General features: G+C 39.4%; 1 protein-coding gene across 13 annotated transcripts; it reads left to right on the top strand.

Annotated features, from left to right (window-relative positions):
* Positions 1 to 34,027: 34,027 nt before the first annotated feature.
* Positions 34,028 to 139,632, top strand: ZNF644 (zinc finger protein 644). Of its 13 annotated transcripts, XM_062191713.1 has the most exons (9): positions 34,028 to 34,278; positions 35,067 to 35,668; positions 61,286 to 61,521; positions 67,895 to 67,955; positions 109,409 to 112,443; positions 112,625 to 113,227; positions 115,132 to 115,254; positions 135,525 to 135,627; positions 137,327 to 139,625. In XM_062191713.1, exons 4-9 carry the CDS (start codon positions 67,912 to 67,914, stop codon positions 137,517 to 137,519), a joined length of 4,101 nt encoding a protein of 1,366 aa, XP_062047697.1. In that variant the 5' UTR covers positions 34,028 to 34,278; positions 35,067 to 35,668; positions 61,286 to 61,521; positions 67,895 to 67,911; the 3' UTR covers positions 137,520 to 139,625. The 13 variants fall into 13 exon arrangements, with proteins under 13 accessions (XP_062047697.1, XP_062047703.1, XP_062047695.1 ...); XM_062191719.1 differs by lacking the exon at positions 109,409 to 112,443 and having other exon boundaries at positions 137,327 to 139,631; XM_062191711.1 differs by lacking the exon at positions 61,286 to 61,521.
* Positions 139,633 to 144,179: the final 4,547 nt, after the last annotated feature.

Genomic DNA, 144,179 nt, shown 5'->3' with positions numbered 1-144,179 from the left:
ACCCCCGAACTATTCACCTTTACACCTATAATTTATTATGGGAAAGGAGGAGTTTATCTGTCTGGGAAACAAAGTGACCGCTTAGATTTTCCATAAAGCTTTACAGGATATAAAAAGTGGCAACAAACAAACACTTAGCTTAGTTTATTTACTTTTGCTATTTTCTTAAAGGTTTCTAAAACATAGAAACCTTTGTATAGGTTTTGTTGATCCACATAGGGCTTCTGACCTACATCAAAACCATGTAAAACTTCTGATCACATAAAACCTCAGACTTAAAAGTGTCCTCATTTTAATCATGGACCATCTTGGCCTATTTGAGAAATGCTTTCCATTGTTTTGTTTTATCTAGCTTTTCTTGGACACTTTCCATCAAATGTATCTTAACATTTTAGTGGTAAAGTGAACAAGATATTTCTGCTTCACCTTTGCATTTTATAACTTATATTCTTTAGAAAACACAATGGAAGCCATGTGTGCTTGTGTAGATGAAATTCGAAGAGATTGCTTTTGTTTTCAAATCTTTCTTAAACTGTTCTCCCAGTTTTTTCTTCCTTCTCCGTGTTGGAATAAAGGACATCTGTTTCTGTTTTCAGTGTTCTTTTGTAACATGAAGTAGAATATCAAAGTTCTCCTTCAACAGGAAAGAATGCTTACGGTTTTTATTTCCTTTTGTTTATTTTTATTGGTTTAAAAAATTAAAAATGGTGTATAAAAAGGATGAACTGCTCCCTGAAAAAATTCAAACAGCATGTGCCATGTGAAAGCCTGCCTATCTTCCCTGCTCTTCCCCACCCCGGGGGTAACCTCGGACAGTAGTTGACGTGGGCCTGCCAGGCCATTTCCCACACGTGCACATGTGCCTCCATGTACGTGTGTATTAGTAAAAGTGGGGCCATGCTGTAGGCGTCCAGCTGGACAGGGTCCTGTCACCACCCTCTTGTCCTCTGGGGGATCCTGACAGTCATCCCAGCCTAGGGGATAACCAAGGTCAGTAAGACAACCTGACATTTTTATCAGATGACCGGGCTGTCTCTAAGAGCGTGAACTTTCTCCAGAAGAAAAGTACAGATGCATTCTCACTAGCCACAGGCCACCTTTGTTTATGAAATACCTTTCCTCCTGCCTCGTGCTGTGGGGATCCACAGTTCAGTGGCTACCTAAGACTAGACTTTTTTTTTTTTGACAGGCAGAGTGGACAGCGAGAGAGAGAGAGAAAGGTCTTCCTTTTTCTGTTGGTTCACCCCTCAATGGCCGCTGAGGCCAGCGCGCTACAGCCGGCGCACCGCGCTGATCCAAAGACAGGAGCCAAGTGCTTCTCCTGGTCTCCCATGCGGGTGCAGGGCCCAAGCACTTGGGCCATCCTCCACTGCACTCCCAGGCCATAGCAGAGAGCTGGCCTGGAAGAGGAGTAACTGGAACAGAATCCGGCGCCCCGACCGGGACTAGAATCTGGTGTGCCAGTGCCGCAGGCGGAGGATTAGCCTAGTGAGCTACGGCAGCACCGGCCAGAACTAGACTTCTAACTGTAAGTAGTCCCTAATAGATTACATTCTATGTTATCTTGGATTTGGTCCTCTCTTCAGTCTCACAATACTTTTTGCCTTTGGTGACCAGTTCTTAGATACTGATTTTTCTGAAACACCTGCTAAACAGTGGCTGTCTGACACATCAGAGTCTTAATTTATGTCGACTGCCATTATCATTATTCTTTCAATAATCTATTTCAGAGTTGGAGAAAAATAGAGACAGAAAGATAGAAAGAGCTCCCATCTGCTGGTTCACTCTCCCAAATGTCCACAACAACAAGGGAGTGGCCAGGGCCAGGAGCTGGGACTCAATCCAGACCTCCCATGGGAATGGCAGGGACTCAGCTACTTGGGCCACCACCTGCTACCTCTCAGTGTCTGCCTTGATGGGAAGCTGGAGTCAGGAGCCAGAGCTGGAACTTGACCTCAGACTCTCTGAAGTGAGATACAAGCATAAAGGAATAGACAGCCACAACACAATTATTCCCTTAAAGGCTTACAAGTTGTTTTTTTTTAAAAAAGGATTTATTCCATTTATTTGAAAGACAGTGACAGAGAGAGGGAGGGGGAGAGAAAGTGATAGACAGAGAGAGAGATTGCATCAATTGGTTCACTCCCCGGTTGGCTGCAATGGCCAGGTCTGGGACAGGCCAAGTGCAGGGGCCCAAGCACTTGGACTATCTTCTGCTACTTTTGCAAGTGCATTAGCAGGGAACTAGATCAGAAGTGGAGCAGCCAGGACTCCATGGGCCATCTACTTGGGGATGTTGATATGGCAAGTTGCTGCTTAACTCACTGCACCACAACACGGGCCAAAAGGCTTACAGATCTAGTGAGAAGAGACCCATGCAAGATTACAACTATGAAAGTATGACAATGCTAACTTGGGGGCATTTATAAAGTGCAGTGAGAGCACTGGAAAGGGGACCTAGGTCTACCTGCTGATGATGCCGAGGTCCACATTTCTAACCTTAACTTCTTGCCTACTCCAGGGACAGACAGAAAACCGTGTGACATTTCATCTTTGCAGCCTAACAGGCATAAGCAACAAAATATGACTTAGGGTGAGTTTTCATCCTAAACTTGCTCTTCCCCTTGGCTTCCCTATCTTACTACATGGCACCATCCACCCAGTGGCTTGAATGAAGAGTTGGAGTTAAGGAAAGGAATCAAGAAATTTAAAGAAGCTGGGGGCCTGGTGCTGTAGCATAGCAGGTAAAGCCGCTGCCTACAGTGCTGGCATCCCATATGGGCGCAGGTTTGAGTCCCAGCTGTTCTACTTCCAATCCAGCTCTCTGCTATGGCCTGGGAAAGCAGCAGAAGATGGCCCAAGGGCTTGGGCCCCTGTACCTATGTGGGAGACCCAGAAGAAGTTCCTGGCTCCTAGCTCCTGGCTTCAGATCAGCCCAGCTCCAACCATTACAGCTATTTGGGGAGTGAACCAGTGGACGGAAGATCATTCTCTCTCTCTTTTTTTTAACATTTATTTAATAAATACAAATTTCCAAAGTACAACTTTTGGATTATAGCAGCTTCCCCACACCCATAACCACCCTCCCACCTGCAACCATCCCATCTCTCACTCCCTCTCCCATCCCACTCTTCATCAAGATTCATTTTCAATTATCTTTATATACAGAAGATCAATTTAGTATATAAAAGTAAAGATTCAACAGTTTGCACCCACACAGAAACACAAAGTATAACATACTCTTTGAAGACAAGTTTTACTGTTAATTCGCATAGTACAATACATTAAGGACAGAGATCCTACATGGGGAGTAAGTGCACAGTGACTCCTGTTGTTGATTTAACAATTGACACTCTTATTTATGACGTCAGTGATCACCCAAGGCTCTTGTCATGAGTTGCCAAGGCTATGGAAGCCTCTTTAGTTCACAAACTCTGACCTTATTTAGACAAGGCCATACACAAAGTGGAAGTTCTTTCCTCCCTTCAGAGAAAGGTACCTCCTTCTTTGATGGCCTGTTCTTTCTGCTGGGATCTCACTCACGGAGATCTTTCATTTAGGCTTTTTTTTTGCCAGAGTGTCTTGGCTTTCCATGCCTGAAATACTCTCATGGGCTTTTGAGCCACATCCGAATGCCTTAAGGGCTGATTCTGAGGCCAGAGTGCTGTTTAGGGCATCTGCCATTCTATGAGTCTGCCGTGTATCCCGCTTCCATGTTGGATTGCTCTCTCCTTTTAAATTCTATCAGTTAGTACTAGCAGACACTAGTCTTGTTTATGTAATCCCTTTGATACTTAATCCTATCATTATGATCAATTATGAACTGAAACTGATCACTTTAACTAGTGAGATGGCATTGGTACATGCCACCTTGATGGGATTGAATTGGAATCCCCCGGCACGTTTCTAACTCTACCATTGGGGGTAAGTCCGCTTGAGCATGTGCCTAACTGTACATCTCCTTTCTCTCTTATTCTCACTCTTATACTTAACAGGGATCACTTTTCAGTTAAATTTAAACACCTAAGAATAATTGTATGTTAATTATAGGGTTCAACCAATAGTATTAAGTAGAACAAAAAAAAAATACTAAAAGGGATAAAGTATTAAGTTGTACATCAACAGTCAGGACAAGGGCTGATCAAGTCATTGTTTCTCATAGTGTCCATTTCACTTCAACAGGTTTCCTTTTAGGTGCTCAGTTAGTTGTCACCAATCAGGGAGAACATATGGTATTTGTCCCTTTGGGACTGGCTTATTTCATTCAGCATGATGTTTTCCAGATTCCTCCATTTTGTTTCAAATGACTGGATTTCATTTATTTTTACTGCTGTATAGTATTCTAGAGAGTACATATCCCATAATTTCTTTATCTAGTCTTCTGTTGATGGGCATTTAGGTTGATTCCAGGTCTTAGCTATTGTGAATTGAGCTGTAATAAACATTGAGATGCAGACAGCTCTTTTATTTGCCAATTTAATTTCCTTTGAGTAAATTCCAAGGAGTGGGATGTCTGGGTCATGTGGTAGGGCTATATTCAGGTTTCTGAGGAATCCCCAGACTGACTTCCATAGTGGCTTTACCAGTTTGCATTCCCACCAACAGTGGATTAGTGTCCCCTTTTCACCACATCCTCGCCAGCATCTGTTATTGGTAGACTTCTGAATGTGAGCCATTCTAACCGGGGTGAGGTGAAACCTCATTGTGGTTTTGATTTGCATTTCCCTGATGGCTAGTGATCCTGAACATTTTTTCATGTATCTGTTGGCCATTTGAATTTCCTCTTTTTTTTTGGTTTTTTTTTTTTTTTTTTTTTTTTTTTTTTGACAGGCAGAGTGGATAGTGAGAGAGAGAGACAGAGAGAAAGGTCTTCCTTTTGCCGTTGGTTCAACCTCCAATGGCTGCCGCGGCCAGCGCATCTCGCTGATCCAAAGCCAGGAGCCAGGTACTTCTGGTCTCCCATGCGGGTGCAGGGCCCAAGCACTTGGACCATCCTCCACTGCCTTCCCGGACCATAGTAGAGAGCTGGCCTGGAAGAGGGGCAACCGGGATAGAATCCGGCGCCCTGACCGGGACTAGAACCCCGTGTGCCGGCGCTGCAAGGCGGAGGATTAGCCTGTTAAGCCAGGGCGCCGGCCCCGATTTCCTCTTTGGAAAAATGTCTATTTAGCGTAAAAATGTTTCCATCTACAAATGAGAGGTAGTAATCAGGAAACCAGGGCTTATCATTTGAACATTGCTTGCACAATGCTTTTTAACGATTTATGAAAACCAATTTTAGTTGACAAGTTAAATGCACAAAAACAAAGAAAATTTTGAAATGGAGGAAAATTATCTTTAAGGAAAGATACCTTAGGGGCAGGCATCATGGCGCAGCAGCTTAAGTTACCACTTGGGACATCTGCATCCCGTATTGGAGTACCTGGTTTGAACCCAAGCTACTCTATACTTCCCTTCCAGTTCCCTGCTAATATTCCTGGGCAGAGCAGTTGATGGCCCATGCACCTGGGTTCTGCCACCCATGTGGGAGACTCAGATGGAGTTCTTGGCTCCTGCCTTAGGGCTGGCCCAACTGTTGGGGAGTGAACAAGCAGACGAAAGATTCCCCCTACCACTACCCTCTCACCTCCATCATTCTGCTTTTCAAATAAATAAAATGAAAAAACATTTTTTAGGGGACGGAGCTGTGGTGTAGCACCATCTGAAGTGCTGGCATTCCATATGGGTGCTCGTTCAAGTCCCAGCTGCTCCACTTCCAAGCCAAGTCTCTGCTATGGCCCGGGAAGATGACCAAGTCCTTAGGCCCCTGCACCCATGTGGGAGACCCGGAAGAAGTTCCTGGCTCTTGGCTTCAGATTGGCACAGCTCTGGCCATTGTGGCCTATTGGGGAGTGAACCAGCAGATGGAAGACCTCTCTCTCTCTCTCTCTCTCTCTTCCTCTGCCTCTCTGCAACTCTGCCTTTCAAATAAATAAATAAATAAATCTTTAATTTAAAAAAAAGAAGAAGAAGAAAAAGAAAAGGTGCCTTTAGGAGGAAGCAGCTGTCATTCAAGAATATAACTAATCTTTCACCCTCTACAATCCCTCTGTCTGCCATTTCTCCATGACTTCCTCCTCTCTACCCCTCCTATGTATGCTGCTCATAATAACAATACAATTTCCAATAAAAGATGCCTTGACATTGAAAATAAAAAAAAGAAAAAATGTCTATTTAGATCCTTGGCCCATCTCTTAAGTGTTTGTTTTGTCGTTGTTGAGTTTCTTGATCTCTTTGTAGATTCAGGTTATTAAACCTTTATCAGTTGCATAATTTGCAAATATTTTTTCCCATTCTGTCGGTTGCCTGGAAGATCATTCTCTCTCTCTCTCTCTGCCTCTGCCTCTCTGTAACTCTGCCTTTCAAATAAACAATAAATAAATCTTAAAAAAAAAGGGGGGGGGGGCTGGACCTTAGAAATATTTAGTGGATGTTGTCCTCAGCTCATCTATCAACACATGCTTTGATTTCACTTCCAGGATCTCTCTCCAGTTTGCCTGCTTTGCTCTGTCTATCTCTATTCTCAACTAGGACTCTGTCTTCTCCCTCTGAACTACTGTAATGCCGCCTTCTTCTTCTTCTTCTTCTTCTTCTTCTTCTTCTTCTTCTTCTTCTTCTTCTTCTTCTTTTTGACAGACAGAGTTAGACAGTGAGAGAAAGAGACAAAGAGAAAAGTCTTCCTTTTCCGTTGGTTCACCCCCCAACATGGCCGAAGCCAGGAGCCAGGTGCTTCCTTCTGGTCTCCCATGCAGGGTAGGACCCAAGGACCTGGGCCATCCTCCACTGCACTCCCGGGCCACAGCAGAGAGCTGGACTGGAAGAGGAGCAACCGGGACTAGAACCCGGCACCCATATGGGATGCTGGCGCCGCAGGTGGAGGATTAGCCAAGTAAGCCGCGGCGCCGGCCCTGAACTGCTGTAATGCCTTCTAACAGTTCTTCCTGCTGCTGCACTTCCTTTTCTACAAACCATTCTCCACGGAGATCTGCGCGTGTCAATCAAATCATGTCTCTGTCTTGGTGACATCGTCCCAGTGGCTTCCCTTTGCCCTTAGTGTAAAATCCACACTGCTTTCCACAGCCTCCAAGGTCCTACAGCATCTGGACCTTGCTTGTGTTTCTTCAGCCTCACCTTGGTCCACATGTTCCCTCACTGTTGCTCTCCTTCTATACTCACATCTTTTCTTGTCCTGGAACATTCTCACTAAGTTTCCACTGTCTGGACTCCCTGTCCACTGCTTATCTATCCAGCTAGCTCACTCTCATGCGAAGATCCATCTTTGCAGCTTTTTCTGACCATCCTTCCTAAAGCAGCTTCTCTTGCATCAAAACATCCTCTATTGTGTCACCTTATTCACTCCCTTCATAGCACTCACTACAATGTAAAAATCATCTTTTTCTTTTTTAAGGAGATTTATTTATTTATTTGAAAGGCAGACTTACAGTGAGGGACAGGGGCAGAGGCAGAGAGAGCTAGAAGTCTTCCCTCTGATGGTTCACTCCCCAAATGGCTGCAATGGCCAGATCTGGGACAGACTGAAGCCAGGAGCCAGAAGCTTCATCTGGTCTCCCATGTGGGTGCAGGGGCCCAAGGACCTAGACCATCTTCTTTTTTTTTTTTTTTTTTTTTTATCTTCTGCTGCTTTCCCAGGCATGTTAGTAGGGAGCTGGATTCGAAGTGGAGCAGCTGGGACTTGAACTTGTACCCATTTGGGATGCTGGCACCGCAGGCAGCTGCTTTACCCACTATACCACAGTGTCGGCCTCTTCACCAGTAATTTCTAGTTATCAATGAAGTTCTAATGAAGCCTTTTACCATTGAGTAAATTATTAAATAAGTGAGATTATTTAAATCCCAATATGTTCTGCTAGCAGAACTGTCATTGTTGATTTTTTAAATGTATCATTTTATAGATTGATGAACACAGTTCTGTTAGCTTTATTTAGTTTTCTGTTTTTATTGCAAACTTTTTTTTATGTCTTCCTTGTAATTGAAGCTGATAACTGGAAGCATTGAATATAAGAGGTATAGAGTGTTTATATTGGTTGTTTCCCATTTCTTTCTTATCCAGCAGCTGTGTAATTGGAGCTACAGAGTGTGACATTTTATTTTCTGCAGGTTACTGCTTGCTCTTTTTCTTTAGTTCACTTTATCTTAGTGCAAATGTATTTTGCTTCCTCAAATAGAAAAATTTTAAAGAAAAAAATTTTTCAGTCCATGTAAAGGTTTGTTGTTGCTATTTCACTTATTAAAGTTACTCCATGTACCTAGTATTTTTAAATATATTAACAGGAAACTATTTTTAAAAACCTTCTAGTAGGCTTATTACAGCCACAATTTACATATATTGTGGTTGATATTTGGATGGCATCATTTGACATTTATAAATAGTTCTGGTTTGGGTAAGAATATATATCTCAATATTATTTACTTTATCAATAAAATGTGGCAAGAAAAGACTTGAGAAAACATTTGCCTCTAAAAAACAATATTTTCATTTGTTATTTGTTTTTATTTAAAGGCTTACTTATTTATCTGAAAGGCAGAGTTACAAAGGCAGAGGTAGAGAGACAGAGAGAAAGGTCTTCCATCCACAGGTTCACTCCCCACATGGCTGCAACAGCCAAAGCTGGGCCAATCTGAAGCCAGGAGCCAGGAGCTTCTTCTAGGCCTCCCATGTGACTGGAAGGGCCCAAGCCCTTGGGCCATCTTCTGAGGCTTTCCCAGGCAGCTGGATCAGAAGTGGAGCAGGCAGGACTAGTACAGGTGCACATATGGGATGCCATCACTTCAAGTGTCAGCTTTACCCACTATACCACAGCGCTGGCCCCTAAAACCCTTTTTTAAAAGGGCTTTAATCCCATTCATGAAGAAAATGTCCCCATGGTCTAATCATCTCTTCATGGCCTCATCTCTTAACACTATCACATTGACAAGACCTGAATTTTAGAGAAACACATTCAAATCACAGTAGATACTGTTAAGAAAATAAAAAAGATAATGGGGCTGGCGCTGTGGGGCAGCAGGTTAACACCCTGGCCTGAAGCACCAGCATCCCATATGGGCACCGGTTCTAGTCCTGGCTGCTATACTTCCCATCCAGCTCTCTGCTATGCCTGGGAAAGCAGTAGAAGATGGCCCAAGTCCTTGGGTCTCTGCACCTGCGTAGGAAACCTGGAAGAAGCTCCTGGCTCCTGGCTCCTGGCTCCTGGCTCCTGGCTCCTGGCTTCGGATCAGCTCAGCTCCAGCCGTTGTGGCCAATTGGGGAGTGAACCAGCAGATGGAGGACCTCTCTCTCTCTCTCTCTCTCTCTGCCTCTCCTCTCTCTGTGTAACTCCGGCTTTCAAATAAATAAATAAATAAATAATCTTTTAAAAAAAAGAAAATAAAAAGATAAGCCACAGGCTGGGAGAAAGTATATAAAAAAAATCTGTCATATAAAGGAGATATATTCACAACATTTAGATGACTCAGTTCAACAATAAATGCAAACAACCCAACAAAAGGCATGAGCAAACATTTGATTAGCCACTTTACTAAGCAAAATATGGATGGCAAGAAGCACACGAGAAGATGTTTAGCATCATTTGTCCTTAGACACGTGCAAATTGAAGCCACAATGAGATTCCACTGTGTACCCAGTAGAATGGCCAAAATCCAAGACTGAGAATGCCAGATACTGATAACTACTTGATGAAACTAAGACCCTAATACATTGCCAGTTGGAATGTAAAACTTTACAGCCAATTTGGAACAATTTCTTGGTTTCTTGAAAACTTACCATATGAACCAGAAACTCCTTTCCTATGCATTTACCTGAGAGCAATTAAAACTTATATTCACTCAAAACACTTGTCATATAACATTACTTATAATAGCCCCAAATTAGCAATGATCCAAATGACCATGAACTTGTATATGTAGAAATAAACTTTGGTTTATCCACACAATAAATTTAAAAATAAAGCCTAGCAATAAAAATGAACTATTTCTATATATAACAATGTAGCTGAATCTCATAAACATTATGCTAAATAAAAGAAGCTATACACAAAAGACTACATATTGTACAATACCATTTTTGTGAAATTAGTGTGGGCAAATCATAGAGCTAGAAAACAGAGGAGTGGTTTCCTAGAGCTGAGAGCAGGAGAGGGGTTAGATGGAAAAGGGAACAATGGAAATTGTTGGGGTGAGAAAAGTGTTCTAGAACTTGATGTGGTGACGTTTGCAAAACCGTGAAATACACTAAAACTCATTGAATCTATATTGAACATGGGTAAATTTTATGGTATATAAGTCATATCTCCATAAAGCTATTAAAAATAAAGCACAGTTGGGGCCAGCGCTGTCTTTCAGATCGGTGCAGCTTCAGCCATTGCAGTCATCCAGAGAGTGAACCAGCAGATGGAAGACCTCTCTCTCTCTCTCTCTCTCTCTGCGTCTGCCTCTCTGTAACTCTGCCTTTCAAATAAATAAATAAATCGTTTTTTTTTTTCTTACAGGCAGAGTGGACAGTGAGAGAGAGAGAGAGAGAAAGGTCTTCCTTTTTGCCGTTGGTTCACCCTCCAATGGCCGCTGCGGCCGGCGCACCGCGCTAATCCGAAGCCAGGAGCCAGGTGCTTCTCCTGGTCTCCCATAGGGTGCAGGGCCCAAGCACTTGGGCCATCCTCCACTGCACTCCCTGGCCACAGCAGAGAGCTGGCCTGGAAGAGGGGCAACCGGGACAGGATCGGTACCCCGACCGGGACTAGAACCCTGTGTGCCAGCGCCGCAAGGCAGAGGATTAGCCTATTGAGCCACGGCGCCGGCCAAATAAATAAATCTTTAAAAAAAAAAGCACAGTTTAAAAAATAGCTGACTGTGAGAAAATATTTACAATATACAATCAACCAGGGATTATTATTCATAATATTCAAAATCTTTTAAAACATTAGTAAATAGAGTAATTAGAATATTTATAAATTAGATTAAAGGGGGAAAAACTGATTTAATACTCTGAACATTATATCACATTTCCTTCCAATCTTGTTAAAATGGATGCTTTAACATAGTTGAAAATATAATGTTTAAGGAGATTTATTTATTTATTTATTTATTTGAAAGGTGGAAGAGAGGGCAAGACAGAGAGACAGAGAGATCTTCCATTCCACTGGTTCACTCCCCAAATGGCCACAATGGCTGGGGCTGAACAGGTCTGAAGACAGCAGCCAGGAGCCAGGAGCTTCATCTGGGCCTCCCATGTGGGTAACAGGGCCCAAGCTCTTGGGTCATCTTCCATTGCCTTCCCAGAAGAATTAGCAGGGAGCTGGATTGGAAGTGGAGAAACCAGGACTCGAACCAGTCCTCAGAAGGGATTCTGGCATTGTAGGAGGTGGCTTAATCTGTTGTATAACACTCTGGCCCCTGAAAACATAATTTTGTAAAGCAGATATATTTCGGGGAGTGTATTCATATATTTTCTGTTGCCATAACAAAACAACTGTGGCTGGATACTTTATGAAGAAAAAAAGGTTTATTTAGCTCACAGTTTCCGAGGCTGAAAGTGCAAGATCACACAACTCCATCTGTTCCGCTTCTGGTGAGGGTCATCTGGTTGAGTCACAACATGGCACACAGAAGTCCTCCTGGCGGGAGTGTACGTGAGAGGTGGAGATTGCATGTGAGCCAGGAAGCCAAAGGATTCAGGAGCCACATTTGCTCCTTATATAACAACCCACTCTGGCAGACCAGCATGGTCGATCCCTTCCGAGGGCAGCACCTCCAGTGACCTAACCATCTAACCTCCCACACCTCTGACTACCACCACACTGGGCACAAAGCTGCCAACACGTGACACTTTGAGGGGGAAAACTACATCCAGACCATAGCAGCAGGCCTGAGTTTTTAAAGAGTTATTTGATGAGGAGTTCCATGAAGTCAAACGCTTATTTATTACACTTAGGGAGAATAGTTCTGGTTAACAACAATAGGTAAGATAATATGTTTATTCAGCATGGAATGCAGTAACAAACACACAATTCTTCTTGTCACTAGTGCTTAGCCCAAGAAATGCTATCAGACCTCTGCTTCTCAGCCCTCTTTATGCTTTAATACAGGGGCAGGAAATCAAAACGTACCGAGTCCTTTCTTTGTTCAAGAAATCGTGCTGATATGGCTGGGGATTCCACAGTGACTAAGAAATGACAGCCCTAACACGTCTCTCTGGAGAGGAAGCCAGACACTGTATATAGGAAACAACTTATAGCAACTAATACCAGGTTATTAAATTACTACAAGCTTGAGACTAAATCAGAGCCCTATTTTTATTAATCAATATCCAACGTATAAGCCAACCATTATCCCCATAATGCTCTGCATTCCCTTGCCCCAGTTCAGCCCTTCTCCTGTCACTCATCTTCTAGATCCTTCTTCTATGACCTCTGGATCTAGTCTACTAAGAGCAAATTGACCGACGTTTCAGACTCTGTCTGCTCAAGATTGTAGTCACTGGAGCTCAGACCCAGCCCCCTTCCCTTCTTTATAATCTACCCGAGTGAGCATGTCCAAGTCCATGGCTGCGACCTCTATGTTTGCAGCTCCCAGATTTTTATCCTCAGCTCATGCAGACCTGGTTAACCCTACTTGACATTTCCACATCACATCTTAATGTTACCTCACACTGAACTTGTGGGTTCCAGCTTCTCCAGTGGAAAAAAGTGAAGAAAAAAGGGAGGGAGGCAGGCAGGGAGGGAGGGAGGGAGGGAGGGAGGAGGAAAGAAAGAAAGAAAAAGAAAAGTGGAAAGGAAAATGGGGAGGGGAGGGGAGAGGAAGGGAAGGGGAGAAGAAGGGGAGGGGAAGGGAAGGGAAGGGAAGGGAAGGGGAAGGGGGAGGGGGAGGGGAAGGGAAGGGGAAGGGGAGGGGGAGAGGGGAAGGAAGGGAAAGGGGAGGGGGGCCTGCATTGTGGCACAGCAGGTTAAGCTGCTGCTTGTGAAGCTGGTACCCCACATCAGAGTTTCAAGTCCTGGCTACTCTGTTTCTGATTCAACTTCTTACTAATGTGTCCAGGAAGGCAGCAAGGCAGTGAGTGATGTCTGAAATGTTTGGGCCTCTTTCATTCATGTGAGAGACCAAGGATGGAGCTCCTGGCTCCTGGCTTCAGCCTGGCCCAGCCCTGATTATTGTGATCATTTGGGGAATGAGCCAGCAGATGGAAGGTCTCTCGATCTCTCTGTCACTCTGCCTTTCAAATAAATAGATAAATTATTAAAAAAAAAAAAAAACAAGAAATAAAAAGAAGGAAGGAAGAGAATGCACCATACCCCCTCCCCCAAGTTGTATAATAGGAGTCATCATCATCCATTTTCTCTTCCCCAGACCCCATTTGAGGTCTAAATAAATCAAGAAGTAGATAAGAGTCAGGAAGCTATGGGGCAACACGCCAGCTTTACAATTGGTGAAGACTGGGTTGAAGAATGTCTGCTGGCTTCAGGAAGACTACTTACCTTGTCCCTGCAACTACCAGAACCCTGCAGCCCTCTCTCCACCAGGACAAGCAGTAGACTAAAAAGCTTGGCTTCCTGTAGACCCGGAGCACAGGAACCCAGCAAGCAGGCCAGTCCTCAAGAGAAGGTGGGAAGAGTTGAGCCTCTCCAGTCAGCTGCTTTCCCAAATTCATCGATCACAGGATCACACGATCACACAGTCACACGATCACATGGTCACACGATCACACGATCACACGGGAAGAAGGAATAAAGCAGACGAGGGACATTTAGAGAAAATTCCTCTTAATGGAAACCAGAGAAGGAGAGAAGCACCCCCCAACACACAATGCAATAAAAGTCTATTGATTTTGTGTCCAAAATATCTCTGACAACATTACCTTCTTTCCATTTCTTTTCTTTCTTTCTTCCTTCCTTCCTTTCTTTCTTTCTCTCTCTCTCTCTCTCTCTCTCTCTCTCTCTCTCTCTCTCTCTCTCTCTTTTTGATAGGCAGAGTGGACAGTGAGAGAGAGAGAGACAGAGATAAAGGTCTTCCTTTGCCGTTGGTTCACCCCCCCAGTGGCCGCTGCGGCAGGGCGCACAGCGCACCCAGTGCACCGCGCTGATCTGAAGCCAGGAGCCAGGCACCTCTCCTGGCTTCTTTGCATTTCTATTACCACCTCCCTGGTGCAAGCCAGCATCACCTCTCACCGATGCCTCTGCAATAGGCTTCTCACCATTTGGAAGACTGGAAACAGCCCTTCTCACCTCCTCCTGACCTTTTGTCCACACATCATCCACAGCGATACTTTCACAACGCAAAGACGACCGTGTTTTGTTTCTCTTCCTCACCCCCTTTCGGTATTCCATTCCTTTAACCATGCTCTTGGCATGTAATCCTTGGCAGAGCCCTTGAGGTTCCTCCAAGGCTGCAGCCTCATTTGTAGGTTCCCCATCGCCCTTTGAGCTCCAATGATTCTGGCCTTCTTTTCGATCTTGAACACATCTAAGTCCCTCCTGCCTCGAGACCGAAATGTGCTGTCCCCTAACAGAAACCCATTTCCTCCTTCCAGTTCACTGTTAACTCCTACTCATACCGCAGGTCTAGGGCGATCCATGTGTCCTGGGGGATGGCTTTCCTCTGCCACCAAGTCCTGTCAAAGTATCACGTGCTTCTATTTCATAGCAATTTTCTTTCTTTTTTTTTCTCAAAGATTATTTATTTATCTGAAAGATAGTTACAGAGAGAGATAAGGAGACAGAGGTCTTCCATCTGCTGGTTCACTCCCCAAAAGGCCACAACAGCCGGAGCTGCGCCAATCTGAAGCCAGGAACCAGGAGCCTCTTCCTGGTTTCCCATGCGGGTACAGGAGCCCAAGGACTTGGGCCATCTTCTACTGCTTTCCCAGGCCATAGCAGAGAGCTGGATTGGAAGTGGAGCAGCCAACACTAGAACCTGCTCCCATATGGGATGCCAGTACTGCAGGTGGTGGCTTTACCTGCTACTCCATAGTGCCTGCCCCTTCATAGCAACTTTCATAGCTATAATTTTCAGTTAGACATATGATTGTTGGATAGCGTCTGTCTCTCTCATTAGGCTCTAACTATGTGAGGGAAGGCATTATGTCTCTTTTACCTTATGGATACGTATCCCTAGTTCCAGATGCAGTACCTGGCCCTCAGTAAGTTGTGGATGAATGAGTGTGAGAGTGAGATATTCTGGTAAGAGGAGGGGTTAGACCTGGAGTTAGGGTTGTGAAGGTGTCATGGAAGAATGACCTTTCAGAGAGACCTGAAGAGCAGGAGACAGAGCATTCCCGACAGAGGGAACAGTAAGCAGGAAGAGGTGTGAGGTCAGCAACAGCTTGCATAGTGTGTCCCAGGAAGCAAGTTTCAGAATGACGGAAGCTGGGAGAGTGAAAGACAGCTCAGTGAAAACTTCAGAATTTCTCCTAAGGGCCAGGGGAGAGCCTTCAGGTAGTGACCTGAACATATTTGCATCTTGTGGCTATTGTGACGAGAGGCCTAAATGTCGGGGGACATCACAATGCCAATCTTGGTGGACTTCGACGATAGGAAAATGAGCAGACTTGAGACGCCCACATCGAAGAGGCATAAGGAACAGCTCTGACGACAGAAACGTGAAGCAGGGGGAGGGGCCGTCGGGAGAGCCTGCCGGGTTTTTAACTGGGATGGCTGGAATAGATGGCAGCGCACTCTGAGGTCTGGAGCTCTGAAGGGGCTTTGGACAGGAAATAAGTTAGTTTGGAACATTCTTATTGCAAGGTGTTCTCAAGACAGCTAAATGAAGATATTTACTAAATAATTGGAAGTATGAATCAGCTGGACACAGCGGAAAGACCCGACCTGTGGATAAAAATTTGGGAGTTATTTAAATGGTAATTGAGCCCCCCGGGAAGCTATGGTAATGGATAAGGTGCTTAAGGGGAGAAAGGGGGGGATATGCAATAAGAAAAGCACCTCAGGCAGCCTGGAGAAATTCCAGCATCCCGCTGGAATAGAGAAGGGTTCTCCCCCACCCGCATCCTCCGCAAAGCAGACTGAGGAGGGCTTAGTGGAGAGGCCCCAGGAAAGCCAGGCTAGTGGCCAGTGCAGTGCAGCACAAGTGGAAGTCACAGGGACACAGTGTTTGGGAGGAAGTCACAGGGACAGAGTGTTTGGGAGGAAGCACCCTCTTCTACCGACAGTCTAATCTCTACCATCTACACCTTCGTTTCTCGGGAGAAGCTGACCTAAAACACTTCTCCTGTGCTGAGACTGTTGCTCCAGCTTCCTAGAATGTCTTCCCTTCATGCTTTGACCTGGGAGAAAATCCGTGCTGTGCCGTAACTCTCTCTTAGACAGCACCTTCCCCATTGCTTCCATGACTGCCCTCCTTACTGCACCGTGACCAGTACAGTATCCCTCACCTATTCAAAGGGGAGTTCAACGAATGTTAGTGGAAACATTCACCACAAATAATATTAAGCGTACCCATCATTTATTGACTATTTATTATTTCTGGGCATCTGTGCTAATGTTTGATTTATAATAACTTTTTTGAAGTCTTATAAAAACTCTGTCAGGGTCCATGACTAACTACATTTTATAGGTAAGGAAACTGAGGCTAAGCAAGAAAAGTAGCTTCTCCAGAGCCACACAGTCCGTTGGAAAGCTACAACTCACAAACAAGTCTGCCTGATTCCGAAATATATGCTGCTAACCACCACCTCTCCCACGAGAAGTAAACATTCACATTTTCCAGACATCTGTGGAGGAGACATTTTTGAACTGGCAGCTTTCCCAATTCATCTCAAATCATCACACATAAGCAACAGCCTTCTCTTATTCCAAGAATGCTTTCCTCCGGGTCTGACCGAGCCCTGTGGAGCTGCTTTCCCCATCTGTGAAACAATACATTTTTCCTTCAGCCCCTCACCTAAGCCTGCCTTCCTGCCTGTGCAAATCCTGGCCGCCTCACCAAGTGGTGTCTCCTGGGACCAACACCCCAATTCCATTTCCCTTAACAATTCATTGTCCCACTTGACTCACAGGATTACTTAAGAACCCTTGACTTGAAGTGGTCATGGAGGTTTCTTACTAATCAGCTTCTAGTGCGGAGCTTCCCAGCATGTGAGCGTGATCAGGGCTGGGACCTGGCGGATCTTATTCCCAGCACTGAGCCCAGTATACTGAGGAGCGTGATTGCCTGCACTCCATCGACTGCCCCGATCTGATGGCGATGCAGTCCCAAATTCGGCTGATTCTTACAGCCACATAGTCATACCGTGCTCTGGCATTTTGCAGAAAGTAAAGTCGTAAATTCAGGGCTGCTGGGTCCCTATCAAAAGCTCAAATAAGAAAAACTGGTTTTGTGAAGGTTTGCCTGAAGTCTCTGTGGTCAACTCTCCATCACACACATGCACACACACACATAGAATGAATGAGGGGAGACAGAGCTGGTTGCCTGTGGGAGGAGGGGAAATTCTTTACAAACAACCACAGATAATTCACACAGCAATCTGTCTTACGGGTGATTTAGAGTTGTTTAAGCATTGTCTCTGATTATTTATCTAAATAAAAATATTCAGCCACACTTATAATAATAAGCCCAGGAATTCCCTATCTCAATAGTTAAGGTTCCAAAACGCTGTGGAGACATGAATTCTGACATCAACCTTCATCTTTAACAAGCTGTTTTATGGATCCTCTTATTTTAATTACTAGTCCAAGTATTTCTCTTGGCAAATATACTTGTAGGCAAAATACTGGTACATAGCTAGATGTACACCTTATACTTCATTATAGATGGTGATCATCCTGAAATTCCTGGCCAGATAATTTACCATGTCTGTATGAAGGATCAGTGCAATAACCTACCTTATGGAAATATTTGGAACATGATTACTTTTCCTACAAAAAGTCAGTATTGCCCACAGGGATAGAGAAATCGTGCTAGCATTGTTGCACAGAGGATTAAGCCATAGCTTGCAATGCTTGCATCTCTCATCAGAGTATGCTTTGAGTCTCAGTAGCTCTGCTTCTGATCCAGCTTCCTGTTGAGGTGCCTGGGAAAGCAGTGGATGATGAACCAATTGCTTGGACCCCTGCCACTCAAGTGGGAATCTAGAATAGAGTTCCTGGCTCCTGGTTTCAGCCTGGGAGAGCCCAGGCCATTGCAGCCATTTGGGGAATGAGCCAGTAGATAGAAGATCTCTCTCCCCACCCCCCCACTCCCACTTCTTTATCACTCTGCCTTCTAAATAAAAATAAATATTAAAAAATTTTTAAATAAGAGAAAGTCTCATTGTCACAAGAAAACTACTATGGGCTATTATAAGACCACTTCATTTTTATATACAATGCAAAATATTGTAGCTTTTTTGGTTCTAGTGCTTCTTTGCAACATTCTTTTCATATTAGTCAAATTGGCTATCACTGCATGTTTCCAAAGCCTACTGCCAAACTCATCAATTTTTGTTCCCAACACTTTGGGATTCATTCTTTCCTCATTTCACTAAAAGAAACATCCTTTGTGCATGTGTGCATATTTGTAATGCTTAATTTGGGGGATAGCAACAATGACAGAATAGGAAAAAGCTTGGATATGTTTGTTCTCTTTGTTATTGTTTGGCATTCACTTCTGGTGTCGCCTTTACAGACAGTATGTTGACAGTCAGCTAGATGACTGCTGTACGCTGGATTCTAACCCAGAATCATAATCTCACATGAGCTTTCCTACTAAGCTCCAAGGTACTAAGTCACTCTCAACTTTTCTATCTCCCTTCAAAGCAAATGTAATGGGATTCCTGACTCAACATTCCGTAAATGCAAATATACCCCCACAGATATTTGACAAGAGACTCTTCCCAAATTACTATGGTTTAACTTGGGATTTTTTTCAATTTTACAATGTTATGAAAGTAATAGGCATTCAGTAAAGACTGTACTTCAGATTTGAAAGTTTTCTCTTTTCCAGGATAGAGATATAATATTTCCTCACAATGGCTGGGCCATGGCAGTTGTGCTGTAGCTCCTACTTGGCCACAATGATCGTGAGGTTAATTGTATTAGATACATTTTCAAGTTCTGATATTTTCAGCTTGCCTTGGGTTTATCAGGATGTATCTCGATTGTATGCTGAGGAGAATTTGTATTATGCACCTGCTATATTTCTTTTAAAATGCTAAAAAGGTAATTTAACATGTCATTTTCATCTGACTCAATAGTGATGTATTATTATTTTCTGCAAATCTGTTATCTAATCTGTGGGTGAGACATCAATGTAGTATTCATCTTTAATGAAAGGTCATTGTCAAGGTTTATTGAATTTCAAGGGAAGAAAATGCCTAAACCTCTTATCTGACAGTATAATAGAGATTTGCACATTTTCTTTAGTCCTTGGGTCTCTAGTTATAGATCTCAGGAATTCAATATCAAGCCACATACCTCTCCCAACTCATAATACCTTACCTTAAAGGAAGAACATGATGTGGGTCAAGTTGAAAATGGAAACATGCAAAGTGGCCACTGTGATTATGGTCGTCAAGTGGACCTAACCTGGAGTGACCCATGTTTGGGAAGTGCATGGTTTCCTGGGTTTTGTGAGAGTTCAGTGTAGAGCCTAGGGAAGCAGGCTGATTAATAAGCCATATACCAGGGCGATTTAGACTACTTATTCTCAGCTCACATCTGAGTCAAATGGTCTCTATAGAAACTTGCAGCATAAATTAATGAAAAATGTTCTGGCATTTGTGGCAAAATGGTGGGGCAGATGCTATAGAGGATTAAAAAAAATCTTTAAAAAACAAAGCAACATGGGGCCGGCATTGTGGCGCAGTGGGGTAAAGCCCTGGCCTGAAGCACCGGCATCCCATATGGGCGCCGGTTCTAATTCCGGCTGCTCCAGTTCCAATCCAGCTCTCTGCTATGGCCTGGGAAAGCAATGGAAAATGGCCCAAGTCCCTGGGCCCCTGCACCCACGTGGGAGACCCGGAGGAGGCTCCTGGTTCCTGGCTTCAGATTGGCACAGCTCCAGCCGTTGTGGCCATTTGGGGAGTGAACCAGTGGATGGAGGACCTGTCTCTCTGTCTCTACCTCTATCTGTAATTCTGTCTTTCAAATAGAAAAAATAAATCTTAAAAAACAAAACAAAAAAAACCCACAACATTTTAGAGTTTCATTGAACTTTTGTATTAAAACAGACATTGAAATAAATTGCACATAGATATTAAGGTGTACAGTTTGACAATTTTAAAACAAATATTTATTTATTTATTTGAAAGGTAGAATTACAGAAAGAGAGGGAAAGACAGAAAGAGAGGTCTTCCATCCACTGGTTTGTTAGACTGGACTCAGATTGGACTCAATTAACCCAATGAGAGACTTGGTGATGTAAAAGCAAAGAGGTTTATTGTTTTAGCCCGGGCTAGGCTCCACGCCTCCAACCGTCACAGAAGTTTTCTGACGAGGACCTCTCCGTTTCCTTTGTGGGGTTTATATAGGGTTTTCAGAGACATTTCATACACTATAGCACCATTCAGCAAATCATCTCATTCCATGGAAAATTCAAAGAACCTCTCTTAAAATTGATTAGTGCGGCTAGCGGTGGGAATGGACCTAGTAAAGGTGGTTGGATGGCTTTTGGGGTTGATGCTTTTTAAAATGATTGGCTAAAGTATAGGGTCTGAGCTGCTAGAGTGTACGTGCTGAACTGTTGGGTTTCGGGATGTTATCAATCACCTTAACTACCTGAAAAGGCACCTGGAACTTTAGGTATTTCCCTGCTATCTGCTGATTGGCTGATGCTAGGGGAGCTTATCGCAAGGGGGGTTTATTTTTCTTTTTTCAGGAGCTTTTGGCTTAGGGCTCCGGGCCCAGTCCTGCCTGAGTTACAAGATGGAGGCCTAGTCTAAAATAGCTGTGCCTTAATCCAGATTCAGGTTCTTCAGGTTCATTCCCCAAATGACCACAATGGCCATGGCTGGGCAGAAGCCAAGAACCAGGAGCTTCATCCAAGTTTCCCATGTGGATGGCAGGGTCCCAAGCCTTTGGGCCATCTTTCCCTGCTTTCCCAGGCACATCAGCCAGGAGCTGGATTGGAAGTGGAGCAGCCAGGACTTGAACCAGCGCCCATATGGGATGCAGGTGGTTGCTTTACCTGTTACGCCACAGCCCCTCAATTTAACAAGCTTTGATCTGTATCTACCCCCTTTGAAATCATCACTGCAATCAAGATAATTAACACAATCACCCCCAAATATTTTCTTATATCCTCCTTCAATTTCTCACTTCTATGCCTCTTTCTCCCTACAATAGGCAATCACTGATGTGTTTTCTATCACTGTAGAGTCATGGCATTTGCTAGACTTTTACAATAATCAATCATAAGTCAAATATTCTTTTTGGGGGGATGACTTTATACATCCATTTATTTATAGGCATTTGGGTTTTTTATAGTTTTTGGCTATGATCAATAAAGCTGCTATGAGACTCTTTTTGTGGGTATATATTTATCTTGAGTAAATACCTAAGGGTAAAAGGAATGAATCATATTACTGTATGGTATGCGTGTTTAACTTTTTAAAGAAGCTGCCAAATTTTTTCCCCAAAGTGGTTTTTACTATTTTATACTCCCAAAAGCAATATAATAGAGCTCTCAATGCTGTACATTCTCACCAACACTTGGTAGAGTCAATCCTGTTAGTTTTAGCCATTCTCACAGGTGTTTAGTGAAAACTCATTGTGATTTTATTTACATTTCCCAAATAACTAATAAAATTTCTTTTCTTGTGCTTATTTGACACCACATCACAAAAACTTTTTTTGTGAAGTTCTTCATAGTGACGATGTTCAAAGTCCCTTCTTCTACCTTTTCTGTTTTAGAAAAATATATAGTGTATTATCATTATCTATACTCACCATACTGTGCAATAAAGCACTAGAGTGTCTTGCTGTTATCTAATTGTAATTTAGTACCCGTTAAATAAACTTTTCCTTCTCCATTACTCTCCCAACCTCTAATAACTGCCATTATATTTTTTAACTTCTATGAGATCACCTAATTATTTTTTTTTTTGAGATTCCACATATAAGTGAGATCATGTGGTACTTACCTTTTGTATTTGGCTCATTTCACTTAACATAATCATCTCCAGTTCCATCCATGTTGGTGCAGATGACAAGATTTCTTCCTTTCTTATAGCTGAATAGTATTCCATTGTGTATGTATGCCACATTTTCATTATCCATTCATAGTGGGTAGAACACTTAGGTCAGTTTACCATTTATTGGCTATTGTGAATAGTGCTCAATAAATAAGGAAGTACAAATGGAGTGATTTCATTTCCCTTGGATATATAGCCAAAAGTAGGATTGCTGGATCGTATGATAGCTCTATTTATTTTATTATTTTTTTTTGAGAAGGCTCCATATTTTTTTTTCACAATGGCTACATAATTTAGAGTTCACTAATAGTGTGTGTGGGTTGCCTTTTCTTTGCATGTCCATCAACACTTGACATCTTCTTTTTTATAATAGCCATTGTAACCAGAGTGAGGTGGTATTGTTGTTTTGATTGGCATTTCCCTAACGGTTAGTGATGCTGAACATTGTTTCATGTACCTGTTGGACATTTGTCTGCTTTCTTTGAGAACTGTCTACTTAGATAGAGGCAGAGAGAGAGACAGAGACAGAGGGAGAGAGAGAGCGAGAGAGATCTTCCATTCACCAAATGGCCGGGGCTGGGCCTGGCCAAAGTCAGGAGCTAGGAGCTTCTAGGTCTTCCACTTGGGTGCAGGGTCCCAAATATGTGGGCCATCATCAACTGCTTTCTCAGGTGTATTAGCAGAGAGCTGGAATGGAAGTGGAACAGGAGGACTCAAACTGGTACCCATATGGGATGCTGGCATCACAGACAGCAGCTTAACCCGCTATGCCACAAAGCCGACCCCCTTCAATTTCTTTCATCAGTGATTCATAATTTTCACAGTAGAAATCTTTTACCTCTTCGGTTAAATTTATTCCTTTTTATTTATTGGTACCTATTGGAAGTGAGGTTGCTTTCTTGGTTTCTTTGTCAGATGTTTCACTACTGGTGTATAATAAATGTACTTTTATTGATTTTTTGTTTTTTGTACACTGACTTTGTATCCTGAAACTTTGCTGAGTATGTTTTATTCATTCTAAGAGCTTTTTGGTAGAATCTTTGGGTTTTTTATACATGAGATTATGTTATCTGCAAACTGATCATCTGACTTCCTCCTTTCCAATTTAGATGCCCTTTTGCATTTGCTTTCTCTTTCCTAATTGCTCTAAGCTTTACTTTGTACCTGTGATGAATGAAAGTGATTAAGGTGGGCATCTTGGTCTTGTTTCAGATCTTAGAGAGAAAACCTTCAGCTTTTCCCCATTCAGTATATGGACTTTAGGTACCTGTTCATTCCTTTGTCCGTTTTTTAAAAAGATTTATTTATTTATTTTGAAAGAGTTACAGAGAAAGAGGGAAAGGGCAGAGAGAGATCTTCCATTCACTGTTTCACTCCCCAGATGGCTGCAGTGGTCAGCGCTGGGCCAAGTTGAAGCCAGAAGGCAGACGTTTCAATGGGGTTTCCCATGTGGATGGCAGAGGCCCAAACACTTGCTGCTTTTTCCAGGCTATTATCAGGGAGCTGGATCAGAAGTGGAGCAGCAAGGCCAGGAACTGGTGCCCACATGGGATGCTGGTGTCACAGGCGCTGGCTTTTCCTGCCACACCACAATTCCAGCCCCCATTTGCCAATTTTTTATAAGGATATTTATTTACTTTTTTACCTTGGATACATATCCTTTATCAGTTATGTAATTTGCAAATGTCTTCTCTCTGTCTGGGGGTTGTTTTCTCATTTTCTTAACAGAGCCTTAATTTTGATGAAGTTTATTTTATCAATTTTTTCTTTTATGGATTGTGCTTTTGGGGTCATATATCAAATATCTTAGCCTCACCTTGGCTTACAAAGATCTCCTAAAAGTCTTTTTATTTAAGTTTTGATTAGGTCTATAATTTATTTTGAATTGACTTTTATATGTGAATCAAACTTTAATGTTTTACACATGGATTTTCAATTTTTCCAATAACATTTGTTGAATCAAAAGACTATGCTATGCATTTTATTTTTTAAATAAAAGGTTTCTTTGGGGGAAAAAAGACTAGGCTTTCTCTATTGAATTGCCTTGCACTTGAGCTTCAACTTAATTGATTGTGTATTTGTGAGTCTATTTCTAGACCCTTTATTCTCTTTCATTGATCAGTTTGTCTATATCAGTGCCAACAACACACTGTCATATTACTATTTTCAATGCCAGTCATATCATAGACCACTTGCCACTGGTTTTCATTGGATTGGGAACCTATCCACTGCTTGGTCAGCTGCAGCTGCATGTTGGAGGAGGGGAGGAGCAGGCCTACTGAGTACAAAAGAAGTTACTGAGGTCTATCTCTCCATGTGGGCCGGACGGACAGCCAGTTTTCTCTGACATGCACTATGGTTATGCAGGCACCTGCAGTATCATGAAAATACATCATCTTCTCTCTGCATCCAGTTTTATGTCTTTCACTAAACTGTCTTTCTAAAATGTAAATTTGATCATATAATTTCCTTTAAAAAACTCATCAATGCTTCCCCAGTGCCCTCAGGGTAAAGTCCACATTCCTCGTGCTTTGCTATCTGACTTAGGCTTCTTCCAGTTTCGCTTCTTTTCACACCCCTCTGTCCATTTGTGGGCTTTACTCAACCCTGAGAATTGTTTACCATTCCCCAAACATGCTGCACTCTGTCACATTTCTTAGATTTTTCTTCATGTTTCTCCTTCTACAAAGAATACATTCCCCCTGCCCCGCTCCCCTCGTCACAGCCAACTTTTATGTCTTCTATGTCTCAGCTTAGATATAACATGAATTAAGTTCAACAAACACTTATTAAGCAACTTTTATGAACTAAGAACTGTACTATGGATAAGGAACAAATCATGTAGAAGACTCACACAGCCCTTGATCTCATGTAGAATATAGTCTAGAGGAGGAGGAAGACATTAGGCAAGTAATTATGGTAAAATCCACACGTAAAATCATGTAGAAAATAACATACAGTGAAATCATGTTTCCCGACAAGGCAATGCCTACTATAATACATCTGGTCAGTAATTCTGGCCTCTGCCCTGTTCTCATTTTCAAAGGTGGTGGGCTAAAGTTCTAATCACCAGGAGGAAGTTGGAGGAAGGCAATGTAGAAAGGAGGAATGTGGCCGGCGCCTTGGCTCAACAGGCTAATCCTCCGCCTTGCGGCGCCAGCACAACGGGTTCTAGTCCCAGTCGGGGCGCCAGATTCTGTCCCAGTTGCCCCTCTTCCAGGCCAGCTCTCTGCTGTGGCCAGGGAGTGCAGTGGAGGATGGCCCAAGTGCTTGGGTCCTGCACCCCATGGGAGACCAGGAGAAGCACCTGGCTCCTGCCTTTGGAACAGCGCTGTGCGCCGGCCGCAGCGCACCAGCCGCGGCGGCCATTGGAGGGTGAACCAACGGAAAAGGAAGACCTTTCTCTCTGTCTCTCTCTCTCTCACTGTCCACTCTGCCTGTCAAAAAGTAAAAAAAAAAAAAAAAAAAAAAAAAGGAGGAATGTGATTCCTGGAATCAGTGCAGTGATACTGGAATTTCCAGCTTGTCACAGGACCTAGAGTCATCCACAGTATAGTTAAGCTGGGGAAATCAAGTCCCAGCAGCTGAGCTCAGTTGGATTTTGATCACACGGACAGATACCTGGAGTTCTCACCAGCAAAACACAGAAGTTTCATTAATTTCATAATAATATGATCTTGTAATTTGTGAACTGACTTGAGTTTTTGGACCTCAGTTTTTCAGTTACAGTGCAGTTTACTACCCACATGAGGTATGTGAAACAAAAGGGAAACCATAGAATCCAAACTGAGGGTATGAAGGAAGGCCTTCTGAGAGAGGACTACTCAATTGAAACTTGAAGAATGAGTAGGAGTTGGCTTAGATGAAGGAGAATATTCTTCCAGGCAGAGAGAGTCCCTTCCAGGAGCCTCCTCTGGTCCTTCAGATGGGTTAGGGTCTCTCCCTTGGTGTTCCCAAGGCTGTGATGGGTGCTTACTCCTGCTATCACATATCTTTTTCTTTGCTTAGCATCCTCCATTAGACTGTAATCTCCTTGAGAACAGAGACTGAATATTTAGGGCCCAATAGCCTAGTAATGCCTTCTGCTTGAAGTAAGAAGGAGGAATTAGAGAAAGATCCTTTCTTGGCAGATGGATTGAGAAAGATGGCCCTTCGAGCAGAAGAATTAGAAATAGGCTGATGTAGACTCATGGATGCAAGCACTGCTCTCTAGAAAAGGCACTTTGAAGGAAAGAACATGGCACCCTTTTCTGCAGCATTGTACTAGGGGAGGCATGACTTGGTGGTTGAGGAATAGGCTGAATTTTGGCCTGTACTCACCTGCTTACTTGAGTAACTTTGTGTGACACACAAATGTTACAACTATACATAGTGACCCTATGGACTTACCATTTGCAGTCTCTGCAAGTGAGTAGTTTAGGGTCTGATACATAGAAAGTCAATAGTTATAAAGTGGTCCATGAAAACAAAACTGTAGGGGCTAGCATTGTGGTATAGTGGGTAAAGCCACCAACTGCAACACCAGCATCCCATATGGACATTGGTTCACAGCCGGGTTGCTCCACTTTTGATACAGCTCCTTGCTAATGTGCCTGGGAAAGCAGTGGAAGATAGCCTAAGCTCTTGGGCCCCTGCCATCATGTGGGAGACCCAGAAGAAGCTCCTGACTCCTGGCTTTGGCCTGGCTCAGCCCTGATCGGCCATTTGGAGAGTGAACCAGTGGATGGAAGACCTTTCTCTGTTTCTCCTTCACTATCTCTGTAACTCTGCCTTTCTAATAAATAAATAAATCTTTGAAAAAAAATTCAAGACACCATCTATTAAGATCTTATTCATTATCCATGCTTAACAAGTGAGTAATTTGGTGTTCCAGGCCCCATTTCCTACAGGGAGAAAATGTGTTGACCAGTCTGCCTGAGTCTTCCATGATACTTGGCAGTCAAAACTTCTATCAAAAATTGATACTACATTAGCACATGATTTATCTATTATCTCGTACACATTTCATCTCTCTGAGCTTGATCAACTCTGGTTCAACTGATTCTCAACCTGCAAAGTTAAAAACCTAGCTGGTAGGAAAATGACCCCATGACATTATCATCACCAGATGAGGCACGAGTGGAACAAGTTGACCATTTTCTTTATTAACTTTGAAAAAACAAATGGCACTTTGGGCATGTGACTTTTGATCTGTTCCATACTATAAAGTATTTGAGAGCTGAGCATGTTCTATTTACCTTCACAACCTCCAAGGGCCAATCATAGTGCCAAGGACACCACAGGCAGTGAATTTTAAAAGAGAGAAAGAATCAGCCAGCACCGCGGCTCACTAGGCTAATCCTCTGCCTTGCGGCGCCGGCACACCGGGTTCTAGTCCCGGTCGGGGCACCGATCCTGTCCCGGTTGCCCCTCTTCCAGGCCAGCTCTCTGCTGTGGCCCGGGAGTGCAGTGGAGGATGGCCCAAGTGCTTGGGCCCTGTACCCCATGGGAGACCAGAAGCACCTGGCTCCTACCTTCGGATCAGCGCGGCGGCCATTGGAGGGTGAACCAACAGCAAAGGAAGATCTTTCTGTCTCTCTCTCTCTCACTGTCCACTCTGCCTGTCAAAAAAATAAAATAAAATAAAAGAGAGAAAGAATCTACCTTTCCAGTCTATCTCTCTGATCTGAGGGGAAAAGGATTCAGTTCATCAGCTTCATGGAGCCCACAGTCATTCTAGAGTGAAGGTAAAGTTGGCAATTAGTAGGGAATACAATAGAGAGTTTGTAGGAGAAATTTTAATATCCTGGGACAAGAAGAGAAATGGATAAGAAAAATTCAGATGACATAGGCATGGTACAATTTTATATTTCAGACTAAATGGTTCCTAAATCTATTATTAACTTATTTATTTTCATTTTGATTAAAAGGCAGAGAGACAGAGAAACAGACAGAAAACCATCTTCCATCTACTAGTTGACTTTCCAAATATTCATAACAGCTAGCGCTGGGCCCGGCCAAAGCTAGGGGCCTGGAACTCTACAAGTTTCCCAAAAGGGTGGTGGTGACCCAAATACTTGAGCCATCATCTGCTGCCTACCAGAGAGTGCACATTAGCAGGAAGCTGGGTTGGAAGCAGAATAACGTGAGCTCGAACCCAGGATCTCCAATATGGGATTGAAGGTATCCCAAGTAGTGACTTAAATTTTGTGTCAAATGCCCACCCCAGCTCTTTTTTGTAAACATTGAAACTACCATTCTTTTTCATCTTACAGCATATTTAGAAAACATAAGTCAATAATAGTGATCAATTTAATACTCACTTTGAAGAGATTTAATTTAATATACAATTAAACTTGAGATCACTTAACCTGATTTCTACTTATTGCCATGTACTTAATGAAACACACTTGTACATTTATATCTCAATTTTTTATTACAATGAAAATCAATACATACATTTTAATACATCGCCTTATCATTTTACATTCTTTTTGTTTACTAGGGCACGAGGGATGGCTAAAATTAAAGATCCCTTTTTTCTTGGATGGATCTCCACCGAATATTTCAGAACATCTGGAATCTTTCACTGGAAAATGAGAAATAACAAAGATATTTCTCGAGTTTAATGTTTGTAGAAGTTTGATGAAGATCTAATAAAGGTGGATTCTTACCAGAAGAAGGCCAACTGGGCAATTGCCAAGAATCCTTGGACAGTAGAATTTACCTCTAGCTTCATATTAGTCACTTAATGGACATTCCTTTCCTTTCACAACTTCTCTGTTATTTGTGTAGGCCCAGCTTTGTATTTACAAGCCCCATTTCCTTTTCTTACAGTGCATTGAATAAACTACATTTCCCAGCCTCACCCTGCAGTTAAAAAAGGCCACGTGACTAGAGTGCCGACTAGTGGAAAGTCAGAAGTGTTTTTTTCATCATATAATGGAAGGACTTTAGGTCCTTGAGTAACTGTTCCAAGGCCTCTCCTCCTTTTCCAACTGCCTGCAGTGGAGTATGCCGTGAATAAAAAAATGAAACTTACTGAGATTTAAGATTATATGTTACATCTGTAGGTTATTATTAATACTTCCTTGGCTTCCATTATACTATGCTCGTGCCTGAATCTCCTTTTATTCCTCTTTCCCTCATTTCTTAATTTCTTGGACTTCTCCATTTCTATTTGTTCCTTAAATTTTTTAAAAAATTATTTGATGGGCTGGCACTGCAGTGTAGTAGGTTAAGCCTCTGCCTGCAGCACCGGCATCCCATATGGGCGCTGGTTCATGTCCTGGCTGCTCCTCTTCCAATCCAGCTCTCTGCTGTGGCTTGAGAAATCAGTAGAAGATGGCCCAAGTGCTTGGGCCCCTGCACCCAAGTGGGAGACCCAGAAGAAGCTCCTGGCTTCTGACTTTGGATTGTCCAAGTTCTGGCCGTTGCAGCCATTTGGAAAGTGAACCAGTGGATGGAAGACCTCTCTCCCTGTTTCTCCCTCTCTCTGTTAACTCTGCCTCTCAAATAAATAAATCTTATTTTTTTTTTATTTGAGAGGCAGAGTTATAGAGTGAGAGAAGGACAGATAGACAGATATCTTCCATCTGTGGGTTCACGCTCCAGATGGCCATAATGCCAGCAGTGGGCCAGACCAATGCCAGGAATCTGGAGCTTCTTCCAGGTCTCCCACATGAGCTCAGGGGTCCAAGCACTTGGGCCATAGTCCATGGCTTTCCCAGGCCATTAGCAGGGAGCTGGATCCATAGTGGAGCAGCTGGGACTTGAACTGTTGTCCATATGGGATGTCTGTACTGCAGGTGGTGGCTTAACCTGCTACACCACAACACCAGTTCCCTTAAATGTTTTTTTATCTAAGGTTCCATGGCTCACACTTTTCTTTGTCTATATGTTTCCATTAACAAACTCCATATACTCTCACAATTTAATCTACTTATGAAATGATGATGAGTAGAATAGTACATTCTACTAGTTAGTTGTAATTTTATTTTTTTTTTAATTTATTTTTGACAGGCAGAGTGGACAGTGAGAGAGAGAGAGACAGAGAGAAAGGTCTTCCTTTGCCACTGGTTCACCCTCCAATGGCCGCCATGGCTGGCGCACCGCGCTGATCCAAAGGCAGGAGCCAGGTGCTTCTCCTGGTCTCCCATGGGGTGCAGGGCCCAAGGACTTGGGCCATCCTCCACTGCACTCCCGGGCCATAGCAGAGAGCTGGCCTGGAAGAGAGGCAACCAGGACAGAATCCGGCGCCCTGACCGGGACTAGAACCTGGTGTGCCGGCGCCACTAGGCAGAGGATTAGCCAGTTGAGCCACGGCGCCGGCCTTTACTTGTAATTTTCACTAAACATGTATCATGTTTTATGAGGCTTTAACTAGGATTTTTAAAAAATATTTATTTATTTATTTGAAAGACAGAGTTACAGAGAGGCAGAGAGAGAGAGAGAGAGAGAGAGAGAGAGAGAGAGAGAGAGAGTCTTGCATCCATTGGTTCACTCCCCAGATGGCCACAATGGCCAGAGCTGCTTCAATCTGAAGCCAGGAGCCAGGAGCTTTCTCCGGGTCTCCCACACGGGTGTAGGGGTCCAAGCTTTAGCCATCTTCCACTACCGTCCCAGGCCATAGCAGAGAGCTGGGTTGGAAGTGGAGCAGTGGGGACCTGAACCAGCACCTATATGGGATGCTGGCACTGCAGGCCTTACTTGCTACACTATAGCGCCAGCCCTTTAACTATGGTTTTTAAATTTTTATTTATTTCCTCATCTCCCCCCATTCCCTGATAAATTGAGAATTGCCTATATCTTTTTTTTTCCAGTTTTTTCATTGAACTGTAAAAGTTCCTCATTTATTCAACACTATTAATTGTCTGCAGGGAACTGTGTTATCTGTGCAAGGAAGAAAGATAGTCAGTGGCTGCTGGTTGCATTGAATGTAATTTCTTGCATACCTGTCCTATGTAAGGCTCTGTGCTGGGGTCAGAGGAGGACAAAAATAAATATAAACCTTGTTTTCTGGGTACATCTTCATCTCTGTCTACTCTGAGCTTCTTCCCTATTCCCACCCCAGTGAACAAACATAATGAACTCTTGGCAACTCCATCACAGAGACTTCCCTTTCAGTTTTGGCACTCAGAGGTGGGTCCAGAACTACTGAAGTCCTAAGCAAAACCCAACACTTGTTTTGACTTTATTCCAAAGATAGATTGATATTTCATTTTTTCTTTTTGCCTAGAATTCAGAAGTGTTGGAATGGAGAATTATCTGTTTTTATCTAACAGTGAGTTGCATTTTCATTTTGAGTAAGTCATTTGAGACCAATGCTTACTTTATATCTTTTATTGAGTAATTCCACTCACCAGAATAATGAATTAATAAACTGTGCTAATATTGTCAGATTCCTCCCTCCTCTTTCCCTTCCTTCTTATCTCCTTCCTTCCCTCTCTTTCTCCATCTATCCCTCCCTCCCTCCCTCCCTCCCTCCCTCCCTCTACCCTTCCTTCCCTCCCTTCCTTCCTTCCTGTTCTAGGTTTTCACCAGGTGTATTAATCAGAGCATGATTTTATTCAGAGCATCATTTTACTCAATGAGTAGATGTGCTCCAAGGATCAAACTGTTTCCTGCATATTGATTTTCATTCTCAATAGCAATTTCCTTTTAAATTCTTTGAATATCGGCAGTGAATTATGTATTGGTCCTTGGATTTTTCCAACTGCCTTTATTATTTTTTATATTGCATTACTTTAGTCAAGTTTTCTGTTCTTATATTTTCTTCCACTCATAGTGAGTTCTGAGAACTACTTTGCTTATAAACAGTTTCATCGACTATTACTACTTCTACTTTTAGAATTGCTGCTACAGGGGCAGACATTTAGCCTAGCTGTTAAGACACTGGCATCTCATGTCAGAGTACCTGCGTTCACTTATCAAGCTCTAGCTCCTGACACCAGCTTCCTGCTAAAGCAGATTCTGGGAGGCAGCAGTGATGGCTCAAATGATTGGGTTCCTAGCACCGCTGTGATTGAGTTTGTGGCTCCTGGCTTAGGTCCCTCCTCCCCTCAACTTGGACATTTGGCCAGTGAACCAGTCATTGGGAGCTTCCTCTCTCTGTCCCCATCTCTCTGCCTCTCAAATTTTTAAAAATTTGATGCCATTACTTCTACCATTATTACTTCTATAGTAGTATAGTTCAGATGCCAAGTTCTAGCACTAACAGACGCTTCATTAGAGACAAGTTACTGATCACGCTGAGTTCTAAATGGTTCTATTTGCTTGGAGTGTGATCCATCAGTGGTGAACATTTACAACACTTTTGTTGTTGGTCTTGGTAACTGCTTTTGTTGTAATAGAATTTCCATAGTGCATGATATTTTTTAGCAAGATTGAGAGAGAGAGAGAGAGAGAGAGAGAGAGAGAGAATCTTCCATCTATCTTCCATCGGCCGGTTCACTCCCCACAACAGTCAGGGCTGGGCCAGGTGGAAGCCAGGAGCCAGGAACTCCATTCTGGCTTTCCACATGTGTAGCAGGGGCCCGAGCACTTAAGCCATCATCTGCTGCCTGGCAGGATCATTATCCGGAAGCTGGATCGTTAGTGCAGGCATTGCAAGCGGCTGCTTAACCTGCTGTGCTGTAACAATGCCCTGCATAATGTTTTTGTTTGTTGTAAGTTCAATAAGCTGAGAATGTCCAGTTTTAATGGCTTCTGCAAACGGAATGATCCAAAGGGCACCCCCATCCATTGGCTGAACATATATACACAGTTTTTTCTGTTAGCAAAGAGGGAACATTTGCATTTTGACGAAGTCCAAAGAGCTGTGACTTTGAGGAAGTTACCCAATCTCTCTTTGCCTCATTAGATGTAACAAAATTGAACAAATGAGAAAAGTGCTTGATACATAGCCAGTATTCCAGAGTATTAGCCATATAATGAATAAGCAATTAGTGTATTTAGTCAGGTATCCGTTGTTTACACTCATGCTTGCTGCCAATCAAGGTACCATCCTATAAGAGACTATTTCTCATTCTTACCAAATAAATACAATTATGGTGTATTCCTCTGAATGCCAATAGCATCTTGAGGGTTTGGAGGAGCACAGTTTATGATAATTTTTGATACTTTTTGATTTTTCCACTTTGAAGTGAGGAAACGGAGGTTCAGAGAAGCCAGTTTCTGATGACAGGACTAGTAGATTGAGTTCATCGTTAACACCTTACCAACTTCTTGTTTCAACTTCTTTGTTCAGTTCAAAAGCAAAGGGAATAGTCCCTAATCAGTGTTTCTTGGTCAGAATCCTGTGGCGAACGCTAGTTAAAAGGAAGCGTTCCAGAACCCTCTTGGGACCTACTGATTCTTTGAAGGGTTAACTAGCAGTCAGGTGCTTCCTACATAACTTTGGGAAAACCGTGGCACTTTCTCTAATGCTGGGAGAAAGTATTCTCCTAGAGACAAACTGGTTCCGACCAGGGCATCTTTTAGGGTAGGCTGGCCTGGTAATTCAGATGCCCCACTTGAGGCTTTGCCCGGCCCTCAAGCATCTAACAGTTGGTTCCTTAAGATCCTAAAAACCTCTCTGCTATTCTCCACAGCTGTGACTGGTAAACCCTGCGTTCCGTAGCCGTTTTCCTCAACAGGAGAAAAATGCAAAGGATTTCGGCACGCTCGTGATCGTGGAAATCAACCATGGGCCTGTTCCACCTTAAAGGGCCTAGGCATGCTTGGTGTTTGGGTCTCACAGAGTTTGGGCACCACCATATTTGGAGCGTGCCTACTTTGGGGCGGGAACCTCCCTGGGAGTGATTAGGTCAGCGCTGGGGGAGGTGACCTTGTTTGGTTTCTGGCACCCGAGAACAGTGGTGCAGTGTTTCTGCTGCCCCCGTTTGCCTAATTGGCCCAGACGCTCCACCAGCGCCAAGCTGCCCAGGAGCGCCTCGCTGGCCACCCCCGCGGCCCGCAGCCCGGCAGAGGCGGGAAAGCAGCGCGCCTGCGCCGTGGGAACCGGGGCCGGAGGCGAAAAGCGGGGAGCGGAGGGGGGCCGCTGGAGCCGAGTAGCGTACAGAGCGGCGTGTGACGCGGGGACGCCGCGCGCTCCCAACGTCGCCCCGGTTTGACGCACACGGCACCAAACTGTGAGTTTCAGGGGTTATTTGGTCGGGGTAGCTGGGGCCCGAGTGGGTTTCGGGCCTCTGGGCTGTGGCGGCGGCGAGACTGAGGGTGGCGGAAGAACTTGGGGGACCCGGCCTCCGGCGCTCGGGCCCGGGGAGCTACGCCCTAGGCTGGGTCCCAACCATCCAAAAGGACGCATTTTGCCGCACAGGCTAAGATGGCGGCGGCGGCCGAGGAGGCGGAGTTGGTGCTACACAAGGAGCCCGGGCCCTGGGTTCGGGGAGGCGGCGGCCGCGGGGGGCCGCGGAGCCTGAGGTGAGCGGCGGCCGCCGCCGCGGGGCGGGACTCGACGGGAGGCGGGGGTGGGGGGGCTTTTCCGCCGCGGCGTCGGAGGATCCGGTAGCGGACACAAAGGGGCTGAGCTGGGCGCTAGACTTGGGGGTTTTGTTTAGTCACATGAAGCCGAGCAGCCAGTGAGCGGTAGGGGAAAGGGGCCCAGATCAGGCGGCTTGAGGAGCCTGGCGGTCGCCATTGCAATGCACTGGGTAACGGGGCGGTCCCAGAGCAGTCACCAGCCCCTCTCTTCCAGGCTGCTCGGCCCTGGCCAGAAGCGCCGGCTCTGGCAGTACTGTACACACCCCTCCCCTGATTTGGGACTGGACCGCATAGCCCTCCCCTCACCCCCCTCCCCCGTTCTGCAAGATCTCATGCCGCTAGGTGCCCGGGAAGTAACAGCAAGAGGTAAATCGTTCGAAGTGTTGGGTTGCCAGGGGCTTGGTGGGTGTCCAGCTAAAGCTTTTTGCCTCTCCAGGTCTGATTCCCTGGCCTTTGTGTCCCTGGGAGCTTACTCTCTGCCAGAGGAGAGCAGGTGTGCTCCACTCCTCCCGTGAACCTGAAGATGAGTTGCCCCCGACCCTTCTCAGTGATTGGAGACTTAGGTGGTGGAGCTAAAGGTTTCTTGTTACGAGACTTCCGCAGACGACTCTCGTGTTGGGATCCATCCATGGTTTAGCAACATAGGTGGAAAAGTTTTTCTCGAACTGTTGAAGTAATTTTTACGTAAATAGAGTTGTTACAAAACTTTTCTATTTAGACTTGAGATTTTGTGTGATCATTTTGCTCAACCCGGGGATCAACACGGTTAGAGGCTTGAAATGATGGTCCTGTGTTGTATACAAGTTGATAATTTCAACGGAAATACCAAAACACCATCCGCCTGTTTGGGCCGGTCCTGACTAAGGCCCAGCCTTTTGCATCTGGATGATAGATTAGATTTGCCTTAATCGTGAATTCCCTCCCTGCAGTAAGTTTACTGTACTTACATTCTTTTGGTCCCACAAGAAGAAAGCATTTCAAAAAATAGACGAGTTCCGCAAGGAAAGGAAGCCTGCTATTTTACCTTCAGTGCCATGTGTAAGTATCCAGGGAACTTGATGGCAGCAACCATGTAGGTTGGGTAAGAAAAACTAGTTTTATATTGAGGTTATAAGTTAGCTAACGAATCATTTTAATGGGTGAAACATGAAGGTTTGACTAGCATTAATGCAGTGGTAGGTCTACCTGCCACTGGTAAAATCGAGGTGATTTGAGTTCTTGGATTTCTAGCAATTTAAAGTTATACCGCACTAATATCGTACTTTATATTGATATTGACTGATAGCGAAGCACAAAATTTTGAAACAGTTAATATTTTCTTTTTGCCGTTAACAACAAAATTACTTGAAGGGATATTTAAACACATTGAGAGCACTAACTTTGTTTGGATCTCTGTTCAAATTGAAATTTGAACTTTTCACCATTACTTAAAACAGTCATTTTCCTTGTTTCTTTTTTTAGATATGTAGCTTCTCTTTTTAAGTTAGTTTTTCCTAATAGAGCACTATCTTCTATTAGTAAATGGGAGATACATTAATGTTAGCAGAGTATATTCCTTGATCAGTTTTACAGTGGAAAAAATCTCAAAGAGCAACTGTCCTTACCTGCCTTTCATTAATAATCAATTATCATTAGTGATTATTATTAGTGGCATAATGGAAAATTTTCTTTCAGCTTCTACCTCATTGCTGTTTTCACTTGTCATACATACTGCAACTACTCAACCAATAATGGCTAAAAAATGAAACGAGTGTTGCTGAGAATCCTTGTTAATTAAATACAATTACATTAGCAAGAACTCCTGTGACAGTAAGTTAACTGTTTAATGCTAGTGTGTGTGACCTAATTTTTAAAGTGATTTACAGTGAAACAAATTCCGATGTGAAATATAGAAATTTCAGAGCATTGTCGTTTTTGAATTTTGAAATTTTCCAAAAGCTTTCTTGGCCCAGATGTTTTAAAAATTCAAAAACAACAGCAACTAGATAAACTGCTTGGAAGTTTGAAATAACTGCCTTGATGGCGTGTTGAGTTGCATGAGAAGTGAGATAAATGCTGCAAACAGTGGTGCAAGTGCCTTTCGTTTTGCTGTGCTGTTTTGGTTAGGTAAATGAACACGCCACTCAGGTTGCTCCTGTTTAAAACAGCTGTCTAAGATTTAGTACTCCTACTGAGTGGTAGATCTGTAATGTCCCTTAGACACGCAACAAGCAGGAAGGTCATGAATGGTGGTGTCCTACAGTGATGTTCAACTTCTTTGGATAGCAGATTTAGCAAAAATGGCTACATTGTTTCAAGGTTGTAACGCTTTCATGGGTCAATTAAAGGTGCTTTTGCCTTATTGACTTTTCTAAAGAGTTGAGAAACTTTCATAGTTCTTAACAGTTTGTGAGTGGATTGAATTATTTTGGTTTTGTGTTAACTAGGGTTACTCTCAGATTATTTGTAATGATAAAAATCTGTCACCTATAGAGCTAAACATTTTCCAGATTTAATTCGTCATTCAGGTTACAAGAGGGAGAGATTTGGTTGCATTGAGACTTGTAATAGGTAGCAGGAGGGGAAAATAAAGTCTCAAGGAGAGTCACAAGATGATGGGGGATATCTCCAATTTATAGAAAGTTCAGATTCACTTTCATCCCCAAAACACTGTCAGTGTTTGGAATTATTTAATATTTAAAGAATGTGATGCTGGAAGGAAAAGAGTGTATCTTATTCTTGGGAGAATGTTTTTCTCGGGACTGCTTTTCAGTCAGATCTTCAGGCAGTTTGCAGGAAATACAGAAATCGGTATGTTGAATTAACCAGCCCTAATCTTGAGAACACTAATTTTAGAAACCTTTTTTTTTTAAAAAGTTAACAAATATTTTTAAAGTTGTAGTCTTCTGAAATAAAACAAAAATAAAGATGGATGCTATAATACTTTGGATAGATACTCAAAAGATTTGGTGTTTTTCATTAATTTCTTTGCTATAGAAAAGATGTCTGTTTTGTACATGGATAATCTATAAATATTGAGAAAACTATGAGTTTGTAGCATTAACTGGAACACTGCCAGAAGTGAGGTATTGAATTCAGGTTTATTTAGAGGGAAATAGCTGCTCTTAATATTGCAAGCCATTTACACCTTTGAGTTTTCAGAGAATTGAGAGTTATGGAACTGAATCTAGCACTAGCTCACCCTGCTGGTTGGCCAAAGTATTTCTCCTCTTCCTTCTCAAAAGAAATAGGACAGGAGACCCAGAGAAAGGTAGAGTCCCCTTGGAAAAGATGGTCCCCTCCCCAAGGCCTTAGGTGCTCCACTGTTTGTTTCTCAGTTGTTGCTTAAGTTGAACTGTGAAGGTACTATCCTTCTTGAAGTTAACTGAGAACTCCTATGTGAGTATTGGAGAGTTGGTGTGCTTCCCTACTCTTAAGTCCAAGGTAAATCCTTTGGCAATCAGAGATTATCAAGAACAAAAGTCTTGTATGATAACTTTCTAGGAGGAGAAACATGAGAATTTTCAAGAAAAAGAAGAGGAGGGTCCTGCCAAAGCAGAAGCAGCAGTATTTCATGCTTTTCTTGCATGGGGGAAAGTGAGACTGAACTGAGGCTTTTTGAAGAGATCTCCTTTTTATTATCCCTTCCTGCTTCTGCTGTCTGCAAGCTGTAGCCTTCCTATTTCATTTGGGATTCTTGGAAAGTATGCTCCTTGAGACTTGTAGCATTGAAGTTGATTAAAGATTATTTGTACATATTTTAAAACATAAATGTTTATATTTCATGAGCCAAACAGTTGATTGTAATTAAAAATGTCCAATAAAGTGTTAGGATTAAAGTATTTTACATATTAGTAATCTAATATTTTAAAATAAGTAATCTTTTAATCCTTTTGTCTATCGTGTTTATTATTTACTTTTATCAGCTTCTTGAGGAAGGTGTTAAATATAACTAGTACTTCAGATCATCATTTTTAGTGACAGAGTGATTCACGCCTTTCTGTTGACTGGTATGTGCCAATGGATAAAATGTGTGGCAAAATTGAAATTAATTGCCTTTTGCTTACTACTGACTTAATATTTTACACACACACACACATACTCACACTATGTATCAGGGAACTTCAAAAAGTTTATAGATGGCCGGCGCCGCGGCTCACTAGGCTAATCCTCCGCCTTGCGGCGCCAGCACACCGGGTTCTAGTACCGGTCAGGGCACCGATCCTGTCCCGGTTGCCCCTCTTCCAGGCCAGCTCTCTGCTGTGGCCAGGGAGTGCAGTGGAGGATGGCCCAAGTTCTTGGGCCCTGCACCCCATGGGAGTCCAAGAGAAGCACCTGGCTCCTGCCATCGGATCAGTGCGGTGCGCTGGCTGCAGCGCGTCGGCCGCGGCGGCCATTGGAGGGTGAACCAACGGCAAAAGGAAGACCTTTCTCTGTCTCTCTCTCACTGTCCACTCTGCCTGTCAAAAAAAAAAAAGTTTATAGAAAAATGGAATTAAAATGTTTATTTTTATGCAAAAAATTTTGAAACCCATGCATACTTATATACACATATACACACATACAGAATCACAGTTGCATTTGTAATTATGTGTGTGTTAAGAAGCAAGATGGGGTGATGTTTAAAGTGTAAGCCTTAAAGCAGAATTTGTAGAGTTCAATTTTAGCTGTGTGATCACTAGGTAAATAGATTTATGGTAATACCATCTTCATAGAGGTTTAAGGTTTATGTTATGTAATTCATATAAAGATCTTAGCTTTCTGGCACACGGTGAATGCTAAGAAATTGACAGCTGTTAGAATAATAGTTACTATTATTGTTCAGCGATAATTTTGACAGTAACTTGAAATTTTCTTTTGTAATTTAGAATTGTAAACTTCCACTAAGATACCTTTTAAAGCCATATATATATATAGACAGTGTTATAAAGATAGTGAGAGACAGGCATCAAAATGTGCCTTCTCCACTTCTATTAGCAAAACCTGAAACCAGGTTACATTTTAGAAATGTGTTCCCTTTCTTGCTGTGCTTATGAACTGATGCAGTTGGGAGTGAGTGCATTTTAGTGAGGTTACTTTCCAGCCAATGTGTGCTTTGTTACTTCTTCATTTTCTTTACTCCTTTAATAAACTTCTGACCCTAATGGTGACCTTAAGTAGAGGGAAAGCGGTGAGCGGCTGAGTATATTTGTATGTAATATACATTTGAACTGTGGTTGAGAGTGAGGAGTGGTTGGCACAGTAGCTAGATGGAAGAGGGGAATGTGATCTTTTCATTGCATAGTGTTAAGTCAGGGCATTTCCCCCAAACGTTTCCCTCTGTTTTCCTCTCTACACTTTGTTTTGTATATGTGTATGCTAATTTAGTGTTAAAATTACCATTTCCTCTTTCTACCACCTACTTCACCCACGAGAAACACACATTTTAAGCTTCATAACAAAGTTGTAGAGGGCAGCTTGTTCTTCAATTTGTGAGATTTTTCTCTGGATTTTAAACTTTACATTATAAAAGCATTTTTTGCCTACCCCTTTTCAAGTGATATCTTACTTCCCACATTGTTTATTCATACATATAAAGACTCTTTGTCTTGGCTCCTGCACATTAGTACAATGATGTTGGCCAAAATGGAGGCTGTTCTTTACTGAGTGTCTGAAATGAAAAAAATCAAGCTTAATCAGAATTAATACTCTCTGGGATTAGGATTACTCAGGTTTAATCATGCTGTCTATCCTTTCTGCTGGGACATTTAACTCCAGATTGCATATAAATAAAATGTAGACAATTTATACCCTTCTGAAAACAACTTACATTTTTACATTTTGAAATACAGCAATATTAAATGGACACTTAAATCCTATTTAGTTACTATCATTAATTTCTAATAATGTTTAATTTATAAAAGACTAGCTTAAGGGGCCGGCGCCGTGGCTCACTTGGTTAATCCTCTGCCTGCATATCATATAGGCGCTGGGTTCTAGTCCCAGTTGCTCCTCTTCCAGTCCAGCTCTCTGCTGTGGCCTGGGAGAGCAGTGGAGGATGGCCCAGGTGCTTGGGTCCCTGCACCCGCATGGGAGACCAGGAGGAAGCACCTGGCTCCTGGCTTCGGATCTGCGCAGTGCTGGCCGAGGCAGCCATTTAGGGAGTGAACCAATGGAAGGAAGACCGTTCTCTCTCTCTCTCTCTCTCTCTCTCTTACTCTCACTCTCTCTCACGGTCTATAACTCTACTGTCAAATAAATTAAAAAAAAGACTAGTTTAATATTGAACTCTTATACTCATTGGGAGGATGACGTGTGTATATATACATATATATACATTTTTAATATTTATTTGAAAGTCAGAGTTACATAGAGAGGTTTACTCCTCAGATGACTGCAATGGTCAGCACTGGGCCAGGCTGAAACCAAGAGCTTCATCTGTTACCATGTGGGTGGAAGGGGCCCAAAGACTTGGGCCATCTTCTGCTGCTTTTCCCAGGCCATCAGCAGGGAACTGGATCAGAAGTGGAGCAGCCAGGACACGAACTGGCACCCATATGGGATGCTGGCACTGCAGGCAGCAGCTTAACCCACTGTGCCAGCTCCCAAGATGACATATATTAAAAGATAATTTGTGGGACATAGTGACTAGTTAGTATTGTGTATTTGAAAATTTTAGAATATATTTTAGGTGTTCTTGTTACAAAAGTATGAGGCAGTGTTTATGTTAATCATCTTGATTTAATTGTTCTACAATGTATGCATATTTCAAAATATGTATACCATAGATGTACATAGTTTTTGTCATTTTAATAACTGAGTAAAAGAATAAAAAGGATAATTTATGGGACATTTATAAATAGACATTATAGGTCAGCACTGACCAAAGAAATATGTTGACCCATAAATGCGATTAAAACTTATTATAGCCACATTACAGAAAAGGAAGTGAAATATCATTTAGCACAGTATGTCCAAAATACTGTCATTCCATAATATAAATGATTGTGATATTTTGCATTCTTTTTTTTTCTCCAATATTAAATCTTCAAAATACAGTGGTATTGTGTACTTACAGTACCTCTCAATTTGGACTAAGCAGACTTTAGGTGCTCAGTAGCTACTAGCCATATGTGGTTACTGTATTGGACAGTGCAGTTACAAATTTTAAGTTCTGTAGGGGTATTTAGAAAGGATACAGCAGAAATTGAACTGAACCTTAAAGAATGGCCAAGAAGAGGATATTCCTATTAAGAAGTGATCGGAGGGGCTGATGTGGTGTGGAGGTAAAGGTGCCACCAGCATCCCATATGGGTGCTGGTTTAAGACCTGGCTGCTGTACTTCTGATCCAACTCCCTATTAATGTGCCTGGGAAAGTAGTGGAAGATGGCCCGAGTCCTTGGGCCCTGCACCCGTGTGGAAGACCTGAAAGAAGCTTTTGGCTTCAGATCAGACCAGCTCTTGCCATTGTGGTCATTTGGGGAGTGAAGCAGTGGGTGGAAGATGCTCTCTTTCTCTGTCTCTCCCCCACCCCCTCTCTCTGTAACTCTGTCTTTCAAGTAAATAAAGAGATACTAAAAAAAAGTGATGCTAATTATAAGAAGAGATATGGGGGCCAGTGTTGTTTAGGCTTAAGCTGCTGCTTGCGATGCTTGCATCATATCAGAATGCTAGTTCTAGTCCCAGCTTCTCCTCTTCCCCTTCAGCTCCCTGCTAATGAACCTGGAAGCCTGCAGAAGATGGCCCCTGTGTTTGGGCTGCTGCCACCCACATGGAAGACCCACAGGGAGCTCCTGGCTTTGGACTGGCCCAGTCCCCGCCATTGGGAACATTTGGGGAGTGAACCAGCAGATGGATGATAGAGATCTCTCTCTTTTTCTCTCCTCCTTTCCCCCAACACTGACTTTCAAATTTAAAAAAAAAAAAAATACAATTTGAAACTAGATAATAGAGTAGCTTAAATCCAGTTTAGGAAATTTGATTTGTTTTGGGTAAGTGGGTAGATTGTATATTGGAAGGTGCCTCATCCATGAGCACTTGATGGTTGAATTAACAACACAGAGTAATCCTAGAAGAAACTGAGTAAACGAAGCCTTTTGGATCTTCTGAGGGGAAAGACTTCTGGTTAGGGAATATTGGTATTCTGTGATTACTAGTGTGATGGAGATTGATCAAAATGAGAATTGGGAAAAGGGTTATAGATTTGGCCATTATTGGTGACTTGTTTTTAACTATTTCATTTAAGTATAAGAGATATACACTGAAGTATACAAATCTTATGAGTATAATTCAGGGAATATATATATATGTATTATATATTATATATGTGTATTATATATTATATGTAATATATATTTATATATGTATGTATGTATTATATATATAAAATAGACTCAGGTAGCTTCTACCCAGATCCTGGTAGAGGGAGGACATTTTCTGCATTGAAAAATGTGCCTTGTGCTTCTATTAATTCACCTCACAGAAGTAATCACTATTGTGATCTGTGTTACCATAAATTAGTTTTGCTTGTTTCAAAACTTGCTTATGGCACATTTGTCCTCCTTTACAAGGGTATTGACAGTTAATGTTTGAATCTGTTTCCCTCTTTTTTGTCCTTGTTTGGCATTGTGTAAATTTGGAGGCAAATGAGATGGCAGTTGGTACCATGGCCTTTCTCTATTTCTCCACTGTGGTCTATGCCAAGGGTAGAGGTATTTTTCTGTTGGCATTAATGCTAACCCGTTAGAGGTTAGCTTTATGTCTTGCAGATTTGCTTAGAATGTGGAGATTTGAGTTGCCTCCACTGATAGTATAGCTGTCTGGTTAGATTTCATTACAGTATTCTGTAGGCATATAGCCAAGAAGTAGGTGGAAGAGGTCTTAGATTGCCTCCTTATATAGATGCTTTTTGGAGCCTCTCTAACTGTAGCTTCAAGGTCTTACGTAAGTTAGCTTTGAGGCTTCTGGTTGCTTAATAAGGTATTTGGTTTTTTTCTTATTGTGGATGAGAGGTGGGAATAAATTGTTGTACTTGTGTTTACAGGTAAGTACCTCTCAAATAGAAGGATTTTGACATTTGTGTACAAGTAACTAGAATATTACCTTATGGACAGTTGCACAAAAGTTTGAATGATTAAAATCCAGATAGAGGAAACTGTTGACTGAGAACCAAAATGAAATAAAGTTGTTGATTATTATTGTTACTTCTAGTGCTTGAATCAGTGTTTTTCCAAATGGAATTAATAGTTGGAGCATTAGTGTTCATCAGTATTGAGCAGTGAAAGCCTTATAGTGTATGACTTACAATAAAGCTGTAAAAAGTACATGATAATGAAAATATTTTTAAAAAGAATTTATTTATTTGAAAGAGTTACAGAGAGAGGTAGAGACAGAGAGAGAGAGAGGTCTTCCATACGCTGATTCACTCCCCAAATGGCCACAACTGCTGGAGCTGGGCCAGTCCGAAGCCAGGAGCTTCTTCCGGGTCTCCCACATGGTTGCAGGGGCCCAAGGACTTGGACCGTTTTATGCTGCTGTCTTAGGCACATTAGCAGGGAGCTGGATTGGAAGTGGAACAGCCGGGACTCCAACCAGCGCCCCTATGGAATGCTGGCTGGCTCTGCAGGCTGGGGCATTAACCTGCTGTGCCACAAAAATACTACTTTTCAGTCTAGAATGTGTACATAGTTTTGAAGAATGGATATATTTTGTAAATTATGCAGAAATGCAATGTTTGTTGAATGTACTCTTGGTCTAACAATTTTAATAATTGTCTTGAAATAATAAAACTTCATCTTTCAACTTTTTAATTTTTTTTGAAAGAGTTATAGAGAGGCAGAGGCAGAGGTCTTCCATCCACTGGTTCACTTCCCAAATGACTGCAATGTCTGGAGCTGGGCCTATCTGAAGTGAGGAGCCAGGAGCTTCTTCCCGGTCTCCCATGTGAGTGCAGGGGCACAAGGATTTGGGCCATCCTCTACTGCTTCCTCAGGCCATAGCAGAGAGTTGGGTTGGAAGTGGAACAGCCAGAACCCAAACCAACACCCATCTGGGATGCCGGCGCTGCCGGTGCTGCAGGTGGCAGCTTTGCCTGCTGTGCCATAGTGCTGGACCTTTCAACTTTTCTCAATACAGGTTTTGTGAAGTATAAAAGGCTAAAATACTCATTTGGAAATTTTAGAAAAATCTACCTTAGAACAGTGAAGAGTGGTGCTAGTACCATGGTATAGTGGGGAAAGCCGCCACCTGCAGTGCCAGTGACCCATATGGGCTCTGGTTCTAGTCCCGACTGCCCTCTTTTGATCCAGCTCTCTGCTATGGCCTGGGTAAGCAGTAGAGGATGGCCCAAGTCCTTGGGCCCTGGCACCCGCATGGGAGACCCAGAAGAAGCTCCTGGCTCCTGGCTTTGGATTGGCCCAGATCCAGCCTTTGTGGCCATCTGGGAAGTGAATCAGTGGATGTAAGACCTCTCTCTCTCTCTCTCTCTGCCTCTCTCTAACTTTGCCTTCAAATAAATAAATATTTTTAAAAAATAGTGAATATTAATCAAAACACTTTTAGATAGAAATAATATATTTAGTGTTCGATAGCATAGTGAGAGGGACTATAGTTCACAGTTATGTATTATGTATATGTAAAGAACTGGAAGAGAAGCTGCTAGGATGTAAACAGAGGCAAGAAAATTAATTTCCTAATTGCCTGATTTTATCAGTTTAAACTGTATACATGTGTTGAAATATTTCATGGCATACCCATAAAAAGTGTACAAGGATTACATTAATAAGAAAATTCAAGGTGTGGGCATTTGCCTTGGATTTAAGAAGGCCTCATCTTATATCATAGTATCTGGGTTAGATTTCCTGCTCTGGTTCCTGATTCTAGGTTCCTGGCATTGCAGATCCTTGGAAGCAGCATGTGATGGCTCAAGTTTTTATGTCCCTGCTGCCCACATGGGAGATCTGGCTTGAATCCATGAACTTCTTGAAGTGCCCCTTGTATGGATTGGTGGGAAAGGAAGAGAATATCAGAGTTAGAAAAGGATGTTGAAAAGTACAGATATGGGAATCATGGCATATACACACATTTTTCTTGGTTAAAGTAGTGTATTTTAAATGAATGTAATGAAAAATCTCGATTGTAGCATGAACTGGAAGAATCTATGGAAGTTTGGATTAGAAATTAGATTGCTGAACAGAATTTCTTCAAGAAGTATGTAAGAAGTTCACAGTCAGATATTACAGATATTGAAGTGAGGAAGGCTAGGTAGAGGTTATTATCTTGGTGGATAGGGATGGGCATATTGGGTGAGGGTGGAGAGTTTAAAATAAATTGCATAAACTGTTGTGGCTCCTAAGTATTTTGTAGTGCAGAGTTAGAATAAACTAATTTTATCATTTTATAGTACTCAAATTTACTTGAAGAAAGAATTTGCATGTAAATTATTAACAGTAATTGAGATAACTGCCCTTTTCAATAAACATGTGATCAGCCTTTTTTCTGATATATTTGGTTTGAAAACATAAGTAACACCTCGCAACAAAGTTTTGCTGTAGTGAAGTTTTCCTAATTACTGGTACTTGCAAGTAAAAAATATTTGAAATGAATGGTAAGGAGAACTTGTAGTGGTAATGTTAATTTTTGAGTTATTGAAGTACATTTTTGCCATGACTTTAGAGACAGTCTGATAAAGGAGCTGGTGGGAAAACAAGAGGTAATAGAAATTAATAATGTAGTCTACCAGTGTTAATATTTGTTTTTAAATACGTATTTGTTTTCAAAGATAGTCACATTTAGACCACTCTGGTTTTTAGGCACAAAAATCCTTGAAATGTAGTTCCTTGTGGAAAATAGTGTTTTTTGATGTTTAAGATTTTAAGATGTTTGTGATTTTAAGATACCTAAATTGGCCGGCGCCTTTGCTCAATAGGCTAATCCTCCGCCTGCGGCGCCGGCACACCAGGTTCTAGTCCCAGTCCCGGGCGGGGGGGGAGGGGCGCTGGATTCTGTCCCGGTTGTCCCTCTTCCAGGCCAGCTCTCTGCTATGGCCCGGGAAGGCAGTGGAGGATGGCCCAAGTGCTTGGGCCCTGCACCCGCATGGTAGACCAGGAGAAGCACCTGGCTCCTGCCTTAGGATCAGTGGGATGTGCCGGCTGCAGCGTGGCGGCCATTGGAGGGTGAACCAACGGCAGTGGAAGACCTTTCTCTCTCTCTCTCTCTCTCTCTCTCTCTCACTGTCCACTCTGCCTGTCCAAAAAAAAAAAAAAAAAAAAAAGATACCTAAATTGAGTGTGATTATGTTTCATAAAGATCATTTGTAGAAGAATTGGAAAAATTACAGAAGTAATAGACACATTTTGCTGCTTATTTTAAAATAGGCAATAGAAGTTTGGGAGTTAATGGAATTTTAAAATTTTAAAAATAGTATACTAATTTTATTATAACAAATTGGTACCCTAATTATTCTCATAGTTAATATAGGCTTGACTTCAGTTAGTGAAGCATTAATATTGATGCTTCTGGGGACATGGTAAAATAGAGGCTTATCAGACTCTGTCCAAGTTACCGTTTGGGACATTCCACCTAAAGCAAGAGAGAATGGGGTGCCCCTTGTTGTCATTGGGAACTCTGAGATCTCATTTCACTGAAATTTGAGATTTCATCATAGATGATGTGAGAATGGGTCACAGCAGACTTATGTACTGTTTCCTAATTATCCTGATGACTAGTGGTGTAGGAATAAGGAAGGTGTTTGTTTTTTTTGTTGTTGTTGTTTGTTTTTGAGATTTTATTTGCTTGAGAGGTAGAGTTATAGACAGTGAGAGGGAGAGATAGAAAAGTTCCATCTGCTGGTTCACTCCACAAATGGCCATAATGGCCAGAGCTGAGCCCATCCAAAGCCAGGAGCCAGGAGCTTCTTCCAGGTCTCCCACGCCGGTGCAGGGGCCCAAGCACTTGGACCATCTTCCACTGCTTTCCCAGGCCAGAGCTGGATCAGAAAAGGAGCAGCTGGAACTTGAACCAGTGCCCATACGGGATGTGGGTGCCACAGTTGGAAAATTAATCTATTGCACCGGGTGGGCCCCAGGAAGTTTTCCTATAAGCTCTGCACTGAATCTCTTTAAGTAGAATCCCCTGTTCAGACCTCTCTGTGGATCCAGAGTTCTTGGAAATATATCCACTCTCACCTGTTTGCTTTGAGTCTCTGTAAGCTGAAAAACATTGAATAATCTCTAACATGCAAGAGGAGAGAGAACAGTTTGAAAAGAGGGGAGTAGGTAGCCAAACTGTTGTCAGTGCATTGATGCTACTGAAACTGCTCATAAAAGGAAGAAGTGGAGGAGATCCTTAGTGGTTGTGACTTTTCAGAAGTCTTAGTCTAGACAGTGTCCAAAAGTAGCCATTCTGTTAACAGTGATACAGATGGATACAGTGATACAAATGACACAGTGGTGCAGTTCCTATAGTGGAATATTGTTTACCTCATTTTCTCCTGGTTTTCATCTATTTTTCCAAGCCTGATTCCTTAACTTTCCTGTATACACTCTTTAAACAGCTTTCAAATTTAATCTAAATTGATTTCTTCCCCCATCCCCCCATGTCCTTCATCCCTTTAAAGGATTGATTTCAAATTTGTGCTGTTTTTGTAGCACTTATTTAAACAAAATGATACAAATATTGAAAATAAGATGGTAAGAATTAAAATTTGCAAGTTAAAAAGTGAGATGACAAGATAATTGTAGGCCATGATCATTAAATGAAAAAGGAATTTGGTAATTAATGAAAAGTTAGATTTGCTAAACAATATCAGATTTGAATTTTGTGTGATAAAGAAACTCAAGTAACAATGAGACATGCGGGGACTGGTGCTGTGGGTTAGTGCCCTGGCCTGAAGCGCTTGCCAGCATCCCATAGGGGTGCCAGTTTGAGACCTGGCTGCTCCACTTCTGATCCAGTTCTCTGCTGTGGCCTGGGAAAGCAGTAGAAGATGGCCCAAGGCTGACGCTGCGGCTCAAAAGGCTAATCCTCCGCCTGCGGCACCGGCACACCAGGTTCTAGTCCTGGTTGGGGCGCCGGATTCTGCCCCGGTTGCCCCTCTTCCAGGCCAGCTCTCTGCTATGGCCCGGGAGTGCAGTGGAGGATGGCCCAAGTGCTTGGGTCCTGCACCCCATGGGAGACCAGGAGAAGCACCTGGCTCCTGGTTTTGGATCAGCGCGGTGCGCTGGTCGCAGCACGTCGGCCGCGGCGGCCATTGGAGGGTGAACCAACAGCAAAGGAAGATCTTTCTCTCTGTTAATCTATCTCACTGTCCATTCTGCCTGTCAAAAAAAAAAAAAAAAAAAAAAAGATAGCCCAAGTGGGCCCCTGCACCTGTGTGGGGAACCCGGGGAAAGCTCTTGGCTCCTGGCTTCGGATCGGTGCAGCTACTGCTGTTGCAGCCAATTAGGGAGTGAACCATCACATGGAAGACTCTTCTCTCCCTCCTCCCTCTTCCTTCTTCCCTCCTCCCTCTCCGTGTAACTCTTTCAAATAAATAATTCTTAAACAAAACAAAACAGTGAGACATGCAATAGAATTTCTTTAGAGAATCTGATAATACCAGTCGTCTTAGGAGATTTTCATTCACCTCACAATTTTTTAAATTGTATAAATATAAATTAAGGCTATAGAGATTTTGAATAACAGTATGTTTTATTTAAAAAGGCATGTCAAACTTTGTTCCTAAGAGAGAATACATAATGCTTTTCAAATTCCTGTATTTGAAAAAAAAATTTTTTTTTTTTTTTAATTTGAGATGGAGAGTTATAGACGGAGAGAGAGAAAGGTCTTCCATTCACTGGTTCACTCCCCAGATGGCCACTATGGCCAGAATTGGGCCATTCCGAAGCTAGGAGCCAGGAGCTTCTTCTGGGTCTCCCTTGTGGGTGCAGGGGCCCAACTACTTGAGCCATCTTCTGCTTTCCCAGGCCATTAGTTGGGAGCTGAATCAGAAGTAGAGAAGCCAGGACTTGAACTGTTGCCCATATGGGCTGCCAGTGCTGCAGGTGGAGGCTTAACCTTTTATGCCTGGCCTATGGTTTTTTTTTTTTTTTTAAAGTTGTGTATTAGGCTTCAAAAAGAACTTGAGATTTTACATAAGGGGAATTATACAGGTCTTTTTTTTTTTTTTTTTTTAACTGTAGTGTAGTGTAATCAAAGCCAAACTGATAGTAACCACTTGGATGATTTTATGTGGAACTGGAGCCTAAGTTTTATACTATTTAAAAATGACAGTAAGGAGATTACACATCTAAAGTGATGAGGTGAGTGTTCAGATAAACATGTTGGATTACAGAACCATTTACTTTGCTGTCAACCCCTATTAGAATGATAGTAGAGATTCTTAAGGACACAGAAAACTGGAAGCGTGATTGCAGAAGTAAGACTTTGGGCTGGATGGTAACTTGATAACTATTTTATAGATCAGAGGAAGTTGACCCTTCTGTTATCACTGAGGAAATTCTAGAATTGGTGCTACACTGCCCTAGAGTTCTTCAGGAACTGTGGCTGAAGGTGCTTTGGAAAGGATTGACTAAAAGTATGTGCAGCAAGTAGGCAACACTATGGTGCCAGGAAAGGATCTGTTACCTTTCATTTATTTCTTCACTGACATTTACCTGGAAGTTCTGTATGCTTAAGAACACTAGGCACTGCTCAGGTTAAGGCATCATACCTAAAAATGGAGAATTGAGTAGAAATCTACATGTTGAACTGAGAATCGTCCCCATCCTCTTTTACGTTCCCTTGTTTTTGGAGTGCTGGCTGTCAGGCTCCTACCCGAAGATGGAATATTCATCCCGTTACAGCAAAGTGATGAGCTCAGGAAAGAAAGGTCACCTGTTACTTCCAGGTGGAGATCCACCAGGGAAATGGCCCTGCATGACTAACCTATAGTGGTGGCTACTTATTAACATACTTTCTAGTCAACTTTTAAGTGTCTCACTCTGAGAGATTAAGGATACCAACATTTGAGAATAACTTCAATATGAAATGGAAGGAAATAGAAGAAGAAAACTTGTTATAAAAAATTAATTCCTTTGGAAAATTTTATGTATTTATGGGGTAGCATGTGATGTGTCATTACTTGTATATATTGTGTAGTGTCTATTCAGGGAAAATATATTAACTCTTTAAGCATTTATCATTTCTTTATGATGAAAACACTAAAAATCCTATGTTACCAGATTTTTTGGTAGGGAAGTGTACCACATATTTACATTATGTGGTCACCCAACTGTGCAGTAGAATACCAGAACTTCTTACTCCTAACTTAGTACCTGTTAATCAACTTCTTCTTCATCTCTTCCCAGCTTCCTGTAACTATCATTATATTTTAAACTTCTGTGAGTTTTTAGACTCCACAAATGAGTGAGATTGTATGATATTTTGTCTTTTCTGTGTTTGACTTATTCTCTTAACGTAATGATCTCTAGTTCCATCCATGTTGCTGGAGATGACAAGATTTGATCCTTTTTATGGCTGAGTAATATTCCATTATGTATATGTACCGCGTTTTCTTTACCCATTCTTTAGTCCCGTGGATGGACACCTAGGTTGTTTTCATTTCTTTGCTGTTGTGAACAGTGCTTAATAAACATGGGAGTACAGATGTCTTTTTGCCAGATGGATTTCATTTTTCTCCAATATGTCCCCATGAGTGGGACTGCTGAATTATATGGTAGATCTACTTTTAAGTTCTTTGAAGAACCTCCATACTCTTTTCCACAATAGCTGTACTAATTAACATTTCCACCAACAGTGTATTAGTGATCCCTTTTCTCCACATCCTTGCCAACACTTGTTATCTTTTGTCTTTTTGACAGTCTAATTGGAGTGAGATGGTGTCTCATTGTGCTTTTTTTTTTTTTTTAAAGATTTATTTTATTTACTTGAAAGAGTTACAGAGAGAGGTAGAGACAGAGAGAGAGGTCTTCCATCTGCTGGTTCACTCCCCAGGTGGGCTGCAACAGCCAGAGCTGCGCCGATCCAAAGCCAGGAGCTTCCTCCAAGTCTCCGAAGTGGGTGCAGGGGCCCAAGGACTTGGGCCACAACAGAGAGCTGGATTGGAAGAGGAGTAGCTGGGACTAGAACTGGCGCCCCTGTGGGATACTGGTGCTTCAGGCCAGGGTGTTAGCCTGCTGCACCACAGAGCTGGCCCCCTCATTGTGCTTTAGATTGGCATTTCCTTGATGCATAGTGGTGTTGAACATTTTTTCATGTTCCTGTTGACCATTGTATGTTTTCCTTTGAGAAATGTTTGCTAGAATTTTTAAATTAGTGTTTTTTGGGGGGCTATTAAGAATTTTTGCATCTATGTTCATCAAGGATATTGGCCTGTAGCTTTCTTTTTTTTGGTGTGTCCTTGTCTGGTTTCAGTATCAAGGTAATGCTGGCTTCATAGAATGAATCTGGAAAAATTCCTTTCCTCTTCTATTATTTGAAATAATTTAAGAAGGATTACTTCTTTAAATGTTTGGTAGAATTCAGCAGTGATACCATCTGGTCCTGGACTTTTATTTGATGGGAAAGTTTTTGAAACAAAGTGTGTTAGAAAATACTAAAGAGCTTTTGGAAATTTAGAATATGAAATATTTAATAGACACTATAGAAATTTAGAACACAAAACAATAGGAAAGTTGGAATTTAGAATATTAAATTCTTGAGATCGGAAGATAAAATATCGCCAGTAAAGCAAGATAAAAATAGAGAAGGGAATAAGGGGAAAAATAGGACAATTAGAAGATCACACTTGCAGGTTTAACATATGAAAAAAATTACAAAACAGATGGAGGAAATATTTTAAGAATAATTGAACAACTAAATGAATTTCTAGGGAATGGGTGGTCATCTAGCCTAGCAGTCAAGCTGCTGGCATTCCGTGTTGGAGGGCCTTCCTTTCACTTTGTTTCATTCCTAGCTTCATCTCCTGACTCCAGTTTCCTAATGTGTACCCACAGTGCTGATGGCTCAAGTGATGGTATATTCCCACCTACTTGGGAGACCTGGGTTGTATCCACAGCTTCTGGCTTCAGGACTGGCCCATCCCCAGTGATTGTGGGCATTCAAGGAATGAATCTGCCTCTCCTGTCTGTCTGTACTTCCCTCTCAAAGAAGTAATAAAGTTTCCACAATAAAAGGTCTTACATAGTGCTCAGTATAGTGATTTTAAAAAAGAACATCAAGGTACATCATGGTGAAATTTCAGACACCAGAAATAAAAGGAATATTCTTACAAATTTCAGAAGTGGAACATATGAAAGGGATTAGGAATTGGTAGTACTAGAAAGTACTATTTTATTCCAATAATGGAATAATAGATTAAAAATTCTAGAGGAAAGTTATTTCCAAACTCTTCAATTTATACTCTATCAAGCTGTCAAGTGTGGGAGGAGGCCAAAATTATGAAGCATGTGAGGTTTACTTAGAATGTATTGTACCTTAGGAAGTTACTAAAAGGGTTCGCGAAAGTGGTAGGGTGAAACAAAATGAGGAGGGATCCATGGAATAGTAGGAAGAGAATTCTTAGGGTGATAGTTAAGGCAGTTCATAGTGTAGTGACTATGTGGACAATCTGAAGAGTGAGTAGTTCAGATTGGGACAGGAGGACTGAAGGATCTACATGATATATCTTCAGGGAAAAAAAACAGGGAATTTTTGTAACTTAATTCATGATGCATATTTGGCTATAGTTTTCTTGTCATGTCTTGTGTGACATATTTATGCCATAGAATGAATTGGAAAGTTTTTTCTCTTTAATTTTTTGGAAGAGCTTGAAAAGGAATGATGTCAATTCTAGACATTGGTTTAAATACAGTTTTTATCAGAGAAGCCATCATCTTGGACTTTGCTTTGTGGGAAGTTTTTTGTTTTTGTTTTTCAAGATTCATTTATTTGAAAGAGTTAGATCCATGCACTGGTTTGCTCCCCAGATGGCCGCAATGGCAGGGGCTGGGCCAGGCCAAAGCCAGGAGCCCGGAGTTTCTTTCAGGTCTCCATTTGTATGGCAGGGTCTAATGTACCTGGGCCATCTTCTGCTTTTCTTGGGTCATTAGCAGAGAGCTGGATCAGAAATGTAGCAGCTGGGGACATGAATTGGTGCTCAGTGGTATGCCAGCTTCTTAGGTGGTGACTTACCCAGTATGCCATGATGACAGCCCTGGTGGGGAGTTTTTAAATTACTAACTCAGTCTCTATTTGTTGTAAGTCTGTTAGTATTTCCTATGTCTTCTTGAAATAGTTTTGGTAATTTTTAGTTTTCTAGGAAGTTTTCCATTTGATTTACATTAAGTAATTTATTGGCATACAGGTCATAGATTTCCCTTATAATCCTTTTTGTTTCTTATGTATTCCTTAGTTAGGACATCTTTTTCAATTCCAACTAGCAATTCAAAATCTTTTTAAAATCAGTTTAGAGGAAAGTGTGTCATATTTTATCTGTTCAAAGAACCCTTTTTTTAAAAAAAAAAAAGATTTATTTATTTGAAAGGCAGAGTTGCACAGAAGCAGAGGCAGGCAGGCAGGGAGAAAGAGAGACAGACAGACAGAGACAGACAGAGAGACACCCTGAGACTGAGATCTTGAGATCATCCATATCCTCTGGTTCACTCCCCAGATGGCCGCAGTGGCTGGAGCTGCACTGACCTGAAGCCAGTAGCCAGGAGTTTCTTATGGGTCTCCCACGTGGGTGCTGGGACCCAAGGACTTGGACCATCTACTACTGTTTTCCTAGGTCATAGCAGAGAGCTGGATCAGAAATGGAGCAGCCAGGACTCGAATTGGTGCCCAGATGGGATGCTGCAGGCAGTGGCTTTACCCCCATGCCACTGCGCTGGCCCCTCAAAGAACTTGTGACTTCATGATTTTTGTCTGTTGTTTCTCAATTATTTCTGTTGTAATCTTTATTATTTTCTTCCTTCTAACTTCTTTGACAGTTTCACTGTGTTTTAGGTGTTTAGGTGTGGTTCTCTAGTTTATTATGTTTGTTTTTCCATTGAATTGCTTTTTGCAGCTTCTCAAAAATCAGCTGACCAAACTCATAAGTGGCAGTGATGCAGTCTGGAGGAGTTACAGGAATACTGTAAGATAGTCATCATGTTCTTAAATAGGTATTTGGATTTAAAATGAAAAATTAAGATACCAGTATAAATGTATTATTTAGAAATAGGGGGCGATTCAGGGAAGTGTGGTTTGCTATTTTTCATAAAAAACCTATTTTTAAAACATGCATTTGTATAACTATGATGACTTAAAATAAAAATAGGATATATTATAGAGTAAAATATGTGCCTTAGGGATAAATTCAGAACCTTAAATAGTTATATTTTGAGTTTTGAAACATTTTTACTGTGCATAAAAAATAACAATACATAGAAAAAATACCACTTAAGTATTAAAAAGTGAACAATTTCTTAATGACCACCTACTCAAGATTATAGTATTGTCAGATCCCCCACATTGCTCTATTCTAAGCAAACTTCTCCCACTTTCTAGCCTACCTTTTGTGGTAGTCTTTTTTTTTTTTTTTTTGTATTGCTTACTACCTACTAACACATTTTAGACCTTTTTTTCTATAGCTCCGAAAATTAAATTTATGTAAATGAGTCCTGGGCTCTTTTCCAGCATTATGCTTGTGAGATTTATCTTTGTTATTGGTTGTATCTGTAGTTCATTTATAATCATTGCTGTATAGCATATTATATGAATATCCCACAATTTATTCATTTTGTGGTTGATGAAGTTTTGTTCCCAACTTTAGGCTTTTAAGAATAATATTGCTGTGGGTTGCTGTGCGCTTGCTTCCTAGGGCAAACAGGTACACATTTATATTTAGTAATTAGTAGAGAGTTTAATTCCTTGGTTATAAGTTAAAGTTATGTTCAATTGCAGAGGATATTAAAGTTAGCAATATGTAATTTCATCAGCAAAGTTTTTATAGGAAGTTTTTATACTTTTATTATTGTCAGTCTTTAGATTTAACCCATTTGGAGGTGTGTAGTGATATCTAATAAGTGGCTTTATTTTGCATTTCTCTGACTCTAAATGTGATCAGGTACCTTTTTATTTGTTTTATGTCCAGGTTTTGTAAATATCATGTATGTATTCGAAAAGAATAGGTATTCTGCAGTTTTGAGTGCTGTATTGTGACATAGTTTGGGCTGCTGAACAAAGTACCGTAGACTGTGTGCCTTACAAACAACAGAAATTTATTCCTCACAGTTCTAGCAGCTAGAAGTCTGAGATCTAGGTGCTAGCACAGTCAGGTTCTGATGAGACTCCTCTTCTAGATTGCAAACTGCTGTCTTTTCATTATAATCTTCACTTGTGTGAGACAGCTTTTTGGGGTTCTTTATACAAGGGCAACAATCCCATTCATGAAGACTCCACTGTTTGGGCCTAATTACCTTGCAAAGATCCTTCCTTGTAATACCATCACATTAGGGTTTAGGATTTTTTTTTCTTTTCCTTTTTTTTTTTTTAAGATTTATTTATTTATTTGAGAGGCAGAGTTACAGACAGAGGGAGAGACAGAGAGGTCTTCTATCCACTGGTTCACTCCCCAAATGGCCTTAATGGCCAGAGCTGGGCTGATCTGAAGCCAGGAGCCAGGAGCTTCTTCTGGGTCTCCCACGAGAGTTCAGGGGCCCAAGCACTTGGACCATTTTCCACTGCTTTCCAAGCTATCAGCAGGAAGCTGGATTAAAAGTGGGCAGCTGGGACTCAAACCGGTGCTCATATGGATGCGGGCACCACAGGTCGAGGCCTAACCTACTATGACACAGCACTGGCCCCAGGGTTTAGGATTTCAATAAGAATTTGTGGAGGGATACAAACATTTAGTTTACTGCAGTCTGTTAAGTCGGTTTGCTAATCATGTTAGAAAGATTTAAAAATCTGTAGCCATTATGAGTTTGTCTTTAGAAGTTTTATGTTTCTGATAAGTTGAACCTTTTATCATTATTGTTTCTTATTATTTTTGGTAATGCTTTTTGCTTTGAAATCTACCTTGATTGTTAATAACATAACTATACTAGCTACCTTCTTGAGTTTCCTCCCTTCCTTCCAATCTTCTTCCCTCCCTCCCTTCTTTCCTTCCTTCCTTTCCTCTCTTGGTTTGGGGAGAGAGAGAATGAGCAAGCGCCAGCCAGTGCTCTCCCATTTGCTGGGTCATTCCCCAAATGGCCATAATATGGCAACAATAGCTGCAACTGGACTAAGCTGAAACTTGGAGATGGGAACTCATTCCAGCTACCATGTGGATGACAGTGACCCAAATTCTTAAGCAGTTGCATGCTGCCTCCCAGCAACTGCATCAGCGGGGAATTGAAATCAGGAGTGGAGCTGGGTCTCCAACTCAGGTACTCGAATATGGAACTTGGGCATCTTTGGGGTATCTTAACCATTAGGCCAAATGCCTACAGCATACTAGCCTTTTTTAAAAAGTTATTTTTCTTTAAAGATTTTTATTTATTTATTTGAAAGAGGTTTAGAGAAAGGGAAAGATGAGAGATCTTCTGTCTACTGGTTCACACCCCACATGGCCATAACAGCCAGGGCTGGGCCAAGCCAGAGCCAGGAGCCAGGAGCTTCATCTAGGTCTGCCTTGTGGGTATCAGGGACCCAAACGCTTGGGCCCTCTTCTGCTGCTCTTCCCAGGCCATTAATAGGGAGCTGGATTGGAAGTAGAGTAGCCGGGACATGAACCAGTGTCCATATGGGATGCTGGCATCAGAGGTGGTGGCTTTACCTGCTATGCCACAGTGCCGGCCCCACTCTAGCCTTGTTATGGTTACAGTTTTTGTGGTTAGTTCCCCTTCTCAATCTTCTGTTTTAAAGTTTTCTGTGTTTTAGGGCTATTTTGAGATATCATTGTTTTTATTTTCAATTAAATCTCTCTTTTGTCTTCTTTTTCTTTCTTTCTTTTTTTTTTTAACAGGCAGAGTTAGTGAGAGAGAGACAGAGAAAAAGGTCTTCCTTCTGTTGGTTCACCCCCCAAATGGCTGCAATGGCCAGCGTGCAGCGCCGATCCGAAGCCAGGAGCCAGGTGCTTCCTCTTGGTCTCCCATGCGGGTGCAGGGCCCAAAGATTTGGGCCATCCTCCACTACCTTCCTGAGCCACAGCAGAGAGCTAGACTGGAAGAGGAGCAACTGGGATAGAATCCGGCGCCCCAACCGGAACTAGTACCTGGGGGACCAGCGCCGCAGGCAGGGGATTAGCCTAGTGAGCTGTGGTGCTGGCCTTTCTTTTGTCTTAATTATAACAAAGTTCATCTAGGTTTTATAAAATTATGATGTATTTATCCTGCTTTTTTCCTCACCTTTCTTTCAATCTTTTGTATTAAGTGTTTTTATTACCTTATCCCTCAGCTACCCTCCAAACTCTTGGTTTTATCTGCTGGCAATAAACCCAATTTTTGCTTATCTTCAAATATCTTTGTCACCATTTTTGAAGGATGATGTCACTATATAAAGGTGATGTTCCACTGTCTCCACAAGTTATCTTATGATAAGCCAGCCATTAATTATATTGTCATTTCCCTTATGTAAACAGTCAGTTTTCTGTGGCTGTTCTCAAGATGATCTTTTTGCATTTTTGCTTCTTGATTATTTTATAAATAAATATAAATAGTTCTTTGTGTTTATTGTAGTTGAATTTGTTTCGATTTGTACTTTAATTTTTTAAAACTATATTTGAGACTTTTTGGCTATATATAATAAATATAAAAATCTTTTCATTTAAAATTTTAATTTTAACATAATCAGTGTGATTTGTAAATACAATTTTTTAAAAGATTTATTTATTTGTAAGGAAGAATTACAGAGAGGCAGAGGCAGAGAGAGAGAGAAGTCTTCCATCCACTGGTTCACCCCCAAATGGCTGCAACAGCCAGTGCTGTACTGATCCGAAGTCAGGAGCTAGGAGTCTCCTCTAGGTCTCCCAAGCAGGTGCAGGGGCTCAGCAACTTGGGCCATCTTAATTCTGTTTTCCCAGGCCAAAGCAGAGAGCTGGATTGGAAATGGAGCAGCCAGGACTTGAATCGGCATCCATATGGGATGCCGGCACTGGAGGCATTGGCTCTACCTGCTCCGCCATAGCACTGGCATCTATAGATACAATTCTAAGAAGATGGTATTTCCTTCCTGCCTTCCTTCCTCCTTCATTCCTTCTCCCTTTTTTTTTTTTTTTTGTTTTTGAAATAACGTATTTTAAGTTTATATTACAGTAAAAAGGCCTAATATTTCAGAGTAAGTTTGACAGTAAAAACCAAAAAGAACCTAGTTTATTATGAATATAGATAATGACTGTCAACAATAATTGAATGGAAAAATGTACATTTCACTCGTGTACAGTAAATTTTAAAGTAATCACAGATCATTAAAACTATAGTAGTACAACATTCTTAACCATTGGTTTGACAAAGCTATGAAACAAAATGTTTTGTTTTTTAAAGATTTATTTATTTGAGAAGCAGAGTTACTGACTTTCAGGGACAGCTCAGTCTTCCATCTAGCGGTTCACTCATGGTAATCCAAACGGTACCCATAGCGTTTACGGTGTAATTCAATATATTCATTTTGTGGCATGGTGACGGCCTTAGGACCGCCAGGTGCAGCGTCCTGGGTGCGAAGAAGCTCCCAACTTTCCAGTTCATGGATAATTTGATTTCCTCTTTTCCAATTTTGATACCCTTTCTTTTCCCCTCCTTAATTGCTGGTTCACCCCTCAAATGGCTACTACAATAGCCAGAGCAGGGCTGATTTGGAGCCAGGAGCTTTTTCCAGGTCTCCTAGGTAGGTGCAGGGATCCAGGCACTTGGGCTGTCTTCTGTTTTCCCAGGCCATTAGCAGGAAGCTGGATCAGAGGTGGAACAGCTGGGACTTGAACTGCACCCGTATGGGAGCTGGTACCACAGAGGAGGCTTAACCTAGTATGAGCCTGAGTGATGCAGGGGCTTGTGATGCCAACTGCTGTAGCTCTAGACTGTGTGATATAGATAGACCCTTACTCAGGTCCTGCTGGGAGAATCCAACTGTTTGCTGTGGTGTATAATACCAGCAGCCCTAGTTTTAGGATTAGATGATGTGAACTGAACCCTGTTCCAGTCCTACAGAAGAACTACAAAGTATACAGGAGATACCACTCTGGGGGGTGTAAATCCAGAGAGGAGAAATGCAGGTATGTTCTTCCCTATGTCCACTGGGTAGATTCCAGTGGCATCCCAGGAAATTTAGAAAAAATTGTTAGACTCTTGATGTTGCAAGGTATAGTGGAATCATTACCCAGATCTCTCAGGGTGGGAGTGATTTTCTTAATGGGCTGCTTCTGGTGTTAGGCCCCAGAAGCTAAGGTGAATCCTTCTGGCTCAGTGGAGTGTGTGAGTGTAGCTCTGGGGCTAATGTCCAAAAACTCCCACAGTTGCAGGATGTGGGGGATCTGTACTTTGCTCCACACGTTGCCCTGACTCTATGATGCTGGTAGGTGCAGAACAGAGGCACGCTGCATGACTCTTCACTGCGGACTGTAGTGCTCTGCAGGTAGGGGAGGAAGGAAAGCGGTGCAGCTTTCCTGCTCCGTGCCAGGCAGTTGCTTAGACTCCAGTCAGCTTTCTGCACTGAAGTAAAAGTTAGTGGGTGACTGGAATTCCTTCTTAGCTCAACCTGTGAGCGGCAGCGTGTGTGACAGTTTCTGCCTACCTTGATGTGATGAGATGGTGGCTTGTAGTTGGCTGTGCCACGCAGCTGGCTGCACTGGTGTCTCTGTCTTCTTTCCTTGTCTTTTTTTTTTTTCATTTCTTTGCTAAAAATTTCCATCAGACCCCTGGAATCAGACCCCTGGAAACTTGGTCCTTACTTTTGTTCTTTTCATATCCATAGTCCATGCATAGTTTCATCATGATTTGTTTTCTATAAACTTGTTATAGACCTCTTCTTTTTTTTTTTTTTTGATGTATATTTGCACTTCTAGATTTAATTCTGAAGCCATTCTGAATAGTCAATGTTTCATTTTCTAAAATACATTCATGTCTTCTCAATATGTTTAAAATGTTTTTGGAAAATAATAGACATTTACAGAAAATTTGAGCAGGGCAGTGTAGTGTGTCCCCATATTCTCTCATTTTCTTTTAACAGCTTATATTACATATTTGCATTTGTTGCAATTAATAAACCAACTTTTTTGTGTTAACTAATTGAAGAGTATAATTTATTCAGATCTTCTTAGTTTTTACCTAATGTTCTTCTGTTCACGATACCACATCACATTTACTTGTCATTTCTTTTAAGGCTCCTAAAGACTTTGTCATTTATGACCTTATTTGTTTTGAGGACTGTTGATCAGATGCATTGTAGAACTTTCCTCTTTTGGAATTTGATCACGATTTGAATGTGGTTGTAAATTTTTGGGAGGGTATGTTTGACATTTTAGTATTCAACTCTTTAAAATCATGCTGTGGTAAAACCAGCTATACCAATTGCTTCGTATATTTTCTTGTATTCCCTCCCAGCACTTATGAAAATAATTTTCTAATTATTTTATTCTTTGTAAGGTATGGATTTAAAGGTATTTTTTTAAAAAAGATTTTATTTATTTATTTGAGAGGTAGAGTTACAGACAGTGAGAGGGAGAGAAAGAAAGGTCTTCCCTCCGTTGGTTCTCCCCCCAGATGGCCGCTACAGCCAGTGCTACGCCGATCTGAAGCTAGGAGCCAGGTGCTTCTTCCTGGTCTCCCATGCGGGTGCAGGGCCCAAGCACCTGGGCCACCCTCCACTGCCCTCCCAGGCCTCAGCAGAGAGCTAGACTGGAAGAGGAGCAGCCGGGACTAGAACCCGGCGCCCATATGGAATGCTGGCGCTGCAGGCAGAGGATTAACCAAGTGAGCCATGGCACCGGCTCCTAAAGGTATTTTTTAATTAAATTTAAGAATCTCTTTTACAAATATGTCTAACTTCTGTCATTAGAAAGATGAAAGATAAAAAGTATTGGCAAGAGTGTGCAGAAAAGAGAACCCTTGTGCATTGTTTGTGGGAATGTAAATTAAGGTATCCATTGTAGGTAACCAGAATGGAGGTTCCCCAGAAAATAAAAAAGTAGAATTACTATATCACCCATCAGTCCCACATCTGGGAACCTATCCAAAGGACCTGAAATGAGTATGCTGACGAGATCACTGCTGTGTTTATTTCAGCATTATTTATAACAGCTAAGATAATGGAAACAACTGAGATGTCTATCATCTGATGAATTGATAAGCACTGGAATACTATTAAGCATTCTTAAAAAAATTATTGTAATTTATTTGAGAGGTAGAGTTACAGACAGAGGGAGGGAGAGAGAGAGAGAAAGATCTTTCTTCTGTTGGTTCACTCCCCAAATGACCGAAATGGCCACAGATGAGCCGATCAGAAGCCAGGAGCTTCTTCCATGTCTTCCACTTGGGTGCAGAGGACTGAGCACTTGGGCCATCTTCCACTGTTTTCCCAGGCCCCAGGCAGAGAGCTGGATCAGAGGAGGAACAGCCAGGACACGAACCAGCACCCATTTGGGATGCCAGCACTACAGGCAGAGGCTTTGCCTACTACACCACAGTGCCAGCTTAGCATTTTTTTTTAAAGGGAATTCTATCATTTGCAACAGCATGGATATATCTGGAGGACATATGCTAAGTGAGATAAGCCAAGCAGGTAAAGACAGATACTTAACAGAAGTTGAGAGTGGATTGGTGTTTACCTGGATTTGGGTGGGGAAAGAGATGTTGATCAAGGTGTTAAAGATGTTGTTTAGGTAGGAGGAATGAACTTTAGTGAGCTATTGTATGGAACGGTGGCTATAATAATTACTAATGCATTGTATATTTCAAATTTACTTAAAGTAGATTTTAAATGTTTTCATTACAGCAGTAACTGTGAGGTAATTTGTGTTTCAGTCATAGCACAAAGTAAACACATATCAAAATATTACATGGTATCCCATAAAGATATGATACATACAGTTATTGTTTGTCAAACTAAAAATAAAATCTTAAATAAAAGTTTCAGAAATGTGTCTTCTGACATTGGTACTGGTTTGAGGCCATGTTTTGGCACATTGGCTTAAGATGCTGCTTTTGTTGCCAGCATCCCATACTAGAGTGCTGGTTTGAGTCTTGGCTACTCTGCTTCCAGTGCAGCTTCCTGCTAATGTGTCTGGGAAGGTAGGAGATGACAGCCCATGTATTTGAGACCCTGCCACTCATGTGGGATATCTGGATGGAGTTCCTGGCTCATGATTTCTGTCTGGTCTAGACCTCACTCTTGCAACCATTTGGGGAGTGAGCTAACAGATGAATCAAACCCTCTACCTGCATCCCCTCACCCCTGTTACTCCACCATTCAATTAAATAAATTTTTAAAAAATTTGCTGGTTTGGTTTTGTGGAAGCAAATACAAATTAGGAGTTTTCTGAAGGTTTTTGTGATATAACTGAACAGAGTAAGAAAAAAAGGTAAATAGCTAAAATTGATACGTGTGCGTGGTATTTGCTTTCATTTTTTAACTGTGTTAAAATGTACATTACAACATTTATCATTTTAACTGCTGGTAAGCATACAATTCCATGGCATTAAGTACGTTTATGTTTTTAGGCAACCATGTTTATTATATATCCTTGTATATGTAGTAGTCTAAGAGCTGCCACAACAAAATACACACAGACTGGGTGGCTTAAAGAATAGAAATTTGTTTTCTCACAGTTCTGAAGACTGGAGGGTTAATATCAAGATGTTAGTAGATTTGGTTTCTTTTTTTTTTTTTTTTTTTAATTTATTTTTGACAGGCAGAGTGGACAGTGAGAGAGAGAGACAGAGAGAAAGGTCTTCCTTTTGCCGTTGGTTCACCCTCCAATGGCCGCCGCGGTAGCGCGCTGCGGCCGGCGCACCGCGCTGTTCCGATGGCAGGAGCCAGGTGCTTCTCCTGGTCTCCCATGGGGTGCAGGGCCCAAGGACCTGGGCCTTCCTCCACTGCACTCCCTGGCCACAGCAGAGAGCTGGCCTGGAAGAGGGGCAACCGGGACAGGATCGGTGCCCTGACCGGGACTAGAACCCGGTGTGCCGGCGCCGCAAGGCGGAGGATTAGCCTTAGATTTGGTTTCTCTTGGGGTCTGTGTCCTTACAGATGGTCTTTCCTCTATGTTCATGCTTAATGTGTCTCTTTTTATTAGAACACCAGTCAAACTGGATTAGGAGCCCATCTTTATGACCTCATCTAACTTTATTACCTCCTGAATGGCCCTGTCTCCAAGTATAGACATATTCTTTTTTTTTTTTTTTTTTTTTTTGACAGGCAGAGTGGACAGTGAGAAAGAGAGAGACAGAGAGAAAGGTCTTCCATTGCCGTTGGTTCACCCTCCAATGGCTGCCACGCTGCAGCCGGCACATCCCACTGATCCGAAGCCAGGAGCCAGGAGTTTCTCCTGGTCTCCCATGGGGTGCAGGGCCCAAGCACTTGGGCCATCCTCCACTGCCTTTCCGGGCCACAGCAGAGAGCTGGCCTGGAAGAGGGGCAACCGGGACAGAATCCGGCGCCCCGACCGGGACTAGAACCTGGTGTGCCGGCGCCGCAAGGCGGTGGATTAGCCTAGTGAGCCACGGCGCCGGCAGTATAGACATATTGAGGGTTAGGGTTTCAGTGTGATTTTTTTGGAGTTGGGATGAGGTGCAAATCAGTCTTTCACATCCTTTATGTAGCAGTGCTTCTAATTTATTTCCTTGAGAACCTGTCATCTACAGTACATTAGGCTCCTACAGTTGCTGTAACAGATTTCCACAAACTGGGCGGCTTAAAACAAATTTATTCTCTATTCTGGAGGCCAGAAGTCTGAAATCAGTATTTCTGGCCCAAAATAAAGGTATTGACAGGGCTGTTCTGTCCCTGGAGGCTCTGGAGGAGAATCCATTCCTTGCTACTTCCTGACACTGGTAGCTGCTGGCATTCTTGGTTGTGGATACATGCCTCCATTCTTTTTTTTTTTTTTTTGACAGGCAGAGTGGACAGTGAGAGAGAGACAGAGAAAGGTCCTCCCTTTGCGTTGGTTCACCCTCCATTCTTGAATGCCAGCATTTAAAAATCTTTCTGCTCTGTCTTCTCATCACCTTCTCTGTATGTAGTCGCATATTCCCCACACCCTTAACAAGTATAGGTGAGATTGCATTTAGGGTTCATCTAGATAATCCGTGATCCTTAATATCTTCAAAGACCTTTTCTCCTCACCTCCCCCTACCCCAACCCCAACCCCAGACAGGATAATAGTCATAGGTTCTAGAGATTACAGTGTAAATATCTTTTGTGGGACCATTTTTTAGCCTATTTATTCTCAATAATTTATGGTAGACTTTGGCTGTCACTTTGAATTATACATTAGTTTGTAAGAGGTCCTAATGTCCAGTTACTGGTGGGTGGGAGTTGAGGGCACTGAGGGTAGAGAGAGTATTTTCCTCTTTTCTAGGCACTGTAGACCCTTCTGGGTCTATAGATCTCTGTGTTTGGTCCCAAAAATAACATCAGCATCACTGATCTTAGAGATTTATTAAAAATGCAAATTCTTAGGCTCCCACCTACACCTACTAAATTAGAAACTCTGGAGGAAGGACATAGCAGTTTGTGCTTAATAAGCCTTCCAGGTGATTCTGCTGCACATTAAAGTTTCAGAACTACTTGTAAAATTATTGACATGAGTAGTACTAACACTGTATTTGCTTTCCAATCCTTTTCTCTTTAAGATGAATACTTAAATTAGCCTAATGTTTCAGGCACACAAACATTGTTTTCTGTAGGGATAGAAACATTTAGTACCAAAATGTTGATACTGCTTAATCAGTGAAATTAATTAATACATGCTATAAAAGATTACATGGGGCTTTTAATCAGTTTGTTTTAAGCTTTTTTATTTATTTGAAAGGCAGAGAGAAACAAGTGTCCACACTAGCCAGGGCTGACTAGGGACAGGCTGAAGCTAGGAATCAGGAACTCAGTTTGGGTTTGCCACATGGATGATAGGGACACAACAACTTGAGCCATTCCCAGCTCCCTTCCAGGGTGTGCATTAGCAGGATGCTGGAATCATGAATGCAGCAAGGACTCAAAGCAGGCACTCATGTGGGATGCAGTCCAGGCGGCTTCTCTCTCTCTCTCTCTCTCTTTTTTTTTTAAAGAATTATTTTATTTACTTGAAAGAGTTACAGAGAGAGGTAGAGCCAGAGAGAGCAAGCGAAGTCTTCCATTCTGCTGGTCACTCCCCATTTGGCCGCAAAAACTGGAGCTTTGCCGATCCAAAGTCAGGATGCAGGAGCATCTTCTGGGTCTCCCATGGGGGTGCAGGGGCCCAAGGACTTGGGCCATCTTTTACTTCATCCCGAGGCCATAGCAGAGAGCTGAATTGGAAGTGGAGCAGCCAGGACTCGAACCGGCGCCCATATGGAATGTTGGTGCTGCGGGCTTGGGGTTTAACCCCCTGTGCCGCAGCACTTGCCCCCCAAGTTGCTTCTTAACTGCTAGACCAAATGGCTGCCTGCCCCTTGTCACTTTCACTTAGATGAAGTTATTTCATGAAGTAATATTAGCATATGCAGAGTGATCATATTTTTTTCCCTCTAGTCCTTGAAAATGTGAGCTACACTCATTAGCTTGAGTTTTAACTTGTATTTTATATTCTAAGTACATTTTGGGATACAATAGAAAAATTTATCACACATATTATATTTTGGCTATGTGCCAGGTAATGAAATTGATGAAATAAATGAAGCCCTGTTCTCAGTGTGTTCACACTATAGTGTAATTCAGGAAATACACAAGTAAACAGGGTTGATATAGAACTTTGACCACTTGCTGTTGAGATCTAACTGTACATGGCTAAAGAAAATTGAGTGATCTGCCAGGGTTGCTGAGCTAAATATTAAAAGTAAAAAGGTGGTGGCAAAGTTAGAAACAGAAAGTAGTTCCAGTAGATAGTAAGAATTCATCATGTGAAAAGGCATGAATGCTCAGAGATCATAGGACCATTTTGAGAATTGAAGAGATGTAGTATGATAGAAGGTAACTAAAACTGGGATTATTGATTATTACTATTGAATTTGAAGCCCAGAGATGACATGTTCAGGATAGACAATATAAAAGGATTATTCATATTTCTAGGAAAGACAAATTTGAGATGATACTGAGTTTGGGAAATTTGAGGTGATAGTGAGTTTGGGAGTAACACACTACTTAAAACAATCTAGGCTTAGAATGGAAGTAACCAGGTGGTGCCATGTTTTGAGAGAATTCAGAACAACAAGGAAGGAAAAGACATGTATTTAGGGTGGGACTGAGTTTTCAGAATTTGTGAAATGTAAAATTAGTAGGCAAATTTATGGCAAGTGTACTTTCAATATGTTGTTGGGGTAGAAGTCATTTTATGCTAGATTTAGAATTAAATTGAGGAAGCAGTAGAGTATCAATAATGTGTTATTGCCTGGAATAATAGTGTTTGACCTTTTTTTAAGTACCTAATCAGTGTTACCTATTATAATTCCTTTTAGTATTTACTTCCATGTTATTGTATGTTGTTTTATGGTCTTAAGCTTATTGGTATGTACATAATAATTAAACACTAACCTGGAAAGAAGTATGTTTTATTATAATTGGCTCTCCATATCCTTGGGTTTTCATCTATAGATTCAAAACATTTTGGACAAAAATTGTGTCTAAACTGAACATGTACCGATTTTTGTTATTGTCATTATTTCCTAACAAAACTGTAATGCTTATTTACAAAGCATTAATATTGTAAGTAATTTAGAAATGCTTTATATGGAAGAATGTGTATAGGCTATGTGCAAATACTACATTTTTTATTAAGGGACTTGAACATTTACAGATTTGCATATCCATGGTGTTTGTGCAACCAGTTCCCCACTGAGGGGACAACTATGTACTGATTTGTAACTATTGTCATTGGTGTACTAGTAAATGAAAAAAAAAACAAAACAAAACAAAACAGTACTTCCAGGAGTTTTTTTGAGAACTAGAAAGTTTTTCATTCAAGTAGATTATTGTTCCTCAAAGAAAAGTCCTGAGCAGTAGTTTCCTGAAGGTTAAAGTCATCATGTTTTACTTGGGGCACTTTTTAAAACATGTTATACTGAGAAAAAAAAAATTGATTTGATTAGCTCTTTTAATTTAAAATAATAGTGTGTCACAGATGTTATTCATAGCTTGAAGCAAAAAACTAAGCAATGTTTTCTTTACATATATTCTTTCAGGTTTGATTTAATTTCGAATGAGATTGTTCGTGCAGCGAGATGTTAATAAGACAAAAACTAGGTAAGTAGGAGACTGTTTTGCTTAATGTTGCATTTCAAGGTAAGAATAGTATAAAATGTTTGTGTTTTAAAAATACGCTTTTAAGTCGAGGATCAAAGAGTTTTTAATAATATTTTGAAGTATCAAGAATTGGCTTTTTGACACTCTTGGTCCAGTTGATTTGATAGGAGTAAAAACACAACTTTCAAATTATGGAACTAAATTGTTAGTGTTCCTTTTATGTTGAGGTTATCTAAAGCATGTAAGTTTCCAGTGACTCTCCTAATGTGTTATAAAATTAAGTTGATATTTAGTTTAACCACATATTAAATTGTTCATCAGCTCAGTAAGAGATGTTAGGTTGCCCCATTAGTCTCTTCTTTAGCTGACACAGTATATGAGTAGTCTTTGCTTTTGTGTATTTTATTGTTATTTCTGTTAATGAAGTACTACTACAAGTTAGTTAGATTTGCCAAATTGTGACTTTTCTGTTACATAGTGTTTAGAATTGTAAATTACTATTTAATATTTTTCTTGTGGATGCCTTTACTGAGTAACTTTCCTAATACTTCATTCTGATTAGCTTTCTAAGACTGCTGACTTTCAAAAATTAAATTGTGATCATTTACTTTTGGCCTGCTATGTGAAGGAAAGCTTTTCAATAGCATAAACTGTTGAAATGTTAACAAAATACATTTACTATCTATTGGTAAGTGAACATGCCTTTGGGTTATAAACACAGTAAAAAGAATACCGTGACAGAATTATAATTAACTTGATCTTTCTGTAACCTAACCATATGTTTCGGTTGTCAAAAATTTACTAATCTCCACCAGCGCCGTGGCTCACTTGGCTAACCTGCGGTGCCGGCACCCCGGGTTCTAGTCCCGGTTGGGGTGCCGGATTCTGTCCCGTTTGCCCCTCTTCCAGGCCAGCTCTCTGCTGTGGCCCAGGAGGGCAATGGAACATGGCCCAAGTGCTTGGACCCTGTACCCCCATGGGAGACCAGGAGGAAGTGCCTGGCTGCTGGCTTTGGATCGGCGCAGCGCCGTGGTGGCCATTTGGGGGGTGAACCAACAGAAAAGGAAGACCTTTCTCTCTGTCTGTCTAACTCTGCCTGTCAAAAAATTTTTTAAAAAAATTTACTAATCTCAATATTTTAAAAAAGTTTAGGATGGGAAGTGCTGTAATTGAGTATTGTGCAGTTAAATAATATAATCTCAATTGTTGGTTTAGGTATACCTTGAAGCTATTTTATTACTGTTGTGTAATAGTAATGACAGTGGTAGTTTGAAGAGCTTATAATATGCTGTCAATTCTTTTAAGTAGTTTTCATGCCTTATTAATCATAGTACCCCCCTATGTGAAGGGTTTGCCATACATAAGATTTTTATATTTTGATTAATAGTAAGCTATTACTTTTTCTTTAGGAAGGATATTTTATTTATTTTTTTAGAATATTTTAGTTTTATTTTTATTATAACAAATACTTGCTTCTACCAGTATACTTGCTTATATGAATGTACATGGATTTCAGAATTTGCACCAAAATAAATTTATATTTTAATTCTATTTTCCATGACCTTTATTAAGTACACTTGTATCTTCTTGAAATGAGAAATAAAACAAACTTTTGTACTTTTTAAAAAAATTTATTTATTTGACAGACAGTGAGAGAGAGAAACAGAAAGAAAGGTCTTCCTTTTGTTGGTTCACCCCCAAAATGGCCGCCATGGCCGGAGCTATGCCGATCTGAAGCCAGGAGCCAGGTGCTTCTTCCTGGTCTCCCATGTGGGTGCAGGTGCCCAAGCGCTTGGGCCATCCTCCACTGCCTTCCCGGGCCACAGCAGAGAGCTGGATTGGAAGAGGAGCAACTGGGACTAGAACCTGTCGCCCATATGGGATGCCGGCACCGCAGGTGGAGGATTAACCAAGTGAGCCACGGCACCAACCCAACTTTTGTACTTTTAGATCTTATAAAGATTTTATTTGTTAGTTAAATGTGTAATGTCTATTAGATCCTTTGTTCTGATTTCAAAGTGTGATATTGCTTATGAGATAAAGCTGGTTTATTTTGGCCATATTCTATCAAAATTTTATAAACATTTTCTGTTTTGTAGTGGTATAATTTATTATAGCGTATACATTTTAAACTATAAGGCTGAATGACTTTTTACTTGTGTGCTCACACATGAAACCACCATCAAGATAGAGAACATTTTATTATTCTAGAAAGCTCTTTGTGTTCTTCTCCTGTCCTATTCAATAACCTTTCCCCTGAGGTAAGCATTTCTCTGAATTCTATCAACATAGTTTAGTTTTCTCTGAACTTGGACTTTATATACATAAATTTATGTAGTATGTACTTTTTTTGTATATGGTTTCTTTTATTCAGTGTAATGTTTTGGGTTTTATCCATCTTGTAAATATATCAGTAGTTTGTATTTTAAATTGCAGATTAATAGTCTTTCATATTAATGTACCATAAGTCAGTTCTGTTTACTGGATTCTCTGTCTGTGGTCTCACTTGTCAACTTACCTGCACTGTTTTTCTTTCTCTACCTGTTCCCTTCATTGTCCTCCATCACTTGCAGAATAAATATAAACCCTGTAGAATTATGCCATCAACTAACTAATGCTTTATACTCTTAAGTACATGTTGTCACTCTTCTCCCAACAATTCCCTGCCTCCCCCGTTGTCAATGCCCTATCCTAGGTTGTCAGCTTATCTTCCAAAATTATCATCTTAGAAGCTTTGAGGCAGACTTGGCCATATTGCAATAGTCTTGTGTTTATTAGTTAAGACCTTGCATAAAACTGTAAGCATTGACTTTGATTACTGTTGCCAAGTGGAGCCATTTATTTATGTTGTGGAAAATGAAGTGTTTGCTACTAAGAGTATTCTGTTTGTGAGTTTGTACTAGTCATTTCTTTAAAGATTTTAAAATATATTTTAGATTACTGCAAGTAGCCGGCGCCGCGGCTCACTAGGCTAATCCTCCGCCTTGCAGCGCCGGCACAACGGGTTCTAGTCCCGGTCAGGGCACCGATCCTGTCCCGGCTGCCCCTCTTCCAGGCCAGCTCTCTGCTGTGGCCAGGGAGTGCAGTGGAGGATGGCCCAAGTGCTTGGGCCCTGCACCCCATGGGAGACCAGGATAACACCTGGCTCCTGCCATCGGATCAGCGCGGTGCGCCGGCCGCAGCGCGCCTACCGCGGCGGCCATTGGAGGGTGAACCAACAGCAAAAAGGAAGACCTTTCTCTCTGTCTCTCTCTCTCACTGTCCACTCTGCCTATCAAAAAAAAAAAAAAAAAAATTACTGCAAGTAGAAAATTACTTTGGTCACATGTAAGAAGTAAAGAAAACTTTAAAAACAACTGTTGGGATTAAGGAAGATATTGAAGAACCATAGTCTGGGACTGTGATAGCATTTTTTGATTCTCGTAGATCAGGAAGGTTGCTGTAAAGTGTTTGTTTTTTTAAGATTTTCTTTTTTTACATTTGGATATGTGATATCCACATGCGTACATATAAAGAGATGAAACATTTCTAAAATTTTAAGGCATTTTCACTTGTTTTTTCATCTCTATTTGGAATTTGGCTAGTTGGGTTGGTTATAGTAGTCATCTGGGGATTTTTATACCTTAAGTTTGCTTGCCCTGTAGCAAGTCCAAAGCAAGGAGAGATTCTTCCCCATTGAAATCAATTTGTGTTTTGCTCGATGCAGCTTCTGTTGTAAGGGTTTAACAGTGTTGGACATTGTGCCTATCTTATGCTGTTCCTTCTGTCTTCCCACAAGAATTTTCTTAGATTATTACTGAATGTGGAAACTTGGCTATTTCTTTTCATGCTAGATGATTTGTGTTCAGTTTTTTTGTTGGTAAGATTTAAGGACCCAGAGGAGTTTGACTTTTATTGCATGACTTACATGTCAGTAAAAGATTTTAGACTAGACTTTCTTCTTAAAAGTTAGTACATATACCTCAGTTTTAGACTCTTTGAGTTGGGCCCTGAAGAAGAGAACTGAATTATGACTGGGAGAGGACCTTGAGAAAATATGATCAGAGGGCACATGGGTAAAATATTAACCAAAAAATTCCTATTTTAACTTTCCAGAAATGATTTTGTAAAAACAGTTCCATTTAACTGGCTGTCCATGTTGCAATAGTATTGGTATTTCTTCCTTTTTTTTATATGCATTTTATTTTTTAAGCATCATCAATTATATTTAAACAGAGATCCAGATCATTAATGTATGATCATCATGTATGAACATAGAACACAAAATATAGTTTTTACTTAAGCAGTTACATGAATGAGATTGTTTAAGTTTCTTCATTGACAACCCCATTTTAACCATTGAACAAATTGTACTTAAATTAACAGTAATAAAAATGTTAAAATTCAAACATAAAATATAGAACAACAACAAAAGAACAGGAAGTAGCTTCATTACCAGATTAATAAATTTGCAGACGCTCAGATACTTTCTGAGGCATATCAAAACACCTACATCAAAGGTTGCATTCATTTGAGAAATACACATGTCCAGTGCTGAGACTATTTGTAGCAGTTACAGTATACAAAAGCGGCATTAGACGACTATGGTTCACGTTTGAGAAACACAGATTTAAGCTTTATGCTACAACTTGCCAATTTAATATTACAGCTAACGCAGTGACAGTTACTCATTCCGTATTTTTTTCTTCTGAAACTCAATAAGCAAGTTAACATTTAAGCACATGGAATAATGCCATGTCTTCTCCCTTATAATAGTAAATTTTAAAATCCAAATATTTTGTATTGTGGAAACTTTACCTAGCTGCACAAAAGGCTCCCAAAGTACAGTCATAAAGTTTCTTCTTTGTAGATTCCATTAATTTATGGTTATTTTAGTACCGATAAATGCAGGACAGTACTCCAGATTATTGGACAACAAAAATGTCCGTGTGTCACTACCTGTATTTACATAGAAGCATACTACAACCATAACCATGGCAAGTAAATGCCCTCACAGGTCCTCCTCTACTCCCAGGGTTCTTTTCAATGTCCCAGGAGCTAGTTTAGTCAAACCATCAGGTTTCAACGTATCTCTGAAAGCTCTTTTATTAAAAATTTTGAAATTTAACTAATGGAACTTCTACAGTCTCAATAAGCTATTTTTTCCCCCTTACTCTTCATGAACTAGTTCAAATACAATATGTAATGTTTTAAAATTTTACAGACATCTTATTAAAATTATTAAAGTTATCTAAAATATCATTAGTGGGTAAAATATTAACCAAAAAAATGATACTGAGTATTTTTTTAAGATTCATTTATTTATTTGAAAGTCGAAGTTACGTAGAGAGACAAGGAGAGGCAGAGAGAGAGAAGTACTGCATCTGCTGGTTCACTCCCCAGCTGGCCACAATGGCCGGAGCTGTGCTGATCCAAAGCCAGGAGCCAGGAGCCTCCTCTGGGTCTTCCCATGCGTGTGCAGTGGTCTAAGGACCCAGGCCATCTTCCACTGCTTTCCCAGGCCACGGCGGAGAGCTGGGAGGGAAGTGGAGCAGATGGGACACTAACCGGGATCCATATGGGTTGCCAGCATTGCAGCCAGCGACCTGACCTGCCATGCCACAACACCGGCCCCAACACTGAGTATTTTTGAGACTATTTTTTTCCTAACTAGAAAAGCTATGGGATTCACAATGAACACATATATAATGACACTTTAACCCTGCTCTTTTACAACATTAATAGTAAGAATAAATGCATAAAGCACAAAAAAGAAGAGCAGGATTTCAGGAGAAAAATCTAGCAAACACTTGAATTTTGAATACCTCAAACAAAAAAGGGTTCATAATGCCTATAAGCACTATCATTATTTTTATCATTTAAGTAGTTTAAATCTTTATTTTGGGGGCCGGTGCCATGGCTCACTTGGTTAATCCTCCACCTGCGGTGCTGGCATCCCATATGGGCGCCGGGTTCTAGTCCCAGTTGCTCCTCTTCCAATGCAGCTCTCTGCTGTGGCCTGGGAAGGCAGTGGAGGATGGCCCAAGCACTTGGGCCCCTGCACCCACATGGGAGACCAGGAGGAAGCACTTGGCTCCTGACTTCGGATTGGCGTAGCTCTGGCCATGGCGGCCACTAGGGGCTGAACCAGTGGAAGGAAGACCTTTCTCTCTGTCTCTGTCTGTCTCTCTCATTGTCTAACTCTGTGAAAAAAAAAATCTTTATTTCATTTCTAATTTTATCCAGAAATAAAATCTTAATTCTTTACATAATGCATCTTATCAGTTTCAGTTTTCAAGTATTCAAGTAATGCAAACCCAAGTATTTTCTTTTGTGGCAATATCACATTTATGGACTGAGCTTCAAAGCCAGGGAAAAATTCATTTAAAATAACTGATAAACTTTCTGCCCAAAGACATAAGAACTAAGACTCAACACTGTAATAAAAATGCTATGTAATAAGAGAAGGAAAAAAATAATGGTCCAATATAATCAGTGTTTCTTTTTAAAAAGTTTCAAAACCAGATCACCTTAATATGTAGCTAGATTCCTGATAACAGGATATTCTGAAATCTAAGGAACTACAGAAGAAAAACCAGAGTAAGTTCAGTTTCCCGGCTATTTTTCTTTAAATGTTCCCACTGGGGGTTGGTGTTGTGGTGTAGCAGGTTTAACTACACTGGTCTCCCTTAGGTAGTGCTGCTTCGAATCCTTGCTTCCAATCTAGCTTCCTGATAATGAAGCTGGGAAAGGCAGATGATGGTTCAGTATTTGAATTTCTGCTGCCCACCTGCCAGACCCAGGTGAAGTTTCTGGGTCCTGGCTTCAGCCTGGCCAAGGTTGGCCATTGTGGCAATTTAAGGAGTGACCCAGTGTATGAAAGATCTCTTTGCTGTGTTACTCTGCTTTTCAAATAAATACCTCTTTAAAAAAAAAAAAAAAAGATTAAGGCTGGGCCATTTTATTGAGGCTGTAAAAAATACTCTAGGAAGTTTGGATTAACAGAGTGATGAGAGAAAGTTGAAGGAATTTTAAGTGTGAGGACGTGATGTAACCTAAGTAAAATATGAACAGATTACCGGAGATGATAGGTTGGAATCAAGATGCCCTAGTCAGTAAAGGGAGGTCTAACTTCTAACTCACTTAAGAGTGGCAGTAGTGCAGTTAGGAAGATCTGGTTGGATTTGATTTTAATTTAGAAGACAAAATAAATCACTTTTTGGTGATCAGTTAAATGGAGTTTGGGGTAGGAGAGTAAGGAAGGAGTTAGAGGATGATCAATGTTTCCATTTTGGGCAGTGGTGCTACATTCACAAATAGGAGCTGTGAAAAATAATGGAGAGAGCAAGAGCGAAGTTTTAGGTATATTGAGCTGGAAGTAGCTCAGGACATCTGAGTAGAAATGTCAGGTGGCAGATATAAGGCTTATAGCTTGAGAGATATAAGATTTACTAACATTAAATCATATCTTACAGATACAATTTTTGTTATTTCTTCCTGCAAAATATTAAAAAGTATATTTATAAATTTACCTAAAGATTGTTGAAAAGTGATTTGATCCATATAGATTGGTTAGCTGATATTTTTATTAGAGATTTTGGTCTTTGCTTTTTCCTAAGTAAGATTTTATTTATCATTAGTAAATCATTATACTACTGATGACATGAATCTTACCAAAATACTTGAATACCTAAGGGTATATAAGTGTATTAAGTCTTATAATTTTATTGATAGTTCCTAAACATATATGAACTGAATATGAATTCTTATAATGGAAACATTTTACATTATTAATAATAAAGTTTAGGGTAACGTGCTCTTGAAGTCTTTACGTTAATCATGATCTAGCAAAGCATTAGGATACAAGGTAGATGTGAGAACAAGATCTTGTCTGTCTTGTTAGGTTTTATATACTATTTCTAGGGCAATTCTTGACACACAGGTCCTCAATAAATATTTGTGGATTAATCAGTATTGACATACAATGCTTTAATAGCTAACCAAATTTTATTTTTAGTTAAGTAATCGTGGCAGACTGGCTTTGTTCTTGTTATTGTGGTCACCACTCTCTTGTCATGGAGGCTAAAGTCTCTGAATATTTACATTCCTTACTTTCTTATCTTAAAGATTTGATCAATTATTAGGTCTTTTTGCTTTTATTCTATCTATATAGCCTGTTTTCTCAAAATTCCAATTACCATTAATCTTGTTTACATCATTTGTTGCATTCATGTATGAATAATCTGTCTTTGCTTACCTTGTTTGGTATGTATAAGAGTATTTGGTTCAATGTAAGATTTTTTTTTATTTATTTGGGAGGTAGAGTTACAGAGAGAGAGAGAGAGAGAGAGGTCTTCCATCCTTTGGTTCACTCCCCAAATGGCCACAAAGACTGGAGCTGGACCAATCCAAAGCCAGGAGTCAGGAGCTTCTTCTGGGTCTCCCACACGGGTGTAGGGGCCCAAGGACTTGGGCCATCTTCTGCTGCTTTTCCAGGCCATAGTAGAGAGCTGGATCAGAAGAGGAGCTGCTAGGACTTGAACTGTTGTCCATATGGGATGCCTGCACTGCCAGTGGAAGCTTAACCAAGTATGCTACAGTGCTGGGCCCTATCCTACTGTTTTTTTCATAAACATTTTGCTGCTTTATTGCTTATATTTTTGTTTTTTTAAAGATGTATTTGCTTGCAAGGCATAGTTAAAAAGAGAGAACTTCTAGCTGCTGGTTCACTTCCTGAATGGCTGAAACAGCTGGAGCTGGGCCAGGCCAAAGCCAGGAGCTGGGAGCTTCATCCAGATCTCCCATGTGGGAACAGGGATCCAAAGATTTGGGTCATCTTCCACTGCTTTCCAAGTGCATTAGCAGAGAGCTGGATTGGAAGTGGAGTAGCTAAGATTCGAACTATCACCCATATGGAATGCTGGCATTGCAGATGGTAGCTTTACTTGCCATGCCTCAACTTCAGCCCTCTCCCTGTTCTTTGGAAATCCTCACACATTCACATTTATTCATATCTTCCTTGCTAGTCTCATCCCTGGTTAACCCTACTCTTGAAATTTAATTCATGTGGAAAATCTCAGCGTAAGTCCTGCATTTACCTTGAGGTGACATAATCTGTGGTATATGTGAAAAGAGGTTTCTTTCCTCTCATCACTAGGTGTTTGGTGGAAATCCCTCTAACAAAAGAGAGATGAACAAAAGAAAAACAAAAGAAAAATTTTATTTGATGAAAATTTTATGACACGTGGGAGCCATTAGAAACAAAGACCCCAGGGCTGGCATTGTGGTGTAGTGGGTAAAGCTGCAGCATGTGGTGTCAGAATCACATATGGGCACTGATTCATGTCCTGTCTGGTCCACTTAGGTTCCAGCTCCCTGCTCATGGCCTGGGAAAAGCAGCAGAAGATGGGCTAAGTGCCTGGGCCCGTGCACCCATGTGGGAGAACTGGATGAAGTTCCTAGCTTCTGGCTTCAGCCTGGCTCAGCCGTGGCTATTGGGGCCATCTGGGGAGTGAACCAGCAGATAGAGGATCTGTGTCTCCCTCTTTCTCCATAACTCTGACTTTAAGTAAATCAATAAATCTTAAAAAAAAAAAAAAAAGAATGAAAGAAAAAAAGTCACCCCCTCCCCCCGCCCCGAAACAGGTGAAAACTCATATTTTTACGGACAGTCATGCAGGATTATGTTTGGAGGGAAAAGGGTATGTTTTAATTGGTCTTGGGGGATCTTAGCAAGATTCGTTTTTTTTCGTGTTCTTCTTGACATCTACATGACATTGCTCCCCTCCATATAGGGTAAGACACCTATCACATGGGTGAGAAGGGAGACAGAAGGTCCATGAATGATTGGAAAACAGCAGGGGAGATCAGAGACACCTTTCTGCTTCTGCTGTTTGCTCAAAGTGCCATAGTTTGGAGTACTATTTTCTGAATCCCATCACTAGAAAGTTACTCTCCCTTGATGTCTTTAGTGTTTATAAACTGAACCACCTATTGATTGAATGACTTAAAAGTGTGATAAAATGGTAAGCTAGATAATAAAAAGTGACATCTCTTGTAGTACCTTCTGTGGTTGACAGGCTATTATATTTTTTGACTGATTAAAAATTAATACCATGATAACCTTAGTTTTATTTTTTAATAGAAGTTTTTATAATGTTTACCTTTTAAAAAATGTATTTATAATGCATAATTACTGAAAGAGAGATCTTCCATCTACTGGTTCACTCCCCAAATGCCTGCAATGGCCCCAGCTGGGCCAGGCTGAAGCTGGGAGCCAGGAGCTCCTTCCAGGTCTCCCATGTGGGTGCAGGGGCTCAAGCACTTAGGCCATCCTCTGCTGCTTTTCCAGGAGCAGTAGCTGGGAACTGGATTGGAAGTAAAGCAGCTGGGACTCAAACTGGTGCCCATATGGGATGCCAGTGCTGCAGATGGTGGCTCAACCTGCTGCACCACAGCACCAGCCCCAGTATTTTTTTTGTTAGCTAGTGCTTGAAAAACTCAAGATTTTTTTTTCCTGATTGATTGAAAAACAGAACCATAATCAGAGGCTTAACATTTTTATGGTACTTACTGTATGCCAGGCATTTTTGTAAATACTTTTTACATATTAACGTAATCCTCATTTTATAGATAGCAAAATTGATATTATGAATAATTTAGCAAAAGAGCTTAGGATTTGAACCAGGTAGTCAAACTTGAGTCTGTGCTCTTAATGTTATATTGTTTTCATTTGAGCAGTAAAATAATTTAGCTATGGAAGAATAGAAGAGGGGCTGGCGCTGTGGCGCAGCAGATTAACACCCTGGCCTGAAGCGTTGGCATCCCATGTGGGTGCCAATTCGAGACCTGGCTGCTCCTCTTCCGATCCAGCTCTCTGCCATGGCCTGGGAAAGCAGTAGAAGATGGCCCAAGTCCTTGGGCCTCTGTACCCAGTGGGAGACCTGGAGGTAGCTCCTGCCTCCTGCCTTCGGATCAGCACAGCTCCGGCCATTGCAGCCAATTGGGGAGTGAACCATCGGATGGAAGACCTCTCTCTCTATCTGTGTAACTTTGACTTTCAAATAAAAATAAATCTTTTTTAAAAAAAGAAGAAATCATGCACATAATATATATATATATAACATATATTTTATATCCTTATGTGTTTCTCCATCCTCTTTATTTGTCCCCACCCTATCCCCATTGGTAATTTTTTCCAACTTTTTTATTGTGATAAAATACATAAACATAGCCGGCACCGTGGCTCAATAGGCTAATCCTCTGCCTTGTGGCACCGGCACACCAGGTTCTAGTCCCAGTTGGGGCACCGATCCTGTCCCGGTTGCCCCTCTTCCAGGCCAGCTCTCTGCTGTGGCCAGGGAGTGCAGTGGAGGATGGCCCAAGTGCTTGGGCCCTGCACCCTATGGGAGACCAGGAGAAGCACCTGGCTCCTGCCTTTGGATCAGCGCGGTGCACCAGCCGCAGTGCGCCGGCCACGGCGGCCATTGGAGGGTGAACCAACGGAAAAGGAAGACCTTTCTCTCTGTCTCTCTCTCTCACTGTCCACTCTGCCTGTCAAAAAATAAAATTAAATAAATAAATAAAAAATTAAAAAATACATAAACATAAAATGTGCCATCTTAACCATTATACCTGTACAGTTCAGTGTTAATACATTCATGATGTGCACCTGTCACCATCATCCGTATTTATTACTGTCTTATAAAACCAAAACTCTTTACCTCTTAAACAGTGATTTCCCATTCTCGCTCTGTCCAGGGCTTGGAACCACTGTTCAGTGTTTATTTTTGAATTTGACTATTTCATTTCAAAAAAGGCAAAAATCATACGATATTTGTCTTGTTGTTGCTGGCATCATTTAGCACAGTGTCTTCAAGGTTTATTCATGCTATGCGTTTCCCAGAGCTTCTCTTTTTTAAATATTATTTTATTTGAAAGGCAGAGTTACAGAGAGGCATAGGCAGAAAGAGGGAGGGAGGGAGGGGTCGAAGGGTGTTCATCCGCTGGTTCACTCCCCAGGTGGCCGAAATGGCTGGAACTGCGCTGATCCGCAGCCAGGGGCTCAAGGATTTGGGACATCTTCTACTGCTTTCCCAGGCCACAGCAGAGAACTGGATGGGAAGTGGAGCAGCCAGGACTCAAACTGGCACCCATATGGTATGCCGGCGTGGCAGGCGGTAGCTTTACCCACTGTGCCACAGTACTGGCCCCCATGCTGTTTTACATAGTGGCTTTACCATTTGGCATACACATCAGTGCACAGATATTCCTATTTCTCTGCTTGCTTATTAATACTAGGTACTTTGTGTTTGTGATAATAGCCATTCTAATGGGTGTCTCATGGTTTTGATTTGCATTTCTATGATTAGTGATGCTGAGCATCATTTTTTATTGGCCGTTTGTGTATCTTCTTTGGAGATACTTCTATTCAAGTCTTTTGCCCATTTTAAAAATATTTACTTACTTGAAAGGCAGAGAGATGTTGATTGATCTTCCATTCACTCCCCAAATGTCGGTAACAGTTGGGCTGGGCCAGGCTGACGTCAGGAGCCAGGAATTTCATCTGAGGCTCCCTCAGGAATCCAAACATGTGGGCCATTCTCTGCTGCCTCCAAGGTGCATTAGCAGGAAGCTGGATCAGAATCAGAGAGCATTCAATCTCAGGCACCCCAATATGGGATTCAGATGTCCTAAGCAGTAGCTTAACGTGCTGTGCTACCCCTTTTATTTATTTATGGAGCAGAGACAGAGAGCTCCCTTTCTCTGATTCAGTCCCCAGTTCCCTAAAATGGCTGGGGTGTCAAAGCTAGAAACTTCGAACTCAATACAGGTTTCCTACTTGAGGAATCCACTTACTTGAAACATTATTGCTATCTCCTAGTGTCTGCACTGGCAAGAAGCTGTATTAAGAACCAGAGCTGGGGGGAGGGGGGGGCAACGCTGTGGCACAGTAGGTTAATCCTCTGTGGACAGTGCTGGCATCCCATATGGGTGCTGGTTCAATTCCCAGCTATTCCTCTTCCAATCCAGCTCTCTGCTATGGCTGGGGAAAGCAGTAGAAGATGGGCCATGTGCTTGGACCCCTGCAGTAGCGTGAGAGACCTGGCTCCTGGCTTCAGATTGGCCCAGTTCTGGCCATTGCGCCCATTTCGGGAGTGAACCAGTAAATGGAAGATGTTTCTCTCTGTCTCTCCCTCTCACTGTCTATAATTCTACCTCTAAATAAATAAATAAAATTAAAATAAAAAACAAAAAAAAATAAGAATCAGAACTGGGGTTTGAAGACAGGTATGCTATTGTGAGATTTTTGAGGACTTAACTGCTAGGCCAAGTGGCTGCCCCTGAGTATTTTTAAATTCTATCATTTGTTTTTCTGTTATTGAATTGTAGCAGTTCCATATCTTTTCTTGATTTTAACTCCTTATCACATATATGATTTGTAAATATGTTTTCCTGTTCTGGGATTGTCTTACTCCTTTATATTGTCTTTTGCACAAAATTTTAGAATTTTCACTAAATTTATTTTTTCCCTTTGGCTTTGTGCCTTTGGTGTCATATCCACAAAGTCACTGTCAAATCTAATTTCATGAAGATTTTGCTTTATGTTTTTGTCTGAAAGTTTATAGTTTTAGGTCTTATGATTTAATCTTTATCCTTTTTAAATTTTAAAAATAAATAAAAAATATTAAATTTTCATTTGAGAGGCAGAGAAACAGAAGGAGGCAGACTAAGAGTTCCCCATCCATTGGCTCACTCCTGAAATGGCTGGGAGCTAGGAACTCAATCCAGGTCTCCCATGATGATGGCAAGGATGCAGCTACTTGAGTTAATCACCTACTACCCCAGAGTGTGCAGCAGCAGGTAGCTGGAATTGGCAGTGAAGCCTGGACTCAGACCTGGCATTACTATACGGGATTGTGGTCATCTTTATGGCTAGGCCAGATGCCAGTCCCTCGTCTTTATCTTTTGAGTTACTTTTAGATAAAGGCCCAACTTCTTTGTTTTTGCAAGTGGATATCCAGTTTTCCTAGAGCCAGTTTTAGGAAGGCTGTCCTTTTCCCCTTGTGTAGGCCTGGCACCCTTGGCAAAAACCATTTTACCATAAATGCATGGATTTATGAGTACTTCTGGTCTAATTTTGTTGAATTGGTTTATATGTCTGCTTTTTAAAAGATTTATTTATTTATTTGAAAGGCAGAGTTAAGAGAGAGAGTGAGATCTTTCATCTGTTGGTTTACACCCCTAATGGCTGCAATGGTCAGGGCGGGCCAGGGCTGGGCTAGGTCAAAGCTAGGAGCCCAGAGTTTCCTCTGGGTCTCCTACATGAGTGCATTGGCCCAAGCACTTGGGCCATCTTCAGCTGCTTTCCCAGGCGCCTTAGCAGGGAGCTAGATCAGAGGTCGAGTAGCTGGATCTTGAAACAGTGCCCATATGGGATGCTGACATTGCAGGCAGAGGCCTGTTAAGCCACAGCGCCAGCCCTTAGATCATAATTTTTAATCATGGCCACACATTACAATGCCATAGGAGATTTTGTGTGTGTGTGAATCATTACTAGTTGTTACTTAGATTCAGATTTTTCAGATGGGGACTAAATGCTGGGTGGTATTTTTTAAAAGGTCTCCAAAGGCCGGCGCCGTGCCTTAACAGGCTAATCCTCCACCTTGCGGTGCCGGCACACCGGGTTCTAGTCCCGGTTGGGGAGCCAGATTCTATCCCGGTTGCCCCTCTTCCAGGCCAGCTCTCTACTATGGCCCGGGAGGGCAGTGGAGGATGGCCCAAGTCCTTGGGCCCTGCACCCGCGTGGGAGACCAGGAGAAGCACCTGGCTCCTGGCTTCGGATCAGCAAGATGCGCCGGCCGCAGCGGCCATTGGAGGGTGAACCAACGGCAAAAAGGAAGACCTTTCTCTCTGTCTCTCTCTCTCACTATCCACTCTGCCTGTCACAAAAATAAAATAAAATAAAATAAAATAAAATAAAATAAAATAAAATAAAAGGTCTCCAAGTACAGACGCATTTAAGAATTTTGTTCTAGATGATCCTTGCTAAATATAGGGTTGTATGAGATACTTAACTAAAAACCCACAGGTCTTAATGAAATTGAATAAAATTTCAGAAATGAAGTTGTGCTATTGTTTAAGGTTTCCCAAGTTTTTCTGCAGCACAGTTAGATTTTTAGCATTACTTTAGATTTTTTTTAACTTCATAAAAAAGAATTAGCAAATTATTTTCATTAAGATCATTTGCAAGATGCCCAGACATTTGTGTTCCATTGTTTGGGCGGAAAGGAGAGCTGTATGTCCTGTGTATCAGGTATATCAGAGATAAGATGTTCTTTTGTGACCATTGATATATATGTAGGTAGAGATTCATCTCATTGCTGTAGGTTTGCAATAAGATGAGTATACAGGACTGATGTTTTTTCTTAGGCAGATCTGCTCAAATGGCTAAACAGATCCTCTGTGTACTTCTCAGTATTTTCCATAATGCATAGTGAAGGTGACCTTGGTTTGGTTTTTTTTTCCAGAGGATAGAAATTAACTAGTCATTCACTTGTATCACAGTAGAACTTTCGTAGGCAGTTTGGTTTAAAACCTCTCACTGGTCCTGCCAAAATGAGGGTATCTTATGCTAGGACTGCCATATGAAAATACCACAGACTGTAATTTTAAACAATGGAAATATATTTTCACATATTTCTAGAGGCTTGGAAGCCTGAGGTAAAGATGTTGGCAGGTTAGATTTTTATTGAGGCCTATCTCTTTGGCTTGCAGATGGCTACCTTATGTCTCTTTCCTTACATGGGCTTTTTTCTGTGCATTCCCATTCTTGGTGTCCTTTGTGTGTCCTGATCTCTTTTTTTTTATAAGAACACTAGTTAGATTGGTATGGCCAAGTGGCTTCATTTTAGGGTCCTTCTGTCTGGTCAGAGTCATTTGCTGAGTTATTGAGTGTTAGGCCTTAAACATAGGAATTGGGTATACACAATTCAATCTGTAATTGATCTAGTTTAGAATCTTTCCTGTATAACCAAATGAGTTAATGGATTGAATTAAATTATTTGGAATTGTTTATCAGATGCTGATTACTGAAGAACATCTGTCAAAAATAATGACTCTGATTTTTGTGGTGAATGTTTAACTGTACCCTTAGAATGTAATACCAAGATGTAATGCATCGAATTAGGTATTTAACTTTGGGTTTGGTATGGGATGTAAATATATATCTGTTTATCAGTATATCTGAAAGTTTTATTAAAGTATTTAGGAAAAGAGTCATAAATCTAGAGGGATTTATATAGTCATAAGGTATAAATTTATTTTAAAAAATACATTTTGGACTACTTTTGCCTTATATTGTCACAAAGAAACAGCAAAAGTGGTTTGAGCATTCCATGCAGTGATTGAGGTGCTTTTTGGGATGCACACATTCTATATATGAGAGCCTCATTCAGGTCCTAACTCCTGCATTTCAATTTGGTTTCCCAATAATGTTCACTCTGAGAGACAGCAGATGATGACTCAAAACTTGGAGCCTTGTCACTCACGTGAGAAATCCAGAGTGTATTCCCAGCTTTTGGCTTCAACTGGCCCCGCCCCAGCTGTAGTGAACATTTGGAGAGTTAGTCACTTAATGGAATCTCTCTCTCTCTGTCTTTCAAATAAAACAAAAAAGGGAAAGTTTGCACTCTCAGTCATAATTATAAATTCAATCTGGGGATAAAAATTGGTTAGGCAACACAAAACTAATGACAGAACAATAAATGCTGCTGAGATTTCTTATTTTCTCCAGAAATAGTAATGGTTAGTGTTAGAAACATTGTCTAGAGTCTGCTTTGTTTCTCATGTGCCACATTAAAAATGAGATAACTGCTTCCCAAATGGAACTTTTAGAAAGAATGCTATATAAAGTTTGAAAGGAAATTATGTAGTTCATCAGTAAGAAGAGTAATTTCTTTTCTCAGTGAAATAATGTACTTTGTTATTTTATTTTTATTTTTGTTTGACAGGTAGAGTTATAGACAGTGAGAGAGACAGAGAGAAAGGTCTTCCTTCTGTTGGTTCACTCCCCTAATGGCCAGCGCTGTGCCAATCTGAAGCCAGGAGCCAGGTGCTTCCTCCTGGTCTCCCATGCGGGTGCAGGGACCCAAGCACCTGGGCCATCCTCCACTGCCCTCCCGGGCCACAGAAAAGAGCTGGACTGGAAGAGGAGCAACAGGGACTAGTACCCGGCGCCCCAGCCGGGACTAGAACCCCGGGGTGCCAGCGCCACAGGCGGAGGATTAGCCAAGTGAGCCATGGCACCGGCCTGGTGTTATTTTATTATAAATTATGTCATATAGGCAGCCTTTTGATAACTGTCAGTATACTTGTACGTAGATGACATTTTGTAAGTCATGTACTTACATAGCATGTTAGAAAATAACTGGTAATGTAGTATATGAGTAAAATGACTTGTATATATTCACTAAGATATGGCGTGTAATATGAAATCCTATTACTTCCATATACTTTTTATTTATTTATTTATTTGAAAGAGTTATATAGAGAGAAAGAGGCAGAGACACAGAGAGAGAGAGGTTTTCCATCTGCTGGTTCACTCCCCAGATGGCTGCTACAGCCAGAGCTGGGCCAAGCTGAAGCCAGGAGCATCGTGCACGTCTCCCACATGGGTAGCAGGGGTCTAAGCACTTGAGCCATCTTCCACTGCTTTCTCAGGCCATTAGCAGGGAGCTGGATTAGAAGTGGAGCATCCGGGACTCAAAATGGTGCAGATATAGGATGCTGGTGCTATTACAAGCGGAAACTTAACCTGCTACACCACAGTGCTGGCCCCTCCTTATACTTTTAAATTGATTGAAAAACTGAATATTAAAATAAGCTTATTGCTTGTAATCCATAAGCTGTACATTGGAAATTTATATTCATTAAATAAAAGTTAAAAAAAATAAGCTTATTGCTTTAGTTTGGATATTAGTTTGGGTGTCCTTCAAAGGCCCATGTGATAGGGTCTTGGTTCCCAAAGTTGTAAATTAATAGATCAAAGTTACTGGTTAGTGGATTAAGGGTGAAGACTTAATCCAGTTTCAATGTCTGAAAGTCAGGGCCTTGGGAAGTGATTAGATTGAATTAAATTGCTGGGGTGGGGCCCCCAGGTTCAAATTCTGGTGGCTTTAAGAGAAACCCATAGACATGAAGGAGGAGTGTGTTCCCCATCTGTCTACTTCATCGCTCATCATGTAATACTTCCTCTGCACAGTTTACTATCTCACTGCTCTCATCAAATGCCAGACCAGTGGTGCTACTAGTGGTACTGTTTTGTACTGTGAACTTCCAGAACTGTGAGACAGAATAAGGAAAGTTTGCTTGGTTTAATTCCCCATAATCAACAAGTTGCACAGCTTTATTGGTCATTTGTAGTTATCCTGTTTTATATGTGTTCCCCTTCATCTAGGTTGTCCATCACCTTACGTGTTCAAAGCACAGCTTACACGGTCTCTTGGGACATGGGAAAGAACTTTTCTGGGACCTAGCTTTATTGGAATAGATAATAATCGATAACTTGACACAAAATCCCATAGTACGTGAACTTGAGAGCTGTAATCTAAAGGGAAATTAGGAGTTAAAGTTAAGTGGATTTGTGTGACATGGGGCTGAGAAGAAGAGGGTAGAGGATTACAGATTAAGGAAATTGTATGGAGGCCCTGTGAAGAGAAAGAGTGTGTTTGAATAATTTGAGAGACCCAGTGGGATGCATTGGATCCCTGAGAACTGGTAAGAGAAATGGTGTGGAAAATGATTAGAAAGGGGCCACTAGGTTCCATTTAAAAGTCCAAGATGCATTAACTTTTAAAAATTCTTTATGCTATGATAATGCATACATGCAAAAAAAGAATACCAGTTGTATTCAATGCACTACTTACTGTTTTAGATTCTGGGGGTACATCAGTGAACAAAACATGTCTCTGTCTTCTAACAGCTCACTTTGTAGTGAGAGAGAAAACTAATATCTATGTAGTATGTCAAGTGTTAGTAAGAATACTGATGTACTTATTGTGTACTATGAAGAAAAAATAAGCAGAGAAGGGAATAGAGTTAACAAGAGTGCTATTATATTTAGGATGGTTTAGGAGGAACTAAGAGGAATGTTAAGCAGAAGTATGAGAAGCAACTGATGCATACAACATTTGAAAGAAGAACTTCAAACAGAAAACATTAGGTGCTGAATACCTGGGGTATATTTAAGAAATTAAGGTGGCTACTATGAATACAGTGAGAAATAGAGTAGCAGGAGATGAGAGTTCGGACCAAGTTCATTATAACTGTGTTGGACATAGACTGTGACACTTTGATATTTCATATATATAATTTTATGATAAAATGGAATCATTTATTTTTGCTGGTAACATTTCATGAAATTAAAATGGTATTTAACAACTTTTAGAAGCTATTTTTCATCCTCTTATCATAAGAAAAATACTCATATCCCAAAAGTTCAAATATAGAATTTGGTGGTGTTGTGGATTAAAATGTCATTCCTTGTCTAATTCAGATGTTGAAACCCTGACTTCTATGTGTTAGATGGTGTATGACCTTATTTGAATGTCGGGGCTTTACAGAGGTAATCAAGTTAAAATGAAGTCATTAGGATAGTCTCTAATCCAGTTATGATTGGTGTCCCTATGAAAAAGTGAAATTTAGTCACCAAACTACTCGTATAGGAAAATGATGTGAGAAAACCTAGCAAGAAGATGGCAATTTATAAACCAAGGAGAGGCCTGGAAACAATGCTTGCCTGACTGCCCTCAAAAGCAACTTTTTTTTTTTTTTTAAGATTATTTATTTGGAAGTGTTATACAAAGAGAGAAGGAGAGGCAGAGAGAGAGAGAGGTCTTCCATCATCTGGTTCACTCCACAGTTGGCCGCAGTGGCCAGAGCTGCGTTGATCCAAAGCCATGACCCAGGAGCTTCCCCTGGGTATACCCATGCAGGTGCAGGACCCAAGGACTTGAGCCATCTTCTACTGCTTTCCCAGGCCATAGCAGAGAGCTGGATCGGAAGAGGAGCAGCTGAGACTTCATCTGGGGACCATATGGGATGCTGGCACTGCAGGCAGCAGCTTTACCTGCTGTGCCACAGTGCTGGCTCCCCCCGCCTCCCTTTGTTTTAATTTGGAAGTCAGAGCTGGAGAGAGAGGGAGAGAAGGAGATATTGATCTTCCATCTGCTGGTTCATTCCCCAGATGGCTGCTACAGCCAGGGCTGGGCCAGGCTGAAACTGGGAGCATCATACAGGTCTCGCATGTTGGTAGCAGGGTCCTAAACATGTGGACCATCTTCCTATGCTTTTCCCAGGCCATTAGCAGGGAGCTGGATTGGAAGTGGAGCTGCTGGGACTTGAACATATGGGGTGCTGGATTGCAGGTGGAGGCTTAACCTGCTGTGCCACAGTGCTGGCCCCAGAAGCAACCAATCTTACTGATGTTTTGGTTGTAAACTTTCTGCATCTGGATCTGTGAGAAAATAAATATCTGTTGTGTAATTTACTCAGTCTGCAATACTTTGTTAAAACAGTCCTAGCAAATTCATACAGGCATTAAACAGCAAAAGTGTTATTTTTCTTACTTCTCCTCACTCCTTCATACTTAACAAGGGTAATTATTAGGAAACTTTCTAGAACTTTTACTCTGTGTATTATTAACTTCTAAAGCAACATAGTTTTTTTTTTTTTTTTAAATGAAATGTGAATTAGAAAAGCAAAAAGCAACAAAATGTAAATACCTACAGCATTATACTCACAGTTTCTTTTCTTCCAAGATAGTTTTAACTTTTAAACTCCATCTTGGAGTATGTGTTGGCCTAGGATTTAAGTGCCTGATTTGATGCCCAGCTCTAGCTTTTGACTGCATCTTCCTGCTGATGTGCATTCTAGTAGGCAGTGGTGATGGTTTAAGTAGTTGGGTTCCTGCCACCCATTTGGGAGAAGTGGATTAAATTCCTGGCTTCTACTTCGGCTGGGAATAGTCCCAGCAATTGTGCACATTTGGGAATGGGGCCAATAGATGGGAGCTTCCCCCTGTGTCTCTAAGACCTCTTTTTTAAAAGTTTCATACCAAGATAATTCACAATTTTGTTTATTGATTTTTCCATTCAGATATAATATTACATTATAACTTCTTGTTGCTTCAAGGTGGTATTTTGGAAAATGTGTTTGCTACCACTTGGTGGCACTACGTGGCTTGAAATGAAACAAATTGCCCATTCTTAACTGTACAATGTACTGCATAAATGATTAAATTCAGAGGGATCTATTTGGTGTTGAACAACTTGATATTTTAAATGTTTGATTCACATTTTATAAATAAAATAATTGGTATAAAATAGGGTGTTCTTAAAATATCTTAGAATAAAGATATAAACTGAAGCTTAGTTTGGATAGGGAAGTATGTAAATTTTTCACAGAAGCCTCTTTAATTGGGGTGTCATTTATCATTCTGTTTTAATCCTCATCTGCTTGTAAATGTGAGAAAACATTTCTAATATTAGAGAGAAGTCTTTTCAACTTCTTTTAATATTGGCATTTTTCAAAGTACTTGCCCCCCCCCCCCCCCCAATGTCCAAAGTAAATATAGGAGGGGCCAGCGCTGTGGCGCAGCAGGTTAAAGCCCTGGCCTGCAGCGCCGGCATCCCATATGGGCGCGGTTTGAGTCCTGACTGCTCCACTTCCAGTCTAGCTCTCTGCTATGGCCTGGGAAAGCAGTAGAAGTTGGCCCAAGTCCTTGGGCTCCTGCACCTGTGTGGGAGACGCGGAGTAAGCTCCTGGCTCCTGGCTTCAGATCAGTGCAGCTCCAGTCATTGTGGCCATCTGAGGAGTGAACCAGCGGATGGAATACCTCTCTCTCTCCCTGCCTCTGCCTCTCTGTAACTCTGTCTTCAAATAAATAAATAAATCTTTAATTTTTCTGATTTCCTATATTTACTTTTTTTAAAATATATTTAATTATGACTTTCAACACAACATGTTGAAAACTCAATCAGTCCTTTCCAAGATACTTTGTTTTATTTAATTAGACAGAAGGTCTTGAAGTGTAAGAATTAGAAAGTTCTTATGTTCCTTGACATGATTTTTTTATTACTAAACAGTTATCTGATACCATATAAAGTCTTTGTGTAAAGGTATTGTTTTCTGGCTTGCATATACAGGATATAAAAATGTGCCTTGTATCTGTTTTTTTAAAAAATTAAGGTATATATACAGAATAGTACATACATTGTAAATATCTAGCTCAGTTAATCACCACAAATTGTGCACTCCGTGACCAGCACAGATGAAGAAATAAGGTACTGTCAGCAATATAGACGCCCCCTGTGTTTCCTTTCCTGATCACTAATAACAACCAGCCTGACTTCAAAGAATGTAACTTTTTTTAAAACCTATTTTTGAACTTTTATAGAAGTAGAATTATACAGTACTATTATTGTATCTTTTAGTTTGCTCAGCATTATGTTTTAGAGATACAGGAATGTCAGATCTGGCTATAAGTCACTTGTATGATTTTATCACATTTTATCTTTTGACGATAGGACGTTTGGGTTGAATAATTCTGTCATGAATATTCTTGCACCTGTTTCTGGATGCACATGCCGTTTATGTTGGGTACATACCAATAATGGAATCTGGGCCATTGGTTTATTATGAGTGTTCAGATTTTTTCAGAGTGGTCGAAATGATCCTATCAATTGATATGTAAGGGTTCTTGTTAGTATCCTCACCAACATTTGATTAATTTAAGCCCTTCGGAGTTTCCCTTGATTCCAAATGAAATTGAGCCCTCTTTCATAAAAATATTTGTTGTCTGGATATCCTGTTTTGTGAAATATATTCTCTCTCTCTCTCTTTTTTTTTTTTTGCAATTTATTTATTTGCTTGAAAGTTACACAGAGAAAGAAGGAGAGGCAGAGAGAGAGAGAGAGAGGGAGAGAGAGGAAGAGAAAGAGAGGGGTCTTCCATCTGCTGGTTCACTCCCCAGAAGGCCGCAATGGCCAGAGCTGCACCGATCAGGAGCCAGGAGCTTCCTCCTGGTCTCCCACATGGGTGAGGGGCCCAAGGACTTGGGTCATCTCCCACTGCGTTCCCAGGCCATAACAGAGGGCTGGATTGGAAGTAGAGCAGCCGGGACTTGAACCTGCACCCATATGGGATGCCGGCACTGCAGGTGGTAGCTTTACCCTCTACGCCACAGCACCAGCCCCAAAATATATTCTCTTCTTCCTCTACCTTTTCTTTGAATTGCTATTAATTTTTTTTTATTATCTTGCTGATTTATAGCAGTTATAGGAGCAGGCGTTGAGTACAACAGCTAAGCTGCTACTTAGGATCCCTGCATTCCATACCAAAGTACTTGAGTTCAAATTCCAGCTTTATTTTTCGCTTCCTGCTTATGCACACCTAGGGAGGCAGTACATGATGGCTCAAGTAGTTGGGTCATTGTCAGCCATATGGAAAGCTGGATTGAGTTCTCAAGTGGCTTCTGACCTAACCCAGCCCTGGCTGTTATGGGCATTGGAGAAGTGAAATGGTGGATGAATGATTTCTCTGCATCTCTGTCTAACTCTTTTAAATAAATAAAATAAAAATGAAAAATTTTAAGAAATAGAAAAAATATTTTATGGCTGTAAGCCCTTTTTTATTCCAATTGGGGTCTCTATTGCTTTCCCTTTATTTTTAGAAGCTTGGATCTTCTGGATTTAAGTTGTCAGTGCATTTGTTAGAAAAATTTATTCTACTTTGACTCTTAATGTTTGACTCCTTATTTATGTTACCTTTTGATGACAGGAAGATCTTAATTTTAGTTGGACTTATCTATTATTTTCTTTTATACTCAGTCCTTGTATATATTATTTCTGAAAGAGCCTCTTAAATGATTTGAGCTTTGATTAGGTGATTTTGGAGATTCTTAAGAAAATGGAATTTTTTTTCTTGATTGCATGTTGTCAGAACATGGACCATTCCATGAATAGCTTTCTTATTTTTAAATCACAATGAGGGATTGCCATTGTGGTGCAGCAGGTTAAGCTATCACTGTAATGCCAGCATCCCCTATAGGAATGTTGGTTTAAGTCCCATATGTGGTGCTTCTGATCCAGCTCTTGAGAGAGCAGAAGATGATGGTCCAAATACTTGGGCTCCTGCCAGCCACATTGGAGACATGGATGGGATTCTAGGCTCCTGGCTTTAGACGGGCCCAGCTGTAGCTGAGAGGAAGTGAACCCATGGGATGAGATAAGTTTCTCTCTCTCCCTCCCCTCCCTTCCCTACTTCTGTCTCTCTACTTTTCAAATAAATAAATACTTTATAAAAATAATAATAAATAAACCACAATGAGATACTACTTCATACCCTGTAAGATACTCAGATCTGTTATGGAAAATAAGTTTGGTGGTTCGTTAAAAGAGGTAACTAAAATTACCATATGATCCAGCTCCTGCAGCTCAGGAAAAATTAGAACTCATGTCCACAGAGAAACTTACACTCAAATATTTATAGCAATTGTATTCATAAAAGCCAAAATGGGAAACAACTCAAATGTCTATCAAGGAGTAATTAGATAAGCGTATGGTGGTATATCCATATAATGGAGTATTAGTCAGCTATAGTAAATAATGAAGTACATGATACAACTTGGATGAACCTCAAAACCATGCCAAATGAAAAAAAGCCAGACACAAAAGTTCGCCTATTGTATGGTTCCTTTTATGTTAAATAGGTAGAATGGCCAAATCTGTAGGGAAAGTCACGGTTACTAGGTGGTGGTAGAAGTGGATAACAAGAAGTGATTACTTAATGGATAGAGGTAGTTTTTACAGGGTAATGGAACAGTTCAGAAATGAGACATCTGGTGGTTACATAACAGTGTGAATACATTAAATACCACCCAGTTTTACACTAAAAATGGTTAATTGTGTATTATGTGAATTTTTCCTCAAAACAAGAACATGAGGATATCTGTTATAGGTCCATTAAGATTTTCTGTTTCTTCATGAGTTAGTTTTGGTAGTTTGTGTGTTTCTAGGAATCTTTTTTTTTTTTTTTTTAAGATTTATTTATTTATTTAACAGAGGGAGAGAAACAGAGATCTTCCATATGCTGGTTTACTCCCCAGTTTGCTGCAAAGACCAGGGCTGAGCCAGGCCGAAGCCAGGTGCCAGGAGTTTCTTCCAGGTAGCCCATGTGGGTGCAGAGGCTCAAGTACTTGGGCCATCTTCTGCTTTCCCAGGTGTGTTAACAGGGAGCTGGGTCAGAAGTGGAGCAGCCAGGACTCCAACTGGTGCCCATATGGGATGCTAGTGCTGCAGGCAAAGGCTTTACCTGTTACACCACAATGCTGGCCCCTCTAGGAATCTTTGTTTCATCTGGGTTATCTAGTTTGTTAGCATCTGATTGTTCTTTAATATCTCTTAAGATTAAGAGCAATGTCCCTACTTTTGTTTCTACTTTGTTACCTGTATTTTCTCTTGTTCCTCCTCTAGTTAATTTATCAGTTTTGTTGTTGATGTTTTCATTTCTTTTAAGATTTATTTATTTGAAAGGCAAAGTTACAGAGAGGTGGAGGGGGAGAAACAGAGATCTTCCATCTGCTGGTTCATTCACCAGATGGCGTGATGTCTTGAGCTGGGCAAGTCAGGAGCCAGGAGCTTCTTTCTGGTCTCCCAAGCACTTGAGCCATCCTCTTGCTTTGCCAGGCACATTAGCAGGGAGCTGGATTAGAAGTGGAGCATCCGGGACTCAAATCTGTACCCATATGGGATGCCGGTGCTGCAGGTTACCCATTGTGCCCCAGTACAAGCCCCAAGTTATTGATATTTTCAGATAACTTTTTGACTTCTGATTTCATTGATTCTACCTTTATATTCTTTGATCTCTATTTCAATATTTATTATTTCCTTCCTTCTGCTAGCTTTAAGTTTTGCTCTTTTTATAATTCCTAAAGATGTAATTTTAGGTTGTTAGTTTGAGGTGTTTTTTTTTTTTTTCCTTAAAGATTTATTTTATTTATTTGAAAGGCAGATTAACAGCAGGGAGAAGGGGGAGAGTGAGGGAGACACAGGCAGAGAGTGAGTGAGTGAGTGAGTGAGAGAGAGTTTCCATTCACTGGTTCACTCCCCAAATGGCCACAGTGGTTGGAGCTGAGCCCATCTGAAGCCAGGAACCAGGAGCTTCTTTCAGGTCTCTCACATGGGTGCAGGAGCCCAAGCACTTGGGCCATCTTCCACTGCTTTCCCAGGTACGTTAACAGGGAGCTGGATCAGAAGTGGAGCAGCCAGGACTCCAACCAGTGCCCATATGGAATGCCGGTGTAATAAGCAGTGGCTTTACCCACTACACCACAACACTGTTCTGAGATCTTTCTTCTTTTTTAATGTATGTATTTACACTGTAAACATTTCTCTGCATACGCTTTTTGCTGCATTCCATAAACTTTAATATTTTGTGTTTTTCATTTATCATAAAATTGACCGTTTACTGTTTCTTGTCTGTAGGGAGGTCATCCTGAAGCTTGTCTAAACTTAAAATTGGTAGAGGTAGTAACTGTACTTTCAGTGAGTGGGGTTTATTTGCTAGTTTGTGTTTCATGATGAGCTTGTCTAACATGAATGTTTTATGAAGTATTCTTGTGTCCATCAGGAAAATATGATTTGGCTGAAAGCATCAGACTAATTCTTAGATGTCAAGATCTGTTTTTTTCCCCTCAGTCTAAATATTGTTTCTTTGTAGGTATTCTTTTTGCTATGGCTGATTGTAAGATTTTTCTCATTGTCTTTTATTGTCATCGGTTTTACTGTTATGTATGTAGGTGTTATTTCCTTTCTATATATCCATCTTAAGAGTTCCTGGTGCTTCCAAAAATTTTGGCTTGATATCTTGTCAGTTTTAGAAAATTCTCAACCGTTATCTCTTCGAGTGTCATTTTTCTTTTGCTTGTTTAAACCCCCTTTTAGAATTTCAGTTTAAATACGTGTCAGATCATTTTACTGTATCTTTTTGGCTCTTACTCTAGTAACAAATTCTCCTTTTAGTTGTGTCTGATTTCTGGTTTTGTTGCTAAATGGCTACAGGGTATTGTCTACAATGATTTCTATTTCTGCTGGAAATTTCTCTGGTCATTATGATTTATAGAGAGATTTTGGAAATGTTCCACTTGTGTTTGGAGAAAAACTGTCCAGTTTTTTATATAGAACTCTTATATATTTGATCAGTAGTATTCAACTGTTTTCTTTGTACATCCCCTAAAAAATGTCTGAAAAACTGACTGACTTGTTTTTAGTTAATAAACTTATTTGAGAAGCTAAGAAACAGAGAACTGCCATTCACTGGTTTATTCCTCAAATGTTGGCAGCGGCCAAGGCTGGCACCAGGACATAGGCGCACAATGCAGGTCTCCCACATGGGTGACAGGAGCCCAGTTACTTGGTTCATCACCTCTGCTTTTCTTGATATGTAAGAAACTGGAGTCAGGAGCTGGAAACAAGAGACAAACCTTGCTCTTGATGTTTTTGATACAAATGAAAATAATTATATGTTCATGTATTGAATACCTACTTTAATTTATTGTAAGATCTTTATATTGACTTTTAAGAAAATGTCTGCCATGTAACATTTAACAAAGTCTTCCCAGCTGATCCAAGTGACATTTTGTGACTATGTAATTTTCTTTCAGTATCTTTATCTGGCTTCACTTTTAAAGTTCAGGTAAATGTATTCATATTTGACACTGTTGATAACTTCTCATTTCTGAATGATAATTCTAAAACTGGGAAGCAGAGAGGGGGATAAGAGAGAGAGAGACAAAGAAATATGAAGAGACTTACAGATACCAAAGTTTTGGGTTGTTTTTCAGTGATCTAAGCTGTAGCCTTCGAAAGTCCATATTTTCTGCCATGATAGTCTCCCTAAGAAACTGTGTGTTAAACTTATTTTGTTCACTAAAGGTTTTTATGTACCAGAGCATTGCACAATGCTAAGATTCTGGGTGGCTCGCTTCTCTTGCGGTACTCATTTCACAACACAAAGATCTGTTCCTTTGAAACCTAGTTGTAGAGGAGGGATGCACAGGATAACCTTAGTAAACAAGTGTATTTTTAAAAAAATCTATTTATTTATATGAAAGTCAGAGTTACGCAGAGAGAGCAGAGGCAGAGAAAGAGGTCTTCCATCCAATGGTTCACTCCCCAGTTGGCCACAATGGCCAAAGCTATGCCAACCTGAAGCCAGGAGCTTCTTCCGGGACTCCCATGTGGGTACAGAGGCCCAAGGACTTGGGCCATCTTCTGCTTTCCCAGGCTATAGCAGAGAGCTGGATGGGAAGTGGAGCAGCTGGGACTCATATGGGATGCTGGTGTTTGAGGCCAGGGCGTTAACCTGATGCACCCTAGCACTGGCCCCAACAAGTATATTACACAGTATGTAAGATGGTAAATGTTAATAGCAATAAAAGGATACCATGGTATAAGTGGATTTGAGAATCCCAGCAGAGAAGGTTGAGGGAGTTTGGAGATGTAACTTTAAAATGGTTCAGATAGTAATCATTCAGAAATAATAATGGTTGAGCAAAGACTTGAATGAGATGTGAGAGTTGACTGTCTACTGTTGGAGAAAAAAATTCCAGCTAGAGAATAGTCAGTGCTGTAACCTTAAAGTAGGAAACATGGTCCAAGAATAGTAAGAAAGGTTAGAACAGTGAGTGGATTGCAGAGAGCAATAGTAAAAAAGAGAGTTACTGGGGTGTATTTCTGGGACCTTACAGTCTCTTGTAAGGACTTTTTTCTTTTAAAAAAAAATGTGGAGGCAAAGCAGGGTTTTGAGCACATTATCTGTCTTAGAATTTTAAAAGAGTCACTCTGATTGCTGTGTTTAGATTGAAAACAGGCAAAGGTGGATGTACTAAGGCCAGATTAGGAAACTGTTGAAGTAATACAGGGGAGAGATAAAAAGTAGACTTGGGTGTGTCAGTGGTGAGAAGTGGTTGGATTTTGGATATATTTTGAAGAATGGAAATAGGGTTTCCTGATAGTTTGGATATGAGGTGTGAGAAGCCAAAAATAATGAAGATTACTTGAAGATTATTGGCTTGAACAGCTGACATAAATGAGAAGACTACAGATTGGTGTTTGGTTACTTTTCTTTTTTAGGGTGATAAGATGGTGTGCTATAAAGGAGAGATGGGATAAGAACTAGAATATTGTAAATAGAAAAAACAGATCATTTTTAGGAGGAAAGAGTACGTATAGAAGTTGAGAAACAGAAATTGTTATTAATACTTACATTTTCCTTGAGAGGTCTTTATCTGTCTTCAGCATATGCATATCTTCAGCATATGCATACCATCTATTGTATTTGATCAATCTTAGAAATTACATAGTTCAAGTTCTTTCAGATCTTATATTTTAAAATGTGCTTGATTTGTTAACCTTTGGGAACAGTAATTAAAACCTCTATTTGTATCAAATGTTCATTTGTCATTTTCTCTTTTAAAAGTTTTGGATTTATATATTTTGTGGCCATTTTGTTAGCAACAAGGAGATTAATGAGTATTATATCTTATGGCAGATCATTTTATTAATATAAAAAACTCTCTTAGCAGGTTCAGTGCTTTTTGCCTTGGATCTCATTTGATCTTTCATTGTTTGAATTCCTTATCCTTCACATTGTGAAACATTCAATAAAAGTTTTCTTTTAAAAGTCAGTACATACTAGTCTAATCTGCTATGTTGAAACCTTTTTGGTGTATTAGTTCCCAGGTATTAAAATACTGTGTATTTCTCATTTCGTATGAATCAGTTTTGGACAGTGACCAACAGTTATTAGATCAAGTTGTGTGTTTTAGTGGTTTCATTGTTTACTATTATTTGCAGATTCCTATGTCTTCCTTTTTCATGTATTCACTTTATTGTATGCCTAAATATCTATAGGAGTAATTCGGTCATGTGTTAATGATGAACCTTTAGAATTCTTATTTGTCAAACTGTATTTTGTTGTTATACCTGAGTGCTAGTTTGTCTGGTTATAGATTTCTGAGTTGAAAGCTGTTTTTACATTTTTCATCATTGTACTGGCAAAAACTAAAAATGTGGGGAAACCAGTGTTCGTTAGCTTTGGAGGTTGAAATGCAAATTGTTACAAACCTGGGGAAATGATTTGGAAATACATATTAAACAAAAAAATACACGTATAACTTTAAAAAATGCCTTATAGAAATAAAATACACTACTATATTGTTATGTATACATGGATATTATAACATGTATAGTGTGATTCCATTTCTGTAAACATAAAAAGATACATGTAAGTATTTTATGAGTAAGAAAATGAGTAGAAGAACCAGACCATCAACATTTCTAACTTAAGTGGGAGAGAGTGGAGAAGGTAGAAGAGATTGTAACAGTTATGTTCTACTTTTATATTTTTTCAGATTAATTTTTTTAAAGACATTTATTTATTTGAAAGTCAGAGCTACACAGAGATAGAAGGAGAGGCAGAGAGAGAGAGAGGTCTTCCCATTCACTGGTTCACTTCCCAATTGGCCTCAATGGCTGGAGCTGCACCGGTCTGAAGCCAGGAGCCAGGAGCCTCTTCTGGGTCTCCCATGTGGGTGAAGGGGCCCAAGGGCTTGGGCCATCCTCTACTGCTTTCCCAGGCCATAGCAGAGAGCTGGATGGGAAGTAGAGCAGCTGGGACTTGAACCGGCACACATATGGGATGCCTGCACCTCAGGTGGTGGCTTTACCTGCTACGCCACAGCGCTGGCCCCTCAGATTAATTTTTAAAAAGCATTATCCCTTGTCAGTAGCCATCACTGATGGTGAATTGTGTATTCTTATTCCTTTGTAGATGCATTGGTTTTTGTTTTTACCTTGTTTTCTAAAAATAAATACAATATTTTATTTTACTTTCTTGGTTCTGAAATTTCTCCAGGATTTGTCAAATGGCATCTATTTTTCTTCTCTTGCTCAGCACTCATTGAACCCTATTCACATTTTGAAGATTTCTGTGTTTTCCTGAGCTCTGACATTTTTTACTCTTGTGTCCTCTTCTCCATCCCGGTCTCCTCTGTAATTATTACTTGATATAATTTATGGATCTGTAATACAAGTCTTTTCCCATTCTTTTTATCCTTTCTCCACTCTCTTTTTAAAAAAGTCTTTATTCTGAAAGAGTATTTTCGGTTCACCCCAACTGAATACTTCGTTCTCTTCACCCCATCTATGGAAAGTTCTTTTGTTGTTGCTAGTAATTTTTCATTTCAAAATGCTGTGTCAGTCTCCTTCTCAAAGAAAAGTATGCTTTTTTATTTAAAATGCTCTGTATTAAGTATATGTACTTTCTGTTTATAATCTTATGGTGATTAGCCTTATAATTTTAACATTTAAATTTGTGTATTTAGTCAATATTTAGAATTAGTAGGAGTGTATAACCCTATTGTTGTATAAAATAATAAAGTTACTCTTAGCACACTGTTTTACCAATTGTCACATTTCACAGGTACACATTCAACCTTTATGAAAAATTTTTCAGACATGATAATTTAGTGGTAAACTTAGAGACTTTGTATGCCCTTGCACTTGCATATTACTAGATTTATTTCTATATGGGAATCTAGTTGAAGTAATTTTCACTCCAAACTTCAGAGTTATTGCTCTATTGACTTCACACTGAGTCTTTGATGATGAAATGTCTAAAGCCGTTCTGATTCATTCTTTTGCATAAAACTTTATTTTAGTTTTCTTTTTGTTTGTCTTATTTGGGATTCACATCTCTATTCAATCCAGAAGCCCTTTTTTTAATTTGTGATTTTACATTACATGGTATGTATACTCTTTTTTTTTTTTTTTTTAAAGATTTAATTTGAGAGGTAGAGTTACAGACAGAGGGAGAAGCAGTGGGAGATGTCTTCCATCTGCTGGTTCACTCCCAAATGGCTGCAGTGGCCAGAGCTGGGCCAGTCCGAAGCCAGGAGCTTCTTCGGGGTCTCCCATGTGGATGCAGGGGCCCAAGGACTTGGGCCATCTTCTACTACTTTCCCAGGCCATAGCAGAGAGCTGGAAGTGGAGCAGCTGGGACTCGAACCGGTGCCCATATATATGGGATGCTGGCACTGTAAGCAGCAGCTTTACCTACTATGCCACAGCACCAGCCTATCAAGTTCCTTTTATTTTATTGCTTATTGAGTGTTATTTCCTACTCTGTCCCCACCAGAGTATAATTGCTTTAGCACCAGCACCTTTAAATATGCTTTTTCCTCTGATTTGTTAGCATCTGCCCATTTATTCTGTTTATTATTTCCTTCAAGGGGTGGAAGGTTCCAGGTGTGTCCCTCTAGAATCAATATCTGCTTGTAAGGATGTCCTTTACCACTAGTCATTTCAGCATATTCCTCAGGAGCTACAATAGCTTCTCTTGCTATACCTCTGGGACGTAGACTTCCCAGTAGGTTTAGACACAGGAGCAGTGCACAAAATTCAGCATCATCATTCTGTAAATAAAACAAGTTAATGGTAAGGATCATAGAGAAGTAATATTTAATGGAAATTACACGCCAGGACCTCTGCTATGTGTCGTATGCACATTGTCTTGTTTAATCCTGACTATCCTTTAAGTAATTTTCACCCATATTTTACTAGTGAAAGATTTGAAGCTTGAGAAAAATGGAGTAGCTGCGTCTAAGCTACAAGTTGTGGAACCATTTTTTTTTTAAAGGTTTATTTATTTGAAAGTTTGAAAGGCAGAGTTTCAGAGAGGCAGAGGCAGAGAGAGAGAGAGAGAGAGAGAGAGAGAGAGGTCGAGGTCTTCCATCTACTGGTTCACTCCCCAAATGGCCGCAACGGCCAGAGCTGTGCTAGTCTAAAGCCAGGAGTCTGGAGCATCTTCTAGGTCTCCCACATGGGTACAGGGGCCGAAGGACTTGAGCCATCTTCTACTGTTTTCCCAGGCCATAGCAGGGAGCTGGATCAGAAATGGAGCAACCAGGACTCCAGCTGGTGCCCATACGGGATACTGGCACTGTAGGTGGCGTCTTTACCTGCTATGCCACAGCGCCAGCCCTGGAGCCATTTTTCAAACCCAGGCCTAGTCTGCCTCCAAAGTCCTCTCCAACAAGTGGTTGTCTTAGCGCAGTATAAAACTTAGCTAAAATTCTCACTCTTCAGTGAGGTTTTTCTTGGCCATAATATTTTGTAAGGCCTTTTTCCTTTGATTAGAATGAATAGTCTATTATTAAAAAAAAAATGTTGGTGTTCTTTATAGGCTTCCTCAGTTAGATAACCAATAGTACAGTTAAATGAAAAACTACTAGCAATGCCTGTTGATTGATTTATTAGTACTAAGAATAATTAAAACTTGGCTGAAATTGATCTATACTTTAGTTGCCTTTTGCAAAAACAGTAATGTCCTATTGATAATATTTTTGTTTCATGAATTGATATATTGGAAATTATTCATTCTGTATGTCTTTTATGGATCAGATTTGTCACTCTTGATTATGTATTCCTTCCCTCCTATAGGTAAATTTGAAGGAAATTCATTTGAATAATAATTGTTCAACTAGAACTGTACATTTGATATTAATCAGTACTGTATTTTCCAAACTTTGCAGTTTCCTGGAACATTTTTAAATTTATTAAAATGTATAACAAATACCTATAGTTTAATAAATCAAATTCCAGAATTGAATATATAATAAGTAAAAACTTGTTAGCAGTTCAGATGTGAATCAGAAAAGAAGTAATGGGTGGTTTTGATTTGACATCACAAAAATATATTTTTTTTTCTTCTAACATAGTGGTATGAGAGAGAAGTATACTAATATAATTTGTTTCAAGGAGAGTGAATTCAAATATAATTGTTGAATAGTGATTATCTTGTATTATTTTTCTTAGAAGGTAGGTTTTTTTTCCGGCTGTTTTCTATAAAGGCAAGTAAAGATAACATTGATACAAGGGTTCACCTTTAATAAAAATATTATAGAAAGCACAAGTTCTAGTTTTGTTTCTTTTTTTTTTTTGGGTTCTCAAAGAGAATATCACACTATCCCATCTGAATACATATAAATTTTAATTTATATGGTATAGTTGAAATGTATGTAATACAGATGAAAGGTTAAGTACTCATACATTATTACATAATTACAGAAATTGTTTAATAATCTGAATCCCCCTTTGGTAAAATTAAATTACAAATCAGTAAAGTAATTCATTCTTTAGATGCCATAGTGTTCAAGTTCTGTTTCCTATTTGCCTGTAAACTGTTTTATATTTTTAAAATATGATTAATATGTAATTAAGCAAAAAAGCCAATGAAACTTAAATAAGAGCTTTATTGTAATATTGAAAATATATAAAAGATTAAGAAATGTATACAGTTAAAGTCTGTGGAATTTTGAATTTGAAAGAGCTGAATTTTTGGAGTATTAGAAAGAAATAGCATGCATTTATTACTTTCTGGACACATCAGTCCAGACATACTATTCTTGCTGATAAGTGTTGTTGGTTGCTTTTTCCCAAAGTTGATCTACACTGACAAGCTATTAAAGCACAGATTATCTTTTCAGCTGTTTTAAGGAATCTCTTAAAAGCCACAATGTTTGTGTTTACTATTATTCCACTAACTTTGACATGCATACTCTAATTTGCCTTGGTCCTTTGGACTCTTATACAGTTGGAGCATTGAAAATTCTTAACTTTTTAAGTTCTTGAAGAAATTCCTATCTTTTCTTGAATAAATTTTAGTCAAATAGAAATCTGATATGTATTCAAAAACCCATCCTTTGTCATATTTCCTTGCCTCTTGCTGATTATTGTCAAATATATAAACTTGGTAATTTAATTTTTAATGATGAAATTTTCTTTGCCCCTTAGAATTATTTCTGTCTTAAGCAATTCATTCCATATGCATATATATTTATCATTATTTTTGGTATTTGTTATCTCTGTCATTATTGCTTTGTCTTTGTAGAATTTTTGACACTCACTTCTTTTTCACTTAATGGGCTTGATGTGTTAGTGTTTATGAAATAGCTTAAAACTGAACACAAATACCAAACCCATCACACACTGAAAAATACTGAAAGACTCAATGTAAAATGTAAAATGACAGTTTATGGCATATACTCTTTGTTGATGGAGGGCAAAATTGACATCTTACTGGCATTAACACACTTTACCTACCTTGTTTCCTTTGAAAGTTGTAAAGATCTGGATAGATATGTTTAACGGTAGCTGACCTGTGTTAATGCACAGTTTGGTCCAAAAATTGGATGAGTTTGCAAAATATGTAAAGAAGTTATCACTGTTTTCTTAAGTTTTTATTTATAGAAAGAACATTTGTAAGCCCATAGTGATATTTTTCACCTCCTCCTCCTTCCTTTTTTTTAATTTTAATTTTTACAAAATATACTTTCAATTTATTTTATAGTCACAGGCTTAATCCTCCAGTAAATAAAGAATTCAGCAAGTAGAAAATAGACCACTGTCCCGCTGTATAGGCAAAAGCTTATCATTTTAAGTGTGAATTGTTCTTATTGGAACTATATGCATGTCATTTATCCTGTCAAAGCTGAGACCATCACTTAACATGGTTCAGACTATTTGAAAGCAGAAACAACCCAACAAGCAGTCATTTGTGCTGAATATGACTTAGCATTCCCCTTTAGTTTCAGCAATAATTTATTGCCTTGCCTTTTTCACTGGCAAAACTCATCATTAGGAAAATAAATTTTGATTACTGTTAATTCTCATTGTTATATATGAAAGTTACACTTTCATAGCACCCTGAATTCCCCCAAACCCCTTTAAAATCTTTGTAGTTTTCAGTATCAGTTTACCATATGGCAGTTTCTTCAAATGTGTTGGATTATGTTTAGCCTTTAGTATTTATTGTTGTAAGAATCACTTGTATTAATATGTGTTTATGATATAGTATCTTACTATTTGTAATGTTGTCCTATTAAATAAGGAGGATGGTACAAAACTATTCATCAAGTTTAGTGTAGTTTGGTGGTAGGTGGTGAAATCACAGATCAGTAGTTTGTCATGGCAAGTACTGTATGCTGCTGGCATTAAAACACCATTTTCCCATTATATCTGATTTTTATTTGTAATCTTAATTTTTTAGGTAAATATAGTGACTTATTTTATATGCCAATAGAAAATTATCACCTGGCTGTAATGTAGATTTTTGTGATACAAATAGCTTTGTGGACTTATTGTGTTAGTCATTTAGTGCCATATTTTCATTGTTTAAGAATCATCCTTTCAACATATTACAGCTTAACTAAAGGATTATAACATTATTTATAGTACATGTTAGAAGGGACATCAGAAATCGTCTTATCCAATCTCCAACCCTATATTCCTTATTCAGTGTTCTGTCAGTCAAACCTGCTGAACCATTCCAGTTCACTTTGGGTGAGATAACCCTTTGCAATGCTGAATGGGCACAGTTTCTGTTTTTAATCTTGAGATGAAATCCATGTCTTTACAGTTTGAACACATTGTGTATTCTGCCTTCTATACATCAAATCTTTAACTATTTGAATATTGTTAATTGTATGGGACTAATTGATAGGCTACACGTACAAAACTATCTTCTCATTTTATTTTATGGCATGGACTTTGGAGTCGTTCTCATGCCGGGTACTCTTAGGAATGTTATGATTTTTTATGTATTTCCTATCATTGTGACATCTAGAAGAGGATGCTAATCTGGATGATATGGTTATGTAGTGTAATCTGTGTGCTCTTGAATGATATACTGGATGAGATTTAGGTATGTATGTTTGTACACTGTGTGGGAAATATAAGCTTATATACTGTGGTGGTTTGGATGTAGTTAATTAAAATTTGCTTCACAATTAGAATGACAGTTGTAAGCGGTTTTCTCTCCTTGACCCAATCTCATATATTACTAACTGAAATTGTCATGTGTTCTTTGAGGCTAATTTAAAGGAACATAGGGTTTGTGAAAACTTGACAGATCTTAAATGTAACTCGGCTAGTGGGCAACATTATAATTTATTTATAGCTGTGCAATATGGTTGTTAATGAATTAATGTAGGATGAGGGCAATTTGTACTTACATTTTTATGTAAAATTACACTACATGACAAAGGTTGGCATTATGTAATAAGTACTCAGAAATATTAACCTAGTTGCAATAAATACAATTAATAGTGTACATAAAAGTGAAATTAAACTCATTTTCTATCTAAAAAGAATTATTTATGAACAGAAAGTGGACAGCATAGATATGGTGACAGAAAGGTTGTAACTAATCTGAATTACTGAGTGACCTAGGAAGCTTGCTCAGAGGGATTACAGAATAATTATGTTAATATGCAATTATCACCTCATTTCTTCTGTGGTAACCTCAAGATGTAGTGTAGTGAGGGTGTTATAGCAAGTGCTGATAGTTTGCAAAAATACTGATGTTTGAGATTTCTGAGACAATAAGTCTAGCTTGAGGCATATAAGTGATGATCTGTCATCTTGAAGACAGATCTGACCTTTGTACTTTTTTTTTTTTTAGTGCTCACAGTGTATAACTAGAGGCGGTTATAGCTGTAGAACTCATTATGATTTCCTAGAAACTGAAATATGTTTTATGTAGATTTAAGATTCCATTTGCAGCTTTTTTTTAAGAGTGTGATTTTTTTTTTTAAAGAACATTTTTAAATTCAGTTAAAAGAATTCTATGGCTGTATGATTATGTTAGAGGGCCTTAGTAATGGATTCTAAACATTGTTTTCTAAGATCTAATTGATGGAGCAAATATATCGAATTGAAATTTAGGAAGGCCAAACAATCCAGCATTTGTTTGTTTTAATTTATTAGATTCTCTTTTTAAAAACTTAATGAATAATGCCTCTTTTGAAATATGTCTATACTTTGTTACAGTAATATAAATTGATTTTGATGACTGTTATATGTATTTGTCTGAAAGGAGTTGAAAAACTGTTTGATAGTGTGAAATTAGCTTGCGGGTCAGATGCTCTCTTGTTTGTATGCTACATAACCCTCCACAAATATAGGAAAATAATTTTTGATGTCAAAATTCTAGCTGTTATTCAGTTGAAAAGAGTTAGGTGGTCCATTGTTCTACATTGTATCTCAGTGCAACAGCTTTGAGTCTTGAATAATGGTATTAAGAAAAAGTGCACTTGCAACATTTCACACTTAGAATATATTCTAAAAATTAAACAAGGAAACTTTTTAATTGTTATAACACTAACGTGCAAGCTTACAAGTAAGTTTGTTGTAGTATATTTTCTAACTAGTTGATCTTTAAATATTAATTGCTGTCTTTCCCTTTTCTGAAAAGGAGTAACTTCTCTCACCTTTGAGTAGAAATTTTTAATTCCGAGCAGCTAATCCATATTTCATTTTGCAGGTGCAAGGGAAAATTTTGATTGTTGAAGACCTCATTTCCTGTTTTACTAGTATTTCAGCTGAGTCTGTCTTTGCTCGATGTCTGTTTTTCGCTAGATATAAAATATCTATTACACATACCTGGTTTTTTGTACGTTTTTAAAGAAAAACAGATTGGCGTCTTCAAAATATGAACTTTTGAAAGCTCTTACAAAGCTGTTCTGGTAATGAGGATGCAGTCCCCAAGCCGACATGATATTCTCATAGTTTGGCCCCCTGCTGTTCAGGGGGTACCAATGTACTTGCTTTAAATGGGAAGCGTCTGTTCCATCTCTGAACCTCTAACACCAGAACAGATGGGTGGAACATAGAACATGGAAGGTTTTTACCTCTGAGGTGGTAACAGTGAAGCCACTCATTAACACTGAATTTACCACTTCGTTAGCAACGTTGCTTCCTGTTGAGAAAATCTAATATAGGCTTTCAAATTGACTGAGCATATATTTGTCTACCTCTATGATTACACTAAGTAAGAACAGAAATTAGCTAGTTTTCCAGACATTTTTAAAAAAATTGTTGCTCATTTCAAATTTATGAGATTTTTGCTATTGAACCTTTTCTACCTAGTTCAATGAGAAATACCAGGAATGGATAATAGTAAAACATCAAGGCTTGCTTTGCTTTTCTTTGACATTTGCACACTCCTTGCTAACACATGTTTATGTGCTGCCCATTTTTAACTTCTGTGTATGTGATGCAGAGATTCCTGCTGGGTGCTGCATTAGCACCATTTTGGAGTGGTATCATTGAATATGATCTTATTGGAAGTCTATTTTTATTACTGTGGAGGTTTGCCAATCTCACAACAAAATTTTAAAACCAAGGGGTGGAAAAATGATTTTGGTGTAAATAACAAAGCCAAAGAAAGATATTTGCAATATTAATGGTAGTATGTGTTTTGAACATTTTATGGAAAGAATAAGATTATAAGTAGTTGATTTATGTTATAAGAAAGGTTATTAGAAACAACTATTACTCTTGAGTTAGATTTACTGTCTTACAAAGCTTGAATTTGGTACTGTGTAGCATAGTAGCAATAGTAAACATTATTAAAAATGTTTTGATTTCAGTTTATTGAATTGTAAGGTTCTGCTGTCTTAAAATAGTATTCATTACTCATTATTCAGAATAAAAATAGACTAAAAGAAAGTATGAAGGGTTTATTTTTTATCTGAGAACAGAAGCCTAGTCTGTCTTACTACTACTGTAACCCTAATACTAGAGCAGAGGCTGGCACATAGCAAGTGGTCAGTAAATATTTGGAGAATGAATAAACTGCCCTTACTGCTCTGTACAAGAGGAAAGGAAATAGAGAAACTTTTGCCAGTACTTCACATAGTTAATGCCAGGTTGCCAAAGCAAAGTGGTTTTTTTTTTTTTTTTTCTCCAGATTTATGTTTATTTGAAAGGTGCAGATACGGAGGCGGAGGCAGAGGCAGAGGCAGAGATCTTCCATTCGCTGGCTCACTCCCCAGATGGCTGCAATGGCTGGAGCTGGGCTGAATCAAAGCCAGGAGCTTTTTCCAGGTCTCCTATGTGGGTGCAGGGGCCCAGGGACTTAGGCCATTTTCTACTGCTATCCCTGGCCATAGAAGAGAGAGCTGGATAGGAAGTGGAGTAGCCAGGACTTGAACTGGTACCCAAATTGGATGACGGCACTGCAGGTGACAGCTTTAACTGCTGTGCCACAACACTGACCCCACAGATGTATATGAGGATTATTAAATATTTTGAGGACCTTGCTATAATGGGTGAGTCAGGAAGTTGGAATCATGGTGGAAGTTGTTTCACAGGAAAAAATATTTTTCCTTCTTGAACCTTAGGAACTTTACTTTGGTTTTGGCAGTTGTCTTTTTCATTCATTCAACACTGACCTACTCCTTTATTCAACAAACATTGCACAATCACCAGGTGCTGTGGTAGTTTCTAGGAATGCTATGGTGACTAGCTTACAGTCTTGCCCACAAAACTCTTACCTTCTTCCTAGATGACAGGAAATTCCAGTACAGTGTACACTTACTAGGGCAGGATGAAAGTAGGATATGAGGGAATCCTTCATTGTAGAGGCCATAATTACAGCCATGGTATGACTCTATCCAAAATGAACTCTCCTTTTTGAAAATATTGAACTCCATCTCATAATGACTAAACAAGTTAGCAAAAATGCCCAGAAAAGACTTGCCTGTACTTTATATGAAATAAAAGTAAGTACTTATGTTTCATTGTAAAATTTTTTAGGGTGTTGCAGACATTATTCTGCCAGATCATAAGTGGGGTATACATGCTTTTAGAGAATGCTTAGAATTTGAAGATTCAGGTTGTGAAAATTTAACATAAAACTTCATTCGTTTTAACTATACTAATTTGAACTTAAGGATAATTTGAGTAAGGAATAAATGAAATCCTATGAATAAAGCACTTTTACAACTGGTAGAACAACTTTCCAGGAAATTGAAACATCTTAAGGGCAAAACTGTCTGTTTAATATGTAAGTCATTGATGTTGACTTCAAATATGTTTATTCCAATAAAGTTCTTCAATTAGTATTCCTCTAGCAGTGAACTTTAAGTGGCAATGCTTATACATCTCTACAGTGTTCTTTAAATTATTGTCTAGTATTGAGTGGCTCCTGATAAATCTACCTAAGTATAAAAATTTTATTAGCAATTTGTATGTAAGAGGTTTTAAATTTTTTTCTAGTCCATAGCATATTGATTTAGTGTGTGTGTGTGTGTGTGTGTGTTACTTCTCCCTAGATATTTTGTATATTTGCAGTATTGGATTGTTGCTGTCTAGGATGAAGAACAATATTAACCTTTGAGATGCTTTTAAAGTATTTCAGTTTTTAAAACTGTTACTTTATTCTTGGACAGTTATTAGGTTCTCAATATAAAGAACAGAAAATTAATAAAAATGTATACTTTCAACTCTCCATACATTCTAATAATACCCTTTCTTTGATTCAAATCTAAATTTTTTGTTTCCATTTTCTAGACTAAATGTGTTAAATGGGCTTGCCAACAATATGGATGATTTGAAGATAAACACCGATATTACTGGTGCTAAAGAAGAACTCATAGATGACAACAGTTCTATCTCAGAGAAAGAGAGTGGAGTTCATAAACCAAAAGATTGTCAGACATCATTTCAAAAAAACAATACGTTGGCTCTGCCTGAAGAACTATCAAAGGACAAATCTGAAAAAGCCTTAAGTGGAGGCCAGTCTGCTCTATTTATACATGCTGGTGCTCCTGCTGTTTCTAGTGAAAACTTTATCTTGCCTAAAGGAGCTGCTGTTAATGGACCAGTTTCACACTCCTCCTTAACTAAGACTTCCAATATGAATAAAGGCAGTGTTTCATTAACCACTGGACAGCCTGTGGATCAGCCAACATCAGAATCTTGTTCAACTTTGCAGGTAGCAGCTGATCCTCAGCTGTCTACACCACAGAAAGCAAGTCAACACCAAGTTTTATTTTTGTTATCAGATGTAGCACATGCCAAGAATCCAACTCATTCCATTAAAAAACTACCTACCTCTACTTCAGTTGGTTGTGACATTCAGAATTCAGTGGGGAGTGGTATAAAGTCAGATAGCACTTTAATAAATCAAGTAGAGGTGGGTGAGGATAGTGAAGATGTATTGGTAAAAGATGATTGTGTCAATGCGTTGACAGGAATTTCCTCAGGTACAGATGAATTTAGATCAGAAAATGATGCAAACTGGGATCCCCAAAAAGAGTTTATTCAGTTTCTTATGTCTAATGAAGAAACAGTGGATAAATCTCCAGTTCATTCTAAAGTAGGTCTAGAAAAGAAGAGAAAGCGAAAAATGGATGTAAGCAAGATAACTCGTTATACTGAAGATTGCTTGAGTGATTCCAGTTGTGTTCCCAATAAATCAAAAATTTTGGAAGTAGACTTTCTAGAACAGAATGAAGAGCTACAAGCAGTAGACTCACAGAAATATGCATTATCAAAAGTGAAGCCTGAATCAGCTGAAGAAGACTTGGAATCTGTGGAGGCTTTTCAACATCTAATTTATAACCCAGATAAATGTGGAGAAGACAGTTCACCTGTTCATACTAGCACTTTTCTTTCAAATACCTTAAAAAAGAAATGTGAAGAGAGTGATTCTGAGTCACCTGCTACTTTCAGTACTGAAGAGCCATCATTCTACCCCTGTACAAAGTGCAATGTGAATTTTAGGGAGAAAAAGCACCTCCACAGGCATATGATGTATCATTTGGATGGGAATAGTCACTTTCGCCATCTTAATGTCCCAAGGCCATATGCTTGTAGAGAATGTGGACGGACATTTCGAGATCGCAATTCACTTCTGAAGCATATGATTATTCATCAAGAGAGAAGACAGAAGTTGATGGAGGAAATTCGTGAATTGAAAGAACTTCAGGATGAAGGAAGAAGCGCACGATTACAGTGTCCTCAGTGTGTATTTGGTACCAATTGCCCTAAAACATTTGTGCAACATGCTAAAACCCATGAAAAAGATAAAAGGTACTATTGCTGTGAAGAGTGTAACTTCATGGCAGTGACAGAAAATGAATTGGAATGTCATCGAGGCATTGCCCATGGAGCAGTAGTAAAATGTCCCATGGTCAGTTCTGATATAGCGCAGAGAAAAACACAAAAAAAGACTTTTATAAAAGATTCAGTCATAGGATCATCCAAAAAGTCAGCTTCCTACATATGTAAGGTGTGTCCTTTTACTACTTCAGCCAGAAGTATTTTAAAAAAACACATGGAATACTTGCATTCATCATCATGTGTTGATTCATTTAGTAGTTCTCTTGGACTTGATAAAAGAAAAAATGACATCCTTGAAGAGCCCATAGATGTTGATGGCACTAAACCATTAGTCAAACAACAGTCAGCCACTTTTCCAAAGAACTCTGCTTTAAAACAGGATGTGAAGCGAACATTTGGATCAAGCTCACAATCAAGTAATTTTTCAAAATTTCATAAGCGGCCACACAGAATACAAAAAGCTCGGAAAAGCATTGCCCAGTCAGGTGTAAATATGTGCAATCAAAACAACTCTCCTCAGAAGACTGTTATGAATAAAAGCAGCATTGACCAAAAACCTAAGTATTTTCATCAGGCCGCAAGAGAAAAAGCAAATGCCAAGGCAAATAGCAACTATTTGTATAGGCACAAATATGAAAATTACAGGATGATCAAAAAATCAGGTGAATCATATCCTCTACATTTCAAAAAAGAAACTAGTTCCTTAAATTCTCTACATCTGTTTTCATCATCAAGTAATTCACATAACAATAGTTTTATTTCAGATCCTCATAACTCTGATACCAAAAGGCCAGAAAACTTCAAAGACCATAGGCGTGTAGCTGTAAAAAGAGTGCTTAAAGAATCTAAGAAAGAAAGTTCTGTGGGAGGAGAAGACTTGGATAGCTATCCAGATTTTTTGCATAAGATGACTGTTGTTGTTTTGCAAAAACTGAATTCTGAAAAGAAAGATAGTTATGAAACAGAAGATGAAAGTTCCTGGGACAATGTTGAGCTAGGTGACTACACTACACAGGCCATAGAAGATGAAACCTATAATGAGATTAATCAAGATCATGTAAACTTATTCCCTCTATTTAAAAGCAAGGTAGAAGGTCAAGAGCCTGGAGAAAATGCTGCCCTAAGTTACGATCAAAATGATGGCTTTTATTTTGAATATTATGAAGATGCTGGAACTAACAACTTTTTGCATGAGATTCATGATCCTCAGCATTTAGAAAATGCGGAAACATCATTATCAAAGCATAATTCTGTTTTTCATTGGACTGATTTGTCTCTTGAGAAGAAATCATGCCCCTATTGCCCAGCAACATTTGAAACAGGTGTAGGGTTGTCGAATCATGTCCGGGGTCATCTTCACAGAGCAGGATTAAGCTATGAAGCTCGTCATGTTGTATCACCAGAACAAATAGCCACAAGTGACAAAATGCAACATTTCAAAAGAGCTAGTACAGGGACACCTGTTAAGCGAGTTAGAAAAGGTAAGTTTTCTTGTAGATAATTTGGGTTAATATGTCTGTGTTCAAATTTAGAGGAAAATTTTGTTTGAATCTGATTTTGCTAGAATCACATAATGTTTGTATTTCAGAGTTAAATCATTGTAAAGTGGTCTACTTACAAAAAATTCTGATGCCACTCTTAAAACATTTTTTTTTTTTTTAGCTATAGAGAAGTCTGAAACCACTTCTGAACATACCTGCCAACTCTGTGGTGGTTGGTTTGATACTAAAATTGGATTATCAAATCATGTTAGAGGCCACTTGAAAAGACTTGGAAAGACCAAATGGGATGCTCACAAATCTCCAATCTGTGTTCTGAATGAAATGATGCAAAATGAAGAAAAATATGAAAAAATCTTAAAGGCATTGAACAGTCGTCGTATTATTCCTAGACCATTTGTGGCTCAAAAACTTCCAAGTGATGACTTTCTATCTCAAAATGTTATACCTCTTGAAGCATACCGTAATGGCCTAAAGACTGAAGCTCTGTCAGTGTCAGCATCTGAGGAAGAAGGGCTTAATTTCTTAAATGAATATGATGAAACAAAACCAGAGCTGCCCAGTGGGAAAAAGAACCAGTCTCTTACACTGATAGAACTTCTTAAAAATAAAAGAATGGGAGAAGAAAGAAATTCTGCTATTTCTCCTCAAAAGATCCATAATCAAACAGCAAGAAAGAGATTTGTTCAGAGATGTGTTCTTCCATTAAATGAAGATAGTCCATTGATGTATCACCCACAAAAAATGGACTTGACTATGCACTCAGGTAAGAGTACATTTAAGGCTATCTTACCATATATAACTTAAGCACAGTTCAATTATATTTTCTTTAGTGGAATATGTGAAAAATACTCTCTCAGAATCTTCTTATTTAAGCTGCTTTTTTTGCAGAACACAGATTGGTTATTCTACTGTCATTTCTATATAACTCATCAGTTGATGCGCATCAGCACTGAATTCTCTGTGCCTCATTTCTTGGTCTGAATGTAAGGTGAGAACAAATGGAAAAAGAAAACTACAAAAAAAAAAACCCACAGAAATCTAATCTGTAAACAAATTTTGCTGCGGTTGGAGGATGGCTGTGGATGGGAGGTTGACGGTGTTCAAAAACAGCATTACTGAAAAAGCAGACCTCTGTCATATTTGCCAGTGCTCCAAAGTGATAATGTTTTCAACATTGAGCTGTTGTTTTCCCCACTGCTTACATGAAACAAAACAAAACAGACTTTTTAAACTGAATGGACTGGTGTCTTGTTGTACATGGTGATTAACCCAAAGAAGCCTCTCCCTTCCCATTTCCTCATTGTATTGCGGGGTAGTTTGGTTTTGGAGGTCTGTTCTAAGTGTAAAACATACTTGGTTGGGCTTTTAGACTTTATGGAAATGAACAGATGATTTAGCTTAGTGCTTGTGCACCAATAGATTTTATTTTCCTAAGGCATATTTTGTATGTGTTGGCAAGTGATATTGCACATAATGTAGACAATGCTTTATTTGGTATTGCCAAGTCTGGTTTATTCTTTTAGTCTAGAATTTTAAGTGTCTTTATTGGTTGCTTTTGGAGGTTAGGAATGTTGAAGGTTTGCTTGGATGGTCTCATAATTACAGCCCTAGACTGAATGTGTCGGAGGTAATTGTCCACAGGATTAATAATGAATAAAATTATGTAAAGTACTGTTGACTTGTTCATCTTGGGTAGACATTGGAATATCCTAAATATTTGTAATGCAGTTTTGATTTAAGGAAGATTATCTTGTATTGCACGTAATTGAAAAAGTTTTATTTTGTGTGGCCTTCTGGTTATAGGACTTTTGAACAGAGTCCTTCAAAGTCAATAGTTTTCCGTGTATTTTAGAAGGATATTAGCTGTATTGACTGAGATGTAGTGTACTTCAGAGAAGGACGTGTATTTGTGGCTATCACAGTAATGTGGAAGAAACTAATTGAAGTGTGTTGGGGAGTGAGAGTTGTCTGAGAAGTTAGGAGTTTTTCTTATTGTTTCAGGATGTTTTCTTCCCAGTGATGATTAAGATGTTAGCTTGTTGATCATTTATTTAGCACAAAGATTTTAGCAAAAAACTTCAAATCATTAACTTTCATTATTGATTACGCATTCAGAGTAATGAACATAAAATGCCCTGAATAAAATGTTGTGTCTAACAGCTGTTCAGTGGTGTGTTTTACCACCTTTTCTCCCAGCCTTCATCAGAAAGCTTAATTTAGTATCGAGCCTTTTACGGTTTTGTGGGTAAAACACTTTAATTACCACTTTGTCAACTAGACTTTTTAATTCTTTTTATTGGTAAGGTTGTAAGCTTGAAACTTCCAAAAGAACTGTGGTATTCAAATCACAGGATTGTATTTCAGTAGGTTTAAGAAATGATCTGCGTAACACAGAAATCTGCAAGAAAGTGATAATAGGTGTTAAATCCAGAGGAGTTCTGAGGTTCAAGTCATTCCTCTTCCATCTATCGAAAGAGCATGGGTTGGCCCTAAATACTAACTACAACTAATAATAGTTAACTTAATTCCCTCTCCTTATTTTAAGTTAACCTAATCCAATGAACGTTTTTTTTTAAACCATCTTTATTGTGGTACATTTCTACACACTTTAAGAAAATTTCACTTTCTGAAGTGAGAACTGGATTATAGTTTTCTTTTGAATGATAGGTATGCCTGTGAAGCTTAGAACATGTGTGCATTGCAATACGACGTTTACAAGTGCTGTTAGCCTGTCCAACCACTTACGCGCTTATGCACGAAAGAAGAGTGCTGGACTTTTGACTGGTACAGGTATGTTTGAACAGATATCACAGCAGGTCTGTTTGATACAATACACTATTTTCCTCACCAAATTGGTGCTAATTCAGATTATATATAGAGCTTTCTTTGGTAAGCAGCAGTTGAGTGAATATACATTAAATTTCAGCAACTTGTAAACTGTTAGATATAATTTAAACAAGTTATTTTTTTTTCATTGGCTCATATTGATTTGGGGAAAAAAAAACCCAGTAGAGGTATAGAACTTCTTAGTCTACATTAATCCCATTGATTTTTAAATTCTATTTTTTATGTTACTATTTTTATTTTTTGTTAGTAGAGTTCAGTAAGATACCTCTCTTTGAAAAAATATCACACTTCTAGCCTGTAAATGCTTTATTAGAAAATAAATTATAGTAGAGTTTCAAATATATAGGATTGATTATAAAACTAAAGGAACTAGTGAGTTTTCAATTGGTCTATACATCAAACCTTTGAAGGGGCAAGTCTCAGTAATGGCCTGTGTTGACAACTGAATAGGTTTTTCTTTTAATGTCCCTAAACTTTATTTAAAATTAATAAATACAGCTAAGCACATAAGTGCTATCATGCACATTTCTGTGTTATTTTTGGTTGGTTAGTCCAACCTTGCAGATATCTCTTCATATTGCTTGTCTGTGAAAATTATATTAGCTTACTCATAAGTAATATGCTTCTTATACCCTGCAAAATGCTTTGCTCTTTCATTTGTATCTTTCAACCTGCCCTGCTTCAGCAGATCTCATTTCTTTTGCATCTAAGAATATACTCTTTTTCTCTAAACAGATTTATATAAACCTTTTCCAAACTTCTCTTTTCAGTCTTTTAATTTGTCTTGGTCTCTTAGATCACTGCCTCTGCTTTCTTCTGGTTGCTGTTTTCCCAACTTTTTTTGTTCTTCCTCATGTCCTGTGACTTGCACTTGAAATGTTCTTGATGCCAAAGAAGCATGTGTATTCATACTGGTGTCTTTCTTTCTTCTGCTTCTTTGCTTTGTTCCTTGACTTGATATAAAAATCACCAGGAATGACTACTTACCATTTGTATTAAAATGAGGGAGTTGAGTGAATTTTCTTTACTGGCTTAGTCCTCCTACTATGGGGTTATATTTTTTTATATATCCCTACCTTCATCAAGAGGTTCTTTTCCTAGATTTCTTATTTTAAAATGAAGGCAGTTGAAAATTCTGAAATGAAGTCGATATCATCCTGATGAAGACTGAAAAAAATAAGTGTCTAATTAGAAAGAACAGGGACTCAAGAAATGGATAGGCCTAAATTAGACTTTAAGGACTTAAGAAAATACTCCATTCTGACTATACAAAGAGATTATGCAAATATTCAACAAGACAAGATTTTACCGCACTAGATTTTTTTAGTACATTAAAGAAAGAAAGAGTTTTTACCTCATCTGAAAAATTCTTCAAAACATAACTGCTAGTATACCATCCATTGACTAAGGGTTCATTCTAATGAACACTATCTTAAAAACTTCATTGTCAGAAAAGTAGTATTAAATAGGCCAGCAGAGAAAAAATATCACCAGCTAAATGCTAAACAAAATGTCAGAGATGCTAAAATGAGATACAGTGTTTAGCATTCCTAGGCAAAGAGAAGAGAAATGAAAAACTGCAGAAGGCCTAGGGTACTTTTTTAAAAAAGATTTCTTTACTTAAAAGGCAGTGTTAGAGGAAGAGAGAGAGCAAGAGAGAAAGAAAAATACTGAGATATTTAATCTGCAGGTTCATTTTCCAAATGGCCACAATGGCCAGGCCAAAGCAGGAGCCAAGAGCTTCATCCAGGTCTCCTACATGGGTGGCATGGGCTCAAGCACTTGGATCATTTTCACTGCTTTTCCAGGCACATTAGCAGGAAGCTGGATCAGAAGTGGAGCAGCCAGAACTTGAACCAGTACCCAGTATAAGATGCTAGTGTTGCAGGTAGTGGCTTAACCCACTGTGCCACAACATGAGCCCTGACCTAGGATATTTTCCATATCCAATATCTACTTTAGAAAATCATAAAAAAAATGTATACGTCCTTTCCTTGGGAATTCTGAAACATTGTCACCTGGTTTTTAAAATCTTCACAGGTAGAGCTACACAAAAGATATTTTTCCTGATTATTCATGCAAACTAAAAAGTTTCATCCAGTTTTATTAAATTTTTGTTTCCCAAAAGGATTATTCATAAATTCCACATGCTTGTTCTCTTCCTCCATATCAGTATCACTTATATAAAACTATGGTTCCGGCCGGCGCTGTGGCTTAACAGGCTAATCCTCTGCCTTGCAGCGCCGGCACACCGAGTTCTAGTCCCGGTTGGGGCACCGGATTCTATCCCGGTTGCCCCTCTTCCAGGCCAGCTCTCTACTATGGCCCGGGAAGGCAGTGGAGGATGGCCCAAGTCCTTGGGCCCTGCACCCGCTTGGGAGACCAGGAGAAGCACCTGGCTCCTGGCTTCGGATCAGCATGATGCGCCGGCCGCAGCGGCCATTGGAGGGTGAACCAACGGCAAAAAGGAAGACCTTTCTCTCTGTCTCTCTCACTATCCACTCAGCCTGTCCAAAAAAAAAAAAAAATTAAAAAATTAAAAAAAAAATAAAACTATGTTTCCAACTTAATGGTCCCAGAGGATTTCTGGGTTATATATAATCGTAGGAGCAACAAGCATCACTCTTCAAGAATGGATAGATGATCTTTTGATGAATAAAAAAATTCATTTTTATAAAAACCTTCCTTAACATAAATGTATCACAACATAAAGGGAAATAGGAACAAAGCCTCTGTAAGGATATTTAATATTTACATTTCTATTTGAAGCAACCTTCATTCATGTGGATATTTTAAAAGATTTATTTATTTATTTGGAAGGCAATGTTAAAAAGAGAGGAGGAGACAGAGAGAAAGCAGAATCTTCCATCTGCTAGTTCACTTCCCTAATGGTTGCAACCAGGAGTTTAGAACCAAGAACTTGGAACATACTCTGCTGCTTTCCCAGGCACCTTAGCAGAGCTGGATCAGAAGTGGAACAGCTGAGACTGGAAACGGTTGGCATATGGGATGCTGGTGCTGCAGGCAGTGGTTAACCTGCTGCACTATAGGGCAGACTCCATTCATGTGGATTTTTAATACTTTTAAATAATTAAAAAAAATTATTTGAAAGAATTACAGAGAGAGGGAAAGATAGAGATCTTCCATCTACTGGCTGGTTCACTCTCCAGAAGGCTGCATTGGCCAGGGTTGGGCCAAACTGAAGGTAGAAGCCAGTAGTTTCATCCAAGTCTCCCACGTGAGTGCAGGAGCCTAAGGACTTGAGCTATCTTCTACTGCTTTCCCAGGCACATTAGCTGGGAGCTATTCTGGAAGTGGAGAAGCAAGGACATGAACCGTTTCCTATATGGGATGCCGGTGTCACAGGCACAGCTTTACCCATGATGCCACAACCCCATCCCCCGATTTGTAATTATATAGTCCATTCTTGAAGGGAAACTTTGATACCCCAGATGATAATGGACTGCTGGATTACTTGTGGCAGAATAAATTTCAAGCCTTCTTAAAAGCTACCAGCTCTTGGCCTTTTCTTTGGAAATTAATATCCTTTTGAGGAGAAGAAATATTCCTTGTAACTAATTATCTCTGATAGCCTGATAGACTTAAAATGGATACCCTTCTGCTTCCCAATATATCTATTTTCTGTTGACACAAATACTTCTAATTTTTTTTGAGGTCATTGACCTTGTTGAGAGTTTTATCAAAGCTCTGGGCTCCTCAGAAACATGCACTTTCTCATCCACCAATAAAAATTTTTTCTATTCTTTGACTATGAAGGCTATCATCTATGGACCCTTCCCATGGTGTCAAATCAAGAAAGGAGAGATGCCAGAATAAAAATGAAGTAGAAAGAACACAGAACTCAGAATCAGGAGCCCTAAGAAGCTGTTTTGTTTTGAGTAGAAGATGCTTAAGATTACAAGGACTATATATTTAATTCTGTGGTCATATGTGTAAATTAAAATACATCCTCTCTAGTGAAAAGGATTGATGAAGAAAGTAGGAAAGCTTTTGAAGTGACAGTGAAAGAGGTAGCTATACTTGGCACAGTTAAATTGTCAAAAATAGTAAATTTCACAGATTAAAATTTTGCTTAGAACTGACACAGGTTATTGTCTATTGGGTAGATTCAGATGAATTATTTTAACGATTTTCATGTCTTGTAGATAATTTATGAAACAATTTTTACTTTAAAAAATGGATCTTTATTTAAAGAGACTAATATCAAGAAGCTTACATTTTGTTTTATATGGTGAATTCAAAGTAGACTTCTTATTTTTCATAAATTTACTCCAGTTAGTATGGACTGCACTGATGGTAGGCTTCTTTTTCAGATTTTGTTCTCTTTAGATTGTTTTACATGTTCATACAAGTTTTTTCCTGATTAATTTTATATACAGTCTGTTAAGAACATTATGAAAAATTCATGAAAAATCAGAATTTTCATGATACAATTTATATTAAATGCTTTTGACCTTTGTTTTAAGTATTGGCTTTTTGTGTTTAATATCTTAATTAAATGATATCTTTTTTTAATCCTGGCAATATTAAAAACACAGTATTAAATTTATTAATATAGTGACTGTACAAGCTGGTTTAGCCTTGCTGTCCCAGCTGGGTAATATTGTCTTTTTTATACTCACAAGGGTCTTGGGTTGGATGATAAATTATGTAGTCATCCTGGTTATTAAAATTTCTAAAACACTGAAAATATTCTACTGACCTAATCTTCAATCCAGAATAAGAAACTTTTTATGTCAAAATAAGAGTTTCAACAGGTGAGAAAAGATGAATAAAGTCAGAGTAGAGAGACTGAAAGGAAATGTGTCTCTAAGCTGGATGCATTTCGCACATACATAGCATTCTGTTATCTCTTGGAAAGAAAAATAGTGATGGCATTTAACATTTTATTGGGACTACATTTTGACCCTGTGTATAAACACATTTATATAAATACACGATTCCTTGATCACTCTTCCACTCACCTAATTTGAATATGATGCACTCTTCTTTTTTATTAAAAATTAACACAGTTCATGAGCCAGTAAATTGATTTACTATTCAGTGAGAAGTCACTGTCCACAGATTAAACACTGCCCTAAATGGTTCTCTTAGGGGCTGGTATTGATTAGAACCAACAATAGTGGTATCTTGGAAATAATACTTTCGTGGCAACAGGTGAATTTAATTTTCTCTTTTTATTCATATTTTAATCTATTGATGGATTTTTTTAAAAATTTTACTTATTTGAAAGAGTTACACAGAGAGAGAAGGAGAGGCAGAGAGAGAGAGAGGTCTTCCAACTGCTGGCTCACTCCCCAATTGGACAAAACGATCAGAGCTGCACCGATCAGAAGCCAGGAGCTTCTTTCAGGTCTCCCACATGGGCGCAGGGGCCCAAGGACTTGGACCATCTTCTACTGCTCACCCAGGCCATAGTAGAGAACTGGATCAGAAGTGGAGCAGCTAGGACTTGAACCAGCACCCATATGGGATGCTGGCACTGCAGGCGGTGGCTTTACCTGCTACACCACAGCGCCAGCCCCTATAGATCACATTTTTTAAAAAGGTTTTATTTGAGAGGCAGGGCCACAAAGAGGAAGGTCTTCCATCTGCTGATTCACTCCCCAGATAGCCACAATGGCTGGAGCCAGGAGCCAGGAGCGTCTTCCAGGTCTCCCACATGGGTGCTGGGACCCAGGACTTGGGCCATCTTCTGCTTTCCCAGGCCATAGCAGAGAGATGAATCAGAAGTAGAGCAACCGGGACTTGAACAGGCGCCCATAGGAGATGTCGGCACTGCCGGTTTGGGCTTTAATTGTTACGCCACCATGTCAGCCTCTATAGATTGCATTTTTAAAATGAAATGCTGACCTTTGAGATTTAAAGTAAATTGGAGATTTCTAGTTACTTATTTAAAATTAGTTTAAGAAAAATATTTTTATGTGGATATATTTGGGAAAGGTTTCATTTTGTTTTCAGAACACTTCTTAGTAGCATTTTGGGAATAAAGCATAATTGTTGTTATTCTACACACAGATGACTCATAATTTATGAAAAAAATAGTTAAAAATTGGTATCGTAGCCTTTCTGTCAGTACCACTAGTGCAATAGAGATACATTCTGTTTTTAAAAACTAAACTGCTTTATTCTTATGATATTTATTTTTGATATAAGTGTAATAATAGATTGCATGTTACAAAATAGGTCCTTTGCAGCCAGCGCCATGGCTTAACAGGCTAATCCTCCACCTTGCGGCACTGGCACACCGGGTTCCAGTCCCGGTTGGGGCGCCGGATTCTATCCCGGTTGCCTCTCTTCCAGGCCAGCTCTCTGCTATGGCCCGGGAAGGCAGTGGAGGATGGCCCAAGTCCTTGGGCCCTGCACCCGCGTGGGAGACCAGGAGAAGTACTTGGCTCCTGGTTTCGGATCAGCGAGATGCGCCGGTCACAGTGGCCACTGGAGGGTGAACCAACGGCAAAAAGGAAGACCTTTCTCTCTGTCTCTTTCTCTCTCACTATCCACTCTGCCTGTCAAAAAAAAAAAAAAAAAAAAAAAAAACACACACACACACACACACCAAAAACAAAATAGGTCCTTTGCTGTTTTCAGCTTTAATGATATATTTGGCTATAGAGGTCTGCAGGGACAAGTGCTGATTACTATGCAGCACAGTGCCAGGTGTTCAGTGTGTTTGTAAAACACTAGAAAAGTAATTCCTACATTGTGGAAAGTACTCTTCTGCTGTGATAGGGAAAAAAATAATTTTGTAAAAGCTTTCTAATGTGCATTAAATTACCTGTCCCTTCTTCAGGGTCTTTTACAAAAAACATTGTATGTTCAAGAAATTGTATGTTGATTCGTTTGGCCTGAAAGAATATAAGTAGAAATATTTTATCTTTATAACATTAAAATTTAAAGGAGCAAACCAGATTTTACTTAAAGTAAATATCTATGTGGGGGATATGTGAGAACTATGAGACAGCTCCTTGCCATTAAAGAACTTAGGAAAGGGTTATTGACAACACATAAAATGGTCAAAATTTGAGCACTGTGCAATGTTTATACAGTTAAATGGTGTCCTGACCATAAATGCTGTGAGGGGTTCAGGTTATTTAGTTTAGGCTTCCTTTTGAGGGCAACTGGGAGTTAAATAGAACTCCTTTTTTCCTACTGCCTTTACAATTTGTCTCATTATTAATGATTTGCCTAAAAGAAGAGGGAAAAAATTCATGCTGGTATGTTTCTTGTCATTATTTAACATAATCATGACTTAGTGGGACAAGTACAAGTACACTGGTAGACAAAGTATTATAAGATTTCAGTGATAGGGGCCAGCGCTGTGGCATAGCAGATAAAGCCACTGCCTATGATCCCATATGGGCCTTTTAGAGGCGCAGTAGGCCACAAAGAAAGTAGTGTCAGGGCGGTGTTGTGGCAAAGCAAGTAAAGCTGCTGCCTTTGAAGACAGCATCCCATATGAGTGCTGGTTTGTGTCCCGGCTACTCCACTTTCAAGCTAGCTTCCTGCTAATGGCCTGGGAAAAGCAATGGAAGATGATGCAGGTGCTTGGGCACTTGCACTCCTGTGGGAGACCAGAAGAAGCTCCTAGCTTTGACCTGGCCCAGTCCTGGCTGATGTGGCCTTCTGGGAAGTGAACCAGCAGTTGGATGATCTCTCTCTGTCCTTCTCTCTGTAACTTTGACTTTCAAACAAATAAGTAAATCTTTAAAAAAAATAGAGACCCTGAAGAATTTTAGGAAGAGGAAGTGAAATCCAATCAGGGGTAGAATTTGCAATTCAAAGAATGATGGGAAGATTAACTTACATAGATGTTTGGGAAGATGGTAATGCCAGGAAGATGGGTTTGGTGACCTGAATACTTGCTAAAAATTGAAAATGTGATTGAGAGGTTTTTCTAAAATAAGGGAATGACAAGAGCATACTTGTATTTTAAAAAGCTAGCCATAGGGGCTGGCACTGTGGCGTAGCTGGTAAAGCCACTGCCTGCAGTGTTGGTATCCCATATGGGCGCTGGCTGCTCCACTTCTGATCCAGCTTTCTGCTGTGGCCTGGGAGGGTGGTGGAAGATGGCCTGGGTTCTTGGGCACCTGCTCCCGTGTGGGAGGAGCCAGCAGATGGAAGACATCTCCCTGCCCTGCCTCTCCTCTCTCTGTGTAACTCTTTCAGGTAAATAAATAAATCTGTTTTAAAAAGCTATGCATGAGACACAGATGGGTTTCTATATTTTCTTGGCTGTAATTTAACTCTGTGGTACTGCCCTTCACTTAAGTGTGTAGGGTTCCAGCTTTTTTTGCACCAAAATAAAAATTTTTAAATATGTACAGTTTTTTCATAATATGCATTTTCCATGAACTTTTTGAAGACCCTCCTTGTAGAAAGGTTGCTCTAAATACTCAATTGATTCATTGAAATTGTCTTTAGTTGACTGTGTTTAAAGGGTAGAAATAAGACAACATTTTGGAAAGATTACCATCAAAATGGTAAAATCCAGTTTGACACTTAAAGCGTTAGTCTTTCATTATCTAGAAAATTTGCTAACTTTAATTCATTACCTTACTGATGACCATAGTAGCAGCATATTGTAAGTGCTCGTGACATGTGTGAGATACTATAGAAATTCAGGGGATGAGGAAGGCACTTTCATCTAGACTGAGACCCAGCCAGGCTTTTGGAAGTGGACAGTAGTTTTTAAATGAACCTTGAAAGATACCTAATTGAAATGGAAATGAAGGTCAGTGATGGGAAAGGAACTGAGTTGAAGGAGGGAGCAGTAAGGGAGAATGTGGGAAGTTTTGAAAGTAGGAGATAAGGGAACTGAGTTCCTATGATAAGGGGAGAAAGGTAGAGGACATGGAATGCTATTCTAAGCTGTTGGAATTTTGGAATTAACTTTGTAGTGAGGAACAATTGTCCTTTTAAAAAGAATCTGTATAATGCTTTTGAAAGTGCTTTTTAAATAAAAGGATTTCTGCAGGAGGAGGAGAAACTAGAACTATAAAAGAGGGATAATATTAAGAAAGGAAAAGTAATACTTTTCAAATACTTGGCAGGTTAGGTTGGGAAGAAGAATAAGAAAGAGACTGAGATGGCAAAAGGATTCAAAACTTGTTGCTGGGGGAATGGTTACACAAGACAGTGAAGTTCTAGCAACATCATCACCCAGTTACCCACTGTAGCAAAGCAAATAACCACCACACTTACTGAATCAGTAAGTTTGTTTTTAGGAGAATAGAATAAGCCTGTTTTTACTATTATTGGTTACAAAACTTAGTTGTATTTGGTTGATTGTCTTTTTTGACAGTCATCTTTTTCCTTAGTGTCTTAACCAGTCACCTAGGATTCCTAATGATTTTGTTGCTTACTGATTTCCTAGGGTTTGCATTTTATATGATTGGGTGTTTGTTGTTTTTGTTTGTTTGTTTGAAAGTCAGGAAGAGATTTCCTATCCACTGGCTCATTCCCCAGATACTCTTTAACAGCCAGGGCTGGACCAGGCTAAAACCAAGATGCCTGGACTCAATCTAGCTCTCTCAGGCAGATGGCAGGGACCCAACTACATGCACATTTGCAGGGGAATGGAGAGTAGAGCCTGGGCTCCCATATGAGATGTGGACTTCATTCCTGCTGAGCCAGTGCCCATCCCTGGGCTTTTTAAATGCATCTAAAATCTTTATATGCTCAATTGTAATGTTGGATTTGCTGTGATTAATATTCTAACATGAGGGTTTTTTTAATGCTCTTTATAATATAATCTGGATTAAGATAGTTAGACATTATAGTAATAAGACATGTTGCTGGCCAGAGCTAAATTTTAGAGAATCTGCTTTAGTTGACTCTATGTAATAATAAAATAATACACAAGACTTAAACAGACTGTTAAAAAAAGATTAATAAAAGATTTATTCAAGGCAGAATATGAGTGACCTAGAACTAGGAGACAGAAGTCCAATGACTTTTATTTTTTTTATGTGAAGGAGTTACAAAGAGGGAGGGAGGGAGAGCATAATTGGTTATAAATATCATCAGAAACTCGGTAATATCTCTGAAAGGAAGGCTATTCTAATAAAAACAATTCTGGGAATGGATAAGGAATATTAGATTAGGAACAAAGGATTGTGTGAGTTTGCTCTAGATGGCCAAGAGTAAACAGACTTTATACACATATATCACCCAAGTCAGATTGGCCTAGTTAAGAAGACTAATAGCTCTGTCTAGACAATACTCAGGTAGGTCTCAGTAGTGTTTCTCTTCAATGGTTTGCAAGCCTTTTAGGGTGAATTTCTTCTCAAGTTTAGGGAAGAGGATAGCTTGTTTGAGATAAGTAGTCCCTTACTCAATCGGGAAGTACAGGAGTAGAATTCCTTATTTCTTTGTTGTACCTAGTTTTGAGGAACAAGTTGAATATTACTATCCAATGTTTAAAATATAACAGAAGACAGACATTGTGGTGCAGTGGGTTAAGTTTCGCTTTGTTTGCCCATATTAGAGCTCTGGTTCTAGTCCTGCTCCTCTGCTTCCAGTCCAGCTTCCTGCTAATGCATTCTGGGAGGCAGCAAAAGATGGCTCAAGTGTTTTGCCCTTGCTACCCATGTGGAAGACCCAGATTGAGTTCTAGGCTTCTGGCTATTGTGGGAACCAGCAGATGGAAGGTGTGTGTTTGTCAGTGAGCCTTTCAAGTAGATGAAAAAGTGGACAAGTTGAATTAAAAGTATTTTTCATGGTACACATTTTTCCATGAACTGTTTGAAGACCTTGTGTATGTTTGTGACCTTAGCTGTAAACTAGCTAAACAGAAAATACCCAGTGAGCTCTGGGCATGTGATTTTAATTCAGATTTTAGCTGGAATGTGTAAAAATACAAAACTATAGAAAGCCAAATCAGATCCATTGGGACTATGGACTAGTGATATAGATTGTGAGCCCTATTTAAGTTGAATGTGATTATATTGAAGGTAATTTAAAAGGAATTTTAAAATGAGGTGGTTTCCTTATCTAATTTTCTAATCAAGAATGATTAGTTAATTATTCTTCTATACCTGAAGTGGTATTTTAGAAATATTGAGATTTTGAGAGCAAGGAGTCTATGGTTACACTTAAGTCATTCTAAACACAAGCTAGACAGCAGACTTGTCATTTTGTACTTTAATGTTTATTCTCATTTGAAATGTGATTTAGTTCTAGAAGTGGTGAATATTCATAACAAGTACCTATTTTGCTTTAATAAAACAGCATATGCAAGTCCAACTTGTCTTGAAAAGAAAAAGAATTTTCTAACCTCCACAAAGAAATATAATATCTTTACTATCCTGTTATCTCCTACTTGACAAGTAAATCACTTGTAGCTGGGGGATTAGCCTTTTTGGCTTTTGGCTAGCCAGTAAAACTATTTTGTCTTCTCTATGAAGATGTTAATGATGTGTCATTTATGTCTAGCTTTTCTCTTTATATCTTGATACACTTGCTCAAAATATTCTGCTACTTTGAAATAGCAAAAGCTTTACAAATTCTACTTTTTCTTCTGAGTAGACCCAAGTTTAAATAAACGGCTGCTTTCATTTGCTTAACTCTTACCTGAACCAAGCTTATAAGGCTGTTACTACTCTTAACATCCTACTTATGGGGCAAACTCAAGCTTCCTGTCTCAGCTAAAGCAAAGTACAGATGCTTTGCAATTCATCCTCTTCAAGTAAAATATTAAAGCATGCAAGATCTAGTTGACTTAATCACTGATTGTTATATGATTCTGAGTTAATTGAGATGTTGGTTGTTTTTAGTCATTGGTAGTGGAAACTTTAAAAATTGATGGAAGTTACTTGTAGCACTGAATAAATACCCAGTTTTAGAGTGAAAGTATTTCAGGGAAATGATGTTAAAATGCTTCTGAAGTTACTGATTGTATATGCCTAATTCCTGATTGGAAGGAGGAACATTGCTTTTCATAACAACTAACCATTTTAACTGCTCATTTTGGGAATAGTGATTGGCTTGATTACATTGGTGTAGCCAGGAGCAGAGAATTGATGTTGGTGGGAGTAGGGGAATTCTCTCCAATTTTAATGCATAGTAGAGATTAACACATTTTCTCTTAATACCTACTTATTTTATGAGACAAGAGATTAGGGGTGGAACTGAATGTAGGCCCTCAGGACCCAGACTTGACTGTGTAATTTGCAGAGTCCAGTGTAAAATAAATAAGTGATGCCCTTTAAAATTACTAAGAAAGTCAGGACCACAATAGCTGAGTGTTAAACTGAGTGTACAACTCTATGCTACTGCATATGTTGTACATATGCAAGGCTGGTGCTGTAGGCACTTTATGCAATGAGGAAAGAGTATAAAATGAAGAAATTAAAGTTTGGTTGTTCATTAAATGGCTTCTCCTCTTTTATGCCTGTTAACATGATTCTTTAAGAAAAAAAAAAAAAGCCCGGATTCTTTTTCAGTTGTGCCTCAGAGAAAAAAGAAAATAGCACAATCTTGTATACACTTGAAGCTTGTAAGCCTTGAAGCTTAGTGACATCAGTTAGACTTGAGTTAGTTTATCTGTCTCACGCTTGTGTGTGTCTTAGAACATGTACATTCTCTGCCCACCTCACCAGTGCCACGTCTGCCACCAGCTTTTTAATGGTGGTGGAGTAATGATTTGTGTAGTCTTTTTCTTGTTGTCTTCCTGAATGAGCTCATAATGACTGTTACCTACAGACTTAACACAGGCCAACCAAATGGAGAAGAAATTTTCATCCCAGCCAGCGCCACAGCTCAGTTGGCTAATCCTCTGCCTGTGGCGCTGGCACCCCGGGTTCTAGTCCCGGTCGGGGCGCCGGTTCTGTCCCGGTCGTTCCTCTTCCAGTCCAGCTCTCTGCTGTGGCCCAGGAAGGCAGTGGAGGATGGCCCAAGTGCTTGGGCCCTGCACCCACATGGGAGATTGGGGGGAGGCACCTGGCTCCTGGCTTCGGATTGGCACAGTGCGCCAGCCTTAGCGGCCATTTGTGGGGTGAACCAACGGAAGGAAGACCTTTCTCTCTGTCTCTAACTCTGCTCGTCAAAAAAAAAAGAAATTTTCATCCCTTGAGTATTAACAGTATTAAGTGGGCCTTGTAGATGTGATTATGCTATGCGGGCTCTGCTTTATGAATAGATTAATGCCATTGTCACAGGAGTGCGTTCTTAATAAAGACTTTGCCTCTTTTTCACATGCACTTATTTGCCCTTCCCTCATATTATGGTATAGCACAAAGGCATTGCCAGATGTCAGCACCATGCTCTTGACTTCCCAGCTCTATAACCATGAGCCAAATAAACTTCTGTGTCTATAATTGACCTAGTCTGTGGTGTTATGTTATAGCAGCAGCAAATGGACTAAGACAGAAAATTGGTACCAAAAAGTGGGGCTGTTCCTGTAACAAATATTTGAAAATGTGGAAGCAGCTTTAAAACAGGGTCATGGGTTGAGGCTTCAAGAATTTGGAGGAGCAAATTAGAAAAAGTCTGTATTCACATGAATGGAGCATTAGAGGTTAACAAGAAGCAGCTGTAGGAGAAGTCTAGCTCTTCTTAGAGATGACTTAGGTGACCATGCCTAGAATGCTGGTAGGGATATGATCAGAAGTGACCATTCTGATTAGTTTTCATATAGAAAGAACAAGATAGTACAAACTGCAGTAAAGACCATTCCTGTTACACAAAGAACTTTTCAGAATTGTGTCTGAATCCTAGAACTTCATGGAATGTGGAACTTGATATTGATGAACTAGGATCTTGTAGAAGAAATACATAAGCGCCAGTATTCAAGAAACTGTATGGTTACTTTTAACTGCTTACAGTGACACGTAGAGGAAAGAAATGACTCAGAATGGAATTTATAATTAAAAAGAAGCAGCCTGGTCATGTAAAGAATGGAAATGGTTAGAAAATAAGTGCATAGCTAAGCAACTGGTTGCTAAAGAGAGTACCTTGGATAGAAGAACCCAGGTGCTGTTTGTCAAGACTATGGGAGAATTGAGAATCAATGAAAACATTGTTTTTTGAAAAGATTTATTCATTTATTTGAAAGGCAGAGTTAGAAATCTTCCATCTGCTGGTTCACTCCCCAAATGGCTGCAATGACACAGGCTGGGCCTGTCTGGACCCAGGAGCCAGGAGCTTCTTCCTGGTCTCCCAGGTGGTTGTAAGGGCCTAAGTATTTGGACCATCTTCCACTGCTTTCCTAGGCACATTAGCAGGAAGCTGTATTGGAAGTAGAGCAGCCAGGACTCAAACTGCTACCCATATGAGATGCTGCCATCACAGACAATGGTTTTATCTGCTATACTGTAGCACCAGCCCCCAAAACATTGATTTTTTGAGGCTACCCTTCCCATCACAGGCTAAGTGCTCCAACAGGGCAGACTGGTTTGGGGAAACTGGTTCAGGGTGCCTTCAGCAGGCTCAGTGCACGACACTGTCTCTGCCCTCTTAGTGAAGCAAATCCTAATGCATCTTGGCCTAACATCTTTTTTTTTTTTTTTTTTTTTTAAGATTTATTTATTTATTTGAAAGGCAGAGTTAACACAGAGAAGGAGAGGCAGAGAGAGAGAGAGAGAGAGAGGTCCTCCATCTGCTGGTTCATTCCCCAGTTGGCTGCAACAGCCAGAGCCGTGCCTATCCAAAGCCAGGAGGCAGGAGCTTCCTTTAGGTCTCCTATGCAGGTGCAGGGTCAGAAGTGGAGCAGCCAGGACCTGAACCGGCACCCATATGGGATGCCAGCACTGCAGGCTGCAGTATAACCTGCTACGCCACAGCACGGGTCCCTGACCTAAGGTCTTAAAGATAAAAATGGTAAGCCTTGGCAGCATCCATGTGATGCTAAGTCTGCAAGCCTGCAGAATGCAAGAATTATAGGAGCATGGCTATCATCACCTAGATTTCAGATGATATCACAGACCACCTGAGGACTCAGAGGATTGTTGCAGGGGCAGAGCAGAGTGCCTCTGCTGCGGCAATGCTGAGTGGAAAATAAGCCACACTATGGCAGTGCGTAATGGGAGTCCAGAGTAGAGTAGCTCCTGAAGCCCCAGAAATGAAGGACCAGCAGCATACAGTACTAGCATAGGAAAACTGTAGGCGCAAGACTAACCTGAGAGAGGTGAAGCCTTAGGGGTGGGGCTGCCCAATGAGCCCTCTGTGGAACCAGGTGCCCCCAGTGTGCCAGGAGGTGGTACTTGGAATAAAAAATTACTCTGGAGCTCTAAGAATTAATGTTTTCCTTGTTGGTTTTGGGCTTACTTTGAACCAGTTGCCCCTTCCTTGACTCTTCTGTGGAATGGGAAAATGTATCCCGCATCTATCCCACTGTTGTCTTTTCAAAGTAGGTAACTTGGGGCTGGCACTGTGGTGTAGTGGGTAAAGCCACCACCTGCAGTGCCAGCATCCCATATGGGTGCCTGTTTGAGTCCTGGCTGCTCCACTTCTGATCTCTGCTATGGCCTGGGAAAGCAGTAGAAGATGGCTCAAGTCCCTTGGGCCCCTGTACCTGTGTGGGAGACCTGGAAAAAGCTCCTGGCTTCTGGCTTCCTGGTGAAGCTCTGGCTGTGTGGCCAATTGGAGAGTGAAATAGCAGATGGGAGACCTCTCTCTCTCTCTGCCTCTCCTTCTCTCTTTGTAACTCAGATAAAATAAATCTTAAAGAAAAAAAAAAAAAGTAGGTAATTTGTTTTGATTTCAGTAGGCTTTGCTACTGGAGGAAATTCTCCTTAAGGTGAGGAAAGTTTCCTGCCTTGAGTTTCACCCAGAGCTGATTTAGGTGAGACTGTGGACTTGGTTCTAGTATGAGTTAAGAATTTGGGGGCTATTGAGATGTCTTAAATGTATTTTGTGTATGAAAACACGAGTTTTGCGAGGCCAGGGGTGGAATGCCGTAGTTTTAAAGTCTCCTCCAAAACTCATCTTGTAATTTAATTGCAATGTAACAATATTAAGAGGATAAGGCCTCTTAGAGGTGATTAGGCCAGGAGGGCTGCTGTCATTGATTAAATGCCATTAGGGTAGTTACGCAGGGTATGGGTTCCTAGAAAAGGAGGGGTTCTGCTGGTTTCCTTTTTCTGTCTCACAAATGTGGCTTGCCCTTATGCCATGTTGTGATGCATCACAGATGCCATTGCTAGATACTGGTGCTGTACTCTTAGATTCCACAGCTTCCAGACCATGAGCCAAATAACCTTATTGTTTATACTTTAACTGTAGTAATTCTGTTATAGCCACAGAAGGCAGATATGCGTGGTGGCAACAGCCAGTTAAGAAAGAACAGTGGTACAGTAGGTTAATCCTCTGACTGAAGCACTGGTATCCCATATGGGCACCAGTTCTGGTCCCAGCTGCTCCTCTTCCAATCCAGCTCTCTGCTGTGGCCTGGGATAGCAATAGAAGTTGGCCCAAGCACTTGGGCCTCTGCACTCGCATGGGAAACCCTGAAGAAGCTCCTGGCTTCTAGCTTCAGATCAGCTCAGCCCCGGCCATTATGACCATTTAGGGAGTGAACCAGCAGATGGAAGACCTTTCTGTCTTTTCATCTGTCTGTAACACTACCTCTCAAATAAAATCTTTATAAAAAAAAAAAAATAACAGCTTCAGGTGTTTTTTTCATCAAATAGATCCTCATTCTCTGGAGTCATTTGTATAGTGAAGGATAAAGAAAACAGAAATCCATTGAGGGCAGCATAGTTAATAAGGGGAAGAAAGATGAAAGGGCAAAATATTTGATGTTAGAGCCAAGTCATTTCGTTTTCTTCCATGGGTAAGACTAAGTAATTACTCAGAAAACAGACTTAAATTTCTATGTTATATTATCTATTGATTTGCTTTCACTGATCTGATACTGTATTTCCTAACATTGAGCTGTGTGGCGTTCTTTTTGAGGACTTATAAGACTATTGTATTTTTCTGTTTGACAAAACAGTCATCTTGTAAAAGGTATATTCTAAAATTTTTGTATATAACTTTACAACAGTTCATTCTCCTTACAAATAAAACATTCCTAGTAACAATTTAGATACTTTATAATATAATCAGGTACTGGTTGATCACCTGAAAAACTTCTGCCACCCTTAACAGGGACCACAGGAGGGTTTGAGAGACTGGATTTATTCCTTTCTAAAGAAAGTTATGTTTAAGGAGAAGAAAATGAAGAATTTCTAAAACTATTATTTTGTATCCTTGTATAAACGTTAGATTTAAAACACTGTATTGTTTTCATTTGTTTTGTGTTTCTGACCCTAACAAGTACAAGTAAAATCCTGTTAGAAAGAAAATCTTTATGATAATGTGATCTATTTGGCAGATTGTTCATATAAACAACTTTGTTAAACCTTTGTCTGTTTATCAGATATTGATGAGTGCTGAGCCCCATTGTACTAAACCTGAATGTGTTAGTGATGCTGTGTCTGGTGTTCTAGTGATGCCCGATACAGTCCAGAGTAAAACTGCTCTTCCCTGAAGATACAATAAAATATTTTAAATGAAACATTTATATAATAGACATAAAATATTTTGTGCACATCAGCTTTTTCTGTATAGGATAGCCATATTGACAAGCCGTGTGTGTGTGTGTGTGTATAAAATGCTCATTTTTAAACAGATTTTTGTAAATGTTACAGGGTAGGGCTGGATTTTGGTATTAGGAAAAGCTACTCTTACAAAATTTATTCATATTTTGCTTGCTAAATAACATTTTAGAGAATAAGGAATTTAAAATAAAAACTCTGTTAAATTTAGGTTTAATTACCAGAGATTTCAGGTTTTTAGTATCTTATGGATAAATCTGAGGGTTCTCAATGCATGAGATTCCCTAACCTTACTTGAAGTTCTAGATGCTAGAGATTAGCAGTCATGTCTGGTGGAGTTGTCCTGCTTTCTAAAAATGTAATACCTTAATTACCATAAAAATTGTCTTTGTTGTCTTGAGTCCATACAGCATCAAAAGTCAGAAAATTCTTTTTTCCTTTATGGAAGAAAAGGTCACACTTATTTTCTGCACCTCAGAGTAAGTTAAAGTATCCCAACTGCGAAGTGTAATTTAGGTGCATTGTTAACTGATGAAACGTTGTTTTGCATACTACTTCAACCATCCTCTGCCTTTCTCCCTCAATTTGTGTTACACCCCTAATATTCTGTGAACAGAATTTTTTTTTAACAATTGTTACAATTCTATTTGTAACTTACAGTAGTTTATTTGCACCTTAAAGAAGTTGAATATGTTGTGGCAATTTTGACAACCAGCAAGTTCATCTAAGGTTGTACCTGTAATTTCATGATAATCCTGCATGCTCACTCTAGTCTATGTAACTGATAGGGATTATGTGTGGTTTCTGTACAGGTACAGTAACTGACATCTAGTAACATTTACCCTTTGATGAGTTCCCTGAACTCTATTTTCCTGTGTAAGAAATCACTTAAAATTCACTTACATTCAAGTTGCTCATCAGAAGATATAGGGAAAATAAAGTAATGATTATAATGCATATAGTGCTTTGCTCTTCGTAGTAGTATAAGCTATATTGGTCAGTGATTTAAATTTATAATAATGAATAATACATGATTGCAGCAATGCAAATGATGCAGAAGTGTAAGGAATGTTACCTGTGTTACATAGTAGAGCAGATTGCCATTCACATGTTGTCTAAATGCCAGTGGTTAAATGATTAAGTTTTGCTTTTTTTTGTTTGTTTGTTTGTTGAGTTTGTACTATGTGCCAGGCTCTTGACTGAAATAACTAATGAGAACTTTGTAAGGTTTCTATTCCAGATTTGGGATGTTTATTTTGAATTAGTCATTCTTTAATACCTAACTTGAATTCCAGCATTTCTTATTATATTCTTCTTCTAAGGCTAAACAGGAAAAGACTGTGGATCCTAGATTTTAAACAAGGAAATGATAGGAAGCTGAAACTAGTGGCTTAAATGAGATTAGGCTTCTCAGGGTTTTTAATTTTCTATGTGGCATTTCTGTTAGCATTGCCACTTGACTACTGTAAGGAACTATGTTTACTGTTTTTGTATTAGTAGCATCTGTTCTTTTTGGAACAACTCATTTCACAGAATCATTGAGTAGCCAATTCCTGTTCTCTCTTTACTTAGAATTTTTCAGGGGATTTCACAGGGCAGGATAAGAGAAGAAAAGCCATTTGGGTAACTCTTCTGTTACATTTGTATCCCTCTCCCTTGGATCAGCAGATGTAAACTCTTATGTTCTCTTCCTGCTAATTGACCAGCAGCACCCTGGATTATTATCATCCCTTTGTCCAAAGGAATGGTGTAGCTGTATTCAGTGACCCATTACATGCTATATCCTATCTATTTCTACCTATTAGAAATATTTATTTTTTTCTTTTATTGTTATGATTTTAAAAATAAATGATAGAAGGAAACATCGAGTAATGAAAGTTTCAAGAACAGTTAGCATTAACATTTTGGTGTGTTTTGGTATAAAAATCTTTTTCCTTTTCATCACATTTAAAAATAAGCTATTAGAAAAATGTGAAATAAAAAATATAGTTAGCATTAAACATTGCATTCAGTTGTAAGGATTTATATTTTCTAATAAGATAAAGCCTGTATGATTGCATGGCTATACAGGTAATACAATACAGATTAAATTTTAAAATGCAAGTTTTGTTTTGCCATTTTAAAAATAGGACCTGTATATACTTTTAAGAGCTATTTACAGATCAGTATAAAAATTGATTTTTTTCATTGAGTTTTTAGATTACATGACTGATACTACCTTACTAAGTTTTCAAATGAAGTGAGAAGTACTAAGCCAAGTAACAAGCAAGTGCAAAGTTATTTAATAGTCTTAAAAGGTTCTAATTTCCCCAGAAATAAAGGAAGATTTAGCCAGATGTTAAAATTATGTGTGATTATAAATTACCCTTATTGTAATAATTGTCTAATTTAGTAGTTTCTATTTTGCTAGATTTTCCCAGTTCTAGTTTGGCATGATAAAGCATCAGTTGAAACAAACCATATAGGGCGAATGTATGTGGATAATATTTACACTGTTGGAAAATCAGCTGCAAGTTAATGCATGCCTCAGGAAATAGAGAAACGAATGCAAACTTTTTCTAACTTAATTTAGGTGGTCTGACCTCTAGAAATATGTGTGTTGTGTATTTTAAATTATATAAGGAATGTTAAGTCTTTTCTTCCCTTTTTTAGCTTTAGATTGTAAGCAAAAGAAATCAAGGTCAAGATCTGGAAGCAAGAAGAAAATGCTAACATTACCTCATGGTGCTGACGAGGTTTACATTCTCCGATGCAGGTATATGACTTTATGGCCATATCTGATGATTTATATCAGATTTTGCTTTGAGGCATATTAGTTATTTTACTGGGATTCTTTTAATTTGTGGCAGAGGATACCACAACAATTAGATTACAAATGAACTTTGGAAACAGTTTTAAAATTTTATTCAACTCAGTATACTCATTGTAAATTTTTTCAAGTAATCTAATTGTTTACATTAGCGAAGCATCTCTATTATACAATGATTATAAAAGTGGTTTGTTGATTTGGGTTGTTTAGTTAGTGTTTTACAGTCTTGAGATTTTGCCCATAGGCAACATATTTTCTCTTCCCTCATCCTCATACCTCCTTCATATGCCCTCAAAGAAACAAGTAATGGCACAATGTAGTTTGAGGATTTGTGAATTAGGGAAAAGTCTTTCCTAAAGAATGACACATTTTGGAGTAATTGTTGTTTTAAGTCAATTAAGATGTATAGGTTTTAAGACCAGTTAATTTTTTTAAAAGATGTATTTATTTACTTGAGAGGCAGATTTACAGACAGAGGGAGAGACAGAGAGAGATCTTCCATCTGCTAGTTCACTTGCCAAATGGCCACAATGGCTGGAGCTAGTCCTATCTGAAGCCAGGAGCCTGGAGCTCTTCCCAGTCTCCCACATGGGTGCAGGGGCCCAAGCATTTGGGCCATCTTCCACTGTTTTCCCAGGTGCATCAGCAGGGAGCTGGTTTGGAAGTAGAGCAGCCAGGATGCAAACCAGTGCCCATATGGGATGCCAGTATCACAGCTAGCCTCTTAATCTAATAAGCCAGAGCACCAGCCCTAGGACCAGCTAATTTAAAACATATGTATATATTTATGTATTTGGAAGGCAGAGGAAGACAGAGATACCTTCTCTGGTTTACTTCTCAAATGGCTACAACAGTCAAGGCTAGACCAGAGGAGCCAGGAATTCCATCTCTATCTCCCATGTGGGTTGCAGGGGCTCAAGCACATGGTCTGTCCTCTGCTGGTTTCCAGGTGCATTAGCAGGGAGCTGAATTCCACCTGGGACTTGAACCTAGCACTCCAATAGGGAATGCCAGGGTCACATGGTATCTTCACCTGCTGTACCACATATTTAGTTAGTTTTAATCTAGTATTGTTCCTGCATCTACAAAGATTACTGAAGTCTAATATAGCTGTTAATAAACATAGGAGTTGGGAATTTTAATGTTGAATTAGGGGCCAGAGCTGTGGCGCAGTAGGTTAATCCTCTGCCTGTGGCGCTGACAACCCATCTGGGTACCGGTTCTAGTCCCTGCTGCTGCTCTTCCGATCCAGCTCTCTGCTATGGCCTGGGAAAGCAGTGGAAAATGGCCCAAGGGCTTGGGCCCCTGCACCCGCGTAGAACACCGGAAGAAACTCCTGGCTCCTGGCTTTGGATCGGCTCAGCTCCGGTTGTTGTGGCCATTTGGGGAATGAACCAGAAGATGGAAGGCCTTTCTCTCTGTCTCTCCCTCTCACTGTCGGTAACTCTCGCTTTCAAATAAATAAATAAAATCTTTTAAAAAATACATTGAATATTAAGTGATTGACTTTTTTTTTTTTAAATTTGTGTTATCTCCGATATATGGTAAAGTTTATTCTTTCTGTTTAGGGGTTTTATGTGAATCTGTTTTTTTTTTAAAAAAAGGGAATTGGTCATATTAAGAGAATTATTACCAACTTCTTTAGGTTTTGTGGACTAGTCTTTCGAGGACCATTATCTGTTCAGGAGGACTGGATTAAGCACTTACAACGACACATTGTAAACGCTAATCTTCCACGGACTGGAGCTGGCATGGTGGAAGTCACATCACTACTTAAAAAGCCTGCCTCCATTACAGAAACTTCATTTTCTCTACTAATGGCAGAAGCAGCTTCATAGAACCAGGAAAACCTTTTACATAGCAAATTTGAATTGGATGTAAATTTGAAATTGTTTTTTTTTTAAGCCACATTAAATTATCCGTTTACTAAAGCAGCAAAATGGGGAAAAGTGAATTCCAGTGACATCAGAGCAAATCAAATACTTAAAACAGTAAGTAGTCTATATATTTTATATAGGGTGGAAGATTGTTTTTAAGGCTTACTAACTTTTGTTGGCTAACCACGTTTACTCAGTAAGAGATCAGTACATGTAAGCAGCCATTTATAAACTGTTGCACATGGATACTTACAGATTTATTGAAATTATGTTTCCTTCAGTGTTACCGGAATCAAGGCTCTGTTTATTCCCCACAAGACTTGCATAGAAAAATAAGATATTATATTTTGTTTGTATGTATTTAGTGTTTTGTATAATACCAGGAACCGCTAACTAAATTTACTCAATTTAGGGCATTAAATATCATGTACTTCATAGTTTGAGACTGTTCACTCAAATAGGGCAGAGTATTATTCTATCTAGATGTGTAAGTGTTTTTTTAAAATCACATGGAACGGTTTTTTTTATACTAAAAAGTGGAGGGAGATTTGTTTAAACAAGTATTTCTAAAAGAAATATGTACATAGTCCTGGAAATTATTTGTGGTAAGGAAATATTCTTTACTCCAGTTGCATTTCTCAGACAATAAAGTGGTGCATCCATGCTACCTCCTACTTTGTCAACAAAGATGCTATTTACCCTTTACATTTTTGTATCATAATAGATTTAAAAAAATCTAATGTTCTTTATTGCAAGACATCTTTTTGTTAACAGATTTGTTTCTTTTTAATGTTTTACCTGAAATTTGACATGCTTACAGGACAGGTTTGCCTCTTACTTTATTTAACATTGTAGAAATGTAATTAATAAACAGTGCTCACTACACAACTTAGAATAGGCTTTCTCATTTATATTATCTTCCAAATTTGATCAGTTAGCAAAACTTAATACACCAATTAAAATATTTCTACTTATGATGAGAATGTTTACAATTTAAATTTTAGAACTTGTTTTGGATGTGATTATATGTACAAAAATCGTGTAACACTATGCTCATGCTAAGAACCGACATAACGGAATTACTGAAATAAATGTGCTGTGAGGAATGGAAAATATGGTGCAGGTGTCTTGGTCATGATAAATTGTGATTATCCTTTTCAAGTCTTTCCAAAAACAGATTAGTTCTTTTTATCTGAAATCAGATTCTTCTACAAATAACAGTTTTGTATGCAAGCACCATTTTATTTTATTTCATGTAGTTTGGCTAATACTATAGTTGAACCCAGGATATGCATTGATACTATTCTTCATATGTAAATAAAGTTAACAACAGTTAAAATAAGGAGTATTTTGGTAGAGTATATACATACCTCACTGCCAGTGAAATCGCTTTCTATGGTATATCCTTACCAGAAAAATCTCTAAATAAAAAAAACTTAAAATGATAATGTCTATAATGTGAAATATTTATTTTTATCATGGATGGAAATAGTCCACTTAAAGTTGTGTTTCATTTTGATTCAAATTGTTTCTCTTTAGCAGGTTACTATGTTCACAGGATTCTCTCCCCTTTCATAATTAATCAGACCTCTAAATCCAGAACCATTTTAAATCTGAAATTAGGAGATTGATTCATGAATCATTCCCAGCCAGACTCCTGATTTCTGGGGCAAGTAGATAAGGACAAGGTGATGTAAGTTATTTGCAGTTTTGCAAATGGCCTGATAGAAACTGCACTTGTCTAAAATGGGGAGACTAAAACATCAAATATCATTACTTTCGACTGAAAATATGCCTAGTCTCTGTATACTGATTATATCTTATTGAACAGTGTTTATTGATAGTTATATGTACTTTTTTATATTGGAAGACAAACTACGTAGGAAGTAGAGTTCAGAAGTTTTAAAAAAAGAAAATATAGGGTTCCTGGTGGGAAGGCTAGCAATCACTAGTACCACTTTTAGCCTTATTCTTATAATTTTATGATTTTTTTTCTTATCAAGGTAATTACTAAAATGTGTGAATACTAGTATCTGAGTTAGTTTGGCCACAGTTTCAGAATCAAAACTATGTTAAATTTTTTGTTTATTTTAAAAGTAATTATTTTTCCTTCTAGATGTAAGAAGAATTCATCGTAAAATAGAATACTTTAAATTAGAAACAGTAAAACAAGGTTTCTAAAAAGTAAAGAACATCTTTCATAGTAAAGATACTTGGATTACAAAATTTAATAAATTCTTTAGGACATAGTCACAGTTCACCTTTTATTTGGCAAGTGTAATGTTAATATGTTTTCATTTAGATTCCACTAGAAGAAGAAGTATAAAACATCAACTTACATGATAGGTCTTTATGTCAACATATTATGTGATATTAATTTAATAACAATTTATTCTCAGTATTAACTAATTTTAATTATTTTATCATTGCCTAGATATGTAAACTTCTTTAGCTATAGGACTTTTTTTTAACATAAATCCAATCAGAAGTGTTGATTTATTTAATAGCAGCAAGACAAAAAAGTTCATTTCTACACAGTAATGTTTTCTATTTTGCTTCTTTAGAATATAAGAATGGTGACTTAACTCATATCTTTATTTTAGGTTTCACTTAATTATGACATAGGGAGATGATAGTTTTTCAGTAATAATTTACTATGCAAACTTTTCTTGATCGTATAATTTCTCAGGGACTGTACAGTTAGAACATATTAGATATTAGTCAGATGTATTGGTTTATTCATAAGAAAGTGTAATATATGCTCATTTTCAAAATGTTAAAATGAAAAAGTAAAAGGAGGAAATCACCTGTGGTATCATCACTCAAAGACATCTACTTTTAACAGCTTATACATTTCTTTCTCATATTATCTCAGTAGTTATGATCAGAATGTACTAAAATACACCCTTTATCCCTACATTGGTTTCTAAATACGAGGGCTGCATTGTATAAACTAACTTTTGAATCTTATACTTGACTGTGAAAAAAACCAGTCAGCATCAATAATATTTCAAATTATGGATTAGATTAGAATAGAATTGATTATCACTTCTGCTGCAGAACATAGCTTTCATATTAATTTCAGCAGTGAGAACTTGCTTTCGTATTTTGACAAGTTCAGCCACAGATCTTCAAATAATACCTTTAAGTTCTTCGTCCTTTGGAGATAGAACCTGAGTTCTGATTTTCACAGATTTATTAAGTAATGCCTTCAATTGCTTAAACAAATGAGTAATAATGAAACTTACAAGATTGATCTCTCATACTACATGGTTTTTACTAGATTAGGTCAAAAATCAGGATGTACAAAGAGTACATATAATCTAATAAATTACCGATTTGTTTCCTTGTTAAAATTTTAGACACTAAAAAGAAAAATACATAAAATTCTCTTGACATTAAAAATTTGTTATAAACTTCACTATTCTTATTTCTGCAAATAGACTTTTTCCTTTTCAAAAAACATGAGCCCTGCTATATAGAACTTGACACTGAATTCTTTTTAAACATTTATTTATTTTTAAAATTTGAAAGGCAGAGATAGAGATCTCCCATCCTTTGGTTCACTCCCCAAATGGCCACAAAGGCTGGGACTGGGCCAGACCAAAGCCTGGAGCCCAGAGCTTCTTCTGGGTCTCCCACATGGGTGCAGGGGCCCAAGTACTTGGGCCATCATCTGCTGCTTTTCCCAGGTGCATTAGCAGGCAGCTGGATGGGAAGTGGAGCAGCCAGGTCTCAAACTGACACCCATGTAGGATGCAGGCGTTGCAGGCAGAGGCTTAACCTACTAAGCCACAGTGCTAGCCCAATACTGTATTCTCTTAACAATAAATCCATGGGCAATTTTGTGCCACTAAATATTCCTTATGAAATATCCTTTAAATTTTTGCATGGTATTCTATTATACCATATACTATTTACTTCTCTGTTGTTGATCATAAAGATGAGTTTCTACAAGATCAAACAGTTGAATATTGTTCACTTAGTTGTGGCTTTGTATATGAATTTCTAAATTGTTTTTCAGAAAGGTCATATAACTGTTTATTCTTGCCTACAGTTTATATGAGAGTAAATGGCTTGCAGATCCTCTAGTCCTTGTCATTATATTCTTCCAAACAAAATAAAACTGTTAGGTAAGAAGCGATACCTTATGAAAACAACGAATGTGAACTTTTGATTTTACAGGTATTAGATATCTAACTTAAGATGTTAAGTATATATAATATGGATAATTATGTACTGCTAGATAATGTGTCTAAAGTAACTTCAACTCTGATATCATACTTGGCCACTGGGACAATAGAGAATGTCCTTAACCTGTAGTATTTTCAAGAGATCTTTACTGTTGTATTGATTCCAACATTTTTTGTGTGTCTCTGTGTTCATTTTTCTGAGAGTTCTATAGCACTTGTCATATACTCAAATTGGTCTGTGACCTTGCACCCTTCCCCCAAAAAGTAAAGAATAACTATTTTGAAAGTAATACATGTCATCATGTCAACTGTCAAGTGGTTTATGTTTTTGAGAATAATTCTACACAAATTCTAATTAAAATTAACCCTCAAAATCTTATGGTATAGGGTTTTGTTTTGTTTTTGCATGGTGGCGGAAAAGAGATAATGTGAACTATTTGTATCTTCTGACAAGTTCGTAGAAGATTGTTCAGAAATTTGTTCTTATAAGTTGTTTGATTTCTTAAAGATACCCGAAGAGTTGGTTCTTTCTTAAGCTTTTAAGGTCAAACTCTTGGATTTTTTTTTTTTTCTGTTGTTGAGTTTGAGTAGTAAATTTCAGTGAGTATTTTTAAGTAAGAAGCTTTTAGAAAATGTTTAGTTCCATTTATAATTTAATTAAACTTGATATTTTCAAGTGCATTTATAAATTCAGTATATTGATTCTGTTTCAAGAACCTCAGTTTCCTAATTTAAAACCTCTGAAGTATGTAAATATCTCTTGCAAATCAATAAATTCTGTAATATGTAGAACCTTGATTTCTCTTAAGTATTTCAGAGCCTCATATAACTTTAAAATTTCTACTTTAAAATCAAAAGTAAAAGTTGATTACTCATCTATACACATTTTAAATTGGATTTAGAAGGCTGAACTATTAGTCTTACAAGCCAGATTTCTTACAAATTTAAAGTATACACAAATACACAAATTGCCTCTTGTTTAAATCATTTCATTGTGAGATAAAGTACATAAACATGTTAGATTTTTGTTTTTTAAAAATATTTTATTTGAAAGAGAGACAGAGAAGAAGAGAGAGAGCTTCCATCTGCAAGTTCACTCCCCAAGTGGGTGCAACAACAGGGGCTGGGACAGGCCAAAGCCAGGAGCTTCTTTGGGGTCTCCCTCATGGGTTCAGGGCCCCAAGCACTTGGGTCATCTTCAGCTGCCTTCGCAGGCATATTAGCAGATGGGAAGTGGAGCAGCCAGGAATAAAATTGGTGCCCATATGGGATGCCAGTGCTGCAGGCAGCAGCTTAACCTGCTACACCACAGCGCTGGCCCCAGTGTGTTTCTGTTTAAAGAAATAGTTTAATTTCTATAAAAGGACAAGATATAGAACATTGCCAGAGCCCCCCAGTTCTCTCGTTACCTTTTCCACTATTCTCACTTTTCTAAAAATCATTTGTTTGCTTTTCTTAACAGATAACCTTCTATGAGTGCATCTAGTTTAATTTTGGGTCCTAGGATAGCGTCTTCTTTCAGAGGATTTGCATTTCTTCTTGCAGATGTCCAGGAATGTTAATTGTTTAGAATACCTTAATCTAAGGTCAAATTTTGAGTTTACCTGGACTACTCAGATGACCCAAATTCAGGCTATAAGAGCTGCATTATAGGAAGAATGGGATACATCTGGTTTACCTTTTACTTTACGGATATAATTTTATTCTCCTAGAGCCCAAGATACTGTTGGAAGTACAACTCCGTTTCATAGCTGTTTATTACGATAGTAAATATCCTCATGGTAGAAAGGAAAAGTTTCTCTGCTGGATATCTGCACTGAGTTTCTGGCTTCTCTTAGCTGTTTGACTCAGTAATTTTTCACTAACTTGTTAATTCTTTGATACCTGTATTTTCTTTTTATTAACCCAGCATTTTAAGAAATATTTATATGAATTTTCTGAGATTGAAGATTTTGTTTTGTTCACTTCTGTTTTCCTAAAAGTTTGCACCCAGTAAAGCATTCATCAAGTGATTAAATGAATGAGCTATTTTAAAACAAATTTAAATGAGGTATAAAATCCATTTTCCCTTTGTTTTTCTTAAAGAGTTATTCTTGAGCATTTTTCTCTCCCACACGTATTTTAGAATTAGTTTGGGAACTTATTCCTTTGGAACATCTTAAGATTCTGCTTACTACTACTGCACTGCAGTTTGTGGAAAATGAAAAATTATGAATCTTTTGTTTTGGGAGTATGCTATGTTTCTCTATTTGTATTTTGATCCCTACTGGAAGGTTGCAGTTTTATACTGGAGAATTGCACATTACTTTTAAAAATTATTTCTATATATTTTAGTTTTTTATTCTAAATGGATTTTTTTTTCCTAGAAATTTCAAATTCAGTACTGCTGATCTAAAGGAAAACTACTGATTTTCTATATATCACTATT

Source organism: Lepus europaeus, chromosome 5, assembly GCF_033115175.1.
Source record: "Lepus europaeus isolate LE1 chromosome 5, mLepTim1.pri, whole genome shotgun sequence".
In the NCBI taxonomy this organism is placed as follows: domain Eukaryota; kingdom Metazoa; phylum Chordata; class Mammalia; order Lagomorpha; family Leporidae; genus Lepus; species Lepus europaeus.
The sequence above is the reverse complement of the archived record's forward strand: the minus strand, read 5'-3'. Positions and strand labels throughout refer to the sequence as shown.

Bases quoted from the DNA above. Each gene is read 5' to 3' on its own strand.
- ZNF644 (XM_062191711.1), top strand. From the start codon at position 67,912: ATGAGATTGTTCGTGCAGCGAGATGTTAATAAGACAAAAACTAG. The intron at 67,956-109,408 runs GTAAGTAGGAGA...TCCATTTTCTAG, and splicing joins GTTAATAAGACAAAAACTAG to ACTAAATGTGTTAAATGGGC. The intron at 115,255-135,524 runs GTATGTTTGAAC...TCCCTTTTTTAG, and splicing joins TGGACTTTTGACTGGTACAG to CTTTAGATTGTAAGCAAAAG.